General features: G+C 33.8%; 8 protein-coding genes, 6 long non-coding RNA genes, 3 other non-coding genes and 3 pseudogenes across 25 annotated transcripts; 9 read left to right on the plus strand and 11 right to left on the minus strand.

Annotated features, from left to right (window-relative positions):
- Positions 1-6110: 6110 nt before the first annotated feature.
- Positions 6111-7442, minus strand: LOC110668828 (F-box/kelch-repeat protein At3g23880-like). The gene has a single exon (XM_021830209.2). The coding sequence runs from the start codon at positions 7440-7442 to the stop codon at positions 6111-6113; it is 1332 nt and encodes a 443-aa protein (XP_021685901.2).
- A 1633-nt stretch (positions 7443-9075) lies between these two features.
- Positions 9076-11909, plus strand: LOC131182208 (uncharacterized). Its single transcript, XR_009150464.1, has 3 exons — positions 9076-9397; positions 10951-11532; positions 11798-11909. It is a non-coding gene; the product is annotated as an uncharacterized LOC131182208 (long non-coding RNA).
- Positions 11910-13299: 1390 nt separating this feature from the next.
- Positions 13300-20865, plus strand: LOC110668585 (notchless protein homolog). Of its 2 annotated transcripts, XM_058150945.1 has the most exons (13): positions 13303-13973; positions 14240-14321; positions 14450-14539; positions 15372-15497; positions 15935-16062; positions 17003-17202; positions 17658-17721; positions 18286-18396; positions 18880-19017; positions 19718-19860; positions 19942-19996; positions 20262-20318; positions 20413-20865. In XM_058150945.1, the coding sequence occupies exons 1-13, from the start codon at positions 13713-13715 to the stop codon at positions 20494-20496; spliced, it is 1539 nt and encodes a 512-aa protein (XP_058006928.1). In that variant the 5' UTR covers positions 13303-13712; the 3' UTR covers positions 20497-20865. The 2 variants fall into 2 exon arrangements, with proteins under 2 accessions (XP_058006929.1, XP_058006928.1); XM_058150946.1 differs by lacking the exon at positions 18880-19017 and having other exon boundaries at positions 13300-13973.
- A 3577-nt stretch (positions 20866-24442) lies between these two features.
- LOC110640561 (phenylacetaldehyde reductase-like) lies at positions 24443-27438 on the minus strand (annotated as a pseudogene).
- A 7823-nt stretch (positions 27439-35261) lies between these two features.
- LOC131182426 (putative disease resistance protein RGA3) lies at positions 35262-36991 on the plus strand (annotated as a pseudogene).
- A 2696-nt stretch (positions 36992-39687) lies between these two features.
- On the plus strand, positions 39688-40279 carry LOC131182427 (putative disease resistance protein RGA3; annotated as a pseudogene).
- A 1737-nt stretch (positions 40280-42016) lies between these two features.
- LOC131182210 (uncharacterized) lies at positions 42017-43367 on the plus strand. The gene is made up of 3 exons (XR_009150467.1): positions 42017-42608; positions 42679-42752; positions 42835-43367. It is a non-coding gene; the product is annotated as an uncharacterized LOC131182210 (long non-coding RNA).
- Positions 43368-43452: 85 nt separating this feature from the next.
- LOC131182209 (uncharacterized) lies at positions 43453-44586 on the minus strand. Its single transcript, XR_009150466.1, has 2 exons — positions 44273-44586; positions 43453-44060 (listed from the first exon to the last, which is right to left on the minus strand). It is a non-coding gene; the product is annotated as an uncharacterized LOC131182209 (long non-coding RNA).
- A 2859-nt stretch (positions 44587-47445) lies between these two features.
- On the minus strand, positions 47446-49403 carry LOC110668630 (phenylacetaldehyde reductase-like). Its single transcript, XM_021829960.2, has 6 exons — positions 49180-49403; positions 48625-48791; positions 48346-48537; positions 48040-48202; positions 47770-47953; positions 47446-47695 (listed from the first exon to the last, which is right to left on the minus strand). Exons 1-6 carry the CDS (start codon positions 49295-49297, stop codon positions 47551-47553), a joined length of 969 nt encoding a protein of 322 aa, XP_021685652.2. The 5' UTR covers positions 49298-49403; the 3' UTR covers positions 47446-47550.
- A 1127-nt stretch (positions 49404-50530) lies between these two features.
- LOC110668855 (phenylacetaldehyde reductase-like) lies at positions 50531-58212 on the minus strand. Its single transcript, XM_058151977.1, has 6 exons — positions 58164-58212; positions 57761-57930; positions 57416-57607; positions 51417-51579; positions 51118-51304; positions 50531-50978 (listed from the first exon to the last, which is right to left on the minus strand). Exons 1-6 carry the CDS (start codon positions 58210-58212, stop codon positions 50834-50836), a joined length of 906 nt encoding a protein of 301 aa, XP_058007960.1. The 3' UTR covers positions 50531-50833.
- A 4206-nt stretch (positions 58213-62418) lies between these two features.
- LOC110668613 (notchless protein homolog) lies at positions 62419-69651 on the plus strand. Its single transcript, XM_021829942.2, has 13 exons — positions 62419-62797; positions 63095-63176; positions 63274-63363; positions 64199-64324; positions 64736-64863; positions 65762-65961; positions 66417-66480; positions 67034-67144; positions 67607-67744; positions 68488-68630; positions 68713-68767; positions 69069-69125; positions 69204-69651. The coding sequence occupies exons 1-13, from the start codon at positions 62660-62662 to the stop codon at positions 69285-69287; spliced, it is 1416 nt and encodes a 471-aa protein (XP_021685634.2). The 5' UTR covers positions 62419-62659; the 3' UTR covers positions 69288-69651.
- Positions 69652-70745: 1094 nt separating this feature from the next.
- LOC110668863 (phenylacetaldehyde reductase-like) lies at positions 70746-71747 on the minus strand. The gene is made up of 3 exons (XM_058151978.1): positions 71736-71747; positions 71359-71550; positions 70746-71097 (listed from the first exon to the last, which is right to left on the minus strand). The coding sequence occupies exons 1-3, from the start codon at positions 71745-71747 to the stop codon at positions 70912-70914; spliced, it is 390 nt and encodes a 129-aa protein (XP_058007961.1). The 3' UTR covers positions 70746-70911.
- A 2762-nt stretch (positions 71748-74509) lies between these two features.
- LOC110668843 (uncharacterized) lies at positions 74510-77390 on the plus strand. 7 transcript variants are annotated; one of them, XR_009150469.1, is made up of 8 exons: positions 74510-74753; positions 74859-74948; positions 75039-75669; positions 75782-75839; positions 76100-76493; positions 76589-76748; positions 76819-76892; positions 76975-77390. It is a non-coding gene; the product is annotated as an uncharacterized LOC110668843 (long non-coding RNA). The 7 variants fall into 7 exon arrangements; XR_009150470.1 differs by having other exon boundaries at positions 74511-74753; positions 76215-76493; positions 76975-77389; XR_009150471.1 differs by having other exon boundaries at positions 74512-74757; positions 76406-76493; positions 76975-77387.
- An 11778-nt stretch (positions 77391-89168) lies between these two features.
- Positions 89169-96979, minus strand: LOC110668662 (phenylacetaldehyde reductase). 2 transcript variants are annotated; one of them, XM_021829982.2, is made up of 13 exons: positions 96825-96965; positions 96294-96514; positions 95732-95898; positions 95458-95649; positions 95153-95315; positions 94883-95066; positions 94721-94808; positions 91726-91846; positions 90987-91159; positions 90550-90741; positions 90158-90320; positions 89770-89956; positions 89169-89557 (listed from the first exon to the last, which is right to left on the minus strand). In XM_021829982.2, the coding sequence occupies exons 2-13, from the start codon at positions 96409-96411 to the stop codon at positions 89413-89415; spliced, it is 1893 nt and encodes a 630-aa protein (XP_021685674.2). In that variant the 5' UTR covers positions 96412-96514; positions 96825-96965; the 3' UTR covers positions 89169-89412. The 2 variants fall into 2 exon arrangements, with proteins under 2 accessions (XP_021685674.2, XP_021685683.2); XM_021829991.2 differs by lacking the exons at positions 89169-89557; positions 89770-89956; positions 90158-90320; ... (2 more) ...; positions 91726-91846; positions 96294-96514 and having other exon boundaries at positions 94440-94808; positions 96825-96979.
- Positions 96980-98267: 1288 nt separating this feature from the next.
- Positions 98268-99925, plus strand: LOC131182212 (uncharacterized). Its single transcript, XR_009150476.1, has 2 exons — positions 98268-98938; positions 99756-99925. It is a non-coding gene; the product is annotated as an uncharacterized LOC131182212 (long non-coding RNA).
- Positions 99926-112973: 13048 nt separating this feature from the next.
- Positions 112974-113080, plus strand: LOC131182704 (small nucleolar RNA R71). The gene has a single exon (XR_009150965.1). It is a non-coding gene; the product is annotated as a small nucleolar RNA R71 (small nucleolar RNA).
- A 4909-nt stretch (positions 113081-117989) lies between these two features.
- On the minus strand, positions 117990-119461 carry LOC110634271 (uncharacterized). The gene is made up of 4 exons (XR_009150475.1): positions 119102-119461; positions 118666-118836; positions 118249-118440; positions 117990-118169 (listed from the first exon to the last, which is right to left on the minus strand). It is a non-coding gene; the product is annotated as an uncharacterized LOC110634271 (long non-coding RNA).
- A 646-nt stretch (positions 119462-120107) lies between these two features.
- LOC131182211 (phenylacetaldehyde reductase-like) lies at positions 120108-121447 on the minus strand. The gene is made up of 4 exons (XM_058150958.1): positions 121150-121447; positions 120906-121068; positions 120487-120673; positions 120108-120343 (listed from the first exon to the last, which is right to left on the minus strand). Exons 1-4 carry the CDS (start codon positions 121243-121245, stop codon positions 120199-120201), a joined length of 591 nt encoding a protein of 196 aa, XP_058006941.1. The 5' UTR covers positions 121246-121447; the 3' UTR covers positions 120108-120198.
- Positions 121448-125752: 4305 nt separating this feature from the next.
- On the minus strand, positions 125753-125860 carry LOC131182693 (small nucleolar RNA R71). Its single transcript, XR_009150954.1, has one exon. It is a non-coding gene; the product is annotated as a small nucleolar RNA R71 (small nucleolar RNA).
- Positions 125861-143782: 17922 nt separating this feature from the next.
- On the minus strand, positions 143783-143890 carry LOC131182694 (small nucleolar RNA R71). Its single transcript, XR_009150955.1, has one exon. It is a non-coding gene; the product is annotated as a small nucleolar RNA R71 (small nucleolar RNA).
- Positions 143891-144179: the final 289 nt, after the last annotated feature.

The raw sequence follows: 144179 nt of genomic DNA on the forward strand, positions 1-144179 counted from the left end.
ACATGAAATGGTGAATTAAATGAACCAAATTTGTGTATATGCTTACCATGAATTTCGGCAGCCCTAAGGAAGGAACAATAATGGAGTGTTTTGATGGACTTAAAGTTGATTAGAGATCATGTTTAAAGCATGTATGCATGTGGTTAGTGAATGAGTTAGTAATTAAGGTATATTGTGAAAACTTATAATGGAAACTAGGGTTTGGAGAAGTGAAAATTTGACTTGGCTTAGGAAATTGTTAGAGAATATTTTAATGGTCAATTAATGACCATTTTAGGTAAGTTGACCATAATTTGGACTGAAATGTAGCATGGCAAAGTGAATGAGTATGCTGCCTTGTGAGTGCAGCAGGGTGACTGAAATTTTAGTCCACTTGGACTGCCATACCTTTGGCTGTGTTGGTCCAATTGGTGTTTGGCCAATTGGACATGAAACTAGGCTTATAATGACACATTTTTGCTGAAGAAACCATGCCCAAAAGACCAAAGCAAGAGGACCAAAAGTTGGCTCCAATCCGAATACCCTGCAACAGCACCTACAGAAATGACCAAATGAACAGTAAACCATAACTCACTGTAGATATGGTCAATTGACCTGAAATTTTTACAGCAACAAGTTAAGACATAGAAAAACAACTTTCATGAAGAAACCTACCCCAAATTATGGCCAGAACCTATTCAAAAATGCAATCACAGTCACTGTTCATGGTACTGTAGATTTGGTAATTCTGCAGTTTTGGCAATCCGGCCAGCTGTGGTTTTTAGACCATATCTGGAGCTACAAAACTCCAAATAGAGTGATTCAAAAACGAAAATTCAACTAGACAAAATAAGGAACAACTTTCATGTTTACCATTTCCTCAAATTCCCACTGCAACAGAGCTTAATGGAACAGTAAAATTAGGCTTCAAAAACTGAAAATTCTGCCCTCTTGGTTTTAAGCTTAGAAATGGTAATGGCAATCAATTCCAACAAGTTTTAAATACAAAATGTGGTATGTTTGGGGTGTTAAAACCAATACACCTATTTTCTATTCAAAAGTCAACATTTTTGTTGACCAATGAGGTGAATAGTGACACCAAAACTTGAAATTCAAAAATTGAAGAATTTAAAAGTATCAAATGCCCTAGTATACCTAACAAGATTGGTTTGGATAGTTTGGCATGCCAATAGGGTTCAGTTAGCAGTAATGCACATGGCATTATGCCATTCTGTGATTTCATAGCTTTCAGCCATTCTGACCTTGTATTGAGTTTTGGCCTTGTGCCTGATGTTATCACAGCTTGTTAGTACACTGCCGGGAGATGCATATGTGACCGATGGTGTGACGGCCCGAGGTACTTGATGCCCAGTGCCAGTTTACCCGTTTATCCAGTCCAGTCGTCTAGTGCAGGTTACTTAGGCAACCAAATGAATGAAAGTGGACAAAGTTAATGTATACAAATTCAAAACAAATGAAATATATACATTCACTACATATTTATTTTCTTGCTATTTCTTTTATTTTATTATTGCACCACTAAGCATTATTGCTTAGCGCGTTGCTTTTGCCACGCGTAGGTTCTGGAGATACAGATCGTGAGCCCAGTAGACCGCAGACTGGGTGAGTCCATCCTGCAGTTCTGCACAGTGTCCGTGTCACCTCACCACCTGCAGTGCATTGGTAGGACACTAGGTGTCATTTTGGTATTTTGTAACTAAATTTTCATTTTCTCATTTGTAGTTGAACTTATGAAATGTATTTTGATGATCATGTAAATAATGAGAACTGTGTTTGTGAATGGAAAAGAGAATGTTTATTTGTGATTTATACTTGATTATCACATGTGATGGATGATTGAGAACTGAAATTGAAAATTGTTGAGATTTCGATATTGGAGTTTGAGAATGAGTGAATATGAATATTGGAAGTGTTTTTCACAGATTCCGAAAAACTGTTTTCTCCATTTTTAGCTGGTATTCCGCCGGATTTTCTTTAAAATTTTCGGAACCTCAAATAAATTATAATTTCAATAAATGACTTAAATAAATAATATTTCACAAGTTATATTCAAAACCATGATAAAAATTAATTAAGGTAAAATAGAGTGTGCCGGTACACCGTGTGACATTGCTTACTCGGATATACTGTACACGGGTAAGGGGTGTCACATGCTGGATGGCAAGAAGTTAGCTTCTGGCGGTAAGGATAGGGTATTGAAGTTACGGATGGGCTAGACCTAGTAGAGGAGTATATGGTAGAAATGTCAAACCACATAAGAGTTGGCATCTTCAATGGACAGCAAATGATGGGATGATATCTTGACACTAAGCAGTGGGCAAAACAACATGTTAAAAGAAAACTGAAAGAAATGTCTATAGAATGGTCAGTGGAAGAAGCAAGCAAGCCTATTTTCACTGTAATTTTGCGATCGTTGTTTTGCGGTGTTTGCAGATTGCAAATTAGGAATCTAGGGCCATAAACAATGTCAGTGATTTAACAAATAACAAGCATAAGTTAAAACAAACATCTTTTATTTCTAGCAAATATTGGAAAATCAGTCTTTCTGCTATCGTAAATGGAAAAATTTATTATTTATTTTTCAATTTCCCCACTTGTTTTTGCATTATTTAAGTAGCAGATACAATCCAAGTCAGATGCTGAGGAAGCCCTTCTCCTTGAAGCTTTCTAGAGTGTCTCTAAGAGTCACTAGCTGATTCCCAGAGTTTTTGCCTTATCCTGTGATATCATGTACTTTGGCAAGGCCATGTCGTTATTGTAGTCACATTTGCAACAATTGAACAGCACATGGACTGTTAGTTATTTGATCCTCAGAGAAGTTACCCTTGGAAAAAGCCATCTGAAAGGAATAATCCAATGATTATTATAGCTGCAAATATTATTGTTGTTAATCTTTTACTAGTCCATTCAAAGACAGATTATCCACATTTTTGGGACTACACCTGGCCGAAGGCTGGTTAGGCCTGTGTACTGGATTGGACCAGTTTAGGTATATTGTTTAGACCTTGAACCGGTTCTGAACTTGGGTTAGGAGCCTGTTACGGGCCTTCTCCTTGAATCAAACTGATCAAATTCAAAAGTATATTTTTTTCCCCTAAAATTTATATAGTGCATATTTGAGCATTTTTAATTTTTTTTTACATTAAAAATTAAATAAATTATATCTAAAAGTTTATTATAGTTTGATAATATTTAGGGCGGAATCGAAATTGTCTTGAAACCATTTCGAACGAAAATTGGGTTGAACTATGAGATTGGCAGATCCAACAGTTCCAGCCCGAAATTAGATCAGAACCAGTCTGTGGCTGAATCTAATTGGGATTATGATTTTGCAGGAGCTTTTCTTTGATATTTGACTGTTGCTCAGTATAATTCTTGTAATAACCCGAATTTTAAAATATAAATTTTATATTTTTATATGATATTTAAATATTATTTTAATAGTATCTAACTAATTTATAATCTTTGTAAAACCCCCATTTATAGACTTAATATTTTTCTAAACATATTTTATATATTATTTAGTCTAATTTAATTGAAATGATTAGTTTTAAATATTAATATTTAATTAATTAACAAGATATAGTATTACATTATTTCTAACCTTGACTCTAAAATTAATTTAATTGTTATTAATTTTATTATTATTATTATTATTATTATTATTATTATTATTATTATTATTATTATTATTATTATTATTATTATTATTACATTTTCTTTATGGTTTAATTTTTCATAAATAATATTTTGGGACTTACTTGAAAAATATATAAAAGATTAAGGATTTATTTGAAATTTTTCTAAGAATGAATCTAGACAACATATGTCTAGATTCATTTCCAGAATTAAAAAAAAAAAAAATTTCAGCAGCCCCCATCTTCTTTGTCTCTCGCATTTCTCTCTTTCTCCCTACCCCTTTCCTCTATTTTTTTCTAGCAACCACCCACCACCATCGCCGGAAAAAGTTCCCCCCACCACCCAACGACGCTGTCGCACCACCAGCTAGCCGGAGAAACACCAAAAGCGGCGGCAAACATGGGAAGAGAGAGAAAAACGCATGCGCATGGCAGCTAACTTTCAGGCGCGATTGTGGTTTCATTCGACGTCTGATGAAGGCAATTCAAGTGGGGTTGGAAAGCTTATTCCGAGAGCTTTTCATTGATATCAATTTTGCGGCATTTGGTAGTTGGATGAGTGAGATATGGAGGAGAGAAGTTTCAAGTTTTTCATTTAGATTTAGAACGATCCGATTATTCGATCGGTGATCTGAGACCACCAACGCACTCCATTCGATGAGAGCTTTGCGGCAATATAAATTTCAAAATTTTTCGACACCGTTTTTTTCACGGAACTTCATAATATTTTTTTCAAGCTTTAAAAGAATTTAATAAATTCGGTAAAAATTATGTACTAACCCCGTGTTATGGGCTTCACGCAAATTGAGTAGGTCATAGGTGCAGGAAAAATTTTGCCAGATTTTTGACATAAATTCTGTTGTCTTTGCCTCTTTAAGTTTATTTTTATTTGAGTTAGCACTAATAAATTCACAATAAAATTATGTAAATGATCAAAGTCAATCATTTTCCTTCATCTAGCCACTACAATATTCTCCAATGTAATGTGAGTAGATATTAATTTTATTTATAATTTCAATATTATTATATATTCAAGCATTTCCATGCATCACTTATAAATAAATAAATAAATAAATAAATATATATATATATATATATATACACACCAAACAATGGAAGATGTTGGAATAGCGGGCAGTTACACTTTCTTTGTAAATGAAAAAACTTATTTTACGTACATTTTATTATAATATTAAAAAATTATTATTTTGTAATTGCATTTTAATAAAATTAATTATTTATTTTTTATATTAAAAATTTACATTATTTAAATTCTTTTATTTTTTAATTTATAAAATTATTTAATCAATTCATAATTTTTCAGTAGTCAATAAATTTTAATTTTAATTAAATTATTATTTAATCTTTCTATTTTAATAAAAATAATTAATAGATCCTACATTTTAAAATATAAATTAATTAATTATATAATTTGGTTTCATTAAAAATTTTGCCTTTTTTATTTTTTTAATATGTAAACTGTCCTGACTTTTATTTTCTTTTATTCTACTTTATTTTTCTCCTTCCATATTTTATTTTTCCCTATAACCACACCTTTTTGTTTCTCTCATTCTATCTCTGTTTTTCATGTTTTGATAAATCTATGCAAAAAGATTAATAGGTCATCTTAGAGCTCTAACGAATAAAGGCTACAATGTAGGAAAATTATTTTTCAATAAAGAAAGCAAAATTATGTCTAGAAAATGGAATAAAAAATACTTAAATAATAAAAAAAATGCATATTTAAATTTAGTCTTTATACATTAAAAATTTTATTTTTCACAATGGAATGTGTTTTTCATAATATTATGTTTTTTAAAAGACAGAAACCAACAAATGGTGGTTTGATTAGTATTAAAATGGTAAACCAATTATACAATAACAAATTAACAATGGTGGGTTCCATAAAAAAAGTTATTTTTTGATGTCTTAAAAACAGTTTTTTTTTTTAAATATATATATATATATATAACTATCTTTTCATCTGGTTATCAGGTTTTGATTAGTTTGTTATTTCATGTGTTAATCTTACATGGAATAACACAGTTAAAATATAATTTCTGCTCTCTATCTCCTATATACATATTCATGCGCAGACAGCTACGAATTTTCTAAAAGCTCAGGTGTGCATCCTGAGAGGAAAATAACATTAAAAAATTATCAAATATGAAGGTCTAATCATGTGAAAATATGCAAATGATATGTTTTATTAGGGACTAGCTCATGAAGATTCAAGACACACTGCTATGTTTAAAAGTTGATATTAAAATGTAATGCTAGAACTAAATTTGCAATGACAAAGACTCGATAAATGCTCCACTAAGCGTAGGTACGGTATTGCTACTTCTGGTCCAAACTAGCATAAGAAGACCATTTACCAGAACATTCAGTTGCTGGAATTTGTTAAATGTGCGCAGCAGAATCATCCTCCCCAAGACATCATTTGCTTCATTCTGTAGAAATGGACTCTCCCTATGCTTCTTCATTTGCTTTATCAATTGCCACCTGTGAATTACAAGTAGATGCAACCTCCTCCAATATTTCATTTGCTTCGTTCAGTATAATAGGACTGTTGGCATTCTGGTTCCCTTCATTGTTCTTCTGCAAGTCCATGTCTACGCCATCAGGAGAAGAAGAATTCTCATTTGAAACTCCACTTGAGCCATCATCCTCAGAAGGTTCCTCCTCTGCAAATTCATTTGGTTCATCGAGTAAAACAAGACTCTCCACTAAAGTGTCCAAATAAAAGGAGCTTGGAGTGGCCCAAATTTCTGTATACGAGAATTCTTCTGTCTTTGGATCATAGAAAAATAGCTCTTCACCTCCGTTTACCAATAGAACCTCACCACTTTGCCTAAATGCAATGAACCTTCGTATATCTGCCAAATGTGAAATATTGAAAAGTTTGGTCCAAGATCCTGGAACACCATATTCTTTCATCATCCAGACTGAAAAGCAGCGTTCCTCAGTCGTTTCCGTAAAAGCAACCAGCAAAAGTGATCCATCAGAACCTGCAACATTAATATAGTGATATTTCTTAGCCAAACAATCTGGTACCTCCATTTCCCCAAACACCTCTTCTCCCAAAGAAAACGACAAAATCGCATCGCATACATCAGGCCCATTAGGCGGCTTAGTGGCAACCCAATGACAAGTTCCATTCAGAAAAGCGGACGTTGAGAAATCAGGGATGACACATTTCAGATCATTATCAACCTTTCTCCAACCCCTACTTCTCAAACTGTAAATCTCAACCAAAGGCGGAATCTTATCAAAGTTTAAATTACTATCTGGCAAATACACTATTCTCACAAGCTTATAATCACCAGTAGAGGAATCAAAGCCAAACCCATGTGAGTGTTTATGGAATCCATGTGAGGTAAACGTAACATTAGGACGAGGAATGTTAACAATCTTTCTAACGCTAGGGTTCCATAAAGCTGGTGCATAATAACCATAAGATAGACAAAAGACCCCATTACAAGAACCCACTATATCAAACAAACCCTTGAAGCCTTTACATGGGCAATCAAGTTCTTCAACAGGGTTTGCAAATAACTCATCTGGGTATAGCAAATAACTCTCATTTTTTCTAAATGGCGGACAAGGTTCTCTGTTGCAGTAACTAAAGAAAAGAAGGCCACTGTTTCTTGCAGCAGTTTTCTTGAGATGGTGGGTTATGAAAGAAGGGTTGGTGATTAAAGAGTACCAAGTCTTGGAAACGCATCTGCATATGAGGATTGATTTCACTGGCAATCTTGACAAAATTTCGGCGAGCAATTCTTGAGGAAGATGATCAGACATTTTTCTTTTTGTTCTTCTTGCTGCGTCTGCTCTGTTTTATTGAGCGATGGATCTACTGGCTCTGAAAAAATACTAGACTTGCTGAGAGGTGGCTTGCCCCATTCAATTTATGGAATTGGCGGGAACGGTTATTGAGCTAGAGTGTTGAGCTGGCAATGTAGTTAGGCAGCAGCTGCATGTTTCTTCGTACATAAAACAATGGAAGATTCTGGAATGGAGGCAGTTACTCTTTCTTTCCGCACATAATTTTTCTTCTTCTAATCTCATATTCCTTGGTTAGTAATTTCAAAAAAAATTCTTTCACAATTTTTCTACAAAAATATTGAATTGAATATTAATTCCAAAATAAAAATTCAAACAAAACTTAGAGGAATTCTAGAATCTGATCTGAGTCTCCAATTTCTAATCTAATTTTATTCCAGAAAGTTCCAGAATTTTTCAGAAGATTCTAAGTTACTGCACATGATCCAAGTTATTAAACAAATTTTAAAGGCTTATTTAAATAAAACCCTCATTTTATTATTTTATATATTTGTTTTTTAATTTAACATTTCAAGAAATTTTTAAATGAATGATGAGTTTTTTTTTTTTTTTTTTAAGATAGAATAAATTTATAAGTAAATTATTACTTAGTATGGTATTTTAATTAAACTAATTATTTTATTTCTATATTTTGAAAAATATAGTATTTAGTTCATATATTTTCCTTTCGTAGGACTATTTAATTTCTTTGTCAATTTTTTTATTTGTCAATATTGATTAAAATATTATTTAATCTATTTATTTTAATAAATTAATTAGTTAAACCTTATATTTTAAAAAAATACATTAATTAGTTAGCCTTACATTTATTTTTTATATTTAAATTATCCTAATCTTTTTTCCCCTTATATCTCTCTTGTCTTCTCTTATTCTCTCTCCCTGTTTCTTTTCCTTTATATCTACGCTCTTCTTCTCTTCATTCTCACTTGGTAAAAATGGTATAAATTATTTACACATAAAAAATTAATCAAGGAAACAGATAATTGCAGTGCATTTAACGCTGCACATTCTAGCGCTGTATATCAACATTGTATTGCTAAGAAAAATTTTTCTTTTTCTTTGTCTTTGTCCCTTGGGTTGCAGCGGAAAGATATTTCCGAGTGGGGTGGCGGCGGATTCCTACAAGAAGGCGGTGGATTCAGCTATTATGAAGCTGAGCAGCCTAGAGGCAAACCATGTTGATGTTGGTGAAGTTATTGAACCGGCCTGGCAATTGTTATTCTAATTCCCCCATAAAATGTCATTTTTGGCTTTTGTTATTAGAAAGTGGAGTAGAAATACACGAGTAATGAATGTACATAATTACTTAGTGGTCTTTAATTACTTAATGGTCTTTCTTGAATCTTTACTTAATTTCTTTAATCTTTTGTTTTTGTGTAGCTCTCCCAAGACGCCAATAGATCTCGCCATTGACTTCATTCTCCATGACTTTGAGATGGCAGGTCTGTTTCACAACCCAATTTACAGCTTATTTCCCAGAAAAAGAGAATTTCTAGTAGCAGATGAAAGAGGGTACGAGCATTTGCTATATAAAATGGCAGAGGATTTTCACCTCAAATCTTATTTTAACTTGATCTGCTGCAAATAAAATACAAGTGGCATAATCCTTGTTAATCAACTTAACATATTTTATTCAATCTGGCTAATGATCTCTTGCTGTGTCATCAGCACATGGAGAATGCATACCCTGGTTCAAATGTTCTGATTGTAACGTTGACCAATGGGGAATCGAAACGAATCGAGTCTCAATCGAAAATGGCCCAGGCATGCAATGGAGGCAATGGATATGTCCTCACGGCGATGCTGCTAAGCCCTAAAGATCTGTCGTGCCAGTTCTGAATTTTGGAGGGAATTGATATAGGGATATGTAATGATGGTTCATTGGAGGAAGAAATGAGAGAGAAAGTGCAGAGGTATACTTCGCATTCTAATTGTCATGTTTACTTTTTTTATAATAACAATAAAAAAAAAACTTTCATCCAATCTTATCTTGTTTATCCAATTAGTCCTATTGATTGTTTTACCCTAATTGACAATGATTTGGTCAATTTGAGTTTGAGCTATTTTAGTTTTCAGTTGTACTGGTTCAATTCCGGTTCCTCCTTTGACATCTGTAATGAACAGCCACTAAATCATGCTTTTAGATAAATGAACCCATCATATGGTTAACCAAAATATTTATTATTCAATGCATTAGAAATAGCAAGAGCATCTGCGTTGGCCTTCAATGGATAAAAGTCTGTGCTTGCTTTCCATATGTTTGAGAATGGGACTTACATTTGGACCTAAATATGATAAGGGTGGATATAATGTGATTGTAGCAAAGCATCTCAAGAATCAAGATGTTTGAAAATTCAACATCAAAGCAAAATCTATGGATGAGATTTATAACCACAACTAACAAGAGACCTTATCAGTACATATTTAATCTGCAGGAAAGGGCAAATATCTAAGAAAAGAAATCTACATATTAAAATTGACTTGCGGGAGTTAACAAGCATTACATAGACTTTGTATTCATGTCCAACAAGTATTTCAACAAAATCAAAAGTGTGGAGAGCAATGCACCTCTATTTGTCAGTAAAAATCAAACCTTCATACATTATCTCAAGCCCATTCTGGCTTAATTTGTTGTAATTGTTTATCGAAAAGCAAGCAATTGTGACCACTACAAACATCCTGATAGTTGAAAGTGAAATGAATTAGCAATACCTTGGAGAAAATCTTGAATTCAAAGCTATGTATGTGAGAAGGAAGCAATCTTTACAAAACACCTTCAGTTATTGATTCTTGAACCGAAAGGGTGGACCTTTTAGAATCCAAATAATTGAGCAAATCCGTTGTAGCTTTGTTTCTTGAACTTGAGGTAATAGTAGTAATATTAGTGTTATGGTGAATGTATAACTGAAAAGAGGCAGAGAAATGAGATTAGGCATGATGGCTCTATGCGGAGGAAAGTGGTTGATAGAGTGATCAAAGGCTCAATTTCAAAGTGACTTCCATTTCAAGAAAGGATTTTTCTTATTTGGATTCGGTCCACCATAAACCAAGACGCATATATGAGACTCACTTATTAAATATATCACTCTTTCATATTTGTATCTTAGATTTATGATGTATGAGTCTATGCAAGAATTTCCCTTTAAGAAAAACATTGAAAATGATGAAATGTTTCGGATGAACCTAAGATTACACGAGTCATTATTGATGATTTATGTTCTAGAGAGGGAGCAAACCGGAATCAAACTACATAATTTTAGTTCTAGTCTGTTTTAGTTCCTAGTAGAGCGTAGTGCAGTTTCATTTTGATTTAAAGGTAGTTTAGATTCCTGTTTTTAACAGTTTCGGTTCAATTTCAAAAATGATTTAGCTCATGTGATGCCTTCGAAAATTATAATTTTTTTTTTATTTTAGAAAAATATGTTTGAATCAAATCAAAACCAACTATTCGCATTGTCAATTTCAGTTTGATTCTCAATCAAAACCTCAGGAGATGGGTCCTTTACTGACTCCAATAATTCGATTTAGAGCCGGTCCAATTCACTGAACTGTTGATTTGGGCCAAGAAGATATGAAGTCAAACATTGAAAGGCAGGCACAGACATGGTATTTATGCAGATGAATATGTAGTTTAGCATCACTGCAGGGAAAGACAAAGAGCAGACAAAGAAATCTTTAAGCCACGATTGTAGCAATCCAATGACACAGAGAATGCCACGTAAGCACTAAGCACAGTCCCTTAAAATCCCAAACTTTTTAAACCTTGAAAAATCCTAATACCTTATTCAATCATCTGCAAATATCACAAAGCCAAAAACCCAAAACCTCCCCCAATTCCATTATTGAAACTTTCCCAACAATACATATAAATATACACTTATAGGTCCTTAATTCAAAGCAATTAGAAAAATGGATATGGAAACGGTGAATATGGTGATGTGCTAATTCACTGACCGGGAAGGGGCGGTTTTTGGAAGCTCCCTTGTATCTTCCACAGGATGCCGGTCCTCAACAGCTTCAACAAATCGTCAATTAGCTTCTCCACAATGTAAGTTTCTAAATTCCTGTTGTTTTATGTATCAGTGTGATATTGGGTCCTTTTGGTTGCTTAGAAATTGATGGGAAAAGGAATATAATAATTGGTTGTTGAACATCTGTAATTATGGAATGAATAATTAATAGGGTTTATTATTGGAAAAGTAAAGTTAAATTCTTGATGGGCATTTTAAATACTTAAAAGAGAGCTGCTAAAAAGGAAGAGAATAGGAAAACCTGAGACACTGCTATTAACTTCTGCATTTTTGTTGGTTCAGGAAGAGAAGTTGCCGTATTTTTTCTACATATCAGACTAGGAGCTTCTTGTTCCACTTGAAACTTACTTATAGAAAAATAAAGGTCAACGAGGTTACAAAGAAGGGAAAAAAAAAGTAACATTTCAATATGCAAAAATATATATATTTCCCAAGCATCAACTAATATCAGTTAAAAATAGTGTCCAAGACTAATTGCAAGCCTAAAAACTTATTGAAAAAAGAAAAGCACGAAAAATTGGAGAAAAGAATCCAACAACCAAAAGCGAGCAACCCACAATCAAAAGGCCAAAGCTTGCAAATTTACATAATGAAAATAAGTATAAAATTTAGTTAAAAACATGCAATTTTAAAAAGAAAGAAGAAGAGAAATAGAAAATACCTATTTCGCGAGAAAATTCAAATGTAAAACCTTAAAAGATTGTAAAGGCTTCAAAATCCAACGTGAATGTGAGATTTGGTATGTAATATGAGATTTGGTATATAAAAAGAAGGATTTTGTAGGAAATTTGGCGTGAAGAGTAATTCAGGAGACAGAGAGATGAAAGACGAAAGACAAAAAGACTGTTGAAAAAGAAAAAAATGAATTCGAGTTTTTAAAAACTCAATATTTGGCAGTCGGGTTTAAGTTTTTCGATTGCCGCTCTTGGTTCTGCCAAATTTGAAAACTGAAATTTAGGAGTTTCGACTGCTGAATCATGAAGTTTCGGCTGTCGATTTGCTTACCGTCTAATTTTTAAAAAAGGGTTTTGAATGTTCGGCAGCCGAATTATAATTTAAAAATTTAAAGAAATAATTTTATTTAAATTAAAATGTAATATTTAATTTAAAATAATTATAAATAAAATATAATTATTGATGTTATAACTATAGAAAAACATAATAAAGATTTGAGCTTTATGATATAATTATATATTTTTATCACTAATAAATTTCATAAATTTTTCAATAAAATTATATCTTTTTTTTTTTAATTTACTTGATTTGCTGTATAATTTATCAGATTTAATCAAATTTTAAAGTTTTTAACATCTCTATATAATATTTACCAATAAGTTAAATAATTAAATTAATTTTTAACCTCATAAAAGTTAATTAATAAAACATAAAGTGAATATAGATCACCTATAATAAAATAAAATATATTAATTATTTATATTTAAAAAATATTTATAATTATTATTTAATTTATTAACCAACTTTTAAATAACAAAAAATGTATTATATTGAAATATATAATTATTTTTAATTTTTGTCAAGTGTACTATGTTTATTTTATTAAAATAATATATTAAAAATGAAAATATTTACTAATAATAGAAAAATTTTTTAGAAAAAATATTATGAAATTTAAAATAATTGTGTTAAAAAATTAACATAAAATTTATATTTAGTATTATAAAAAAATATTGTATCAGTTCATAATAAATCTTATTTAATCTGCTTTCTATATAAATAAAATTATAAATAAATATAATGCCAATGTCATTCTGCCCTGTCCTGCCGCCCCATCCTCCCCACCCTTTTAATGCAATGCAAAAAGTCCATATACTTTACGTCTCACGTCTATAAGAAACTGAAAAATCACAGTTTGCCCTATTTTTAAGAATTGGGAGTCTCTTCTCTCTTCGGCCTCTCCGCTCCGCCCTCATACCACTGCCTTCTCCAGCTCGCTCCTCTATCTCACCAGTCACCTCCTCTCGCTCTCAGACCACCGCCGTCTCCAGCTCTCTCCTCTCTCTCGCCCTCAGAAGCCACCACCGCCGTCTTCGGCTCGCTCCTCCATCTCACCCTCAGTCGCCTCCTCTCGCTCTCAGACCACCACCGTCTCCAGCTCTCTCCCCTCTCTCGCCCTCAGTCGCCATTGAAGTCTTTCTCTGCCCTCTTCCAGGTAATTCTGTTGCTGTTATATGTATAGATGTGGGGTTCCACTTCTCTGAGACAAGTAAAAAACAAAGGAATCTTTAAGCCACGATTCGTAGCAATCCAACGGCACAGAGAACGCCTTGTAAGCACTAAGCACAGTCCCTCAATTAGAAAAATGGATATGGAAACGGTGAATAACGTGATGTGCCAACTTACCGACCGGGAAGGGACGGCTTTGGAAGCTCCCTTGTATCTTCCACAGGATGCCGGTCCTCAACAGCTTCAACAAATCGTCAATGAGCTTCTCCGCAATGTCAGTTTCTGAATTCCTGTTGTTTTTTTGTATCAGTGTGATACTGGGTCCTTCTGGTTGCTTAGAAATTGATGGTAAAAGGAATATAATAATTGGTTGTTGAACATCTGTAATTATGGAATGAATAATTAATAGGGTTTATTATTGGAAAAGTAAAGTTAAATTCTTGATGGGAGTTTTAAATACTCAAAAGAGAGGTGCTAAAAAGGAAGAGAATAGGAAAACCTGAGACACTGCTGCTGACTTTTGCATTTTTGTTGGTTCAGGAAGAGAAGTTGCCTTACTCTTTCTACATATCAGACGAGGAGCTTCTTGTTCCACTTGAAACTTACTTACAGAAAAATAAAGGTCAGTGAGGTTACAAAGAAGGGAAAAGAGTAACATTTCAATATGCAAAATGTAATCTTTCTTTTTTGAGGCTTCAGTCGATTTTTTTTTTTTTTTTGCCTGATTTATGGGCTCAAAAATTTTTTCAGTTTCTGTGGAGAAGGTACTTTCCATTGTTTATCAACCACAAGCTGTTTTCCGGATCCGTCCAGTTAATCGTTGTTCAGCAACCATTGCTGGTATGACATTGGTTTTCTTCTTGGACTGATATTGTACTTGCATTTATATTAGAACTGTTGTACAACAGCCTCTGAATTTATGACATCATAACTGTTTGCGGAATATACAAGTTTGATGATAGTTCAGTACTTAAAACTAACTGATGATACCTTGTCAGCCAGGATTACTGAACTGTTCATTGCCTTTTGGTATTTGAACATGCTGTAATTGCATGGTTGAATAAAATGTTGGCAAGTTGGCTTTTTTTTTTCTTTGGTTGGCATTAAGGGTTTGTGACTAGGGTTTAAGGATGCTAGTGCTGGCTGTTTACTATAAGGGATGCTCCAGAATTGATATACTAATACAATTGAAGCTAAGAAGTCAAAGAATAAGGGTTTCTCTTAATTTATTTTTGAATTTTGAAGTTTTTTAATCAAATACATGTTAATATGAGACCTTAGGTTTGTCTTTCATCTTCTGTCTATCGAAAAGAAATTGGGTATCTTTATAATGTAAAAAATATATGCTGGGGGAAATATTTGACAAGTTTGATCAGAACTTCTCTTGATTGATGGTAAGCTCCTAATATGTGAATTTCATTCAAAGTTGGAGGATGAAAAGATACTTTCCAAGCAAATGGATTAGTTGTGCAGCAGATGATTCTCTGTTCAAGTAATGGTACCTTTCTGCACATGGTTGCTTGTGGCTTTGGTGTTAAGAGGAATACTTTTGTCCTATCTGTAAATGAGTAGCATGGGCCAAGTTTTTTAGTTTATTCAGGTTGATTAAGCAGCATGCATTTTAGTATTATTCACTTGTTTTCTTAGATGTGGTGTTGTTTTGTGACTGCAGGTCACAAAGAACCTGTACTTTCGGTTGCTTTTAGTCCTGATGGGCGGCATTTGGCAAGTGGCTCTGGAGATATAAGTGTTCGTCTGTGGGATCTTAATACTCAAACACCACTGTTTACATGTAGAGGCAAGAATTCTTGAACACCTTACTTTTTTTTTTTGAACACCTTGCTTTCCTTGCCTAGTTAAGGCTGCTGCCTAAAAACATCCACACACACACAGAAAGACACAGTTCAAGAAAAGCATTTGGATATTTGAAACATTTTTTTTGAGCTGTTATAGCAGCCAGAGTAAGTTTTCCAATTGTTATGCTTGGATCTCTGATTGATCATCTTAGCAAATGAAGATGATCTCCTGTTCTTAATGTTTTGACTGGATATTGCTGATTTTTGTGCTCCCTCTGCATACCTGGCAAAGGGAATCTGCTTTGATCTGTGTATGTGCCCTCATGTAGTGATAATTGTTGTCTCCTGTCAGGGTTAGCATCTAAATTGAGTTTAGATGGTCACCCCTTTTCATTGATCATCATATTTTTTGTATTAACCCGATTATTCCTTAATTCAGGACACAAGAATTGGGTTCTTTGTATTGCATGGTCACCGGATGGTAAACATCTCGTGAGTGGGAGCAAGGCTGGAGAGCTCCAATGTTGGGATCCTCAGACAGGAAAGCCATCAGGCAGTCCACTTGTGGTAAATTCTCTATACTTAAATGACTGATAACTAATATTTAACTTTATAGTTAATTGCTGTTTTTCTTGCTGTTGATGTATACGTAAATTGAGTTTTCCCACCTTGGGCTACATATGCTCCTTTGGATTGTACCTTTTTCTCATGGGTTTTGCTGGGTGCTAAAACTCTTCCTGACAAGACCGTGTTCCCTTACATATGAGCATATCTTCTTATCTTTATATAATGTGAGGGGTGAAAAGGTGAGTCTTGGTGCAATTGAGGTTGCTTTCCTGTAACCTAGAGATCACTGGTTCATGATATAGAGAAGTAAACTCCTTTCAGTGCAAGAGGAAAGTTGCATGTATGGGCGGGGGCAGGGGGGAGGGAGGGAGGGAGAGGAAGTTGTCTGCATTGAGACTCTGTTTATTCTTCATTGTTGTACATTTTATTGTAATTATTCATGGCTGAACTGAATTTTTGAACCTTTATTATTGTGGAGAATCTTTAATATTTATATTCTATTCTTGACTAATTACAATACAAGGGCATTCTGTTTTGAAAAATAAATTAATATTCCCTATAGTCTCGTTGTTATTAGTTGTAAGTCTCCCTTTTAAAGTTGATCAAAAGATAAGTTCAGTCTATATAGCTCTCTTTATCTTGTGAAAGTCTGTTGTATTAGAAATTTGCTTCTTCCATTGTTTGTGAAATGTAATGATTGATTAAGTGCTTTTTTTTTTTTTGGGTGTAACTATAAATAGTAATTCCTTTAATTTGACTAAATTTCTTAGCAAAAACTAATTCTGATTCTACAACATTGCATCAAACTCTTGTTCCTCTCAAAGATTTTTGAAATTATCACTGTTCAAATTGTCATAACATATTTTATTCGATCTTTTAATTGATGTGCTGCCTAAAATAAAATCTAGATACTAATAGTATTTGGATTTCCTTGTCTTAGGGCCACAAACAATGGATTACTGCTATCTCTTGGGAACCAGTCCACTTGAATGCCCCATGTCGTCGGTTTGTTAGTGCTAGCGAAGATCAGGATGCACGCATATGGGATGTTTCATTAAGGAAATGTGTTATCTGTCTCACTGGTCATAAAGATGGAATAACTTGTGTGAAATGGGGTGGAGATGGAGTAATTTATACTGGGTAAGTATTTTTCTTCATTCTCCGTATTATAATGAAATATAATAGATGATCACCATTACTTTTTTCTCCCCCCTCTTTAAGTGAAGCACCATTTCTTATTCCTTCATAAGAAATTTAAGAATTGTGAACAACCTTTTTAGGCTAATCCTTACCAAATAACTCCTGGTTTAATGTAACACATGATTATACTTAATTTAGGAATTTTTAGTTTTAATTTCATGGTCTCTTGATGTTGCATTTGTTTTTCATTTGATCTTTTGAGTGAAATACTTTCAAACTTGGGCTGGAGAAAGCCTCAATACCTACACAAATTTCTCTATGGGTTTAAATTCTTTTCAAACTTCAATTATCTCTTCCGGACATCTTAAATTTGTACTCTGACAGTCAAGTATTGCTATGGCTCAAACATACCTTAGCCATATTTGTTACTCATATCTTTTTCTCTACTTTGGCAGCTCCAAAGATCGTACCATCAAAGTCTGGGAGACTTCACAGGGGAAGTTAATTCGGGAATTGAAGGTAATTTTAGGTGCCAACTGGTATCAGTCTTTCTCATGTTTGTTTCTTGCTTTGCCTGACTGTACAAAATTGCTACTAAATATGTGTTGATATCATTGTCACATTACCTACACTTCATCCACATCTAAGTGTTGGTCTTATAATTTAATTTCATCAGAAAACGTTCAAGGTTTAGTCTTGTTATTTCTTGGTCTTTCCATCTTCCTCCTGTGGCTTCTTTAGGGTGTATATTTGGTTATTCTGCGTCTTCTCGATTGTCAACCCTGTATGAAGTTTGATTGTAATGATCGTACAATAGTGGACATGTTTCTTTCCGCTGTTCTGCTGCCTGTTCAATTTTTGTTTTTTTCCAGAAGAAACTTGTTCTGTTGTTCCAGTAGTAATTATAATGACCTTTTTGCCTATCACTCCCTCTATGGTTGGTGTCTGGTAATGTTATAGTATTTTATGATAGTTTCAGGTTACAAAGTTGTTGATTTGTATTGTGATATAGCCTTTTCCCTCTAGTTTTGGCTTTCTTTATGACCTTCTTCTTGTATATTTAATGCTTAATGCTTGTTCTAGGGTCATGGGAATCGGGTAAACTCCATGACTTTGAGCACTGATTATGTTCTTCGTACTGGAGCTTTTGACCATACTGGCAAAATATATTCTTCGCCAGAGGAAATGAAAAAGGTAATTGATGTTATTTGCTTCAGAGTATCATTATTAGTCCTTAAAGCTGTTCTTTTCTATTTTTTCTGCTTGGTAGTTGGTACCACATGCATTCTTCAATTTTATGACTGATAATGTGAAGCATAGAAGAAACTTTCTCCAAATCAATGTTGTTGATTTGTCCAAGCAATTGAAGCAAATTGTAAAACTATCTAGTTATGAGCATTTTCATTAGAATTTCAAGGGGTCAGAATTCCCCTTGTTTTTCTTGGTAAATTTATCTGGCATTAATCTTCTAGCTTAATTTATCTTCCTCTACTTTTGATATGAAGTTTTATTTAGGTTTCAGATGAGTGGTTGAGATTCGTAGCGGGATTTTAGCATTTAAGAAATACTTTATTGCGGTGTACTTCCTACCGGACTAAACAAATTTTCTTTGTTTCCATTCCGTCTATGGGGAATTAGTTATATTCTGTTGTACAACAAAATAAAAAATATTTGCAGGTTGCTCTGGAAAGATACAACAAAATGAAGGGCAATGGCCCTGAGAGATTAGTTTCAGGTTCTGATGATTTTACTTTGTTTCTCTGGGAACCTGCCGTTAGCGAACACCACAAAACTCACATGACAGGTCATCAAAAGGTATATGAAGTATATGATTGCATTCTGTTCTGGTTGCAATTGCAGTTTGTTGATGGTTTTTTATTGGGAGTGCAATGTAAAGAATCTAAAACTTTATCCAGTCATGCAGAGGTCCCCCATTCCATTACTTGTACCTTAGTCCTCTTTTTAGCATTTTAACCCATTAATGCAGCCATCTCTCTTCCGCCTCCCGTCTTTCTTCTCTGTGTGAGTGTGTGTATCTTGTGGTCTGTCTGTCTGTCTGTCTCTCTCTCTCTCTCTCTGAAAGGCCTAAATAATTATTGAGCATTTCCCATGTGTTTTTTGGTTGATACCTGCTCCCACTGCACTGAACGATTGTGTGAAGGGCTTGAAGGTGCTGATCCCCTATTCCTATCCTGCAGATTTTAAATTAGTCTCAGCTTTTCTATCCACATGACCTTGATATTCCTAGTTGACCTTGATATTTCTTCATGTTGGAGAAGCATGTTGTCTCTCTCTCTCTTGCCACTGTGTTACGACTTGCTTGCTTATTGAATCTCGGTGAAAATGCAGATCATGAACTTAGTTGCATACCTTAACTGACAAGGGCCTTAACATAGATATTCTTTAGAATTTATTGTCTTTATATATGATAAGTACAACTTTCATTGTTAGCACATATCATCGTTTTAGTACCTGGAGTTAAAAATGTTGAATGGCTTCTTGTTGGTTGCTACAGCTTGTAAATCATGTTTACTTCTCACCTGATGGGCAATGGGTGGCTAGTGCTTCATTTGATGGGTCAGTCAAGTTATGGAATGGTGTTACTGGAAAATTCGTTGCTGCTTTTCGAGGACATGTTGATTATGTTTATCAAATCAGGTTTGAGTTGTTCTGATGGTTTTTGATTTTCTGTACCTATACTTTGTAGCGTAAATCTTAATGTCGCTTGATGTTCCACAGCTGGTCAGCTGACAGTAGGCTTCTTTTAAGTGGAAGCAAAGACTCCACGCTGAAGGTATACTATAATTACCATTCGCCCTTTATTGAGTTCAGTGTTCCGACCGGATCATTGGGTAATAAAAGGGATTCTGTTTCAAAGTTTTCTCTCTTCTGTTTCCTATTCAAGTTTAGTGAATTACGTGATCATGTTTTCCTGAAGTTGTAAGAATGTCATTGAATTTAATTAAAAAATCTTATAATCAGGCTATCATGTATGCACCTTTAGTTCCAAGTGTGATGATCTATCTGTTTCTAATGTTAAAATTTCTTTATCTTTCTAGGTTTGGGATATAAGGACACGGAAGTTAAAACAAGACCTTCCTGGCCATGCTGATGAGGTACGTTTCCTGCCAAGTCTGATTGGCTATTTGACCTGCGTGCTGTTAGACTTGATTGCAACTGATCTTTGAGTTCTGATATTGGTGTGGAAAGGTATATGCCATTGATTGGAGTCCGGATGGCGAGAAGGTAGCTTCTGGAGGTAAGGATGGGGTATTGAAGTTATGGATGGGCTAGACCTAGCAGATGAGTATATGGTGGAAATGTCAAACCACACAATATTTGGCAACTTCAATGGACAGCAAATGATGTGATGATATCTTGACGCTAAGCAGTGGGCAGAACAGCATGATAAAAGAAAACTGAAAAAAATGTCTATAGAATCGTTCAGTGGAGAAGCAAGCAAGCCTATTTTCACTGTAATTTTGGAATCGTTGTTCGTGGTGTTTGCAGATTACAAATTAGGAATCTAGGGCCATAAACCATGTCAGTAATTTTAAAAAATAACAAACAGAAGTTAAAACAGGCATCTTTTATTTTTAGCAAATATTGGAAAATCAGTCTTTCTGCTGTCATAAATGGAAAAGTCCATTATTTAATTTTCAATTTCCCCACTTGTTTTTGCATTACTTAAGCAGCAGATACAATCTAATCAGATCCTAAGGAAGCCCTGCTCTGGGCTTTCAAAAGTGTCTCTAAGAGTTGCTTCCAGAGGAATGAAGCTGATTCAGAGAGTTTTTGCCTTATCATGTGATATGATGTACTCTGGCGAGGGCATGTCGTTATTTTAGTCACATCTGCAACAGTTGAACAACACATGGATTGTTAGTTATCGATCCTCAGAGAAGTTACTACTTGGAAAAAGCCATCTAAAAGGAATAATCCATTGATTATTATAGGCGCAAATATTATTGCTGTTTGTCTTTCGCTAGTCCATTCAAAGACAGATTATCCGCATTTTTGGAATTAGGGCTGGTTTGGCCCGTGTACTGGATCAGATCAGTTTAGCTCTATGGTTTTAAGCCTTGAACCAGCTCTGAACTTGGGTTAGGGCCTCGTTATGGGCCTTCCTCTTGAATCAAACTTATCAAATTAAAAAGCTTATTTTTTTTTTCCTAAAATTTAGAGAGTTTATATTTGAGCCTTTCTAATTTTTTTTTTTACATTAAAAATTAAATAAATTATATTTAAAAATTTTTTATGGTTTGATAATATTTAGGGTGGAATTAAAGTGATCTTGAAACCATTTCAAACTGAAATTGGGCTGAACTATGGGATTGGCATATCCAACGATTCCGGCCTAAAATTAGATCAAAATCAGTCTGCGGCTGGGTCTAATTGGGACCGCGATTCGAAGGAGCTTTTCTTTGATATTTGATTGTTTGCTCAGTATGATTCTTAAGAACAATTGTTATTAGCTGGTTGTTAGGGAAGGGCCACATAGATGGCGTAATATATTAATCTACAAATTGCAAAATTTTAAAAAAATTTAACTACAGTTACAATACTATAGTGAAAATTAATTAATGAAAATAATATCACATTTAAAATTAATTTTAGTTATTTTATTCTTTCAAACTTTATATATAGGAAAACAATAATACATATATATATAATTTTATATTTTGTTCACCTTAGAAAAGTTCAAAATTTGTATCTTTTAGACAGAATTTTAAGAAAAAGAAAGGGGTTTCCAAGGTTTTTTTTTTTAAATCTTAATTATTTAAAATAAGTTTGCTCGTTATGAGAGACTGTTAGTCAAATTATATCTTTATTCAATTTAATTTGAATTTATTCGAATAATTATGTTATTTTACACATTAAAATAACTAATCAAGTCTATATTACAATCTAGCTACTTATATTAACCTCTTCGTTTTTATACTTTCTCCATGTGAGATTTATAACACAACGCAGGTCCAATTATATAGTATTATAGATGGCTGAAACCCGCAATCCAATCTAAATTATGATATATGTATGTTAAATTTAGAGAGAATGTCGATCAAATTAAATATTTATATTTTATTTAGACTTATATAAGTGATTAGATTACTTTACACATCAAAATTATTAGTCAAGTCAATATTATAATTCAACCACTCTACTCTTTCATTTTTATACTTTCTCAATATGGGATTTATAATCCCAACAATAAGTTTTGTTATGGATTTACCTACAATATCTCAAAATTAGAGATACTCTATTCTTAGTTGTTTTTGTTAATTGACTTTAATTGGAATTCGAATTTAAAACTTCACAATTTTAAGGATGACTTTAATATTATTGTGTTAAAATCCATTAGGGCTCCTATAAACAAAAAGTTTTTAATATTTCCCAAACATTTTAATGTTAGTTAATTTACCCAAAATCAGTGTTAGGAATAGTGGTGAACACCTAGCAAAGTTCTTATAATATAACTAGGGTTGGTTATCCAGATGTAGGAACGTGTCATGCAAAAGATTTTTTTCAAAGCCCTCTTTTAAAAAAAAGAAGGGAAAATTTCATTGGAATTCTTTTTTCGGAAAATCTCCGTGGAATCTTGCTTTGGCAATCCATCAAGTTACCAATTTCTTCAACTCTATATAAAGGGCGCATTGCCAAGAAGTGAGAACCACACAAGCACTTGAAATCTTAATACCATCAGAATGGCTATGGCTACTAAGCACTCTCCCCAGCCGTTAGGGATGCTTGTCTTCCTCATAAGCTTGTTGGCTCTTACTAAGCCAGCCTTAATGGAAGATTGTGATGATTACATCCCAAATGATTTTAACAGTAATTATTTTCCAGATGACTTCATTTATTCATTATTAATTGGTAATAGCAGTTGGCGTACCTAAAGATAAGTAGGCCAATGTTTCTTGCAGGGATTTTCTCGAGATGGTGGGCTGTGAAAGAAGGGTCGGTGATTAAAGAGTACCAAGTCTTGGAAACGCACCTGCATTTGAGGAGTGATTTCACTGGCAATCTTAACAAAATTTCAGTAAGCAACTCTTGAGGAAGGCGATCATACATTTTCCCTCGTTTCTCAAGATCTGACATTTTGCCTTATTGTTCTTCATTAGTTAATAAATTTTAATTCTAATTAAATTACTATTTAGTTCCCCCATTTTAGCTAAAATAATTGATAGTTTCTACATTTTAAAAAACAAATTATTTAATTATATAATTTGGTTTCATTAAATTTTTATCTTTCTTATTTTTTTTTTAATACCTAAACTGTCCTGACTTTTATTTTTCTTTTATTCTACTTTATTTTTCTCTATAACCACACCTTTTTGTTCCCATCATTCTATCTCAGTTTTTCATATTTTGATAAATCTACGCAAAAAGATTAATAAGTCATCTTAGATCTCTAACAAATAAAGGCTACAATGTAGGAAAATTATTTCTCAAAAAAAAAAAAACATATAAATTATGTCTACAAAATTGAATGAAAAATACTTGAATAATAACAATAATAAAGCATATTTAAATTTAGTTTTTATACATTAAAAATTTTATTTTTCACAATGGAATGTGTTTTTCATAATATTATATTTTTTAAAAGACAGAAACCAATAAATGGTGATTTAATTAATATTAAAATCGTAAACCAATGATATGATAACAAATTAACAATAGTGGGTTCTATAAAAAGGTTGTTTTTTGATGTATTAAAAACAGTTCTTTTAAAAAATATATATATAACTATTTTTTCATCTAGTTATCACGTTTTGATTAGTTTGTTATTTCGTGTGTTAATCTTACATAGAATAACAGAGTTATTTCATGGATCAGAACAGTTTAGGTCTATGGTTTTAGGATGTGAACCGATTCTGAACTTGGGTTAGGAGCTGGTTACGGGCCTTTCCCTTGAATCAAACTGATCAAATTTAAGTACATATTTTTTTTCCTAAAATCTATAGAGTTTATATTTGAGCCTTTTTAATTTTTTTACATTAAAAAATAAATAAATTATATCTAAAAATTTATTATAATTTGATAATATTTAGTGTGGAATCAAAATCATCTTGAAACCAATTTGAACCGAAATTGGGCCGAACTGAGAGATTGGCAGATCCAACGGTTCCAGTTTGAAATCAGACCAGAACCAGTCTGCAATCAGGTCTAACTGGGACTATGATTTTGCGGGAGCTTTTCTTTGATATTTGATTGTTTGCTCAGTATGGTTCTTAAGAAGTATCTCACAATTGTTGTAAGTCGGTTATTAGGAAAAACCACATGGATGGTGTAACATATAAATCTTCGAATTACAAAATTAGTCACTCTTCAGGGAGCTGCAATGCTCATGAATAATCTTTAAAAGCTCAGAGAAGTGGAGATCGTCTGCAGCTAAACAATATCTGCCACTAGCTGAAGGAATCTCAAGGGCTTGAACATGTGCAACAGCAACATCTCGAACATCAATTGACCTATAATATGCATTAGGGTATGTTTTTGCTCCTGCACTCAAAAGATTAATAGATTGTATCAAAAGAAATCAAGCAAAACGGAGGAAAATAAGTCATATAGCCAATCCAAGATTGATTGTGATTGAAAATGAGTTGAGTTGGCAAGTGTTTTTACTTTGTTTACTAACACCTTCTATCAGATCATTTCCTAGAGAAAAATGCTTATAATCCAAAATGGTTGTGGAAAAATACCATTTACAAGGTTGAGAATCATTCCACAGTTTCATTAAGAGTTGGTTGTAAGAGAGGACCAATCACATATCCTGGATTTAATGTAACCAAGTCAATTGAATTCTCTTTTGCAAATCTCCAAGCTGCCTCCTCTGCTAAGGTTTTCGCAAGCATATACCAGAACTGGAAAGAAATGAAATAATGTTGCGTTGGAATGCAAGAAGTGAAGAACAATGGAGAAAACAACTGATAAGCATAAAGATGGTTATTTCCTCTATTTTTTCTTTTTTGGTTCATTTGGGTTTGACTGAGACTTGGAGTCGAAACCTTACAGCTCTGAAGACAACCACTAAGCTAAAGCTCGTTGTTTATTTTCCTCTCTCTTTTACATCACTGCATCTGATAGTGAAATTGCTGAAGTAAAAAAGCAAATTGGCACATAAACACACCTTCAATTTCATGCAAAATTCTGGATTTGAATACCAAGTCTCATCAACCACCACATTAGGAGTCACAGGCTTTCCACTAAATGCCATTGTTGCTAGAGAAGATGTTATAATCACTCTCTTGACAGACTGAACTTTTGTGCATGATTTAAGAACATTAAGTGTTCCTTTCACGGCTGGATCAATTAGTTCTGCCTGAAATGCAGAAAGAAATGTAAATATTTATTGAATGAATAGTTTAAAAGGAAGTGAATGAAATGCATTAGTCTTAAAACCTGATCAGCTAATTACCTAGCATAACCCAGTAAAGTTTGATGAATGCTTTAACATATCAAGAAGATTTAAGGAGATAAAAGGGATGAGAGAGGAACCTGTGGATCAGTAACTGAAAATATTACAGGTGATGCTGTATGGAAAACCCCTTCACACCCATCAACCACAGCATCAAAAGACCCTTCTTCCAGTAGATTTGCTTTGAACAAATGAAGCCTTTCCTTTGCTCCATCAAGTGCAAGCAAGTGATCTGTTTTCTTTGAATCACCTATGTCACATTTAAATAGAATCGGCAAAATGAGTGAGATTTTAGTGAGAAAAGTTCAGCATTAGTTACATTTTTGAAGTCTTTTGATCAAATTATCAGTTTTTGTTTTATATGCACTAAATTTTTAAACTATCTTTGATTAAAAAAAAAAAAGTAATTTGATCTCTCATATTTCACATTTTCTTGGTTAGAAAAATTTATAAATTCAACTCATATTTCACATTGTCATGGTTAATCAAGTTCCTCTGATACCTCAATTCAATTCACAAGTAACACTTTGAATTTCTTGAGGCCTTGTGAAATCATCTTCGTGTGCTAGACGAAAAATTATTTCTTGGACAAGATCCATCATGTACATAAAATATATAGTAAAACTTACTTATTTTACATATAGATTTCACACGTTTATATTTTAAGTTCATAATAAATTAGGTATAAATAAAAAAAAATGCGAACTTAACACCACATGCAACAAAAACCAATGGAACTAGAGAAGAAAAAATTCAAAAATTGTTGAAAATATTCTTACTAAAACTTCCAAGAAGGGTGAAAATATCTTTTGACTCCTAATTTTTACATGAAAAGTCATGTAATACTCCCATTTTTTAGAAATATCCAGGGTATCCCCCACCCCCTGTTTTACGGTTAGATAGAAGACTCATCCTTTTAGATGTTAAAGCCCTCCTCATGGGGTACAAGTGTGTATTACCACTTAGCCAAACCTTCACAGATATCTTTAGTTGCATCCTATTAGATACATGAATTTTATAAAAGGGTAACTATTTAGCTCTTGCCAGTTGGTAAATGTGTAGATGTGATTTGCACACTTTTTGTTATAATTTTATAAAGTTTAGGTGTTTAACAATTACGTTCCACTTTTATAAAAGGTTTAGATATTAAATAGAATGCAACTAAAGTTTGCTAAATGATTTTTCGTGCAAAATTAAGAACTAAAAATGCTTTTTGCCGCTTGGAATATAGCTGGAATTCACACTTCACAATATATCATGTAAAAAAGAAAGTGAAAAAAAAAAAAAAAAAAACAAGGGAAAGACTAACTACAGTTAGTTAAGCTGATAAATGTATAGGTAACCGTGGCTTTAATTTCCAGACCAAAGATGATTATGCAAAACCACTAACTAATATATGACCGAATTGGCTCAAAAAAGACTAGAGAAAGGAAGAAGACTTGGAAAGAGAGATACTGACCTGGGTCACGAACAGCAGCTTTGACAATATAACCTCTTTGGAGAAAAAGCTTAACCAGCCATGAAGCTATGTAGCCTGACCCTCCTGTTACACACGCCACCTTCCTTTCTCCATTCGTCCTCTCTCTGCTTCTCTCTGTGTGTTGCTTTTCCATGTGTAAGTAGTGACTCGTAAGAAAATCAAGAAAATGAGCATATGCAGTTGACATTTTCACCATATATGTTTGTTTATATAGAGAATGGAGTGTATCTGTAGATCCAGGAAATATCATAACGTGTTCATGTTCTCGTGTCGAAAAACATTGAACATTGTAACGATGAACAAACTAAATAAATTAGAAAAATAGTTGGCAGCCAAGAAGCTGTCCTTTTTTTTTTAAATTTAATTAGAAAAATATCTTTTCCATCGTGACACTGTAAATTTTATATTTGTGACTGAAACTAATGAAAATCATGGAGTGAAGATTTGTTGGGCATTTGTAATTTTTTTTTTTTTTTTAAATGTTAGATCTCTAATTGTCAACATGACATTAAAGTCTTGTTTTTCATGCTGTCCTTCTTTTCTTTTAATTTTTTTTTACTCATTATCCCTAGAATTTGTCATTCCTTTATCCTCTTATTTGACTCTTATGTTTTTCGGTTTATCTGGTTATTTTCTGTTGTGCACTTGTGGTTTGTTTAGATCATGATGATCTCATCGTTGGGCGTGCAAGAGTCCCTCCACATGGGGGGCGCCTCCATGCAAATAGCTTAAGGCAGCCACAAATGGTGGCCACCGTTTTGTTGACCAATTAAAAATAGAAAAAAGTCAAGAGTTTACTATTAAATTGAAGTTCGGTAGCACACAATTCAATAATACGTAATCCAAAGTTGAATTTGTAGACCATTCTCAATTGCTAAAAATTATTAATTGTAATTCAAGTTTGTAGCTTTGAGAAAATTAAGAGAGTGTTTGGTAAGCTTTAGAAAACAAAGCTGATAGCTGATGAGTAACTGATATAAGGGGTGTAACCCCCTTGCTCCAACCACTAGAGGAATTATTCACTTTGGTCATAAGTCTTACGGTTTTGTTCCGTAGGTGGAATGGAGAACTTCACAGGAGGTCACCCATCCTAGCATTTCTCTCAAACGAGCACGCTTAACCCCGGAGTTCTTCCAACTTTTCAAGCCAATTCACCAAAAGGCATCTCTAGTTATTAGTTTTCCTCATTTCAATGTATGATTTGATTTATTCCTGTGCCCTGCATTCCACTAGCCTAGGTAGCCTTGCCATCCTAGAAGCCTGGTAGGAGTTTACTCCCTTACGCCACTCCCGCTCTCATGGGACCGTTTTCCCTTGTCGGGCTGTCACAGACCCACCAGCTTCCGCCTGGTTCATCCTCAAACCACACATCCACTAGAGGGGGTCGGGCTCTAATACCATCTGTAATGCCCCTGCTCCAACCACTAGAGGAATTGTCCGCTTTGGCCATAAGCCTCACAGTTTTGTCCCATAGGTGGAATGAAGAACTTCTCAGGAGGTCATCCATCTTAGCATTTCTCTCAAGCGAGCACGCTTAACCTCGGAGTTCTTCCAACTCTCTAGGTCATTCCACCAAAAGGCATATTTAGTGATTAATTTCCCCGATTTCAATGTATGATTTGATTTATTCCTGTGCCCCGTATTCCACTACCCTAGGTAGCCTCACTATCCTAGGAGCTTGCCAGGAGTTTACTCTCTTACGTCACTCCCCGCCCTCATCGGACCATTTTCTCGAGTCGGGTTGTCACAAGGGATGTTTGGTTCACCTATTGGGTGCAGCCGATAGCTGATAGATACCCAAACAGGTAAATCAGAGTGTTTGGTAACTTTAAAAAAATAAAACTGATAGCTAATTTGATTTTATTTTGACCATATTATCCTTTTTCATTTAATTCAAAAATTAATATTATAAATACTTATTTTTTTTATTTATAATTTTAACATCTTAATTAACGTATTTTAATTTATTAAAATATTTTTTATTAATAAAATAAAATATAAAATATTTATTTACATCTAAAAATTTAAAATTAATTATAAGTTTTTCCTTTATCAATAATAATAATTACTTTATTATTTTATCTATATTTTTAAAGTTATTTGATTATTTTCTAATTTTAATAATAAAATAAATGATATAATATAATAGATTAATAATTATATATTTATTTTAATAATATAATAAATGATATAATATATTAATTTAATAATTATATAATTAATTTAATAATAAAATAATTAATACATTATAATAACTTTATAATTTTATATTTATTTCAATAATAAAATAAATTATATAATATATATCCGTATTAGTCATTTCACATATCAACAACAACAATTAACATAGTTTTACCAAACACTTAACATAAATCAGCTATCATCAGCTACCAGCGACCAACTATCAGCTAACAGTTATTAACTATATTCAACAGTTAAACCAAATAGGCTCATAGTACATATCAGCTGTAGTTTATATCAGTTCTACTTTTAAAGCTGTTTCTGATCAGCTGATAGCTGATTTTATTTTATTTTTTATTTTGACCATATTATCCCTTTTCATTTAACTCAAAAATTAATATTATTAATATTTTTATTTTTTTAATTTATAATTTTAACATCTTAATTAACATATTTCAACTTTATTAAAATATTTTTTATTAATAATATAAAATATGAAATATTTCTTTACATCTAAAACTTAAAATTAATTACAAGTTTTTGGTTTATCCGCAATAATAATTACTTTATTATTTTATCTATGTTTTTAAAGTTATTTAATTGTTTTTTTAAAGAATTTAATTATTTTCTTATTTCAATAATAAAATAAATAATATAATATAATAGATTAATAATTATATATTTATTTTAATAATATAATAAATGATATAATATATTAATTTAATAATTATATATTTAATTTAATAATAAAATAAATAATATAATAAATTTAAAATTTTATATTTATTTTAATAATAAATAAATTATATGATATATACTCTTATTAGTTATTTTACATATCAATAGTAATAGCTAAAATAGTTTTACCAAACACTTAACATGAATCAACTATCAACTATCATCAACTATCAGCTAACAATAATAGCTATCAGCTAAAAGTTATCAGCTCTATTCAACAGTTAAACCAAACAGACCCTAAAATTTTTAAAATAGTTAAGTGATAAAAATAGAGAAAAAATTATTAGGGTGTTTTGGGAATCAGTGCTATTATTTTTGGATTAATCTCATTCGTAAAATTTATAATAGTGTGAAATATTTATTTGGAATTTATCCATGAACTTAGTTCAAAATTCGAACCATGTTAAAATTTTTATATATTATTTTATTAATTATTACTGCAATATTTAATTTTTATTATAAAAAATATCAAATCACTAACCTAATAAGTGGTATTAGATCTTTGATCCAACTCTCATTATAAATTCTACTCTTTTCTCAATGGTTTTTTATTTTTTTTTTATTTTTTTATCTCTGGATTCTATGTGGGTTGAACTGAGTTGTAACGCCCTCACCGTAGATAGTCCGTACATTCTACTGTTCCAACGACTAATGTCTGTTCAGACAATCAGAATGTCTGGAACTACACCTAGACTATAATGAGGAGGCATAAATTGAAGAAATAAATGTTAAGAAAATATAGTAAAAATTTAGAGAAAAATAAATTAAAATTTATAGAATTTATAAATTGGTACAAAAAAATAATAAAAATAACCCGATATGCATTATGAAGGGCATTTTGGTCATTTCACTCCCATAGGTGAATTTTGACCTAAATGTCAAAATAAAATTTAGAGAATAAAAATAATTAACACAAATTATTTTTATGAAATAAATTAGGAAAATGAGAAGAGAAAAGAAAAGAAAAGAAAAGAAAGGAAAAGAAAAGAAAAGAAAAGAAAAGCTTATGGAAATTTAAAAAAAAATAAAGCACAAAAATAAAAATATATAACCCACAAGAAGACAAACTCCCACCCACTTTCATCTTCTCCAATCAACTCCCTCTTCTCTCTCTCTTTGGTCGGCACACCCCTCCCTCTTTCCTCCATTGTTATCAAGCTTTAAAGCTTGATTTTCCAAGCTTCTACCCATCAAAAACCATAGTCCACTTCACAAAAAATACTCCCCCCACCCTAAGGAAGCTATAGATACCCATAAAGAGGAGAAAAGTTGAAGTTGGGTCACCATAAAGGTTAGTGCTTTAAACTTTTGACCTCTTCTTTAAGCATGAATATCGTGCTAAATCAAGTGAAAATGTGCATGAAAATAAAACGAAAATCTTGAGGAAAGAACTCTTGAATTTTCGATAGCCATGAAACTTGAGGTTTGTTGCATTTATGTAATGAAAAATGGATCCATGAGAATGTGTGATGAGTTGAAATGTTTGGGAGTTTGATTGCATAGGGTTTGTGTAAATTTGAAACTTTGAAAACTAGAGTTTGTGTAAATGATTGAGAACCTTATGTAAATGCTTGAAATTGACCTATTGACTTGAGATTGTTGCTTATAGAAGTGCATTACATGCAAATTGAAGTAAGGGAGTTGGAGAAATTGAGATATTGTGAGTGTTTGATTTTCTGCAGGTTGGGACTTAATGAGTCCAGTCCCTTCATTGAATCATAACTGAAAATGTGTGACTCCAATTGATATGAGGCTAAGTAGAAGTGAAATTAAACTCAAAATAGCCCATTTTTTATGTAGACACCATGCCCAAATTTTGTCAAAATCATGATCAATTCTCTACCCAAACTCGGATGACCAAATACTAAAACCCAGAAAATGACCAAATGAACAATACGTGTTCATTTGGTCATAACTCTCTCTATACTAGTCCAAATGACCTAAAATTTACATCAATGGAAAGCTTAGACATAGGGCTACACTTTTCATGAAGACCACTTGACCCAGTTTTGCCTTAAACTAAGTCAATTTGTTAGCACAAGTTGGGTCACTAAAACTGCCAACCCAGAAATTGACCAAAACACTGTTCCTTTGGTATATTTGGCCAGTTTTGGCAAAAGTACCATAACTTGGTCTTTAAAGTTGCAAATTGAGTGAAACTAGTGCCAAAAGTTTTATAAGACATAGCTCAACAATTTTTATGTTTGACCAAGCTCCAAAACACATTGCATCCTTGGAAAAATATTAGCCAAAGTTAGAAATTGAAATCTGGAAAATGTTAAGTTGAACCAAGAATGCCATTTGATACCCGTGTGTTCATTTGGCCATAACTCTCACTAGGAAATTCCATTTAAGATGTGCCAATATGATATGGAAACATGATATTTAGGGCTACAACATTGATTCAGACACTTTTGCCAAATTCTAAGTGTAAAGACCCTAAAAAGAGAGTCAAACATACTGCCCTAAAGCTTAGAGCTAGGCAAATGGACCAGTTATGGTATTTTGACCATAACTTGAGTTCTATAACCCCAAATTGAGTGATTCAAAAGCTGAAATTCAAGTTTAAACATAGATGAGCAATTGTTATGAAGGAAGTGTGATCATACAGACATCCTAACCTAGGCCAATTCCTAGATAAAGTTAATACATCAAAATGAACCTAAAGAAAGGTTCATGGAAAAATGCTAGACATGATAATTAAAATACTCATAAGGCTGATTAAATATTAAAAATGATATGAATATGTAAATTAGGACTAATGTCCTATTAATATGACATTAATGGTACCACTGAATAGTACTAGAAAATAGTGATACTAAATAGTGCTAAAATAATTAAAAAAATTTAATTGCCCATAGTATACCTAGACTTATTTATTTAGTTTGGAAAAATTGGTATACCAATTAGTGGCTACAGATAGCAGTACTACCTACCGAGAAAATCATGAATTGACAACATATGTCTGGTATGATTATTTTACAGACTATATGCCTACTTATTGGCCATTGTGCCTACTTTATTTCTGGCTTTACAAGCCTGACAGCGGGTTTCATGCCCTACAGCTGGCCTCGTGCCTGACAAATGCATACAGAGTAAACATATGGCTGTCTAACTCGTATACTCCTATGTATCCAGCTCTTATAATCTGTTATAGAGTTCTTGGGCATTGATAATGATTAATTAATACTGAATACACAATATGTAAACAGAAAAGATCTCAATAATTTTTATTAGTTCCAAAGTGCAATACAAATATAAAAGACCCAGAAATTATGAATTGCAATTATTATTTCAATTATTAAATTATTGTTATTTTAAATTATGCACCACTAAGCGTTATGCTTAACACGTTGGTTTTCCATCGCATAGGTATTGGAGATTAGTCCCAGCAGCAACAATAGCAGTAGTAGTAGTGCTCACACAGAGACCGATCAGATCTGCCAGTGTTTACTAGTGACCTCTATAGTTGTATTTCTTTTTGGTAGGGCCCATGTATATTTAGATTTTGTACTTTTTGTTCATTGTACATAAATACATGATGTATTCCATTTTGAGATTGTAATGTAAACTTGTAATTTATTATCAATGAATTTTCATATGAATGCAATAGATGATACTTCATTTTGAGATCTCATCAATAATTGTGCATGAAATGATAAAAGAGAAGACTATATGGAAATAAGTGAAATGACTATGAATATGTTAATAGGTGATTAGTGGAACCCGCCATATGCTAATAAAATAGGGGAGGCTCTGTCCGGGTCTCCACAGAAATAAGTTATAAAAAAAAAAAATTTCTACACATAGATTACTACTTTTAAATGATATTAAAAGTTCACAATAGATATGATAAAACAAGATAGGGTGCTCCGGCATCGAATGTGACACTTCTTGCTCAGCTATACAGTAGACGGGTAAGGGGCGTCACAGAGCTGCGAGGAATAGTAGTCTCAGACTGATGATCTTATGTCTCAATCATGATAGGAAGTTTGCAAATCCGAATTCCATAGTGCCAATTCATTACTTGAAGCAAGAACTTTGGTTGCCGCAAGGAACAATAAAAAATCTGTCATTAAAAGTCTAAAAAATAAAAATATTGACATTAATTTCAAAAATAATTTTTCTTAATTTTCTCATACATAAACATATTTTTAATGAATTTTACATGGAAAAAAAATGAAATACATAAAAAAAAAAAATTTGTGTGAAGAATCTTACACAAGCTACATATCTCTCACTCATTGTTCGTCAGTCATATATAGTAGCGAATAAAGGATTGAAAACAGTGATTTGTAAATTAAGTTTCTTTTCACCATGATTTTTTAAAATATTCTTCCTAATCTCTTGATTTGAAAATTTTCTCAAACTTTAGTGTGGTTAGCACACCCATTTCATATACATATTTTGCATTTTGTATTTGCAATTTGAGTGGAAAATAGTGCAATTCCCTCTGTAATTCCTTTTTATGTTGTTTGTTGCTGTGTTTAGAGGTTAGATTGTGTGAAGAACTTAATTTTTTGCATGATGGTACCCATTTTATGGAATCCTTCCTAGAGTTTCTATAGCATAATCGATCATTGCTGTTTTAAACTTTAAAAAAGTCGATGTTTCAAGAAAGAGCAAATTAATTATATTCTTTTCTTGATTCCATTTTAATGGATTTATATAAATATTTATTTATATGTAATTGAGTTCCTATGTGTTAAAGCTAATCAATCAGTATAACTTTAGCATATTGTTGCTATTTTGACTTTTGATCAAACAGAAGGGACATGGTTGTCCCACCGACTGCTTCTTTATCCGTGTGATGCATGAACTTCACCTCAAAGGCAATTACAGTTTGTTGGGGTTTTATAAATATTGATCATTGCTTACCACCATATTCAGTATTCACAACAACATTTCATCCTTTTACAAGCTCAAGAACACCAAACCAAAATACCCAAAATGGCCGAAGTAGTTCTCTTTGATATAGCTAGGGAGATCATTATGAAGCTGGGTTCTCAAGCCCTTGAAGAGATTGGATGGTGGTGGGGTGTTACAGATGAGCTTCAGAAACTCAAAGGCACAGTCTCCAGAATTTGGGCTGTACTTCTTGATGCTGAGAAGAAGCAGGCGGTAGATGAGCAAGTCAAAGATTGGGTTGGAAAGCTTCAAGAAGTTGTTTATGATGCTGATGACTTGATAGATGACTTTGCTAGTGAAGCTCTGCGATGGCAAGTAATGTCTGGAAATTGAATGGCAGAGGAGGTAAGCCTTTTCTTTTCGTCTTCGAATCAGCTTGTTTATGGTTTTAAGATGGGTCATAAAATTAAGGCGATTAGGGACAGATTAGCTGATATTGAAGCTGATAGAAAATTTACATTAGAGGTCCGCACCGAGGAGAGAGGTTATGCAACTATAGTGGGGGATCAAACTGAGTCCTCCGTACATGAAGTTGTTATTGGGAGAGAGGGTGACAAAGAGGCCATTACAGAACTTCTATTGTCTTCCAACAGTGAAGAGGATGTTTCAGTTCTTTCAATTGTTGGAATTGGGGGATTAGGTAAGACCACACTTGCTCAACTCATATTCAATGATGAGCACATTAAGAATTCATTTGATTTAAAAATATGGGTGTGCGTTTCAGATCCTTTTGATGTGAAACTGATTGTTAGAAAAATTTTGGAGTCCGCAACGAGTGCAAAATCATAAGATCTTGAGCTAGAGCCATTGAAATCTAAACTTGGAAAAATTATTTATGGGAAGAAATATCTACTAGTGCTTGATGATGTGTGGAATGAGAATCAAGAAAAATGGGATAAATTAAAGAAATTATTAATGGGTGTCTCTAGTGGTAGTAAGGTATTAATAACCACTTGCTTTAAAAGAGTGGTAGGTATAGCTAGCACCTTGGCACCACATGTTTTGGAAGGCTTATCTCCAATTGAGTCTTGGTCCTTGTTCATGCGTAAAGCGTTTAAGGACCCAGAACCAAAAAATTCAAATATAGGAAAGATTAGAGAGGATATTTTGAAGAAATGTGTTGGAGTTCTCTTGCAATAAAAACTATTGCAAGTCTTTTGTACTCTAAAAATCTAGAAACTGAGTGGTTTCCCTTCTTAGAAAATGAACTCTCAAAAATAACTCAAGATGAGGATGATATTATACCAAACCTTAAGCTAAGTTATGATCATCTCTCGTCACATTTAAAGCACTGTTTTGCATATTGTGCGTTATTTCCAAAAGATTACGAGATTAATGTGAAAACATTAATCCATTTTTGGATTGTACAAGGTTTTATTGAGTCATCAAGTATGAGTGCTCCTCTTGAAGATATTGGGCTTGCATATTTTATGAAATTGTGGTGGAGGTCATTTTTTCATGAGATGAAAAGGGATAAATTAGGGAATATTAAAAGCTGCAAAATGCATGATTTAATGCATGACCTTGCAACTTTAGTGGGTGGGATAGGGATCAAGCTGATAAATTCTAATGCAAAGCAGATTGATGATAAAAACCTATCACCTAGCACATGGTAATGAAGTATAATTTATCAAGCGTTGGATGCCGAACAAATTATCTACTATGTTCCTTTGGAAATGAGTAATGTATTTGAGTATGTAGGTATCTTTTTGTCATTATGTGTTTTCAATCAATGAATCAACGATCCATAGTAGCCATTTTCCTTTTATTTCCAATAATTTAGAATTTATTTGCTTTATGGTAAAATTTTGAGGAATTTTTGTGCACCTTGTGTTCTTGACAAGTGACATGATAATGGATATGAGTTCTGAATAATTTTGAATTGGACTTTCACTTTCCACATACATTAGCTCATCCAAGTGAGAGGAATCACAGGCTTATAGTTGGTTACATCCCTGAAATTATAATAAATTGGAAGCTGGAGAACAAATGCTAAGAGGGTAAGTCATTCTTTTGTCCATGTAATTGTTTTTGTTATGTAACTCTGCCTTCAATTTCTTTACATGGATTAAGTTTGACTACATGTGCAGAAGTTATTAGAGCACATGTTATGAAACAAAAAGAAGATGTCATATTAGCAATTACTTTGATTGGCTTGACATAATTGGCTTTCTGATACATGCATTTTGCATAGTCATTTAGGTTTAATTTCATGGCCATTTTATTTATTTGTTAGTCACTTTTAGCTAATTTTATTAGTTATTTAGATAATTTTCAATAATTATCAATTTTTGGGTTAATTTGTAATTTGTTTTGTTTTGTAGGTGAAAATGGTATTTTTGAGGGACTAAAAAGTAATTATGCCAGTGAGCAGTGATTCTCAAAGCCAAAATTATCAAAATAAAGCTTGAAAGTTGAAGAATGCAAAGTGGCCAAAATGTGCATAACCTACTACGCAAGTTGTGCAATTCTACACAAGGAGAAGAAATAATTTTTCAAACCTACCGAAACTTGCATAAGCTATTACTTGACTTATGCAGATTCACTCATTGCTTATGCAGCTTCACGGAAAACAGCATAACTTGCCGTATAACTTATGCAATCTCTTGCTCTGCTTATACAGCTTCACAGAGGGAACAATTTCTTTGGCCGAAACTTCCATGACTTCTTGCATAACTTATGCAGTTCTACTCCTCACTTATGCAGCTTCATGGAAACTGCATAACTTGCCACATAACTTATGCAGTCTCACCTCTCACTTATGCAACATCACGGGAAACACCTGGAACCACCAAATTTGCTCAGAATCTGCATAGGAAGCTTGCACAACTTGTGCAAGTCTTCATAATGAGCTGGCAAAAGAATTTTTACATGTGAATCCCTTTCTCAAACACACCATTTTTAGGATTATTTGTCAGAAAGTATAAATAGTGCCCTTACCTCATTTTTGTCAAGAAGAAGAAAGAGAGGAAGACAGAGAGAGGGGTAGAAAAACATAGCAGCAGCCGACTTCCATTTTTGAGAGCAGAATCCAGCTTCTTTTTATCTTCTTCACCATTTTCTACATTTCTCCTACCGGGTTTCTTTAGTTTTAGTTTATTTTCATGATTTATTTCGTCTTTTACTTAGAATTTCTTGTGTTAAACATGGATTGTGAGTAGTTTTCTTTGATTCTGGAGTTGGGGATGTAATATTTGAGCTATTTTTGTGGATTTGAACTGGGTTAGTCCCAATTTAATGAAATTTATGAGGTTTAATCCATTTCTTATGTGCTTATTCACATGCTTAATGAATGGCCCTATTAAGTTATGTTCTTAATCCTTGGTTGAGGCATCGAAAGGAGAAAATCAAGTGATAGTTAATCAAGAAATTGAACTTAATTAACTTAGATCTAAAAATAGACTAAGGGTTAAAAGGGTTTTAATAGATTGATTAAAGAACCTAATGGGTCTTAGTTAATTTTAACTCCATAAAAGTATGATTAAGTTAATTAAGGCACTCTTTATCTCACTCGAAAGAGTTTTCAAAGGATTTTAAAATTAATCTCCTTTAAACCCATAAATTTCATGGATTGGGCTAGCTAGGAAAATCCCAAAATGACTTAAATATGAACTCTTAACTCCAGAATCGTCTTTTATTAATTATTGTTTAGAATTTTACTTTTGAGTGTTTAGTTTAATCTCATTTTATTAATTTTCATTATTAATACTCTCAATTTCTTTATTTTGCGAATTATTAAATTAGTCACTGTTCGAATTTAGTTTTGCATTTTTATACCTTATGCTTCAAATTCCTAAATTTCTTTTATTTGTTTGATTAAAATACAATTTTAACATAGTTTGTTTTACATGAAAAATTCAATTGAAAACACAACTCTCCGTGGAAACGATATCTTTTTCTATACTACTTGAACGACCCGTATACCTGCAGGTGGGCTACATCACTTTCCAAGGAAGAATTTCCATAAGTTGGATTACAACTTCAGAGTATGCTGCCAGAAGATTCAAGCAAAGGCACTTCTCCTCAAAACACTTTTATCAAGTTCTAGAAAGAAACTTCTAACCTGTTGATTCTGTGTGCAGTGGTCGAGCAATGCAGTAAGTTATACGTACTGATTTTGCTTTTAACTTTTCTCAATCAAGGTTTTGGTATTTATTTGTAGAAAGAGGGAAAGATAAAGGTTGCTTTACCTTAGCTTTCTCTGTCCAACGCCAAATCTTTTCACATACGATGTGAACGAAGAACACCTATTTGGATTTTGGTGTCTTTTTCTACATCTCATACCGATATCCTAGGATTTCAAATTTTGTATCCAAGAGGAACCTTATTTATCTTTCTCATTTCTGAAATATATTCAAATTGGCATCCCTCCAGAGGGACTTCAACATGTTCCCACTCTGCACAAACGCCTAAGCGAAAGTTGTCCTAATTTGATATCTTACAGGAGTGGATGGGCAACCTCATCGCACTGGAATATTTAGAGATAGAAAAGTGTCCTCAACTGTCAGAAAGATGCAGCAGCAAAATGGGTACTGATTGGCCCCAGATTGCTCACATTCCATATATCTTTATTGATGCAATATTGATTCAGTTGAATTGCTATTACAAACACTGACTTGAAGAATCCAACAGACTTTTCTTCAAGTATTTCCTTCAATCTCATCTTTTTCTGTATTTGAGAAGCCCATGCTAGTTTTTCAAGTTAAAATTCTTTGATTTCAGTATGTGTTTCTTATTTTATGTTCATGTTGCACGTTGACACACCCTTGAAAAGAGTTGTACTGCTCATGAGCTACTCCAATTTCCTTGTCTTTCAGAGTTCCGTTGTTCTGAACGCCCTAATTGGACCTGGATCCCTTGGTTTTTTAATCTCTCCATGAATCTCTATATTTGAAAATAGCAAGCCCACAACTTGTGCAGCAAATATTCACAGCATCACTCTCTTCTTCCTCAATCGGTTTCTGCTCTCTCTAAATTGAAGGTCCTCTCGATTAGGGAAATAGAGGAACTTGAATATCTACCACCAGATAGACTGCAGAATCTCACTTCTCTTCAACGATTTAACATTGATAATTGCGGAAGATTAATGACTCTACCTCAAGAGATGCATTCCCTCACCTCTTATGAGAATTGAATATTAACTCATGTCCCCAATTGGTGCAAAGATGTAGAAATAAAAGGGTGCAGATTGGATTTTTCATTTCTCACATCCCAGATTTTCAAGTTGATGGCAAATTAAAAGAATTCAATGGGAGGGCCGCTATCTACTGAATGATGAAAAAATCTTTGACTGTTTCTATAAGTGGGTGCTTCTTGTCTTCAATTCTCAAATTCAATCTTTTTTTTTTTAATCTGTAATTATATGAGAAAGTTTTCACTCTCTGATTCTATTTGCACAAGGTAATGAAGGATAAGTACTGGTTGCCCAAAAACTTTAGCCACACTGCTACTTGGGAAATGAGCACGAAATTACATCGTCTGTCTATGCAAGGTTACCCTGTTCTTTTTTTTTTTCCTTTTTTTTTTAATTTTAATCCTTCATAATTTATTCGCATTATGATAAAATTTTCAGGAGATTTCTTGTGGCCCTTGTGTTCTTGGCAAATGATAATGGATATGACTCCTGAATAAATCTGACTGGACTTTCACTTAGGGGTGTGCAAAGGTTGGTTCAGTTCTGAATCGAACCGAACCGATAAAACCGATAACTGAAAATCAAGAATTTTAAAAATTGAATCAAACTGATCACTAAGGGACAACCAAACCAAATCTAAAAGATCTTTTAAAGTTTCTACCTTTTGTGATAGAGTTATGAGACATTCGGAAAACACACTGAGTTAGGGTTTGAGAGTTCTAATTGATTGTATCTTGCTTTTTTTATCATAGTGAAACTTTTTCTCTTGTCTTGCTCGTGGACGTAGATCTTACGGTTGAACCATGTTAAATCCTTCTTTTTTTCTCAATATTGTGTGATTGTGCGATTTGTGTGTATGCCTTAGATTTGCGTACTTATTATAACAAATCAAAATCATTAAAATTCATAAACTGAACCAAACCGATTAAATTTCAAAACCAAACGGATTGAACATAATTAATTTGGTTCGGTTCGATTTTTCGGTTCAGACTGAAAACTGCTCACCACTGTTTTCACTTTCCACTTATCCTGGCTCATCAAGTAAGAGGGATCTCAGGGTTACAGTTGTTTATGTCCCTAATAAATTGGGAACCCTACATCCTAGGATTTCAAATTTTCTATCTAAGAGGAACATCATTTGTCTTCCTCATTTCTGAAATGTGTTCAAATTGGTGCCCCTCCCAAAGGGACTTCATTATGTTCCCACTCTGCTCCAACTCCTAATCGAAAGTTTCCTAATTGATATCTTTACAGGAGTGGATGGGCAACCTCATCGCATTGGAATATTTAGAGATAGTTACCTGTCCTCAACTGTCAGAAAGATGCAGCAGCAACATGGACGTGGATTGGCCCAAGATTGCTGACATTCCAAATATCTTAATTGATGGAAGATGGATTCAGGCATTCAGTCGAATGGCAATTACGAAAACCAATTAGAAGAATCCATCAGACCTATCTTCAAGTATTTCCTTTCCTCCAATCTTATCTTATCTGTATTTGAGAACCCAAGCTAGTTTTTCAATTTAAAATTCTTGGACTTAGTTTCTTATTTTGTATTCATGTTTCAGGTTGACATCTTGCCATACTATTATATCACTTAAAAAGAGTTGTGAATTGATGTTTAAGGTGCGAATTAGTTTATTCTCTTTCATGACTGGGGCAAGAGTTAAAATTTGTTCTTATTGTTACCAATTTTTTTACCCTTTCTCATTGTCCTAGAATGTTTTGCTTTAAGCTTCTAAACTCTAGGATGGGAATTCATTGTGATGAAGGCCGTTGTCATCTACTCAATTTCTCTTTCACATTCATCATTCCTTTGCAGGTTAAATCAACAGCATTTCTTAATTATTTGGTATTTATTCAGATTTTTGTACTGCTAAATGCAGAGGTTGAAAGACTACTTGTTCTGAAAAAAAAGTGAGATTCAACAGCATATTTCTTCCAGACAAGAAACATAAAAAACCCATAGTTTTACTTTCATTTAATTTGGATTTTCAGGAAAAATGGAGCATCCGGAAGTTCCTCCAAAATATGTAAAGCATTTGTCCCAAATTGAAGCCTTATTTATCTTAAACCTTATTTTCTATCCAAGAGTAAATTTCTGCATGCATATGTTCTTGATCAGTGGGATATGAATTCTGAATCATTTTGACTGGACTTCACTTTATCCGAACACTGGTTCATCAAGTATGAGGAATCATAGGGATGCTGTTGAAATTCTAAAATATGAAAGTGCAGAGCAAATGCAAAGGGTTGCTTAATTAATGCATTGGCGGGTCATGCTACTATCCCATCTTATTCTTTTTGTTATGTAATTCTGCCTTCATTTTCTTTTCGTGGATATAAAGGATTAATTTTGATTCAATGTGCAGAAGTTATTAGAACAAACATTAAAAACCAAAACAATGTCATGGCAGCAATTACTTGATTGGCTTGACAGAATTCGCATTCGCAGAACCACAATTAATGGGTTGGGCCTTCCACACAAGAATTTCCTCACATTGGATTACAACTTTGGAGTCTGCTGCCAGAAGATTCATAAAAATGTATGTCTCCTTCTCGAAAAAACATTTAAAAGATCTAGAGTGAAACTTCTAACTCAGATTATGTGTGCAGTGGTGGGACAGTAAAAACATAGTGCAAGCACTCTACTTCAATTCTGTGTTCAAAAACAAGCAATGCAATGAATAGTAAGCACTCGTATATGAAATTCTCCTAATTATTGCTTGCAATGTAAATTTGTCATTTAATAATAGTTCTGGCTTGAAACAGATGCCAAAATATCATCAATGTCAAAACCCTCCATGCAGCAGTCATCTTCACAACTTCACTGGCGGCAAAGACGACAGAGATGCTCTAGCCTGTGCAGGTTGTGTCCTCAGCATCCCAGAGAAAAGCTCACAGGTATAAGATTCCGGCTTGATGACGATTCAGAGAAAATCTCTGAAAAGCTGGCAGTTATAAAATAAATCTTGTTGAGCTGGAAGCAGAAATGAAACATGTTGTATTAGAGTGGTTCTCTGCTGCCATAATTTCCCAAGTTGTGTGTACCATTTTTGGTGGTTTTGGACTTCACAAATGCAACATGTTGGTCTTGTAACTGTCCCATATTTTTTCACTTAACACATAAGCCATAGGTTGGGTGTTCCATGGGGTTGATCTGTTGATCAAGGTCTTAGTTTGGCTTACTTTGTTAAGTTTTTCCTGAATTTCTCTAATAAAATCTGACTTATCCAAAAAAGAAATGAAGCTGGACGATGAGAGTTTTGCTCACTTCTTTGAAAACATGTTTCAGGGTTTAGTTTCTCAGTCAAGACCTCTGTTTTGATCATCCAACATGCAATACACAGAGCTGTGAATACCGCATTTTTGTTTATAATTTCTCTGATATTAAATAGTTTGCTTAATATGGTATTCAATTGTTCATTCAGTGCAAATAACAGAAAATTTTCCCCTTTTCCAGGGAAATCAGTTTTTGTATAAATTACAGGAACTAGCAGTACTTGAAACATCCAAAATCTGAATGGCTGGCCTTCGTAAAATCAGAACAAGCAATTGTAATTCTGTCAAATCTTTCTGCTGTGCACATAGGGATGAATTTGACCAAACTTGATAGAAAATCACCGACTTAAAATGAACTTCATCTACCAGTCAAACAAGTGACGCATGAAATATTATTTATTTTGCACAATATATATAAACATTACTATTTATTTATAAATGTGTTCGTCCACTTATTTCAGATGAAGACAATCTTGAAGAGCAACAATTTCTTGCTGCAGTAGGGAGCTAAAGACAATGAAGCCGAAAGGTCAATGTAATATTTGCCTTGCTTTCCATCCAACAGCCAAAATCAAATGCTAAGGAAGCCCTTCTACTTCAAGCTTTCAATAGTGTCCTTCAAACTCACCTCCAAAGGAATGAAGTCAATACCCAAAGTTTTCGCTTTTTCCTTTGATATCCCATACTTTGTTAAGTAATTCAATCCAGGGCCACTCCTGCCATGGACAAACAAAATAAGACCCTTAACTGTCGGAATCGGCAGACTTTTATGATAAGTCATTAAGGGTTCATATCCATTTTATAATGAACTTCAGATCATATTCCATGATCCTTACTGAAGTCTCATAATTATAAAACTTGTTCATCAATATAGCTAGTCCAACATTAGCATTATTCAATAGATTGCAAAAAAATAAAAAAACTATACTTTTCTGGAAGTTGCAATGCTGGATAATGTTGATGCACGATCTTCCAGAACCTCAGAGAAGTGAAGATCTCTCTCAATTAAACAAAATCTGCCACTAAGCTGAAGGAATCTCCAAAGCTTGAATATGTGCATATGCAACATCTCTTACATCAACATATCTATAATATGCATCAGGATACTCTTGAGCTCCTGCAATTAAAAAAAAAAAAAAAATCGATCGATTGCTCCCCAAGAAATCATGTAAAATTGGGTGGTTAAATTAAGGCAAAACTTTCAAGCTATTTGGTAATCATATGGACTTGTCATCATATGAGAGTCCAGAAATTTGTCAAGGTGAAGCAAACATTAAATACTTGAAATTTACATGGAAGATAGCTTATATGTATCATAAATAGTTGCTGGAGCATACCATTTCAAAAGCATCTCCACAGAATGATTAATAGTTGGCTGCAAAAGAGGACCGACGACAAACACGGGATTATTGTAACCAAGTCCATCCTGTTGTCTTTTGCAAATTCCCAAGCAGCCTGCTCGGCTAATGTTTTTCCAAGTTGATGCCAAAGCTGGAGAAACAAAAGGCTAAATTATCTCATAAACAAAATACTTATGGAGTTATTATACAGTGGGATCATGATTCCGTGCAAATATATGACATGAGAAATCAATCATGAAAAGGACAATTAAATATAAATTATTTTAAAAAAATTATTTTTAATATAAATAAAATTGAATTTTATGAAATTTATTATAATTTAATTATTATTTATTTGAATTAATATAATAAAATATGTTTATTTTTGTTTTAATTAAAATTATTATTTATAGAATATCAACATATAAATAATATTGATATTTAGAAATCAAATAATAATTTATCTTTTAATATATCAGAATTAAAATTTCATTTTCTACTTGACATTTTTCAGGTATTATATATTATAATATTTATATGTATTTATATATGCATGTATAAGTTATTTTTTATATTTTAATAAAATTATTAATATTTAAAAAATAACTTTATTGTTTGAAAGAAAGAAGTTTTTTTTTCAAATAACTTAATTTTTTTTAATTAAGAAAGTATTTTTCATTGATTCATTTCTTAAGTATCTCAAATGAAAAAACTTTTTCTAATAAAAAATTTTCAAATAATAAAAAATTTAAATTTTATCTCATGTAAAATTATATAGTTAAAAAAAAGTGATTTGCATGTTATTTTTATAAAAAGATAGATCAAGGTGGATTTATTTTTTATTTTATTTTATTTTTTTGAATAAAGAGAGTAGAAAAATGAGAATTCAAACTTGCGCCTATCAAATGAGTGATATGTTTTTAACTATTAATCAATGCTAAGCTTTATATTTTATTCATTAATTATATGTTGAGATAATAAAAAAATTATTTTTATATATTTTTTTTAAATTTAATTTGAATAATTTACTTTTAATTAAATTAAACATGTAAATTTAATATGATGACAAATGATGATGTTTGATGCCATTTAAAAGAATGAAAAAATATTATAATATAGATATATTTAAATATTAAAGACCATAGAATTAAAGATATAAACCATTAATCAAATGTGTATTTTTTTAAAAAAAAACATGGGAAGCTTTTTTATTTTCATAAAAAATAATAATGCAAAATCCTTATTTGACAAATAATTTTAGTTTGGTAAAATTTTCAATTTAGTCCCTATATTTATTGGGGAAGTTTAATTTAGCCAATTTTCAACTTTTTGTCCAAATTAGTACAAAAGTTTCAATTTAAGCTTAATTTAGCCCAAAAATTAAAATTTATGGATTAAATTTCTTGATTTTTTTATTTAAATAAAAAATTAAGTTCAATATTTTAATTTTGGGATTAAATTTTTTGGTTTCTTGATTTAAGTCTAAAAATTAGACGCTCAATTTTTTTATTTTTTATTTTTAGGTTAAATTGAGTTTAAATTGAAATTTTTAAGTTAAATTAGATAAAAAAATTAAAATGAGCTAAATTAAACTTTTTTGCGGTGAAATTAAATTTTAAGCCATTTTAGTTATTAGATTTTTTGTGTTTGCTAACTAAATTATGAAATTGTTAAAATATACTAATTCTTTATTTTATTTAGCTATATCAAACACGAAATTGCATTCCAAATAAAATTGGATATATCCTTGAAATGGATTTCTCAGTTTATCAAATATCTGCATGATAAGAATCACTTATTAAATACTTGAATCTCACATATTTATATCTGTAATAAATTAGGTTTGTTAGGGTTGTGCACAGTTCTCGGTCTCGAACAAAACCGATGAACCGTACCAAACCGAAGGTATTTAAATACTTTGGTTCGATTTTAGTTTTTCACTGAGAATTGAATAGGAATCATAACGAAACTAAATTGAAACCATACTGAATCGGAATTAAATTGAGAATCGAATTTCTACATATATATTTTTTTTATTTTTCTTCGATGTATTATATATTTTTAATACATATATATATAATTACAAACTAAATATAACCTATTATTATATTTTATTTCTCTACATTTTTTTAATAATTTTAATAACAAATACATTAAATTACCTAATTCTTAATTATAAATATACTTTTATACTATATATATGTTAATTCATATTTATATTTATATTTTATAATGAAATATTACATAATTAATAAATAATTAAAATGTATATTATCTGATATACTATTATATTAGATAATATATTTAATTCTAAATTATATATGCACTTTATAGTTAAAAATTATATAATTTAGAAATAGTTAAAAGACATGTTATATGATATATTATGCATTAATAATCCAATTCAAAATTTAGATATTAATTTAAATATGACATTTTTTAAGAAAATAATTATATAAAATTGTTTCAAGAACCGATAACTAAACTGGAATTGAAGAACCGAGAATCGTACAAAAACTAAAACTGAAACAATGAAGAACCGACCCAGAGCTATACCAAAATTTTAGTTTGATCCCGATTTCCAAGCAAACTCCGAATCGAAATGGAACCGCACACCATAGGGTCTACATATATTTCCAAATTCATAATTCAAGCCATAAATGGTGGTATAAATCGTATTTCATCACAAAGTACAAATCTTTCCAATGCAAAATCTATATCAAATTCACCACAATCAATGCACATCTCAACAAATTGGACTTCTTGAACATCATAATCCTTGTGGCAATGAAAAAGAACATAACAGAAATGCAGACAGAATTCCTTCGCATTTATCTGCATCACTTCTCCTTCAATATAGCATGAATCAGACACCAAGAAAGCCCTTCTCTTTCAGGCATTCAATGGTGTCCACAACACTCACCTCCAAGGGAATGAAGTTGATGCTTAAACTCTTAGCTTTCTCCTTTGAAACTTCATATTTCAATGCGAAAGGCTTGCCATCTTCACATCTATTAAGCAAGAAAATCATGAACAGCAATTTCTAGAATTTTGAAATCCTGTATCACTCAGCAGAGAAACTTACTTCTCAGGAAGATGCAGAGTAGGGTATTGCTCATGGACGATCTTCAACAACTCTGAGAAATGTACAACTCTTTCGACTAAGCAATATCTGCCATTAGCAGAAGGTTGTTCAAAAGCTTGAATATGTGCAGATGCAACATCTCTAACATCAACAAATCTGTAAATTTCATTAGGAAATGTTTCTCCTGCATGCAGGAAACCCACAATTCATATAGAACGGACTTGTTAGAGATTATTATATTTAATGATAAAAGATTGAGGAAGAGTCTACCATTTATGTAGTTCAGAATAACCTCCACAGTGACATTTAGAGTTGGCTGTAAGAAAGGACCTATCACAAACCCTGGATGTATTGTGACCATGTCAATTCCAATTTCTTTTGCAAATTTCCAAGCAGCCTTTTCGGCTACGGTTTTTGCATACAAATACCAGTGCTGGAAAACCAAGTAATAGATTAAAACCCATAAAAAGTTATTATACTAACGGTTTAAATGAAGTTCTGATAATGACCAATGTGAATATATAGCTTGCAGAAGCAGTGATAAGAACATTGAAAAACCAGGCAATATATGCTTACCTTTATTGACTCACAATAGGCAGGATCTGAAAACCAAGTCTCATCAATTACCACATCAGGAGTCAGAGGCTTTCCATTGAACATAACTGATGCCATTGAAGATGTTATGATCACTCTCTTGAGAGAAGGGACTTTTGCACATGACCTGAGAACGTTTAGTGTTCCCTTCACTGCAGGATCAATCAGTTCTGCCTGAAAATATACACCAAATCAGGAATAGCTCCTTATTTTTTTTTTTTTTAGAATTACAAGTTTAGTTTCAATTATCTCTGAGATTACCTTGGGATCAGTTGTATAAAATAGGGGGCAAGCTGTATGAAATACACCTTCACATCCATCAATAGCAGAATCAAAAGACCCTTCTTCCAGTAAATTTGCTTTGAACAAGCAAAGTCTCTCTTTAGCTCCATCGAGTGCTCGCAGGTGTTCGGTTTGCTTTGGATCGCCTATATCATATGTATAATCAGAATTAAAAGGACGCTATGGAAAAGAAAATAGATTTAGTTTAGGAATAAAATTGTGAAAAATTTGAAGTGGTAGCTTAGCATAAGTTCATAATGAAACCGAGAAACTCCCAATAGCTAGCTATTAATGGGCAACTTGGCAATCAAACTTTGTATTCAACTGTGTCAAGAAAAGTACAGTCAGTACCTGAGAGCACAGGTGAAAACTTTATTTTAACTCACTGAGAAGGGGTGAGAAGAATAAAGTAATCAAACCCAGAACCTGAACTTCGAAGAATTTAAGCAGAAACCAGAAAATATCATTCCTACTTGATCACACTGAGATCATAAGAAATAAAACAGCATAAACAGGAATGAAATAGATACTAACTTAGGTCAAGAACAGTGGCTTTCACTGTATATCCATGTTGGAGTAAGAACTTGACCAGCCATGATGCTATGTAACCTGAACCTCCTGTTACACATACTACTTTTCCCTCTCTACTCATTCTCTTCTTCTGTCTCCTAAAGTAACGCACAACACCATTTTCTTATAGGCAGGAACATGAACAGCTAGAAGAGCTGCCATTGACCCAATGATCGAGTGTCTGTCTAATAATAAAGGAAATTAATAAAAAAAATTCAAACTCTGACATATAAATCCCTTCAGAAATTTCTGAAGTAATAAAAAAAATCATATAAGAGCTAAGGACACTAATAATTTGGCTTTCATGCAAGCAATGAGGTAATTGTAGTCATTTTCATTATTACAGAATTATAATGAAGTTGCTTAGTTGGTCCCCCAATCAAACACGTCAGATGATGGTGATTCTGTTTGTCATATAGTCATATAGATTATATAATATGTAATAGATTTTCTTTAATTATTCATTTCCTGTTTCATTTCCTGTTTGGTACCATGGAAATATAGACAAAAGTACGGATGAACAAATGTTCACTTTCAAGAATTTGATCTAAGAGAAGATGCTCTAAGCTCTTGGACTGAATCATCCCAAAAAGCTTGAATATGTCCAAATACAGCATCTTTAACTTCAACAAATCGGAAAACTCTCATTTGGGATTATTTTCCTCCATAGCATATACCTACAATTTCTCATAGAACGGACTAGTTAGAAGCTAGAAATGGTAGAATAGAGATCATTATTTTTAATGACAAATGATTGCGAAGGGTTACCATTTATGCAGTACAGAATCACCTTCACAGTAATATTACCAGGTCAAGAAGTCATCAAAAGTAATTTTTGTAATTTTAGTAATTTTCAAGGTAAGAAAAAAAAAAAAAAAAGAATCCGACTAATTAAAGTTAACTGGTTAGATCTAATTTCTAGTTTAACTAATTAATTTGTCTAGTTCAATTTTTTTTTTTTTTCGTTTTTGTTAAGCTTCGATTGAGATTCAAACTCAACCAGTTCCTTTTATTCATTTGACTTAGCCGGGATTTAAACTCAAAATCTCATAATTCTCAGAAATAACTTTATTACACCAGAAAAATGGGATTGACCCATAAAATGTAGCATACTAACTTTTAATTAATTAGTCAATTTAATGGAAAGGAAAATTTCATGGTGTGCACTTCTTTCCATGAAACCAAAGGATGTACTTGATCCACTTTCTTGTCCAAGATATCATTACAGGTCTGTTAACCGTGAAATTTGATTCAAAAGCAGAGGCTTTAGCTTTGCCTCGATTCTTTTTTTGACCTATTATTGCTAAAACGTGAGCTCATTGAAAGTGAGTCCTAACCATAAGACTCCTTAGAGGAGAGAGAGTCCAGAACTGAATGTAAATAAAAATAGTTTTGCTTAATTTTATTAATTCAAGTGACCACTTTTATAAAAAAAGATTTAACACAAAATTTATTGGAATCTTACTAATAATAAAAATCCCAAATCAGCATAAGTTATACTAGAAAGGAAATATTAATTAACACATAACTAAGGAAGGAAAAATAATAATTAAAATATATTTATTGAGGTCTACTTCCTAATTCCTTATTTATTTGTCTCCTTTAGTTCTCTAAGTATTCAGACATTAAGAAAGCCTTTCTCCTTCAAGCTTTCAATGGTGTCTACAACCCTCACATCCAAAGGAATGAAGTCAATACCCAAAGCTTTTGCTTTCTCCTTTGATACCTCATATTTTGGTACAAAAGGCTTGTCATCTTGACATCTGCAAAAAAGGAAGAGTAACCCACAAATGTTTCTCAGAATTCTTGAGATCAATCAGATAAACTGCAATTACAGAACAACAAAACTTGGAAACAATGCTAAACACTTCATCGTTTTTTAGAGAAACAACATTAACTTACTTTTCAGGAATGTGCAGAGTTGGGTAATGTTTGTGAATAATCTTCAAAAACTCAGAGTAGTGTACAACTATTCCAACTAAACAGAGTCTGCCACTAGCTGAAGCCAATTCAAAAGCTCCAATATTTGCATTGGCAACATCTCTAGCATCAACAAATTTGCAATTATCATTTGGAAATATTTGAGCTCCTGCACATTGAAATTCCCAGCTACCCAATCAGAAGAAATCATATGCAGAACCTAGTTATAAGGCTAGAAAACAAACATTGTATGCTTGAATTTTACAGGGAATAATAAATACCATTGATGTAGTGTGCAAACACCTCCACACTAGGAGAAAGAGTGGGCTGCAAGAGAGGACCAATCACAAACCCTGGATGTATGGTAACCAAGTCAATCCCATTCTTCTTTGCAAATCTCCAACCAGCCTCCTCAGCAAAGATTTTTGAAATAACATACCAAAGCTGCAAAGAACCAATACAAAAATAGATTAACCAGTAAATAAAAATTGCAACAGAAATGTGAAGTACCATATATTCATACCTTCTTTGACTCACAGAATGCAAGATCCGAAAACCAAGTCTCATCAACAAGTTGTCGATTCCACCAGAAATTAAATTAACTGAAATTACTAATTATAAAATATTTTCTGCAGTAAGTGGTAAATCCAGGTCGAACCCTAGAGACTGAATTACTAAAATTTCGTGCACTTGTGTAATGGAAAAAGAAACAAAGGTTCGGGGGTAATTCGCAATTCAAAGAAGAAATCAAAAATCAAAAATTAAGATCTAAAACTAAATAAGAAAGTCTCAAATTAAATAAACTTCAGTCCAAGATAATTCGCATTCCAATGCATTGATTCGATGATAGACAAAAAAAATATAATCATCTCTTATTGAATACTTAACGTAGATTTACCAAACAGCGAGGTAAACCCTTAACTTCCCTATACTCATCAATTCGAGCACAGCACTCTTATTGACTCTAATTATTAACTGAATTGGTATTAAGCAATCCTCATTAAATTAATAACTGCTTTAAGAATAGGAAGTAGTTAAGCTGAACAACAATTTATAAAGTATAAATCATTTAATTCACTCTATTGTTTCTTTAGGTTATTATCGAAAACTGGAATCATAATCAATAAAACTTAATTGCTACTCATGTTCAATCTTACACAATAATTACGAATTATGAAGATGAACTAACAATTAATCGAATTAAACAAATAACTAATAGGCTTTTTTAGCAAATCATTCAATAGATCAAAAACAATTAAATCAGAAAAGAATAGATATTCAAAAAGATATAAATTAAATTAAGAACCTGGTCTTACAAATCACATAAGAACTTGAATCCCTTGAACTGAATTAAAAACTTAGCCACTCATGTAACTTGAATCCCTTGAACTGAATTAAAAACTTAGCCACTCATGTTCATGGCTTACAGAAAATTGAAGAAAAATAAAGAAGAAATCTAAAAAGAGAATGGAGAACGAAGGTCTTCTATAGAGAACGAAGGTCTAAATTGGATGTGTTTTAGCTACTGCCCAAAGACATATTTATAATTAAAAACCTAATCCCAAAGACATATTTATAATTAAAAATTTCTCTATTTAACACAATTATTTTAATAACTATCTAAAAATATGTCAAAATGATAAATATATTTTAATCAATTGAATTATACATAAAAATACACTAAAAATATTAAATATAATAATAATAAAATTAATAAATTATGCACTTATCAACCAGAGTAAACGCTTCTTCAATTTTTTTTTAAACAATGTTGCAGCTATTGTCATTGCTTACGTCCACCAGAAAAGATTTGGACTTCTGGAACGACCACAGGGGCGGACTTCTGTCATTGTCTTTTTTTTTTTGTCGTTTTTTTCTTTTTTCTTTTTTTAATATTAGATATAAAATTTTAGTAATTTTTATACATATTTAATTATTAAAAATTTTAATTTTAATGAATAATTTTACTAATTTATCTCTAAAAATTTTCTTTCAAATTTAAAAATAATAACTTATCAAATTTAATACTTACAATTATATAAAAATAAATTAAATTTATAAGTAAAAAAAAAATCTTATTTTTATAGCAAAAAAATTTATCTCTATTTATTTTATCTTTATAGAATCAAAATCTTTATTACTTATTATTTATTATAATAATTATAAAATATTATTTTAAACATTAATTAGTTTAAAAATATTTCCACATATAAGCTCCCAATATTCAATTTAATTTTTATGAATACTTTAATTTTTCAAATTTTCACTCCAAACTCTAAATATAAGCCTTTAAAAAATTAATATACTAATTAATGGGTAAAAAATTTATTACAATAAATGTTGACATGATTTATAAATTTTTTTAATTAAATTTTTCTTAATTATTTAAATTTAATAAAATATATAATTTATAAAAAATAATAAAGATTGATTATTAATTGATGAAAATGTAATTTACAAATTTTTATTAATTATAATAATTAAATAACTATTTATATTTTAGGCCCTCCAATATTTAATTCTTCATGGGCCCTGAACGACCATACCCAATCCAAGAGGAGTTCTGTTAAAGGTGACCTCTTAAGTTTCAATTCAATCTGCTACAGATAGTGATGATTTTGTTTGTCATGTCTGCCTTGACATACCTTCGCATCAAAGGCAGCAGTGGGTGTACAAGTGCAGGTGCATGGCCACCCATCTTCGAAAAATTATGTTTGTTATAGAAAGTTCTCAACTGCGTAGACAGCAATATATCCTTGATTTATTTACTAAATCAATTAAAAAATTAGTGAAGCATCTTGATTTTAGATAGGATTTATTATAATTTTAATTAATATGTTATTTATACAAGTAATAACTCTTTAATTTCTTAGTGTTTTATGGATTTTTTTTGAAAAATATTTTTCATATTTTTGAGCATTTGAAATATTTATAAAAAAAGATTACCAAAAAAATTTTTTCAATTAAAAGAAAAATTAAATTATTTTTAAGCAAAATGATTTCTTTTTTCAAAAAAAAAAATCATTTTCTATTCCTTAAATTTTAATATTTTAGTAAGATGTGGAAACACTTATAAATAAATGATACAAACACATATTATTAATTTAATATTACAAATAAATAATAAAAAATATTTTTATAGAAAATAATTTTTAAAAAAAACTATTTTTTATATACAAATTATTTTCTGTGAAACAAACAGAGTATATAAAAATTAGTTAACGAAAAATACTTTTTAATCAAAGAGAAAATTAAATTATTTCTAAGAAAAATAACTTTCTTTTTAAAAAAAGGAAAATCATTTTTCATTCTTTAAATCTTGATAATCTTATTAAAATGTAAAAATATTTATACATATATGACATAAATACACATCATTAGTTTTATATTATAAACAAATAATAAAAAATACTTTCATAAAAAATATTTTTTTTAAAAAATATTTTTTATATACAAATTATTTTCAAATGGTACAAAACATTTATTTTGAATCAAATAAGCCATCTAATCAAATATAAAACTACATGATTTATTAATAGATATTACTTATGCTAATAGAAATGTTACATCAAATTATTCTTAAATTAGATTTTTAATGGGAAAAATTAGAATATTTATTCATATATGATATATAAATTGTAGATTCTAATACAAAATATACTTTATATATTTATGTCTAAATATATATCCAAATAATAAAATAAATATAATATTCATGGGATAGGGAAGAGATAAATTCATCTTAACCAAAAAAAAAATGAAAAAATGGAAAAAAAAAAAAATCTTAAGCAAATAGATAAATATGTTTTTACTATAAAATAAAATCCTCGAAGTACAAAAGAATAATGGAATTTTCATAACTGCAAGAGCATTTATGACCAAAAAGAACATCCCATAGCCAAAACAGAACAAGCTAACTAAACCTAATAGAATTGCTTTCACCGTATGAGCTTCTCATCATATGATAATTCACCCTAAAATTAATTTTAGCGATAAATTAATCTATAAATTTTATTTTTGAGAGCAATTAAATCTTGATTGTGATTGAATTGAGTGCGCTTATTTAAGTTTTTATTCGAATTTAGCTTTGTAAGTAAGTAATATGTCTTCAACCGCTGCCTTTAAAAATTAATTGCTCTAAAAATTAATTTTGAAGTGATTTGCCATTTGATGACAATTTCAAAGGGAAATTTCTACTTTATCCATTTATCATCTTTCATTTGTCCAGTTAATTTCTATCTTTGAAAAAAATTTTGCTAAGTTAAATAAAGCACATTATTCAAAAGTTAATAAAGCTTCTCTCCTTCAAGCTTTTGATGGTGTCCTTCAAGTAGACTCTGAAGGAGTGAAGTCCATGCCCAAAGCTTTAGCTGTCTGGCACAAGAGGGTTGCCATCTTCACACACACTATGGAAGTAATAACACAAGGAAACCTTGTCAAAATTCTGCAATCTAATCAGAAAAATTGCAATCAACATTATCATCATCTGCAACAACTTACCTTTCGAAAGGGGCAATGTATAGTATTTCTATACATTGCTATCCAAATGACCTTAAAAATCATGCACCTGGGTAACTAATTTCACTTTCTTATTTGAATTAGGATTATTGCTCTAATCATATTTTTAGATAGAAAAAGCTTAGCTGGTTAATACTGCTTTCAGGAAAATTATTTAATACAACAGTTGTACATACAACGATATTCTTATTATTGATTATAATGAATTCCACCGTGATTAATAGTGTTAGTGTATTCGTTTTTCATACATTGGTTTGTATTGACATGCATTCTGAACAAGCTCGCTAAAACAAATGAAATAAAATAGAACACGGTAGTTTGAATTTATTACTCAGCTTAGCCAGTGATAAGCACGTTATAAGACTTGTCTTTTTGTAGAAAATAAAGACAAAATGAATCCAAGATACAGAAAACTATGCAAGAGTACAACTTGTTTACTCTTTGACAATCACAACTCATCTAAACCTCAAAAGAAGCACCATTTAAGAGGAACAAGCAACTAAATTTACTGGCTGCATCCCACATACATCTCCAAGAAGTATAAGCTTAACATGTATAACCGAGGGATTTGGGAAGCTCACATCATTCAGATACTAAGATCACCTCTCTCTTCAAGCTTTCAATGGTGTCCTTAGCAGTAACCGCCAATGGAGTGAAGTTAAGACCCAAAGCTTTTGCTTTCTCATTGGATACTTCATATTTTGGCACAAAAGGCTTGTCATCTGCACATCTGGTTATGAAAGGAAATGTACAGAGTTTTTGTCAAATTTGAGTGATTTCATAAGAGATCTTGCTTGTCATTGTATAGCTTGTATTCATACGTGAATTTATTGGCCTAAATTATGATAATTTTTTTTTAGCACTATTTTAGTTAAGCAATCTTATATTATGACTAAAAGATTCAGATCAATTCAACTGTAATCTGCATAAGCTTGAAATCGAATAACTTACTTTTGAGGAAGCTGTAATGTAGGACATTGTTCGTGCAAAATCTTCAAGAACTCGGAGATGTGTGCAACTCGTCCAACTACACAGTATCTGCCACTTTGAAGTTCTTTCAAAAGCTAGAATATGTGCATATGCTACTTCTCTAACATCAACATATCTATAATTTTCATTTGGAAACGTTTGACTTGCGTGCAAAAAGACTCTAATCTTTCCATTACATGAATTCACATAGGATTGCAGTGTTTAGAAGGGAAACAGGTTTCAGTTTCAGCCAGCCAATAAAGCTATAATCTACTGTTTAGCCCACAACCATATATAGTTGAATATGAGTACCTTTGACATGGTTCCAAAAAACCTCCAGAGTGAGATTAAGAGTTGGCTGTAAAGGAGGACCAATCACAAACCCTAGATTTATCGTAACCAAATCGACTCCATTTTCATTTGCAAATTTCCAAGCAACATCCTCAGCTAAGGTTTTTGAAACCATATACCACAACTGGAAAATAGTGAAAGAATGTTAGCATTTAGTTTCAACATGAGCAACTAATTACATATAGCTTGAAGTCAATAAGTACTAAAAAGGAATGACAAGCCTCATAGTAGAATCTATTATAACAGGCACATAAATTTAAGACTCACACAATTACAATATAGGGAAAGAAGCGAAACAAGATTTATGTAATTTGACTATAAAGTTCACCTCCACATTATAACATAACCATTGCCATGCATGAAATTTCCAGATTTTCTGCAGTTGAGAATTTCTTGTGATGAGGGAAGAAAACATAGAAGTTGTAAACTAGGCATAATGTACCTTATTTTCCTCACAAAAAGCTAGATTAGAAAACCAAGTCTCATCAGCTACTACATCAGGGGTCAGAGGCTTCCCGTTGAATATTGCTGTAGCCATAGAAGATGTTGCTACCACTCTCTTGATAGAAGAGACTTTGGCACATGACTTAAGAACATTTACTGTTCCCTTTACTGCAGGTTCAATCAATGCATTCTGCAATGCAGATAACATAAAAACATGGAGCTATAAAATAAATTTATGAATTTTGCCATCAAAATCCAAAGTAAACTTAATGTTGCAATGCAGAGACTGGTTTAAGATAAATAATTACAGTTGCAATTCACAAAAGTTTGGTTTACAGTTTACCTGTGGATCATCTGTTGACATAATTACAGGTGAAGCTGGATGAAATACACGTTCACATCCATCAACTACTGGATCAAAAGCTCCTTCTTCTACTAAATTTGCTTTGAATAAGTGAAGTCTTTCTTTTGCTCCATTGAGTGTACGCAGGTGTTCTGTTTTCTTAGGATCATCTATGACATGAATGAACAAAATTAGTAAATGTGAGTTCCATAATATATGTTGATATATGTTATATCTTAAATTCATAATGTACCAAGTCTAGGCAACTAGATTTTTTATAAACTATGAAGACAGATCCAGCCAGTTCAGGCTTGAATCAGGATAGTTCGAGCTTAGAACTAGATCATTCTAACTCGGATTTGAAATCAGAATAGAGATTCATGGGCTCAAATCAGACTAAAACCATTTCCCTCTGCTCTTGAATCACACTGGGCGATTTCAATTCGGTCCATTTTGAACTAGCATTTTTTCTCCTTAAAAAAAAGATTTTAAAAAAAATTTTCAAAATTAAATTGAATTGAAACTAATAATAATAATAATAATAATAATAATAATAATAATAATAATAATAATAATTTTTCCAACATTGATTGTTTAAATTACATAAAATTATTTTCTATAAAGTTAGCCCAAAATATAGATGGGTATTTCTTGTTAAACTATATAGATAATCTAACTTAAACTTTTAAAAAATATTTTATAGATTTTATATCATAAAACATTGCAAAGACAGCGTTTACCATTTTTAATTAAATGATTTACTTATAGCATATAATATTATTAATTATGAATTTTTTTTTTATCTAAACTCGATCTATCATACATCAAAGTCAAATAATGGATCCAACTTCTTGTTTAAAGTCGGTTTGTAAACCAAGACGCAAGATATATGATGAGACTCTCCTGAACCCGGTTTAAATAGATATTACTTTAAAAACCCACACTTCACCTTAACGGACAAAAACTTAATTCTCAGGCCAAAACAAAAAAACCTAAATAATAATTCAGATTTGGATTATATTGGGATGAAAAATCAGAATCAGACCAGAATATTAAAAGCTCAAAATTAAGCCACAATAACTTATTGTTACACACGTCACTTTTCCTTCTCCACTACTCATGATCTTGCTCTCCCTCTCTCTCTCTCTCTCTCTCTCTCTGTGTGAGAACTCGGAAGATATATTCTCTCTCAGGAACTCAGAAGATATACACATAAATAGGCATGGAAAATTATTACCAGCAGGATGGGTGGGGGGTTGAACGCTTGGAGTTTTACGTAAGCAATGATCTAAAAGCAGATAAAATTTAACAAATTACCTTTTGCTCCTCGTACTTTAGATTAAACAACATTTTAGTTGATTACTTTTATTTATTGTTTTTTGACAATTAATTGGAATTTAAACTCTCAAAATTTCACAATTTCAAAAAGATAATTCTAATACCACTAAACTAAAACTCATTAATTCATCAATTTTAAAAGTTAATTAACTTTGAAATTCAAGTGTTTGCCATGTAATATGTAAAATTAAAATTTTAATATATTTTTTTTCAAATTTTCTTTTGTATTAAAAGGGGATGAGATTATTTAAAACAAAATCTCAAAACTAAAGTATATGATATTTTAGCAGAAATCGTAATAAATAAAAAATCTTTTGACTCTCTTTTAAAAAGGCAAGGATGTAATTGTAAAAGAAAAAGGAAATGATATAATTATTAAGTGTATATTTTGCCAAATCTCAACATGTTTTTTAAGTATACAATTTTTCATGTTTGGGTCAGAAGTAGTATTCAAGTAAAATCCTTTCAACAACCACGACTCTAAAATTTAAACCTCTAACTTTCAGGTAAAATTTATCGAATAAATATCATGCCACTGATTCAACTACTCAATGAGTTTATTTTTTTTATGTATGATTATAATGCTAAAAAAAGGAAATTAATTTTTAGCGTTTGGGGTATGGTAGAAAAATACTAATTTTCTTTTAGTTTATAATATTTATTGTTTTATTAATATGAGAAAAAAATATAAAAATGATAAAATTTGACAGCGATTACAGATTGTCTTTAATATTTAATCTGTAGAAAATGGCATATATCAAAGAAAAAAAATCAACATATTAATATTGACTTATGGGAATTAACAAGCATTACATAGAGACTTAGTATTCATGTCAAACAAGTATTGCAACAAAATCAAAAGTGTGGAAAGCAATGCACCTCTATTTGTTAGCAAAAATCAAACCTTGATACATTATCTCAGGCCCATTCTAGCTTGATTTGTTGTAATTGTTTATAAAAAAAGCAAGCAACTGTAGCCATCACAAAGATCATGATAGTTGAAAGTGAAATGAATTAGCAATAGCTTGGAGAGAAATCTTGAATTCAAAGCTGTGTATCCACAGTTGCTGATTCTCGAACTGATAGGGAGGACCTTTTAGAATCCAAATGAATGAGCAAATCCTCTATAGCTTCATTTCTTGAACTTGAGGTAATAGTAGTAGGATTAGTATTGTGGTGAAAGTGGAAGTGAAAAGAGGTAGAGAAATGAGATTAGACATAGTGGCTCTTTGCAGAGAAAAGTAAATGATAGAGTGATCAAAGGCTCAGTTTTGAAGTGACTTCAATTTCAAGAAATGATTTTTCTTGCCTGGATTTTGTCTATTATGGATTAAGATATATATATATATATATATATATATGAGACTTATTTATTAAATATATAGTCTTACATATTTATATTTTGAATTTATGAACGAGTCTATATAGGGATTTCCTTTTAAGAAAAACATTGAAAATTGTTGGACTTAGGTGTCTTAACCCATGTTTTAATGATAATAAACAACTAGTGTGCTACCAATATACTTTGAAAGTGTTTGTGTTGAAAAGTTATTTTGTCCAAAGAGCACTCCGGCAGCCGAAAATAGGAATTTTGGCAGCCGAAAATGACTTTTCAAGAGCTATTTTTTGGCATTCCAACTTTCGGAAGCTGAAGTAAATAACTTCGGCAGCTGAACCTAGGTTTTTGTAACTCGATAAAACAGAGTTTTAGGTGGTTGAATGGCTAGTTTTGCATTTAATACAACCCCAACGACTATTTTCTTACAAAAACTATAAATATGCACTATTTATGACTAGAAATAAGTTTTTTAACAACAACAATCTTTTTGAAAATTTATTGTGTTCTAAAGATTTTCTTCATTCTCTCTCTAGAACTTGAGCTACCATAATTAATGTTGAAAACTTGATATTTGAGTTGTAAATTCTTTGTTCTGAGAGTTCATTCAAGGTTGTTGTAAGTACTTATTATAATTTTGAGTGTGATAGAGCTTTAAATAGCTCTTGAGTGTAAAGGGATTTGTAAAAGAGTAAGGGTTTACTCTTGTGGTGATTGTAAGGGGTTTATTTTTCACCCAAAGAAGAATTTTAGTGAAGTTAACTCTCAAGGAAGGTATTGAGGAGAGGACGTAGGCTTGAGATAACTAAATCTCTATAAATCTCTTGTGTCATCATTCTTCCTTTACTTTTTTTTGTGTTTAAATTTCTTTTAATATTTAATTTTGCAATTAGAACCCAATTCACCCCCCCCTCTTGGGTTGTATAAGGGGCAACAAAAATGATAAAATGTTTCCGACAAACTTAAAATTATGCTTGGATTCTGAGTTATTATTGATTTATTGAAGTTCTAGAGAGGGAGTAAACCGGAATCAGACTAGGTAATTTTAGTTCTAGCTTGTTCTAGTTCCTAGTAGAGTGTGGTGTAGTTTAAGTTTGATTTAAAAGTAGTTTAGATCCTATTTTTGACAGTTTCAGTTCAAATAAAAAATGATTTAGTCCATGATCAGCCTTCAAAAGCTATAATTTTTTTTTTTAAAAAAAATTTGGTTTGAATAAAATCAAACTAGCCATTCGAATTGTCAATTTCGGTTTGATTCTCAATCAAAGCCTCAAGAGAGATAATCCGGTATAAGGCTGGTCCAGTTCATTGAACTGTTGACCTGGGCCAAGAAGACATGAAGTCAAACTTTCAAAGGCAGGACATTGTAGTACGGACATGGGATTTGTACATATGAACGAGGTCGTTTAGCATCACAGTTGGGAAAGACAAGTGAAAAACAATGGAATCTTTAAGCCACGATTCGTAGCAATCCAATGGCACAAAGAACACCATGGAAGAACTAAGCACAGTTAGGGATGACAACGGGTTAGGTATCCACGAAAATCACCATATCCAAACCTGAATCCGATTAATATTCTCAAAACTCGAATCAATTCCAAACTCGATTAAAATTTATTGTCAACAACCCGAACTCATCTTAAACCCAATTGTTATTACCAGAAAAATGTCCCAAACCCATTTAATTTTATATATTTAATTAATAATTCATATAAAAAATTATTTTTATTAATAATTTATATTTTAAAATTTTAATAATTTCATAAAATATTTTAATTTTATTTTATATAAAATAAAATATATAATAATTTTATAATATTATTATAAAAAATATATATTTTATATTTAATTAAAAATTTATATAAACAAATTCGAATAATAAATTTCCAACCTATAAAATTTAAATTCGATCCAAACTCGTCATAAGTATTAAATATTAAATTCAAATCTATCTTAAATCCTATCATATATTAGCCAAATCTAAATCTACGGATACGATCCGAATCCCCCTAGAAACTCGACCCTACCCGTTGTTGTCCCTAATCACAGTCCCTCGCAAACACAAACTTTTTAAACCCTCGAAAAATCCCAAGTCCTTATTCAATCATCTGCAAATATCACAGAGCCAAAAACCCAAAACATCCCCCAATTCCATTATTGAAACTTTCCGTACAATACATATAAATATACACTTATAGGTCCTCAATTTCAGAGCAATTAAAAAAATGCATATGGAAACAATGAATATCGTGATGTGCGAATTCACCGACCGGGAAGGGACGGCATTGGAAGCTCCCTTGTATCTTCCACAGGATGCCGGTCCTCAACAGCTTCAACAAATCGTCAATGAGCTTCTCCACAATGTAAGTTTCTGAATTCCTGTTGTTTTATGTATCAGTGTGATACTGGGTCCTTTTGGTTGCTTAGAAATTGATGGGAAAAGGATTATAATAATTGTTTGTTGAACATCTGTAATTATGGAATGAATAATTAATAGGGTTTGTTATTGGAAAAGTAAAGTTAAATTCTTGATGGGTGTTTTAAATACTTAAAAGAGAGTTTTTTAGGCTAACATAAATAACAATGCATTGCTGCTAAGAAGGAAGAGAATAAGAAAACTCGAGACACTGCTGCTGAATTCTGCATTTTTGTTGGTTTAGAAGGAGAAGTTGCCATATTCTTTCTACATATCAGACCAGGAGCTTCTTGTTCCACTTGAAAATTACTTACAGAAAAATAAAGGTCAGTTGGCTACAAAGAAGGGAAAAGAGTAACATTTCAATATGCAAAATATATATATATTTTTTTGTTGATCTATGAGCTCAAAAATTTTTTTCAGTTTCCGTGGAGAAGGTACTTTCCATTGTTTGTCAACCACAAGCTGTTTTCCGAATCCGTCCAGTTAATCGTTGTTCAGCAACTATTGCTGGTATGACATTGTTTTTCTTCTTGGATTGACATTGAACTTGCATTTACGTTAGAACAGTTGAACAACAGCCTCTGCATTAATGACATCATAACTGTTTGCGGTATATACAAGTTTGATGATAGTTCAGTACTTAAAATTAACCGATGATACCTTGTCAGCCAGGCTTACTGAACTGTTCATTGCCTTTTGGTATTTGAACATGCTGTAATTGCGCGGTTGAATAAAATGTTAGAAAGTTGGCTTTATTTTTGTTATTATTTTTTTTGGCATTAAGGGTTCGTGATTAGGGTTTAAGGATGCTAGTGCTGGCTGTTCGCTATAAGGGATGGTCCATAATTTATAAACTAGTAAAATTAAAGCTAAGAAGTCATTAGAATAAGGATTTCTTTTAATTTATTTTTGAATTCTGAAGTTTTTCAATCATATACATGTTAATATGAGACCTTCAGTTTGCCTTTCATTTCCTGTCTATAGAAAAGTAAGTATCCTTATGACGTAAAAAATATATGCTGGGGGAAATATTTGACAAGTTTGATCAGAACTTTTCTTGATTGATGTTAAGCTCCTAATATGTCAATTTCATTCAAAGTTGGAAGATGAAAAAGATACTTTCTAAGCAAATGGATTAGTTGTGCAGCAGATGATTCACTGTTCAATTCATGGTACCTTTCTGCACATGGTTGCTTGTGGCTTTGGTGTTAAAGGAATGCTTTTGTCCTATTTGTAAATGAGTAGCATGGGCCAAGTTTGTTAGTTTCTTTAGGTTGATTCAGCAGCATGTATTCTAATATTATTCACTTGTTTTGTAAGATGTCGTGTTGTTTTGTGGCTGTAGGTCACGCAGAACCTGTACTTTCGGTTGCTTTTAGTCCTGATGGGCGGCATTTGGCAAGTGGCTCTGGAGATACCTATGTTCGTCTGTGGGATCTTAATACCCAAACGCCAATGTTTAAATGTACAGGTAAGAATTATTGAATACCTTACTTTCCTTGCTTAGTTAAAGTTGCTGCCTGAAAACATCCACACACACACACAGAGAAAGACACAGTTAGAAAAAAGCATTTGGATATTTGAAACATGTTTTTTGAGCTGTTATAGCAGCCAGAGTAAGTTTTTCCAATTGTTACACTTGGATTTCTGATTGGTCATCTTAACAAATGAAGATGATCTCCTGCTCTTAATGTTTTGACTGGATATGTTTGCTGATTGTTGCGCTCTGCATCCTGGCAAAGCGAATCTGCTTTGATCTGTGCATGCGTGCACACGTAGTGATAATTGATGTGGCTTCTGTCAGGGTTGGCATCTAAACTGAGTTCCCTTTTCATTATTCATCATATTTTTTGTAGTAACCCTAGATTATTCCTCAATTCAGGACACAAGAATTGGGTTCTTTGTATTGCATGGTCACCAGATGGTAAACATCTTGTGAGTGGGAGCAAGGCTGGAGAGCTTCAATGTTGGGATCCTCAGACAGGAAAGCCATCAGGCAATCCACTTGTGGTAAAGTCTCTATGCTTAAATGACTGATCACTAATATCTAACTTTATAGTTAATTGCTGTTTTTCTTTCTGTTGATGTATTCATAAATTGAGTTATCCCACCTCGGGTTGCATATGCTCCATTGAATTGTTCCTTGTTCTCATGGGTTCTGCTGGGTCCTGACAAGGCCATGTTCCCTTATATATGAGCATATCTTATTATATTTATATGATAGTGAGGGGTGAAAGGGTGAGTCTTGGTGCAATTAAGGTTGCTCGCCTGTAACCTAGAGATCACTGGTTCATAATATAGAAGTAACCTCCTTTCAGTGCAAGAGGAAAGTTGCATATATCTGAGCCTCCTCAAAATCCATAGTGGGGGAAGTTGTCTGCGTTGAGACTCCATTTATTCTTCATTGTTGTACATTTTATTGTAATTATTCATGGCTGAACTGAAGTTTTGAAGGTTATTATTGTGGAGAATCTTTAATAGTTATCTTCTATTCTTGACTAATTACAATACAAGGGCATTCTGTTTTGGAAAAAAAAAAAAAAAATTCCCTATAGTCTTGTTGTTATTAGTTGTAAGTTTCCCTTTTAAAGTTGAAGATAAGTTCAGTGTATATGGCTCTCTTTATCTTGTGAAGGTCTGTCGTATTAGAATTTTGCTTCTTCCATAGTTTGTGAAATGTAATGATTAATTAAGTGCCAATTTTTTTTTTCTGGGCAACTATAAATAGTAATTCCTTTACTTTGACTAAATTTCTTAGCAAAAACTAATTCTGATTCTACAAAATTGCATCAATCTCTTGTTCCTCTCAAAGATTTTTGAAATTAACATTTTTTATTCGATCTTTTAATTGATGTGCTGCCTAAAATAAAATCTAGATACTAATAGTATTTGGATTTCCTTGTCTTAGGGCCACAAACAATGGATTACTGCTATCTCTTGGGAACCAGTCCACTTGAATGCCCCATGTCGTCGGTTTGTCAGTGCTAGCGGAGATCATGATGCACGCATATGGGATGTTTCATTAAGGAAATGTGTTATCTGTCTCACTGGTCATACAGATGTAATAACTTGTGTGAAATGGGGTGGAGATGGAGTAATTTATACTGGGTACACATTTTTCTTCATTCTCCGTAATATAATGAAATATAATAGATAACCACCATTACTTTTTTTTTTCCCCTTCTTTAAGTGAAGCATCATTTCTTATTCCTTCATAAGAAATTTAAAAATTGTGAACAAACTTTTTAGGCTAATCCTTGCCAAATAACTCCTGGTTTACTGTAACACATGATTATACTTAATTAGGAATTTTTAGTGTTGATTTCATGGTCTCTTGATGTTGCATTTGTTTTTCATTTGATCTTTTGAGCGAAATACTTTAAAACTTGGGCTGGACAAAGCTTCAACACCTACACATATTCATCTATGGGTTTAAATTCTTTTCGAACTTTAATTATCTCTCCTGGACATCTTAAATTTGTACTCATATGGTCAAGTATTACTATGGCTCAACCATACTTTAGCCATATTTGTTTCTCATATCCTTTTCTCTACTTTGGCAGCTCCAAAGATTGTACCATCAAAGTCTGGGAGACTTCACAGGGGAAGTTAATTCGGGAATTGAAGGTAATTGTAGATACCAACCAGTATCAGTCTTTCTCATGTTTGTTTCTCTCTTTACCTGACTGTACAAAATTGCTACTAAATATGTGTTGATATCATTGTCACATTACCTACATTTCACCTATGTCTAAGTGCTGGTCTTATAATTTAAGTTCATCAGAAAACATTCAAGGTTTAATCTTGTTATTTCTTGGTCTTCCCATCTTCCTGCTGTGGCTTCTTTAAGGTGTATATTTGGTTCTTCTACGCCTTCGTGATCGTCATCCATGTGTGAAGTTTGATTGTAATGATAGTATGATAGTGGGCATGTTTCTTTGAGCTGTTCTGCTGCCTTATCAATTTTTGTTTCTTTCTCGAAGAAACTTGTTTTGCTTTTCCGATAGTAATTATAATGACCTTTTTGCTTATCACTCCCTATGTAGTTGGTGTCTAGTGATGTTATAGTATTTTATGATACTTTCAGGTTACAAAGTTGTTGATTTGTATTGTGATATAGCTTTTCCCTCTAGTTTTGGCTTTCTTTATGACCTCCTTGTGTATTTCGTGCTTGTTCTAGGGTCATGGGAATAGGGTAAACTCCCTGGCTTTGAGCACTGAATATGTTCTTCGTACTGGAGCTTTTGACCATACTGGCAAAACATATTCTTCGCCAGATGAAGTGAAAAAGGTAGTTGATGTTATTTGCTTCATAGCATCATTATTAGTCCTTAAACTGTTCTTTTCTATTTTTTCTGCTTGGTAGTTGGCACCACATGAATTCATCAATTTTAAGACTGATAATGTGAAGCATAGAAGAAACTTTCTCCAAATTAATGTTGTTGATTTGTCCAAGCAATTGAAGCAAATTGTAAATCTATCTAGTTATGAGTATTTTCATTAGACTTCTTGTTCTTCTTGGTTAATTTATCTGCCATTAGTCTTCTAGCTTAATTATCTTTCTATATCTGTGATATGAGGTTTTATTTTGGTTTCAGCAGAGTGGCTAAGATTTATAGTGGGATTTTAGCATTTAAGAAACACTTTATTGCAGTGTACTTCCTACCGGACTAAACTAATTTTCTTTGTTTCCATTCCATCTATATGGAATTAATTATATTCCATTGTACAACGAAATATAAAATATTTGCAGGTTGCTCTGGAAAGATACAACAAAATGAAAGGCAATGGCCCTGAGAGATTAGTTTCAGGTTCTGATGAATTTACTATGTTTCTCTGGGAACCTGCTGTTAGCGAAGAGTACAGAACTCGCATGACAGGTCATCAACAGGTATATGAAGCATATGATTGCATTCTATTCTGGTTGCAATTGTAGTTTGTTGATGGTGCTTTATTGGGAGTGCAATGTAAAGAATCTGAAACTTTATCCAGTCATGCAGAGATCCCATTCCATTACTTGTACCTTGGTCCTCTTTTTAGCATTTTAACCCATTATATGCTGCCATCTCTCTTCCACCCCCAGTCTTTTATATGCTGCCATCTCTCTTCCACCCCCAGTCTTTCTTCTCTCTCTCTCTCTCTCTCTCTCTCTCTCTCTGCATGTGTGCGCGGTGTATCTTGTGTGTCTGTTTCTCTCTCTCTCTCTCTCTGGGAGGCCTACATTATTATCGAACATTTCCCATGTGTTTTTTGGTTCACACCTGCTCCCACTACACTGAACGATTGTGTGAAGGGCTTGAAGGTGCTGATCTCCTATTCCAATTCTGCAGATTTTAATTTATTGTTTCAACTCTCAGCTTTTCTGTCCACATGACCTTGATATTTCTTCATGTTGGAGAAGCATGTTGTCTCTCTCTGTTGCCACTGTGTTACGACTTGCTTGCTTATTGAATATCGGTGAAAATGCAGATCATAACATAGTTGCATACCATAATTGACAAGGGCCTTAACATAGATACTCTTTAGAATTTATTATCTTTATATATGATAAGTAAAACTTTCGTAGTTAACACATATCATCGTTTTAATACCTTGAGTTAAAAGTGTTGAACGGCTTCTTCTTGGTTGCTACAGCCTGTAAATCATGTTCACTTCTCACCTGATGGGCAATGGGTGGCTAGTGCCTCATTTGATAGGTCAGTCAGGTTATGGAATGGTGTTACTGGAAAATTCATTGCTGCTTTTCGAGGACATATTGGGCGTGTTTATCAAATCAGGTTTGAGTTGTTCTGATGGTTTTTGTTTTTCTGTACCTATACTTTATAGAGTAAATCTTTAATGTTGCTTGATGTTCCACAGCTGGTCAGCTGACAGTAGGCTTCTTTTAAGTGGAAGCGAAGACTCCATGCTGAAGGTATACTGTAATTACCGTTAGCCCTTTATTGAGTTGTTCAGTGATCTGACACGATCATTGGGTAATAAATGGCATTCTCTTTCAAAGTTGTCTCTCTTCAGTTTCCTTTTTTTTTTTTTTCCTCCAAGCTTCGGTTTTCTATTTAATTTTAGTGAATTACGTGATCATGTTTTTCTAAAGTTGTAAGAATGTCATTGGATGTAGTTGAAAATCCTTCTCACTAGGATATCATGTATGCACCTTTAGTTCCAAGTGATATGATCTCTCTTTTTCTAATGTTAAAATTTCTTTAATTTTCCAGGTCTGGGATATAAGGACACAGAAGTTAAAACAAGACCTTCCAGGCCATGAGGATGAGGTGCGCTTCCTGCTAACTCCTGTGTGCTGTTAGACTTGATTGTAACTGATCTTTGAATTCTGACTTTATTGTGGAAAGGTATATGCTGTTGATTGGAGTCCGGATGGCGAGAAGGTAGCTTCTGGAGGTAAGGATAGGGTATTGAAGTTATGGATGGGCTAGACCTAGCAGAGGAGCATATGGTAGAAATGTCAAACCACATAGTAGTTGGCAGCTTCCACGGACAGCTAATGATGTGGTGATATCTTGACACTAAGCAGTGGGCAGAACAGCATGATAAAAGAAAACTGAAAGAAATGTCTATAAAATGGTCAGTGGAAGAAGCAAGCCTATTTTTTCTGTAATTTTGCGATCCTTGTTTGCGGTGTTTGCAGATTGCAAATTAGGAATCTAGGGCCATAAGCCATGTCAGTGATTTAACAAATAACAAACGGAAGTTAAAACAGGCTTCTTTTATTTCTAGCAAATATTGGAAAATCAGTCTTTCTGCTGTCATAAATGGAAAAGTGCATTATTTATTTTTCAATTTCCCCACTTGTTTTTGCATTACCCAGTGGTAGATACAATCTAAATCAGATGCTGATGAAGCCATTCTATTTCAAGCTTTCAAAAGTCTCTTAGAGTCGCTTCCAGAGGAATGAAGCTGGTACCCAGAGTTTTGCCTTATCTTGTGATATATGTACTTTGGCAAGGCCATGTCGTTATTGTAGTCACATCTGCAACAACTGAACAACACATGCACTCTTAGTTATCTGATCCTCAGAGAAGTTACCACTTGGAAAAAGCCATCTGAAAGGAATAATCCAATGATTATTATAGCTGCAAATATTATTGCTGTTAGTCTTTTACTAATCCATTCAAAGGCGGATTATCCTCAGGACTAGACCTGGCCTAGGGCTGGTTAGGCCCGTGAACTGGGCTGGACTAGTTCAGGTCAATGGCTTTAGGCCTTGAGCTGGTTCTGAATAGGGGTTATGGGCCATTACGGGCCTTTCCCCTTGAATTGGAACCGGTCTGATTTAAAAGCATATTTTCTTATTTTTTTTCTCTAAAAATTACATAGAGTTTATATTTATTTTAATTTTTTTTACATTAGCAATTAAATAAATTATATTAAAAAATTTATTAGGTTTGATAATACCTAGGGCTGAATCGAAATTGTCTTGAAACTATTTCGAACTGAAATTGGGCCTAACTGTGAGATTGGCAGATAAAATGGTTCCAGCCCGAAATCAGACTAGAACCAGTCTCTGGCCGGGTCTATTTGGGACTATGATTTTGTAGGAGCTTTTCTTTGATATTTGATTGTTTGCTCGGTACGGTTCTTAAGAAAAATATCACAATTGACATAAGCTGGCATCAGGAAAGATCACATGGATAGTGTAACATATAAATCTCTGAATTACAAAAACGAAAATTACTCTCTTCAGGAAGCTACAATGTGGGGTAATGCTCATGAATGATCTTTAAAAGCTCAGAGAAGTGGAGATCATCTGCAGCTAAACAATATCTGCCACTAGCTGAAGAAATCTCAAGGGCTTGAACATGTGTAACAGCAACATCTTGAACATCAATTGGCCTAAAATATGCATTAGGGTATGTTTTTGCTCCTGCACTCAAAAGATCAACTAATTGTATCAGAAGAAATCAAGCAAAATGACGAAAAATAAGTCGTATAGCCAATCCAAGATTGATTGGGATTGAAAATGAGTTGAGTTGGTAAGTGTTTTTACTTTGTTTACTACATCTTCTATCAGATCATTTCCCAGAGAAACATGCTTATAATCTAAAATGGTTGTGGAAAAATATCGTTTACAAGGTTGAGAATCATCTCCATAGTTTCATTAAGAGTTGGTTGTAAGAGAAGACCAATTACATATCCTGGATTTAATGTAACCAAGTTAATTGAATTCTCTTTTGCAAATCTCCAAGCTGCCTCCTCTGCTAAGGTTTTTGCAAGCATATACCAGAACTGGAAAGAAATGAAATAATGTTGTGTTGGCATACTAGAAGTGAAGGACAATGGAGAAAACAACTGAGAAGCATAAAGATGGTTATTTCCTCTATGTTTTCCTTTTCGGTTCATTTAGCTTTGACTGAGACTCAGAGTTGAAATCTTACAGCTCTGAAGACAACCACTAAGCTAAAGCTCATTGTTTATTTTCCTCTCTCTTTTACATCAGTGCATCTAATAGTGAAATTGTAGAAAAAGCAAACTAGCACATAAACACACCTTCAATTTCTTGCAAACTTTTGGATTTGAATACCAAGTCTCATCAAACACCCCATCAGGAGTCACAGGCTTTCCACTAAATGCCATTGTTGCCAGAGAAGATGTTATAGTCACTCTCTTGACAAACTGAACTTTTGTGCATGATTTAAGAACATTAAGTGTTCCTTTCACGGCTGGATCAATTTGTTCTGCCTGAAATGCAGAAAGTAACGGAAATATTTATTGAATGAATAGTTTACAAGGAAATGAATGAAATGCATTAGCCTTCAAGCCTGATCAGCTAATTACCTAGCATAAATGCTTTAACATATCAAGAAGATTTAAGGAGATAAAAGGCATGAGAGAGGAACCTATGGATTAGTAACTGAAAATATTACGGTTGATGCCATATGAAAACCTCCTTCCAATAAATTTGCTTTGAACAAATGAAGCCTTTCCTTTTCTCCATCAAGTGCAAGCAAGTGATTTGTTTTCTTTGGATCACCTTTGTCGCATTTAAATAGGGTTTACTAAATGAGTGAGATTTTAGTGAGAAAAGTTCAGCATTAGTTACATTTTTGAATTCTTTTGATCAAATTATCAGTTTTTGTTTTATATGAACTAAATTTTTTAAAGTCATCTTTGATTAGGAAAAAAAAAGTAATTTGATCTCTCATATTTCACATTGTCTTGGTTAGAAAAATTAATAAATTCAACTCATATTTCACTTTTTCATGGTTAATCAAGTTTCTCTGATACTTCAGTTTCTTTTTTGCCATACCTCAATTCAATTCACAAGAAACATTTTAATTTTTTTTTTTTTTTTGAGGCCTTGTGAAATCATCTTTGTGTGCTGGACGAAAAATTATTTCTTAGACCAGATTCATCATGTACATAAAATATATAGTAAGATTTACTTATTTTACATATGGATTTCACACGTTTATATTTTAAGTTCATAAAAAATCAGGTATAAATAAAAAAATTTGGACTTAACACTACATGCAACAAATACCAATGGAACTGGAAAAGAGAAAATTCATAAATTGTTGAAAATATTCTTACTAAAACTTCCAAAAAGGGTGAAAAAATCTTTTGACCCTTAATTTTTACATGAAAAGTCATTTAATACTCCCATTTTTTAGAAATATCCAGGGTATCCCCCACCCCCTTTTTTATAGTTAGATAGAAGACTAATCCCATTGGATGTTAAAGCCTTCTCCATAGGATACAAGTGTGGGGTACAAGTGCATATGACCACTTGGCCAACTTTTCACAGGTAACTTTAGTTGCATCCTATTTGATACATGAACTTTATAAAAGTGTAATTATTTAACTCTTGCCGGTTGGTAAATGTATGGATATGATTTGTGTCACACCCATCCAACCTAATTAGGATAACTGTAATTTGGAACTAAATTGACAGAGTTTCCTCCAAACAATGGACTAATTAAATATAGGCAACATATTATGCACAAGAATTTCTCAATCAATCATTGACAAAAATAGACTAACAGCCGTTAAATGACATAAAATATAGAAGGTACCTAGTTAATGATTAGAATTGTGCTAGTGATACACAACGTTTCTAAAGTGCCTTCATTCATAATAATAATATGACAAGATCTAGGAACTGAAAAGGGAACATTAAAATCAAAGAAAACAAAATTTTACTTACTTTGGACCACACCCGAAGACTGCTTACGTACCTCCTATGGAGGATCAGGTTCACGTAGCTCTTGAAATTCTAGCGAAATCTTGACAGAATTTCTCTTAAAATTTTGACATTTCTCCCTGTTAAAAGACCGAACAAAATCAAACAATAATATCACGGCCCAAAATGGGTTCACACCACACCAATTTCGCTAATTAATATGCCTCATTGTGATCACAAGTGAACATTGCCATGTTGATATTTCTTTATCACCTTAGTGCCACACGTTCGGTAAATAAATATTTTATAACTTTTAATCCAATTACAATATATTTTTCTCAAACATCACCACTAAGAAAATTCAACAATAAATTTTAAATAAAATAACATTTGTTCTATCATCATCATAGAAATTATTTTAATTATACATGATTTCCTAATGGTCCCAACGTTATCATCTAGTAGTTCATGAGTTGCACTAACCAAAGTCAAGCCTTATCAATAATACAGGAGTATTGATTATGCATTTCAATGATATCAAATTGCTTCTAGCTAGACTGAATTTGCCTTTTATTGAATTTTACGAATGTACATTTATATGTGAATGCATGTGTACAAAAATTTACTAATAATCATTTTTCTCTAAAAAAGCATGACTGCACACACAAAAGAAAAAAAAAATGATTTATGCTTGTAACAACTATTACGTTCAACGCTTAGTGATCCCATATTGTACCAAGAAAACTTCTTGAAACTTTTAAAGGAAAGAAACATGTCACATGAAGTCATTCTTTTTTTTTCTTTGACATGAGAGTAGCAAGGAATCATACATTAATCATTTACTTGCACAACAATTATTTTTACAATATACATATATCCCATAAATAACATTATTGTAAAAAAAAAAAAAAAAAAAACAACCATATCTTATTACCAAGATGTTATCCTATTATGCTCTCATTTAACATTATCCTAATGAATTATTGTTTTATTCCATACTTTAGCTACAAATTCTCGAATGGGTAATATCACACATTTTCAATGTTCATAATATGCTCCAGACAAAGATAATATTTAAATTAATTAGAGCTACAAATTACAAATAAATAAGTTAAAATATTCCCAAGTTACCTGTATTGAATATCAAACATACTTATTAATATACAAAAGCGCCTCTAGTATCTTTAGACATCTATAAGTATGATTTAGCCTAAAATATTTATAACATATCATCAATAATACAAAGATTCATTTCTAAAATCCTAATCCACAAGCCAATAATCACATCAATTTTTAATTGTCCAACTTATGGCTCCATAAAAATATAATATAAAAAATAATACTCAATTCCATAATTTTTTTCAACATCTAGCATATTCTTGCTTCAACCCAATTCAACCCTTCACAACTTAATTCTTCGTTATCAAGCTTTAACCAATTATATAAAATTTAAATATTATGAACTCACATAATCACATATACTCATATATCAAAAATCCAACTAAAATCCATACATGTATTTCTCAAAAATATTCTACGATCACATCAAAATTCAATAAACACTACCTCAAGAGATGCATTCCCTCGCCTCTTATGAGAATTGACTATTCATTCATGTCCCCAGTTGGAGGAAAGATCTAGAAATAAAAGGTGCAAATTGGACTTTTCATTTCTCACATCCCAGATTTTCAAGTTGATGGCAAAAGAATTCAATGGGAGGGCCGCTATCTAATGAATGATGAAAAAATCTTTGACTGTTTCTGTAAGTGGGTGCTTCTTGTCTTCAATTCTCAAATTCAATCTTTTTTTTTTTTTTTAATCTGAAATGATATGAGAAAGTTTTCACTTTCTGATTCTATTTGCACAGGTAATGAAGGATAAGTATTGGTTGCCCAAAAATTTAGCCACTCTGCTACTTGGGAAATGAGCATGAAATTACATCGTCTGTCTATGCAAGGTACCCCGTTTCTTTCTTTTTTTTTTTTTTTTCCTTTTTTTTTCTATTTTAATCCTTCACAATTTATTCGCATTATGATAAAATTTTCAGGAGATTTCTTGTGGCCCTTGTGTTCTTGGCAAATGATAATGGATATGAATTCTTTATAAATTTGATTGGACTTTCACTTTCCACGTACCCTGGCTCATCAAGTAAAAGGAATCTCAGGGTTACAGATGTTTACATCCCTGATTCAAATTTTCTATCTAAGAGGAACATTATTTATCTTCCTCATTTCTGAGATATGTTCAAATTGGTGTCCCTCCCAAAGGGACTTCAATATGTTCCCACTCTGCTCGATAAATTGGGAACCCTAAATCCTAGGATTTCAAATTTTCTATCTAAGAGGAATGTTATTTATCTTCCTTATTTCCGAAATATGTTCAAATTGGTGTCCCTCCCAAAGGGGCTTCAATATGTTCCCACTCTGCTCTAACTCCTAATCGAAAGTTTTCCTAATTGATATCTTTACAGGAGTGGATGGGCAACCTCATCGCATTGGAATATTTAGAGATAGTTAACTGTCCTCAACTATCAGAAAGATGCAGCAGCAACATGGATGTGGATTGGCCCAAGATTGCTGACATTCCAAATATCTTAATTGATGGAAGATGGATTCAGACATTCAGTCGAATGGTAATTACGAAAACCAATTAGAAGAATCCATCAGACCTATCTTCAAGTATTTCCTTTCCTCCATTCTTATCTTATCTGTATTTGAGAACCCAAGCTAGTTTTTCAGTTTAAAATTCTTGGACTTAGTATGTGTTTCTTATTTTGTATTCATGTTTCAGGTTGACATCTTGCAATGCTATTATATCCCTTAAAAAGAGTTGTGAATTGATGTTCAAGGTGAGAATTAGTTTATTTTCTTTCATGACTGGGGCAAGAGTTAAATTTTGTTCTTATTGTTACCAATTTTTTGTCCCTTTCTCATTCTCCTAGAATGTTTTGCTTTAAGTTTCCAAACTCTAGGATGGGAATTCATTGTGATGAAGGCCATTGTCATCTACTCAACTTCTCTTTCACATTCATCATTCCTTTGCAGCTTAAATCAACAGAATTTCTTAATTATTTGGTATTTATTCAAATTTTTGTACTGCTAAATGCAGAGGTTGAAAGACCACTTGTTTAGAAAACAAAGTGAGATTCATCAGCATATTGCTTCCAGACAAGTTAAACATCAAAAACCCATAGTTTTTACCTTCATTTAATTTGGATTTTCAGGAAAAAATGAAGTATCCAGAAGTTCTTCCAAAATATGTAAAGCATTTGTCCCAAATTGAAGCCTTACTTATCTTAAACCTCATTTTCTATCCAAGAGTAAATTTCTGCATGCATATGTTCTTGATGAGTGGGATATGAATTCTGAATCATTTTTACTGGACTTCACTTTCTCCGAACGCTGGTTCATCAAGTATGAGGAATCACAGGGATGCTGTTGAAATTCTAAAATAGGAAAGTGGAGAGCAAATGCAAAGGGTTGCTGAATTAATGCATTGGCAGGTCATGCTACTATCCATCTTATTCTTTTTGTTATGTAATTCTGCCTTCATTTTCTTTTCGTGGATATAAAGGATTAATTTTGATTCAATGCGCAGAAGTTATTAGAACAAACATTAAAAACCAAAACAATGTCATGGCAGCAATTACTTGATTGGCTTGACAGAATTCGCATTCACAGAACCACAATTAATGGGTTTGGCCTTCCACACATTGGATTACAACTTTGGAGTCTGCTGCCAGAAGATTCATAAAAAGGTATGTCTCCTTCTCGAAAAAACATTTAAAAGATCTAGAGTGAAACTTCTAACTCAGATTATGTGTGCAGTGGTTGGGCAGTAAAAACATAATGTAAGCACTGTACTTCAATTCTGTGTTCAAAAACAAGCAATGCAATGAGTAGTAAGCACTCGTATATGAAATTCTCCTAATTATTGCTTGCAATGTAAATTTGTCACTTAATAATAGTTCTGGCTTGAAACAGATGCCAAAATATCAACAATGTCAAAACCCTCCATGCAGCAGTCATCTTCATAACTTCACTGGCGGCAAAGATGACACAGATGCACTAGCCTATGCAGGTTGTGTCCTCAGCATCCTCGAGTAAAGCTCACAGGGATAAGATTCCTGCTTGATGATAATTCAGAAAACATCTCTGAAAAGCTGACAGTTATAGAATAAATCTTGTTGAGCTGGAAGCAGAAATGAAACATGTTGTATTAGAGTGGTTCTCTGCTGCTATATTTTCCCAAGTTGTGTGTTCCATTTTTGGTGGTTTCGGACTTCACAAATGTAACATGTTGGTCTTGTAACTGTCCCAGGTTTTTTACACTTAACATATAAGCCATATATAGGTTGGGTTCCATGGGGTTGATCTGTTGATCAAGGTCTTAGTTTGGCTTACTTTGTTAAGTTTTTCCTGGATTTCTCTAATAAAATCTGACTTAATGCAAAAAAGAAATGAAGCTGGACGATTAGAGTTTTGCTCACTTCTTTGAAAAACATGTTTCAGGGTTTAGTTTCTGACTCAAGACCTCTGTTTTGACCATCCAACATGCAATACAAAGAGTTGTGAACACCGCATTTTTGTTTATAATTTCTCTGATATTAAACAGTTTGCTTAATATGAGGATAAATTTTGACAATTGTCCCTAAACTTATCTAGTTGCAATATTACAGTCGCTCAACTTAAAAATGTAACATAAAACCCCATTAATTTTTATATTTTGCACAATAGAATCGCTCTAATATCCAATTATCAGTTTTTCAATTAGACGCTGATCTGGATAATTTCAGCATGGAACTTAGTTAATATTTCTCTTTTCTCTCTCAAGTCATGTATAAATGGAATCATTCTTATCTCTATAAATAGAATAATTTTTCATGTGTAAATAGAATAATTTTACACTTTGCATAAGAGAGGAGAGAGAAATGTTGACTAAGTGTCATGCGGGAGCTTTGATCAAGGTCTTAGTTTGGCTTACTTTGTTAAGTTTTCCTGGATTTCTCTAATAAAATTTGACTTATGCAAAAAAGAAATGAAGCTGGACGATTAGAGTTTTGCTCACTTCTTTAAAAAACATGTTTCAGGGTTTAGTTTCTCACTCAAGACCTCTGTTTTGACCATCCAACATGCAATACAAAGAGTTGTGAACACCGTATTTTTGTTTATTATTTCTCTGATATTAAATAGTTTGCTTAATATGAGGATAAATTTTGATAATTGTCCCTAAACTTATATCACGACCCAACCTATGGGCCGGACCGGCACTAGGACCTGGGCCAGCCTAAAGCCCCCGAGGCCCGTAGTAAGCCTAACTGTTCATTAACCCAACTCTAAGGCCCATTTGGGCCCAAATTCAAGAAAACAAACGGACAGAGTCCGGCCATAAAATGGACTTTCCAACGGGGAGTTTCGACTCACCCGACCTGTAAACACAATAAATACTCAATTGGGGAGCTCAGCTCACCCTCCACATACTCATCAGCATAAAAATAAATGGGAGCTCAGCTCCCTCATCCAATCCATCAAACATGCATAGAATATTAAGTTTACAGGTCCAAAATAATAATTTAGGTTACAGACCCAAATCAAATAAACATTACTAACACATGCGGAAATTCTAAGATTTAACAAGTTTATACAAACATTAGTAATCGACCTGCGAGGGAGAAAGCAGGTTAACCTCAAAAATATCCTCCTGTGGCCTGTAAAAATTTTTGAACAGGAGTGAGCGTTCGACTCAGAGAGTAAAATATCAATTTTAACCATAATCTCTATAACTATCTAGTACTAATGCAACCTGTTGAGTGAAATGCAACAGCAACAACGTTTTCACATCATAACATCAAAAGGTAATTTGGAACACTCACGCACCCTGTAGCATCAATCATAATATATGGGAGCTGATCCCCTATACAGCTCTCTTAAATCCAACCTGGTGCCAGCGAAGAACTCAAGCCGGACTTTCGCTTAATAAACCAAATCGAGGGTCCCAGCGAAGAACTCAAGCCGTGACTACCCCTCGAAGGATCGGGTCCCAGCGAAGAACTCAAGCCGTGACTACCCGTCCTGTCCATAGTCCACACCACATCACACGCACACCAACGCACGCACACTGCTCCAAATTACCACAACAACATTCATGGCACGTTAACAGTTATGAATGCAACATAAATCGTGCCTAGAGTTTAACTATATAATATATGCATATAAGTGATGCATGGGCATGCTGAACATATAATAATATCGAAATTACAATTAAAATTAATATTTTACTCACAGACTTGACGACAATCACTGTGGCGGCTGGGCGGAGGAAGAAGGCTGTCCCGGCTCACCTGACAATTATATTACAATTATTTAATACAAATGACTCAATACAATTCAAGAAAAGACCAATTACGTCCTAAGTCGTGCCGAAAATCCGGCAGAGTCTCCCCTATACCTAGGACCTACCCAACCTGCAAAAGGGCTCAAAACACACTTCTATACTCACAATCCATATATCCACAACTCAATCACAACACACAGCCCCTCCTGGGCCCATCAAATCAATCATCCATCACAATATGTAAAATTTCAATTTAGTCCTTATAATTGATCATTTTTGCAAAAACTGTCCAAATAAGCTCTAAAAATTATAAAACTTTGCCCCGCGGTCCTTAGCAACATTACTAAGCTATTGCAAAAAGAATCGTAATTTTCTAAGCTACCACGAATATTTTATGGATTTTTAATCCTATTTAAGCACTAGAAAATTACGAAAAAGCAAGGTTCGGGTTTACCTTTGTCGATTCCGACTTCGGGGACGCGCTCGGGATGTCTGACAATGGGGGGCTAGCCAAAACCTCGGCCCAATTCGGAGACTTTTCCGGTAATGGGTCTGTCTGGCCGGAATTTCACAGACCCGGTCAACTGTCGAATTTCCGCGAATTGAGGATACCTACACGAAGCCCATAACACGGGGGTTAGTACATAAATTTTTCAGAATTTTCTAAGCTCATTAAATGCTCGGAAAAACACTGCAAAGTTCCGTGAGACCCACCGAAAAACGGTGTCGGAAAAATTTGAAATTTATGTCGCCGCGAAGCTCTCGACGAGTGGAGCATGCTGGTACCCTCGATTTTCTCGTGGGATTCACGGTTTTCGAGAAATCTTGCCCAAAAGTCGAAATGGGCTAAAATCTTCCCGAGCAAAAATCGGACAAACCGCTCGATGGATTTCGGCGTTCTTAGTGTCTATGGAAAGCTCTCGCCGAGTAGATGATTTTTGACACAAGATCCGGTCCAATTGGTGGACGGATCGACCGGATTTTGGCCGGAGAAGCCGAAACGCCGCGCGCGCGAGGGAGGGGATTCGCGCGCGGTTTCCGGCCATTTGGGGCGGCGGCTACCGGCCGGGAGGCCGGGTGGCGCGTCGGTCTACTGGGTGGCGGGGAGGTGTGGGCCACGGCGTGGGGAGGGAGGAGAGAGAAAAGAGAGAGAAAAGGAAGAGGGAATGACGCGCGCGGGGAAGGGAAGAAGAAAAAGGAAAAGGCCGGTCCGATTCGACCGGTCCGATCCGGTCCGGTTCGATTCGGCCGGTCCGATTCAAGATACAAAATTTTGAATTTTTACTCTGCCTCGGGATCGAAAACGAGGTCCAAAAATTTCGAAAAAAATTCCAGAAAACTCAGAAAAATACGTAGACTCCAAATATATTTTTAGTTTTGTCACGTGGTCTTTAAATTAATTTTTAAAAATCATCAAAGTTTATATTTTCGGAAAATCGAACCCGATTTTTAAAATCCGAAAAATCTCAAAAAAATTCCAAAAAATTAAAATACCAAAAATGCTCATAAAATTTAAAATTTTGGGGTGTTACATTCTTCCCCCCTTACAGAAAATTCGTCCTCGAATTTTTACACAAGGCAGAATAAAGCACATTACTATACATTGAACAGATAAGGGTACTTGCTACGCATGTCCCGTTCTGACTCCCAGGTGCACTCTTCCACTGACCGACTCCTCCACAAAACCTTAACCATAGGGATCTGTTTTGATCTCAGCTGTCTCACTTGGTAATCCACTATGGCTACAGGTTGCTCCTCAAACGTTAAGTTCTCCTTTAGCTCTATTACATCCGGCTGCAGTACATGAGAAGGATCGAGAATGTATTTCCTGAGCATGGAGATGTGAAACACGGGATGAACGTGAGAAAGGTTGGGTGGTAGCTCCAACCGGTAGGCAACTGCTCCAACTCTATCAGTAACCTCAAAAGGTCCGATATACCGAGGTGCCAACTTGCCCTTCTTTCCAAATCTCATGACTCCCTTCATTGGAGAAACCTTCAGGAATACATAGTCGCCCACTGCAAACTCCACATCCCTCCGTCTGGGGTCTGCATAACTCTTCTGTCTACTGAAAGCTGTCTTCAGTCGTTCCCTGATTAAAGGAACTACCTCTGAAGTGTACTGCACTAGGTCTACATCATGCACCTTCGCTTCCCCCATTTCTGTCCAACACAGAGGAGACCTACACTTTCTTCCATATAATGCCTCATAGGGTGCCAACCCTATGCTGGAGTGATAACTGTTGTTGTAGGCAAACTCCACCAGAGCTAGCTGCTCATCCCACTGACCTCCAAAATCCAAGACACTCATGCGAAGCATGTCTTCCAGTGTTTGGATTGTCCTTTCGGACTGTCCGTCTGTCTGAGGGTGGAAAGCCGTACTGAAGTTCAATTGTGTGCCAAGTGCCTCCTGTAACTTTCTCCAAAACCGTGAAGTGAACTGGGGCCCTCTGTCAGATATTATGGAAGCCGGAACTCCATGCAATCTGACTATTTCTCGAATGTAGAGCCGGGCATACTGTGCCACAGAATATGTAGTCTTCATAGGTAAGAAGTGAGCTGATTTGGTTAAGCGGTCCACAATTACCCATATCGAATCATATCCTCGCGTGGTACGAGGCAACCCAGTCACAAAATCCATAGTGATCATTTCCCACTTCCATTCTGGGATAGGGAGCTCTTGCAGCTTCCCTGATGGTCTCTGGTGTTCAAACTTCACCTTCTGACAAGTCAAGCACTTGGACACAAAGTCTGCAATGTCTCTCTTCATGCCATTCCACCAATAGCTATCTTTCACATCATGGTACATCTTGGTGGAGCCTGGGTGGACACTGTACAGTGTATAGTGTGCCTCTCGCATGATTTCATTCCTGAGGTTGTCCACGTCGGGCACACATATCCTAGAACCTTGCACTAGGGCGCCATCATTGGCAAATCCAAACTCACCACCTTCACCTTGCTGTACTCTTTCTATGATCTTCATCAATTGTTGGTCTCTGTGCTGGGAAACTCTAACTCTGTCCCTCAAGTCTGGCCTCACTGAAAAGTGAGCCAACAATACCCCCTCATCTGAAAGATCTAGGATTAAACCTTGATCCATCAACTCATGTACCTCCTAAATCAATGGTCTCTTCTCTGCTGAAATGTGCGCCAAACTGCCAGAAGATTTTCTGCTCAAAGCATCTGCTACAACATTGGCCTTCCCAGGGTGGTACTGGATGGTGCAATCATAGTCTTTCAGAAGTTCCATCCATCTCCTCTGTCTCAAGTTTAAATCCCTCCGTTGGAAGATGTACTTTAAACTCTTGTGGTCGGTGTATATCTCGCACACTTCACCATACAGGTAGTGTCTCCATATTTTAAGTGCAAAGACTACAGCCGCCATTTCCAAATCATGGGTGGGGTAGTTCTGCTCATGCCTCTTCAGCTGCCTTGAAGCATAAGCCACTACCTTTCCATTCTGCATCAAAACACACCCTAGGCCAACTCTGGAGGTGTCACAATACACGGTGTATCCTTCACCACTCACAGGTAGTGTCAACACAGGGGCAGTGGTTAGACACTCCTTAAACTTCTGGAAACTCACCTCACAGTCATCTGTCCAAATGAATGGAACATTCTTCCTGGTCAACTTAGTTAGGGGAGCCGCTATCCTGGAGAAATCTTGTACGAAACGCCTATAGTGGCCAGCTAAACCCAGAAAGCTTCGCACCTCAGTGACTGTTGTAGGCCTAAGCCAATCGATTCTGACTTCAATTTTCTTGGGATCCACTTGAATGCCGCTCACTAGAAACCACGTTTCCCAAGCATGAGATGCTATCTACACCAAAATCACATTTTGAAAATTTGGCATATAGCTGGTGCTCCCTCAAGGTCTGCAACACCATCCTCAAGTGCCACACGTGTTCTTCCTCGGTCTGAGAGTATACCAAAATGTCATCTATGAATACGATGACAAAACGGTCCAAAAATGGCTTGAACACCCGGTTCATCAAGTCCATGAAGGCTGCTGGTGCATTAGTGAGTCCAAAAGACATCACCAAGAACTCATAATGACCATATCTTGTCCTGAATGCCGTTTTGGACACGTCCTTATTCCTGATTCTCAATTGATGGTAGCCTGATCGCAGGTCTATTTTGGAAAAGAATCTAGCCCCTTGGAGCTGATCAAACAGATCATCGATCCGAGGAAGTGGATACTTGTTCTTCACAGTCACCTTGTTCAGCTGTCTATAGTCAATGCACAACCTCAATGACCCATCCTTCTTTCTAACAAATAGAACAGGAGCACCCCAGGGTGAAGTGCTCAGACGTATGAAACCCTTGTCCAAAAGCTCCTGTAGTTGCTCCTTCAGCTCTTTCAATTCTGCTGGTGCCATCCTGTAAGGTGGCATGGATATGGGGTTTGTACCCGGCACAACATCAATGTAAAACTCTATTTCCCTTCCTAGTGGCAACCCTGGAAGCTCCTCTGGGAGGACATCCATAAATTCTCTGACAACAGGAACATTTTTCATGCTGACACCTTCTACAGATGTATCTCTCACCAATGCCAAATACCCTTGACATCCACGCCTCAACATTTTTCTAGCACTAATTGCTGACACCAAATTATATGGAGCCACGCTCCTGTCACCATCAAAGCTAAACTCTTCCACACCAGGTATGTGGAAATACACCTTTTTGTTCCTGCAGTCTAAGGTGGCATAATGAGTTGCCAACCAATCCATCCCCAAAATTACATCAAAATCCATTACTGGTAGAGGAACCAAGTCTGCTGGGAGGATCTTTCCATCCACTACCACTGGGCTACCCGGAAAAACCATATCTACATCTATGTTGTCACTAAGTGGGGTAGCTACCGACAAAGGACATTCTAAGGTTTTAGGGTTTCTACCCAACCTCATGGCAAACACAGGGGAGACAAATGAGTGCGTAGCACCCGGATCTATCAAAACACGAGCCTCATAAGAATGTACAGGAAGAATACCGCCACAATTGCATTTGAAGCTTGAGCATGCTGGTGGGTCAGGGTGAAAACCCGAGCTTGACCCTACCCGAGTGGCGTAACCCGACATCGACTTCTACCTCCTGATCTGCCTCCAAATCCACGTTCCCCTTGTCCTCGGCCCTGTTGGCCACTGAACTGACTGCCTGCCATGCTGGAAGCACTAGGATACAACTGTCGAGGAACATTTGCAACAGAACCTTGTGACCCCATCTGTAGCTCGCTGAACACGGGGCATTCCCTAGCAAAGTGACCTGGTTGGCCACACCTGAAGCATACTCCTGCACCCATCAGACAAGGTCCTGAATGTCCTCTTCCACACTGTGCACAAGGTGCTAAGGAGGATCTGAACTGCACCAGAATCTGCATTCTAATCGTGACCACTGCTGGATCCGTACCCTAGTCTGAATCCTCGAGGTTTGTGTCTAAAACCACTTTTCTTGTTCCTACTCTTTTCTCTGTAATTACTCTGGCCACCACTATCCGGAGTACCCATTTGGGGAGCACCTGAAGAACCCTCTGCTCTGTTTTTCTTTGCTCTTCCGCTGTCATCCACATCATAGCTAATCTCTATCTGTCTGGCCCGATCAACTATCACATCAAAAGACTGATCAGACATCATGGCCAGGTTTGCATACCTCCTGTTAAGCCCCTTTAGGAATCTCTTCACCTTCATAGTTTCTGTAGCTACTGCTGTAGGGGCATATCTGCTCAATTCCAGAAACTCTGTAGCATATTCATCTACAGACCTGCCATTCTGTCTTAAGGCCTCAAAGGCCCACTGCTTTTGATCCCTGAAGCTTTCTGGCACAAACCGATTGATGAACAGTTCCACAAACTGAGCCCATGACAAACCCTCCATCCGAGGTAACACGTAGTCATTCATCCATTGTCTAGGCATAGGCCCCATGACATGCTGCACACACTCAACAAGTCTTCTATCAGTCAACTGCAACTCTGTTCCTGCCTGTCTGCAGGAATCCAAAAACCGATATGCATCGTCTGACACATCATAAGTACCAGGCACCAATTTCTTAAAATTGATGATCTGCTTGTAAGGTTCCCCTCTTGGTGCGGTGGACTGCTGCTGCTGTGGAGGGTGGACCATATGCTGCGCCATCATATCGATGGTTCTCTGCAACCCAGCTAGAGTAGCTGCCATGGGGTCCATGGGACCCTGTGCCATAAAGGACTGATCCTGTACTGGTGGCAACTGCTCTTCTGCTTGAGCAGCTCTAGGCCTCCTACCCCGCCTCCTCGGGCGGCGCCTCATCTGTCTTGACACCTCGTCGGGCACATCCAGTTACAGTGCAGTGGCAGCTCTCCTGCTTCTACGCATTTTCCTGAAATTCAGCAGCATTAGCCCACAAAATTCAAAACTGTACATTACACAGCTCTATCGACTCATATTTACACATAATATATGAAGCAGAGACTAGAAGCAAAGACGACAATGCAAGACGAATGTGAACCCTATATTTCCGCATGTGACTCCTAGTAGACTCTTCTCAATACTTTAGACAAACATTCCCTAAGAATCTGGAGCCTAAGCTCTGATACCACATTTGTCACGACCCAACCTATGGGCCACTCCAAGACTAGGACTCAGGCGACCTAAAGCCACCGAGGCCCGTAGTAAGCCTAACTGTTCATTAACCCAACTCTAAGGCCCATTTGGGCCCAAATTCAAGAAAACAAACGGACAGAGTCCGGCCATAAAATAGACTTTCCAACGGGGAGTTTCGACTCACCCGACCTGTAAACACAATAAATACTCAATTGGGGAGCTCAGCTCACCCTCCACATACTCATCAGCATAAAAATAAATGGGAGCTCAGCTCCCTCATCCAATCCATCAAACATGCATAGAATATTAAGTTTACAGGTCCAAAATAATAATTTAGGTTACAGACCCAAATCAAATAAACATTTCTAACACATGCGGAAATTCTAAGATTTAACAAGTTTATACAAACATTAGTAATCGACCTGCGAGGGAGAAAGCAGGTTAACCTCAAAAATATCCTCCTGTGGCATGTAAAAATTTTTGAACAGGAGTGAGCGTTCGACTCAGAGAGTAAAATATCAATTTTAACCATAATCTCTATAACTATCTAGTACTAATGCAACCTGTTGAGTGAAACGCAACAGCAACAACGTTTTCACATCATAACATCAAAAGGTAATTTGGAGCACTCACGCACCCTGTAGCATCAATCATAATATATGGGAGCTGATCCCCTATACAGCTCTCTTAAATCCAACCTGGTGCCAGCGAAGAACTCAAGCCGGACTTTCGCTTAATAAACCAAATCGAGGGTCCCAGCGAAGAACTCAAGCCGTGACTACCCCTCGAAGGATCGGGTCCCAGCGAAGAACTCAAGTCGTGACTACCCGTCCTGTCCATAGTCCACACCACATCACACGCACACCAACGCACGCACACTGCTCCAAATTACCACAACAACATTCATGGCACGTTAACAGTTATGAATGCAACATAAATCGTGCCTAGAGTTTAACTATATAATATATGCATATAAGTGATGCATGGGCATGCTGAACATATAATAATATTGAAATTACAATTAAAATTAATATTTTACTCACAGACTTGACGACAATCACTGTGGCGGCTGGGCGGAGGAAGAAGGTCATTCCACCACCGACAATTATATTACAATTATTTAATACAAATGACTCAATACAATTCAAGAAAAGACCAATTACGTCCTAAGTCGTGCCAAAAATCCGGCAGAGTCTCCCCTATACCTAGGACCTACCCAACCTGCAAAAGGGCTCAAAACACACTTCTATACTCACAATCCATATATCCACAACTCAATCACAACACATAGCCCCTCCTGGGCCCATCAAATCAATCATCCATCACAATATGTAAAATTTCAATTTAATCCTTATAATTGATCATTTTTGCAAAAACTGTCCAAATAAGCTCTAAAAATTATAAAACTTTGCCCCGCGGTCCTTAGCAACATTACTAAGCTATTGCAAAAAGAATCGTAATTTTCTAAGCTACCACGAATATTTTATGGATTTTTAATCCTATTTAAGCACTAGAAAATTACGAAAAAGCAAGGTTCGGGTTTACCTTTGCCGATTCCGACTTCGGGGACGCGCTCGGGACGTCTGACAATGGGGGGCTATCCAAAACCTCGGCCCAATTCGGAGACATTTCCAGAATCAGTCCGTTCGCCGAATTTCACGCATCGGCCAATCGCCGAATTTTCGCGAATTGAGGATACCTACACGAAGCCCATAACACGGGGGTTAGTACATAAATTTTTCAGAATTTTCTAAACTCATTAAATGCTCGGAAAAACACTACAAAGTTCCGTGGGACCCACCGAAAAATAGTGTCGAAAAAATTTGAAATTTATGTCGCCGCGAAGCTCTCGACGAGTGGAGCGTGCTGGTACCCTCGGTTTTCTCGTGGGATTCACGATTTTTGAGAAATCTAGCCCAAAAGTCGAAATGGGCTAAAATCTTCCCGAGCAAAAATCGGACAAACCGCTCGATGGATTTCGGCGTTCTTGGTGTCTATGGAAAGCTCTCGCCGAGTAGATAATTTTTGACACAAGACCTGGTCCAATTGGTGGCCGGATCGGCCGGATTTTGGCCGAAGAAGCCGAAACGCCGCGAGGGAGGATTCGCGTTTCCGCCGTTTGAGGCGCGCGGCCGGGAGGGAGGCTGGGTGGCGCGCCTACGGCCGGGTGGGTGGGGAGGTGGGCCTGGCCAGGGGAGGGAGGAGAGAGAAAAGAGAGAGAAAAGGAAGAGGGAACGACGCGCGCGGGGAAGGGAAGAAGAAAAAGGAAAAGGCCGGTCCGATTCGACCGGTCCGATCCGGTCCGGTTCGATTCGGCCGGTCCGATTCAAGATACAAAATTTTGAATTTTTACTCTGCCTCGGGATCGAAAACGAGGTCCAAAAATTCCGGAAAAAATTCCAGAAAACTCAGAAAAATACGTAGACTCCAAATATATTTTTAGTTTTGCCACGTGGTCTTTAAATTAATTTTTAAAAATCATCAAAGTTTATATTTTCGGAAAATCGAACCCGATTTTTAAAATCCGAAAAATCTCAAAAAAATTCCAAAAAATTAAAATACCAAAAATGCTCATAAAATTTAAAATTTTGAGGTGTTACAACTTATCTAGTTGCAATATTATAGTCGCTCAACTTAAAAATGTAACATAAAACCCCATTAACTTTTATATTTTGCACAATAAAATCGCTCTAATATCCAATTATCAGTTTTTCAATTAGACGCTGATCTGGACAATTTTAGCATGGAGCTTAGTCAATATTTCTCTTTTCTCTCTCAAGTCATGTACAAATAGAATCATTCTTCTCTCTATAAATAGAATAATTTTTCATGCGTAAATAGAATAATTTTACACTTTGCATAAGAGAGGAGAGAGAAATGTTGACTAAGTGTCATGCGGGAGCTATTCATATCAGTTTCTAACTGAAAAATCAGTAATTGAAAGGAAGAGGGATTTTACTGTGCAAAATTTAAAAGTTTAGAAGATTTTATGTTACATTTTAAAGTTAAAGAACTATAATGTTACAACTATATAAGTTTAAGGACAGTTGTTGAAATTTATCTCTTAATATAGTATTCATTTGTTCATTCAGCGCAAATAACACAAAATTTTCCCCTTTTCCAGGGAAATCAGTTTTTGTATAAATTACAGGAACTAACAGTACTTGAAACATCCAAAATCAGAATGGCTCGCCTTCGTAAAATCAGAACAGACAATTGTAATTCTGTCAAATCTTTCTGCTGTGCAGATAGGGATGAATTTGACCAAACTTGATAGAAAATCACTAACTTAAAATGAACTTCAGCTACCAGTCAAACAAGTGACACATGAAATATTATTTAATTTACACAACATAAACAAACATTACTATTTATTTATAAATGTGTTGGTCCACTTATTTCAAATGAAGACAATCTTGAAGAGCAACAATTTCTTGCTGCAGTAGGGAGCTAAAGACAATGAAGCTGAAAGGCCTATGTAATATTTGCCTTGCTTTCCATCCAACAGCCAAAATCAAATGCTAAGGAAGCCGTTCTCCTTCAAGCTTTCAATAGTGTCCTTCAAACTCACCTCCAAAGGAATGAAGTCAATACCCAAAGTTTTCGCTTTTTCCTTTGATATCCCATACTTTGTCAAGTAATTCAATCCAGGGCCACTCCTGCAATGGACGAACAACATAAGACCCTTAACTGTCGGAATCGGCAGACGTTTATGGTAAGTCATTAAGCGTTCATATCCATTTTAGAATGAACTTGAGATCATATTCCATGATCCTTACTGAAGTCTCATAATTATAAAACTTGATCATCAATATAACTAGTCCAACATGATCATTATTCAATAGATTGCAAAAAAATAAAAAATCAATACTTTTCTGGAAGTTGCAATGTAGGATAATGTTGATGCACAATCTTCAGAACCTCAGAGAAGTGAAGATCTCTCTCAATTAAACAATATCGGCCACTAGCTGAAGGAATCTCCAAAGCCTGAATATGTGCATGTGCAACATCTCTTACATCAACAGATCTGTAATATGCATCTGGATACTCTGGAGCTCCTGCAATAAAAAAAAAAAAATCAGTCAATTGGTCCCCAAGAAATCATGTAAAATTGTGTGGTTAAATTAAGGCAAAACTTTCAAGCTATCATGTCATCATATGAGAGTCCAGAAATTTGTCAAGGTGAAGCCAACATTAAATACTTGAAATTTACATGGAAGACAGCTTATGTGTATCATAAAATACTTGCTGGAGCATACCATTTATGAGGTTCAAAAGCATCTCCACAGAATGATTAATAGTTGGCTGCAAAAGAGGACCGACAACAAACACGGGATTTATTGTAACCAAATCCATCCTGTTGTCTTTTGCAAATTCCCAAGCAGCCTGCTCGGCTAATGTTTTTCCAAGTTGATACCAAAGCTGGAGAAACAAAAGGCCAAATTATCTCATAACCAAAATACTAATTATGATATCAAATTCAAGTTGATTTCATTGTACAACTAACAAGATTCCAATTGGGATGGATAAATTGAAAAGTAATCAAGATTGATGTGCTCAAGGGTAGACCGTGATGGCCATATCCCTTTTTCATCTTCTTTTAAGTTACTAATTTCAGGGATAATGAGGACTGTTATAATAGTAGACAAACCTTGCGTTCCACGCAAACAGCTGGGTTAGAAAACCAAGTCTCATCAACAATTACATCAGGGGCCAGATTATTGCCACTGTAAGGAACAGCAGCAAATGAAGATGTTACAATCACTCTCTTGATAGAAGGCCCTTTTGCACAAGATCTAAGAACATTAAGTGTTCCCTTCACTGCAGGATCAACTAGTTCAACCTGATACATAGAAATAGTCTACCATGAACAGTTATATCTTATATGACACTAAGCCTATCAAGCAGTAATTATGTCAACATAATCAAATGAGGAAGACAATTAAAATTTAAGGAACAAATAGTGCACGAGTTACAAGAGAGAATCGGAGAATGAGGCAGTGAAAATTGGAATGAGGCAGTTATATCTATTGACATATCAAGATTAATTGGAATGAGGCAGTGAAAAGGTTGTCGAAGGTGATGGACCTGAGGATCGGCATTGGCTTGAAGGGATACAGGGGAGGCTGTGTGGAAAACAGCTTCACACCCATAAACTGCAGCATCAAAAGATCCTTCTTCCAATAAATCAGCTTTGAGCAAGCGAAGTCTTTCCTTGGCTCCCTCAAGTGCAAGCAAGTGTGCAGTTTTCTTCGGATCATCTGAGGTACAGAATACAGATTCAAAGAGCTGAAGCATGAGTCCAATGACAACACTGAATGTTCTGTTGAAAGTAAACACTAAAACAAGCAAACTAATTTAAGATTTCACATCAGTTTAGTAAAATTTTACTCATATGCTAGCATATTATCTCTCCCTCCTTCTTGATTGGTACTAATTTCATCCGTTTGTTTATAATAAAGATACATGATAAATTAAGTCATGCGGCTACTTGATCAAACTGAGGGCTGACTCAATTCATTCTTTAACAAGCAAATCGCAGGATATAAAATTGTCAATAATCAACAATACCACAACAAAAAATGCTAGGAGCAATTAAATTCCCTTGAAATTTTATTAAATGGAAAAACAAATTAAGTCAAACCCAGAACTAAAACATAAAAATTACATCCACAGCCGCACAGGCACAACCAGAGTCAGTATAAAATAAAACCCAGAAACCAGAATTTGAAAAGCTGAACCTCATTCAAAGAAACTAAGGTTCATAAATGACCCAACTGAGCTTGTAATTGGCAAAAAAAAAACAGAAAGGTTGGGAGAGATTTACTTGGGTCACGGACAGTGGCTTTGACAGTGTAGCCTCTTTGAAGCAAGAATTTGATTAGCCAGGATGCTATGTAACCAGACCCTCCTGTCACACAGACCACCTTTCCTTCTCCACTCATTTTCTCTCGGTGAATTAGCTCTAAAAGGTGGAGTCCCTGCAAGGAGAAAAAAAATTGGAGAAGGGAAGGAAGTAAGATTATGCTTTTTCTCTCTGACAAGAAGTAAAGCGTTGGATCTTAGAAGCTCTGACTTATGGAGTTACTATACGGTGGGATCGTGATTCCGTGCAAATATATAACATAAGAAATCAATCATGAAAAGGACAATTAAATATAAATTATTTTAAAAAAATTATTTTTAATATATAAATAAAATTGAATTTTACAAAATTTATTATAATTTAATTATTATTTATTTGAATTAATTTAATAAAATATGTTTATTTTTGTTTTGATTAAAATTATTATTTAGAGAATATCAACTTATAAATAATATTAATATTTAGAAATCAAATAATAACTTATCTTTTAATATATCATAATTAAAATTTCATCTTCTACTTGACATTTTTCAGGTACTATATATTATAATATTTATATGTGTTTATATATGCATGTATAAGTTTTTTTTTGATATTTTAATAAAATTATTAATATTTAAAAAATAATTTTATTTTTTGAAAGAAAGAAGTTTTTTTTAAATAACTTATTTTTTTAATTCGAAAAGTATTTTTAATTTATTCATTTCTTAAGTATCTCAAATTTAAAAAAAAATTTCTAATAAAAAAATTTTCAAAAAATTAAAAAAAAAAATAAATTTTATCTCATATAAAATTATATAGTTAAAAAAAAGAGATTTGCATGTTATTTTTATAAAAAGATAGATCCAAGTGAATTTATTTTTTATTTTATTTTATTTTTTTAGTGAAGGGAGTAGAAAAATGAAAATTCAAATCTAAACCTATCAAGTGAGTGATATGTTTTCAACTATTAATCAAGGCTAAATTTTATATTTTATTCAATAATTAAATGTTGAGATAATAAGAAAATTATTTATATATATATTTTTAAAATTTAATTTGAATAATTTACTTTTAATTAAATTAAACATGTAAATTTAATAAGATGACAAATGATGATGTTTGATGCCATTTAAAAGAATTAAAAAAAGATTATAATATAAATATGTTTAAATATTAAAGACCATAGAATTAAAGATATAAACCATTAATCAAATGTGTATTTTTTTTTAAAAATGGGAAGCTTTTTTATTTTGATAAAAAATAATAATGCAAAATCCTTATTTGACAAATAATTTTAGTTTGGTAAAATGTTCAATTTAGTCTCTATATTTATTGGAGAAGTTCAATTTAGCTCATTTTCAACTTTTTATCCAAATTAGTATAAAAGTTTTAATTTAAACTTAATTTAGTCTAAAAATTAAAATTTATGGATTAAATTTTTCGATTTCTTGATTTAAATAAAAAATTAAGAATCTAAATATTTTAATTTTGGGATTAAATTTTTTGGTTTCTTGATTTAAACCTAAAAATTAGAAGCTCAATTTTTTTATTTTTTATTTTTTATTTCTAGACTAAATTAAACTTTTTTGGGGTGTAATTAAATTTTAAACCATTTTAGTTATTAGGATTTTTGCGTTTGCTAACTAAATTATGAAATTGTTAAAATGTACTAATTCTTTATTTTATTTAGCTATATCAAACACTAATTGCATTCCAAATAAAATTGGATATATTATTGGAAAGGATTTCTTTGAATGCATTTCTTAGTTTATCTAATATCTGGATGATGAGACCCACCTATTAAATACTTGAATCTAATATATTTATATCTGTAGTAAATTAGGTTTATTAGGACTGTGCATAGTTCTCGAGATCCCGAACTGAACCGATAAACCGTAGCAAATAGAAGATATTTAAATACTTTAGTTTGATTTTGATTCTTCACTAAGAATTGAATCGGAACCATAACGAAACTGAAGTGAAACTATACCGAACCAGAATCGAATCGAGAATCAAATTTCTACGTATTTTTTTATTTTTCTTAGATATATTATATATTTTTAATATAATTATATATATATATATATATATATATATATATATATATATATATATATATATATTTTTTTTAATTATGAACTAAATATCACCTATAATTATATTTTATTTCTCTATATTTTTTAATAATTTTAGTTATAAATACATTAAATTACCTAATTCTTAATTTTAAATGTACTTTTATACTATACATATGTTAATTCATAATTATAGTTATATTTTATAATGAAATATTACATAATTAATAAATAGTTAAAATATATATTATATAATATACTTTTATATTATATAATATACTTAATTCTAAATTATATATGCATTTTATAATTAAAAATTATATAATTTAGAAATAGTTAAAAGACATATTATAAGATATATTATGTATTAATAATGCAATTCAAAACTTAGATGTTAATTTAAATATGACATTTTTTAAAGAAATAATTATATAAAATTGTTTCAAGAACTGATAACTAAACTGGAATTGAAGAACTGAGAATCGTATAAAAATTGAAACTGAAACAATAAAGAACTGACCTAGAACCGTACCGAAATTTTAGTTCGATTCCGATTTCCAGGCAAACTTCAAACTGAATTGAAACCGCACACGCTAGGGTCTACACATATTTCCAAATTCATAATTCGAGCCATAAAAGATGGTATAAATCGTATTTCATCACAAAGTACAAATCTTTCCAATGCAAAACCTATATCAAATTCACCAGAATCAACACACATTTCAACAAATTGGACTTCTTGAACATCATAATCCTTGTGGCAATGAAAAGGAACATAACAGAAATGCAGACAGAATTCCTTCGCATTTATCTGCATCACTTCTCCTTCAATATAGCATGAATCAGACACCAAGAAAGCCCTTCTCTTTCAGGCATTCAATGGTGTCCAAAACACTCACCTCCAAGGGAATGAAGTTGATGCCTAAACTCTTAGCTTTCTCCTTTGAAATCTCATATTTCAATGCGAAAGGCTTGCCATCTTCACATCTATTAAGCAAAAAAATCATGAACAGCAGTTTCTAGAATTGTGAAATCCTGTATCACTCAGCAGAGAAACTTACTTCTCAGGAAGATGCAGAGTAGGGTATTGCTCATGGACGATCTTCAACAACTCTGAGAAATGTACAACTCTTTCGACTAAGCAATATCTGCCATTAGCAGAAGGTTGTTCAAAAGCTTGAATATGTGCAGATGCAACATCTCTAACATCAACAAATCTGTAAATTTCATTAGGAAATGTTTCTCCTGCATGCAGGAAACCCACAATTCATATAGAACGGACTTGTTAGAGATTATTATATTTAATGATAAAAGATTGAGGAAGAGTCTACCATTTATGTAGTTCAGAATAACCTCCACAGTGACATTTAGAGTTGGCTGTAAGAAAGGACCTATCACAAACCCTGGATGTATTGTGACCATGTCAATTCCAATTTCTTTTGCAAATTTCCAAGCAGCCTTTTCGGCTATGGTTTTTGCATGCAGATACCAATGCTGGAAAACCAAATAATGGATTAAAACCCATAAAAAGTATTATAGTAACGGTTTAAATGAAGTTCTGATAATGACCAATGTGAATATATAGTTTGCAGAAGCAGTGATAAGAGCATTGAAAAACCAGGCAATATATGCTTACCTTTATTGACTCACAATGGGCAGGATCTGAAAACCAAGTCTCATCAATTACCACATTAGGAGTCAGAGGCTTTCCATTGAACATAACTGATGCCATTGAAGATGTTATGATCACTCTCTTGAGAGAAGGGACTTTTGCACATGACCTGAGAACGTTTAGTGTTCCCTTCACTGCAGGATCAATCAGTTCTGCCTGAAAATATACACCAAATCAGGAATAGCTCCTTATTTTTTTGTAGAATTACAAGTTTAGTTTCAATTATCCTTGAGATTACCTTGGGATCAGTTGTATAAAATAGGGGGCAAGCTGGATGAAATACACCTTCACATTTATCAATAGCAGAATCAAACGACCCTTCTTCCAGTAAATTTGCTTTGAACAAGCAAAGTCTCTCTTTAGCTCCATCGAGTGCTCGCAGGTGTTCGGTTTTCTTTGGATCGCCTGTGTCATATGTATAATCAGAATTAAAAGGACGCTATGGAAAAGAAAATGGATTTAGTTTAGGAATAAAATTGTGAAAATTTTGAAGTGGTAGCTTAGCATAAGTTCATAATGAAACCGAGAATCTCCCAATAGCTAGCTATTAATGGGCAACTTGGCAATCAAACTTTGTATTCAACTGTGTCAAGAAAAGTACAGTCAGTACCTGAGAGCACAAACCAGTGGTGAAAACTTTATTTTAACTCACTGAGAAGGGATGAGAAGAATAAAGCAATCAAACCCAGAACCTAAACTTTGAAGAATTTAAGCAGAAACTAGAAAATATCGTTCTTACTTGATCACACTGAGATCAAAAGAAATAAAACAGCATAAACAGGAATGAAATAGCTACTAACTTAGGTCAAGAACAGTGGCTTTCACTGTATATCCATGTTGGAGTAAGAACTTGACCGGCCATGATGCTATGTAACCTGAACCTTCTGTTACACATACTACTTTTCCCTCTCTACTCATTCTCTTCTTCTGTCTCCTAAAGTAACGCACAACACCATTTTCTTATAGGCAGGAACATGAACAGCTAGAAGAGCTGCCATTGACCCAATGATCGAGTGTCTGCCTAATAATACAGGAAATTAATAAAAAAAATTCAACTCTGACATATAAATCCCTTAAGAAATTTCTGAAGTAATAAAAAAAAATCATAGAAGAGCTAAGGACAGTAATAATTTGGCTTTCAGGCAAGCAATGAGGTAATTGTAGTCATTTTCATTATTACAGAATTATAATGAAGTTGCTAATAAAGCAATCAAACCCAGAACCTAAACTTTGAAGAATTTACGCAGAAACCAGAAAATATCATTCTTACTTGATCACACTGAGATCAAAAGAAATAAAACAGCATAAACAAGAATGAAATAGATACTAACTTAGGTCAAGAACAGTGGCTTTCACTGTATATCCATGTTGGAGTAAGAACTTGACCAGCCATGATGCTATGTAACCTGAACCTCCTGTTACACATACTACTTTTCCCTCTCCACTCATTCTCTTCTTCTGTCTCCTAAAGTAACGTACAACACCATTTTCTTATAGGCAGGAACATGAACAGCTGGAAGAGCTGCCATTGACCCAATGATCAAGTATCTGCCTAATAATACAGGAAATTAGTAAAAAAAAATTCAAACTCTGACATATAAATATAGTCATATAGATGATGGTGATTCTGTTTGTCATATAGTCATATAGATTATATAATATGTAATAGATTTTCTTTAATTATTCATTTCCTGTTTGGTAACATGGAAATATAGACAAAAGTACAGATTAACAAATGTACACTCTTCAAGAATTTGATATAATTAAAGATGCTCTAAGCTCTTGGACTGAATCATCCCAAAAAGCTTTAATATGTCCAAATACAGCATCTTTAACATCAACAAATCGGAAAACTCTCATTTGGGATAATTTTTCTCCATAGCATAAACCTACAATTTCTCATAGAATGGACTAGTTAAAAAGCTAGAAATGGTAGAATAGAGATCATTTGTAACGCCCCATTTTTTGAAGAAATATTACATATGGTTATTATTTGAATAGAAATAAAAAATTATAAAGTTTTGAGAAGAAAAAAATTTAATTTAAACTTGGACTTGAAAGAAAAGTTATAGAAGTTTTGGGATGAAAAATAGGATTTTTGGAAAGTTGGGGGACCAAAATGAAATTTGAATAAAAAAAGTGGACAGCAGCTGCACATCCACGTGAGCTGGTTTCTCCAGCAGTTTCTATAAATAAATAAATATATAAAAGAAAAGAAGAGGACAGTAGAATCGGGAAAGAGGAGAGGAGGAAAAAGAAAGAAAAAGAAAGAAAGAAAGGAAGAAGGAGAAGAAGAGAAGGGAAGAGAGAGTTGGTACTGGATTTTTTTCTGAGTTTCTCTAGCAAGAAAGAACACTAACAAGGGGAAAAGAAGGATTTTGATCTGAGGTACAAGGAATTTGAGAGAGAGAAATGGAGAAGAAGTTGAACAGTAGCAAAAACAGGGGTTCAGCAGGGGTAGCATGTTTCTCTTCCATCTAGGTGAGTTTGGCTTTTCTTTCACTGTTATTTTTGGATATGTTTGAGGTTTGTATGTGCAGAAATTATGGTTAGAATTTGGTGATTTTTCAACGGTTGGATTTGGAGAAATATATTGTTGAACACAGGCTGTCTGCAATTAGAATTGTAAATTTTGGCTATTGAAATTTGAGGAAAATAAATAGTTAGGAAACTTAAAAAATTATGTAATTTGGTACAAATGATATTTGGGAAGTTGAGGCTATTGTGTTAAAATTTGGTGAATTTTAGACTTGTGGTTTATGAGATATAAATTATTTTGTATAAGTTATCTGATTAAGAATTATTTATGAAAAAATCAGAATTTGAAGGGTTGGATAAATATATTGATATCTCATGATATAGGCACAATTTTAGGCTTAAATTTTTAATGATGCTGTATAGGGATGTCTTGAATATATAGTTAAAATTTGATATTATCTGACGGTTGGATCATTATATATAAATTTGAATGCACAAGCTGCCAGATTGGGTATTGATGGTTAAGTTAAGTTGAATAAGTGATTTTGATGAAACTAAGATTATTTTGAGATAGGATATGAAGTTGTTGAATTATTATATGATTGTGGAATATTTTTTTGAGAAATATATATGTGGATTTTAGTTGGATTTTTGGTGTAAGTATATTTTAATGATTAAGGAAATTATGGAATTGAGTATTATTTTTGATATTATAATTTTTATAGAGCTATAAGTTGGTTAATTGAAAATATTGATATGATTAATGGCTTGTGGATTTGAGATTTATGACGGAGAGTTTAGTCCAATTTAAATGGAAATGCTGTTAAATTTTATCAGATTTTTAATTAGAAAAGTAGAAGTTTATGGTTGATTTTGATTGATTATTGTTATGGTTTTAGGAGGAGCTTTTGATTATGGTTTTAAGTGGATGGAAAGTGATATTTGCTAGTTAGTATCATGAGGTCAGGTGAGTGGTATTTACGATATTTTTGTTGATTATTTGATTCATTTTTATTGTTCAATCTAATTTCATTCTATTGTTGCTCATTCCCATTCCAATATTTCATGCATACTAGCAAGTCTAGAAAGAGAGTTGGAGATTGTGAAATTGAGATAAATAGTAAATGATGATGAGACTAATAGCTTGTACAGAGAAATAGATGATAGTAGCAAAGTTCAGCAGATGTGATTTAATATTTTAGAATTATGAGAAGAATTATAAGATTGTGAGCATTTATGGTGGAATTGCTTGGCTACTTTGGGTAGCAATGATTTGTTTGGCAGAAGTTGGTTATTGGAGTTTATGAATTTGATGGTTTGTGATATTGACAATCATGATATGCGCTTGTATCACTATGAGATATAAAATTATATTTAACATATTTGCTCCTGTTAGAGGGGTGCTAGCAGTTCAGTTTAGTGCAATAGGAAAGGGCTACCCATAGAGAGGGTGGAGCTGCCACTGCGAGATTTGACACAGCATTGCTATGATTTTTACATATATTTCTATACTCTGGCATATCTTTGGATGTCAAGTAACAATTATTGATAATTTTTATATCTGTGAGGAACACTTGGAGAATAGGAAGAATATAATTTGAGTTATTTGGAGATTCTAGAATTGCATAGCATGTTGATTTGATTATTCAATTTATTCAGCTTCTTTTAACTTTTTTTTATCTATCCATTTAGCTTATTTCTTCTATATTTCTTTTTGTTGCATGATGTATATTGTAAATGCCAACTCACTGGGTAGTTTATACTCACCCCACCCAACTCATCAGTTTTGCAGGAAATTTAGGGTGAATATTGGGTATCAGTTTTATGGATCTTAGAGCTTCGATTGGCTAGAATCCACAGTCTTAGAGAGCATCGGAAGAATGATTATTCAGTAGAGATAAAGGTGTGACATCATTATTTTTAATGACAAATGATTGCGAAGGGTTACCATTTATGCAGTATAGAATCACCTTCAAAGCAACATTATCAGGTCAAGAACTCATCAAATGTAATTTTGGTCATTTTAGTAATTTTCAAGGTAGGAAAAAAAAAAGAATCCGACTAATTAAAGTTGACTGGTTAGATCTAATTTCTAGTTTAACTAATTAATTTGTCTAGTTCTTTTTTTTTTTTTCCTTTTCGTTAAGCTTCGATTGAGATTCAAACTCAACCAGTTCCTTTTATTCATTTGACTTAGCTGGGATTTAAACTCCAAATCTCATAATTCTCGGACATAACTTTATTACCCCCAAAAAATGGGATTGACCCATAAAATGTAACATACTAACTTTTAATTAATTAGTCAATTTAATGGAAAGAAAAATTTCATGGTGTGTACTTCTTTCCATGAAACCAAAGGATGTACTTGATCCACTTTCTTGTCCAAGATATCATTACAGGTCTGTTAACCGTGAAATTTGATTCAAAAGCAGAGGCTTTTGCTTTGCCTCGATTCTTTTTTCGACCTATTATTGCTAAAACGTGAGCTCATTGAAAGTGAGTCCTAACCATAGACTCCTTAGAGGAGAGAGAGTCCAGAACTGAATGTAAATGAAAATAATTGTGCTTAATTTTATTAATTCAAGTTACCACTTTTATAAAAAAAGATTTACACAAAATTTATTGGAATCTTACTAATAATAAAAATCCCAAATCAGCATAAGTTATACTAGAAAGGAAATATTAATTAACACATAACTAAGGAGGGAAAAATAATAATTAAAATATATTTATTGAGGTTTACTTCCCAATTCCTTATTTATTTGTCTCCTTTAGTTCTCTAAGTATTCAGACATTAAGAAAGCCTTTCTCCTTCAAGCTTTCAATGGTGTCTACAACCCTCACATCCAAAGGAATGAAGTCAATACCCAAAGCTTTTGCTTTCTCCTTTGATACCTCATATTTTGGTACAAAAGGCTTGTCATCTTGACATCTGCAAAAAAGGAAGAGTAACCCACAAATGTTTCTCAGAATTCTTGAGATCAATCAGATAAACTGCAATTACAGAATAACAAAGCTTGGAAACAATGTGATGTGGCCCAACCGCAAGTGCACGGGTCGTACAAGTAATATAGAAAAGATATCGTTCCCACGAGGAGTTGTGTTAATGATTGAATTTTTGATATAAAAAGTTGACTAAATTGAACTATTTTTGAAATTAAAGCAATAAATTGATGGCTATTGGAGTATGAAATCTATATATGCAAAATTAATAATCTATTCAATTATGTAGAGATTTAACTAAAATTGCATCAAATTAAAATAAGCAAGTTGAAATATGGAAAAATTTAGAATGGCAAGTAATAAAATTCAATTGGAAATTAACAATGATAAAAAGGCAATTCCGGAGTTCCGGAGTTCATATTCAAGCTATTTTGGGATTTTAAATTGGTTATCCAATCTTGTGGAACTTACGGGTTTTAAGGAGATTAATTCTTAAATCCTTTGAATACCCTTTCGAATGAGACAAAGAGTGCCTTAATTAATCTAATCCTACTTTCGTGGAGTTAGAGTTAATTAAGACCCATTAGGTTCTTTAATTAATCTGTGAATCCTCTTAATCCTTAGTCTATTTCTAGATCTAAGTTAATTAAGTCCAATTTCTTGATTATCTATCACAAGGTTTTCTCCTTTCGGTGCCTCAACCATGGATTAAGAACATCACTTAATGGGATCCTACACTAAGCATGTCATTAAGCACACAAGAAATGAATAAAACTCATTAAGACCACAAAATATGGATTACCCAATCAAAATCCACAAAATATCTCAAATATTACATCCCTTACTCCAGAATCAAAGTAAACTACTCACTATCCATAATATTTACAAGATATTCTGAGTTTATATGGAAATAAAGCTTTAATCTAAACTAAGAAACAAAAAGCTCAACACTAGAAATGTAGGAAAAATGTAAGAAAAGAAAGAAATCTCCAAATCTGATTGGAAATGGTGTGGGAAGTGATTGTGACTCTTCAGCTGCTGCCTTCTCCTCTCTCCCTTCTTCCTTTTTTTTTTCCCTCTCCTAAAATGGGATAAGGGTCCTTTTTATAGCTTTTTCTGACATGGAGCCCTAAAATGGTGTGTTTGAGGTGAGATTTTATGAGGGAATCTTCTGCCAGCTCATTAATGAAGTCTTTGTGGGACTGCATAAGTCATGCAGTCCCTTATGCAAGTTTCGGCTGGTTTCTGGTTCACTTATGCGAAACTGCATGACCAGGCGCATAGGTTATGCACAATTCCGTGAGATTGCATAAGGGGGGGCATGAATCTGCATAAGCTATGCACTCTCCTTATGCACAATTCGGCAGGTATTGGAACAGTGTTTCTTCTCCTTATGCAGATCTGCATAAGTTATGCGGCAAGTTATACGTAATTTGGCTAATGCATATTTCAACTTTGAAACTTGTTTTTGACATCTTTGGCTGTAGAGATCACTCCTCAATGGCAAAATTTCTTTTTAGTCCTTCCAAAAACACCATTTTTCCTACAAAACAAAGTAAAAATTACATATTAATCCGAAATTGGCAATTATGAAAAACTAACTAATTAACTAATGAAATTAGCTAAAAATGACTAATAATCAAATAAAATGGCTATGAAATTAAACCTAAATGACTATGCAAATATATGCATCAAATACCCCCGAACTCAAGCTTTTGCTTGTCCTCAAGCAAACTTTAAAATGTGATGCAATTTTTAGGAGTGCCTTATCCAAAGAGCTATGAAAATCACCTGTTAAAGTGACTTAACACACCTTTAGCCATACCAACAATCCATATACCCATCCTTCAAAATGCAAAGAACCTAGTGCTTATCCAAGCTTTCACCGCTTAGCCATCAAGTCAATTATCATTCAAAATTCCCAAACCAACCAATCAAAAGAGAGAGTCAAGCTCAAAAGAAATTCTAGGACAATCAATAGTCAAAGTGTCTCTATATGGAATGATGGAATTGAATGAATGAATGAATAGTTTTCCAATCCCATAGGCAAATTCCCTACTCCCATCTCCACTAATGTAGCAAGTACTATCAAGAGATCAAAGGTCTTTTTAGGGATGTAATGGGGCCATGGGGTTCAAAATGAGGCTAAGAAGAAAGATGGATAAAAAGGATTCAAAGCATGAGAATATCTTCAATCTCGACAACATAAGGTACACTTCTTATTTTATTATATTTTTTCTTTTTTTTTTTTTATATTTATATGGGGGAGAGAAATACATAATGAGGATTGTCAAGTGCTAGCATATTTTACAAAACACATAAAAAAATTGGAGGGACACTTTGATACTTTAAACTTGTATCTTGCATTTTCTTTTGATAATTGTCCCTAAAATTGCCACCCCCAAACTCACTTCTTTTAATACTTTGGGTGGATTTCTTTCAATTTGAATGACAATAATGAAAAGTACATATACTAGCACTTTTACAAGATGACAAGCATTTCTTCTCCCTTTTATTGTATTTTTTTTCTTTTTCTTTTTTTTTATTTTATTTTTTATAAAGTGTACCTAATATTCAATTATCCTCATGAAAAGGGTTGGAGTGTTTGGTTCATTGGCTAGGTAGCAATAAGGATTTCAAGAAAAATTAGGGATAAAAAGGCTCAAAGGGGTTTGCAAGGGTTAATTTTAATTAGGAAAAGGGCCAAAGGTTTAAAAAGAGAAGGTTTAAATCAAAGAATGCCTAATCATCTCTCTCATCAAGTACAAGCTGGTATTTCGCCTTGAAAGGTTTAGAAAATTTGTTCTAGGATTGGTGAGACATCATTTGACTACCTTATATCCAATAACTCCCTCTAAACACTCCAATCTCTAAAGGACTAGTTGGGTGGCTTTTTGGCTAAGAAGATATAGGCAAGGGATAGACACTTCAAAACCTTGCACCTCTTAGGAAACTTTCAATCCACAAACCCAACTAAAGGTAAGTCAAATCACTCTCATAGGCAACTTTTCAATACTCAAGGGATTTGGCAAAAGATTTTAATGCATGATGCATGATTCCTAAAAATGAACAATGCATTAACTAAATGGAGGAAATCTATTTGTCTATTTGTGTGCAATGTGTACAATTTCTAAGTGATATATAATGTGTGTGTAAATGTGTTATGTATATGTATATATGGATGTATATGTAAAATATTTACAATATATGTAAATGGAATGGGATGAGATGTTCCTATACTCAAAATGTGAAAAATGTAGCAAAAATTAAAATGTGCACCCCCAAACTCAAAATTTGACATTGTCCTCAATGTCTCAAGCAGTTCATTATCAAAACTCAAAGTAAAGAGTAGTTACCAGGAATTGTGAAATTTAAGAGGAAAAAGAAAGAGTTACCTGGTATAGAGCAGATGAGAATTCAAGAGATAGTGGGGATGCATAAGAAGCTGCACAGGTTATGCAGAATAAAGTCTTTGTCGCCTGCAGTGCATAAGGAAGGTGCATAAGCTGTGCGGTTCTGCATGAGTGGCCATAAGGACTGCACAGGCTATGCAGAACATTTTCATAAGGGGATTACAGCCTATGCAGTTCTGCATGAGTGGCCATAAGGACTGCACAGGCTATGCAAAACATTTGCATAAGGGAATTCACAGCCTGTGCAGTATATTCAAAAGCTGTTACATGATGATGAGCAAGGAAAAATGTGCAAACACCAGTAGAAGCATGCAAATATATACAGTGTATGGACAAGTATGCACAAAAGGGCAGTAAAGGCAATGAAAATCAATGAAAAAAACTAATATAATAGCCATCCAATAGAACTTCAAGAAAAACAGAATTCAAAACAAACTAAAAATTGTTTCAACATATCTACAAAGAAAAACTCCTACAAGCTTGAACAAAAGTAAAACAGAAACTAATCCAATTCTATTGTTTTGCCCTTGTCCAAAGATGCTGCTAAAGGACTGGTTGGAGCTGTTTGCTGTCGAGGTGATGGAGGTGGAGGTGATGGAGGTGGAGGTGGCATTCCCAGAAAAATGACGAGCTGTTTCATCATCTCTTTTAATTCTTTCTGCTTATCTCTGGTTTCCATGACAAAGTCAAATAGTTGATCATGACGATCCTTGAGGGTATCAAGACCAGTGTCAAGCTTCCTATCCACAAAGTATATATCATCACTAAGCCTTTCAAGATAGGTGAATAAGGCTTTAGTGTTGAAGGCAGGAGGGGCTGTGGATGAAGAGGGTCCAGCTGCAGAAGGTGTGGGCTGTGCAGAATCTGTTGGGATGTCCTGTGCAGGCTGAGTGGGTGGTGTAGGTTCAGTAGAATGCTGTTGGACTGATGGGACAGGTTGTGCTTCTGGTTGTGCAAGGGTTCGATTACTGCTGGTTGTGCAAAGGTCGTAAGGTGGCAAACTGAATCCAGTTTTGGATAGGTGTGTGGCATCAAAATATAGAGTGTCTGAAAGTGCTGGTAGTGGATGCTCATCCGGATTAAAACAAAAATGCTTGGCTATAACAGTTATGAGCCCACCCATGACTATGTCACCTATGGATTTGGTGGCAATATGTAACACATGCTCACAAAAGAAGTAACCAGGAGAAACTTTAACTTTATGAAAAGCACACCATAGCATGAACAATTCAGATTTCCCAACAGCACCAGAACTAGTCCCTCTGCCCAAGATAGTGCTAGCAATAAGCCTATGGATAAATCTAAGTGCAGGATCTAGTATTTGAGAGGTTTTGGATCTGCCAGCAGAAAAAGTCTGAGGTTGGTTTGTGATAATCCTCCAAAACTGAGCAGCATTCCAAACACCTTTGTTTGCTACCTCTACCCCTGTATATGGTACCCTAAATAGTCCATCAATTGTAAATCCAAAAATGCTATGAAATTGGTCCAATGATAACTCTCTATTTTGCCCCAAACATCTAAATTTCATAGTTGGCTTGTAGTCTATCTCATGCAATTTCAGGGTAGCAGAAAATGAGGAAATAAATTCCAAAACTAGAGCTGGATAAACTATTTCTTGCTTATGCACAAATTCCATCCAACCCATACCATCAAGGTAGGCAACAACATTATCAAATAAACTAGCTGATTGGAGGGCCTCTGCAGAAATATACCTTGTGGGTTGCACCCTCCTTTCCTTAAGTCTCTTAAAGGCTGCCTTGTGAGTTGCATCAGGAAGGGGCCAAGGCAGTTTTGATACCTGTGATGCTGCTGACATTTGCTTTCTGCTGGAAGAGGGTGATTTGGCTTGTGTGGAGGCTGAAGTTTTGGGGTTTTTGGGAGGAGGCTCTGACAGTGGGGTGGTGGGAGGTTCTTTGCGTTTTGAGAGAGGAGGTGCAGAAGCCATGGGTCGTGTGGATTTCGACCTGATTTTTCTCTTGTAAGTTGCTGTGGGGGGTGGTGGAGGGGTTTCTTGTGGAGGGGAATCGGGGTTGGGAGGCCGCATTGCCAAGGGCGAGACTTGGAGAGGGGAGGTTGGAGGGGTTTGAGGAGGCGATTCCATTGGGTGTCGATGGTGAGAATGGAGGAGTTGAGGGAGAAAATAAAGGATGCAGAGGGAAGCTAGGGCAAAGGCGGCGGAAAGATGAGTGGAGAAGAAGGGGAGGGGTAATGCCGGAATAAATGGACGTGGAGGGACAGTCGTGAACAGAAAAGACGGGAAGTGGAGGTGGGAAAAATGGATGCCGAAGAAAATTTTTGATTTGAACAGGACTTGTGTAAAACTGCATAAGGGGAAAAATGGGTGTGCATAACTTATGCACTCTCTTATGCAGGTTTCGGTGGAAGAAAAGGGTGTGAAAAATTGATTATGCAAGAGTGCATAGCTTATGCGCTAACTTATGCAAGTTTCGGTTAAAAATGGAAGTGTAGGAATTGTGGTCATGCGGAAGTGCATAAGTTATGCACTCTCCTTATGCAGGTCTCGGCAGGTTTTGATTTTTGGAGAGTGTGGTCATGCGGAAGTGCATAAGCTATGCACTCTCCTTATGCAGATCTCGACAAGTTTTGGAATTCAGAGTTGGTGGTTATGCGGAAGTGCATAAGCCATGCACTCTCCTTATGCAGGTCTCGGCAAGTTTTGGTTTTTGGGGAGTGTGGTTATGCGGAAGTGCATAAGTTATGCACCCTGCTTATGCAAGTCTCGGCAGGTTTTGGGTTTCTAGAGAGTGTGGTCATGCGGAAGTGCATAAGCTATGCACTCTCCTTATGCAGGTTTCGGTGGAAAGAGAAAATGCAGGATTTGAAGTCATACAGAAGTGCATAAGTCATGCACACACTTATGCAAGTTTTGGCAGATATGAATTTTGTCAAAAATGTGGCTATGCAGAATTGCATAAGCTATACACATCCTTATGCAGTTTGCAACAGAGGTGAAAAATGGCAAGAATTGTGGTTATGCAGGATTGCATAAGCTATGCAGTTGCTTATGCACAATTCAACAAGATTGAGATTACAATTGAAAATGATTTGCAAGTGTGAAAAATACCCTAGAATGAAGAAATATAATTCTATGAAGCATAAACCATGAGAAATTGTCACAAAAAACACATCAATATATACGAAGTCCATTAAAATTGCATCACACAAGCTTGTAGAAGTGAATCCTACATAAAAGGCATTTGTGAATCATGCCATTTCAACTCAAATTCTGAAAATCAACATTTAGCACATTAAGACTCAATAAAATCTGCATAAAGTTGCATCTATCCACAAATGAGAATGGACTCCCCAAGTTATGCCAAGAAAATGCAATATATCCACCTTGAATGTCACAACCCAAATAAGCTCAAAACTACAAAAATGACCCACTTACCATCACATTAACATGATAAGCACAAATACTTAAAAGTTACACACCCAACCTCACAAAGAAACATAAGCCAAGTGCTGCAGACCCTTCTTTGCTGCAAATTTCATTTTTCTGCTCTGCATAAACCAGATAGCAAACCTGCACAGGTTATGCAGTAAAAATCAATCAATTTTGGGAGAGTTGAAGGACAAAATTTCAGATTAAGAGTTACTCCCCAGCAGTTCACCAACCTTCCTCCATTGAAATACATCTACAAGGGACAAGATTCAACAATGTCAAAAATTAAATTTGGGGTGATTTAAGATAAAAACAAAAGCAATGTAAATAAAAGTAAATCAGCAAAAGCAAAATAAAAGGACTTGGGATGCCTCCCAAAAGGGCTAATTTATAGTCCTTAGCTGGACTTTTCATGCATTTCACTGAAAAGAGGTGAGGGATTGGAGAGCTTGTAACAGCTTGCTCCCTTTATTGGGTCTCCAGTTATATAATGTTTCAATCTATGCCCATTGACCTTAAAATTTCCAGATTTTTCACTCCAAATTTCAATTGCTCCATAAGGGAAAACCTTAGAAACTCTATATGGACCAGTCCACCATGATTTAAGTTTTCCAGGGAACAATTTCAATCTTGAGTTGAACAACAAAACTGAATCACCTTCTTTAAATTCCTTTTTCCTAAGATGCTTATCATGCCAAACTTTGGTTCTTTCTTTGTAAATACGGGCACTTTCATAAGCATCCATCCTCAATTCTTCAAGCTCATTAAGTTGCAATAGCCTTTTCTCACCAGCTTGCTTGAGATCAAAATTCAAGGTCTGAATGGCCCAATATGCTCTATGTTCTAGCTCCACAGGTAAATGACAAGACTTACCATACACCAAACTAAAGGGAGTAGTTCCTATAGGGGTTTTGTAAGCAGTCCTATATACCCATAAAGCATCATCTAGTTTGACAGACCAATCTTTCCTAGAATTGCTCACTGTTTTCTCCAAGATATGTCTGAGTTCTCTGTTAGAAATTTCAACTTGTCCTGAAGTTTGAGGATGGTATGGGGTAGCTATCTTGTGCACTACACCATACTTTCTCATTAAGCTCTCAAATTGCTTATTACAAAAATGTGAACCACCATCACTAATTATAGCCCTAGGAGCTCCAAATCTACTCAAGACAAATTTCTTCAAGAATTTCACTACCACTCTAGCATCATTAGTTGGAGTTGCAATAGCTTCCACCCACTTTGACACATAGTCAACCCCAACTAAGATGTATCTATTACCATATGAAGGAGGAAATGGCCCCATAAAATCTATTCCCCAGACATCAAATAATTCTACTTCAAGAATATCATTTAGGGGCATTTGATCTCTTTTTGACAAACTTCCACTCCTTTGACATTTATCACATTCTAACACAAATTTCCTCACATCCTTAAAAAGATTTGGCCAGAAGAAACCAGCTTGCAAAATTTTACTAGCTGTTTTGGAGATTCCAAAATGTCCTCCATAATCAGAAGCATGGCAATGATGCATAACACTCTGTGTCTCCTCATCAGGAATACATCTTCTTATTAAACCATCACAGCATCTCCTAAAGAGTAAAGGGTCATCCCATCTATAAAATTTTACCTCATGCAAAAACTTTTTCTTTTGTTGCCATGTCATTCCTAGAGGTAAAACTCCACAAGATAGATAATTCACTAAGTTTGCATACTAAGGTAGTTTAGCAACAAGAGAGAAAAGTTGTTCATCCAAGAAAAACTCATCAATAGGGACTTCATCCATTTCTTCTTCATCTAATTTCAACCTACTAAGATTATCCGCAACTACATTTTCAGCTCCCTTCTTATCTCTAATCTCCAAATCAAACTCTTGTAGCATCAGAATCCACCTAATGAGCCTAGGTTTAGCCTCCTTTTTACGGAGTAAATACCTGATGGCTGCATGATCTGAAAATATAACCACCTTTGAGTCAATAATGTAAGGTCTGAACTTTTCCAATGCAAAGACAATTGCTAAAAATTCCTTTTCAGTTGTTGCATAATTTGTTTGAGCCTCATCCAGTGTTCTACTAGCATAATAAATAGCATAAGCCTTTTTGTCCTTTCTTTGACCAAGAACAGCTCCAATTGCATAGTTGCTAGCATCACACATAATTTCAAAAGGTAGGCTCCAATCGGGTGGTTGCATGATTGGTGCAGTGATAAGAGCTTGCTTCAACCTGCAAAAGGCATCCAAACACTCTTGGTCAAATACAAATGGTATGTCATGACTTAACAAATTAGACAAAGGTTTGGCTATTTTAGAAAAATCCTTGATAAAGCGTCTGTAGAACCCGGCATGTCCTAGAAAACTTCGAATTCCCTTGACATTGGTAGGAGGAGCCATCTTCTCTATCACTTCAACCTTGGCTTTATCAACCTCTATTCCTCTGTTAGACACCAAATGTCCAAGCACTATCCCTTCCTGAACCATGAAATGACACTTTTCCCAGTTTAACACAAGGTCAGTATCTGCACATCGCTGCAAAACTTTAGAAAGGTTAGCCAAGCATATGTCAAATGAAGATCCATAAACAGAAAAATCATCCATAAAAACCTCCATTATATCTTCAATGAAATCTGAGAAGATTGCCATCATGCACCTTTGAAAAGTGGCTGGTGCATTACACAACCCAAATGGCATCCTCCTATAAGCAAAGGTTCCATATGGACAAGTAAAAGTAGTTTTCTCTTGATCATTTGGATGGATAGGGATTTGAAAAAAACCTGAGTATCCATCTAAATAGCAAAAATAAGAATGCCTAGCCAGTCTTTCTAACATTTGATCAATGAAGGGAAGTGGAAAATGATCTTTTCTAGTGGCAATATTTAATTTTCTGTAATCTATGCACATTCGCCAACTAGTCACTGTTCTGGTGGGAATTAATTCATTATTTTCATTTTTGACCACTGTCATTCCACTCTTTTTTGGGACAACATGTACTGGACTCATCCAAGTACTGTCTGAGATAGGATATATGATCCCTGCATCAAGCAACTTCAAAATTTTCTTTTTAACAACTTCTTTCATATTTGGGTTCAACCTCCTCTGATGTTCAATAGATGGCTTACAATTTTCTTCCAAACTGATTCTGTGCATGCAAAAGTGTGGGCTTATTTCCTTAATGTCATCTATAGTATATCCTAAAACTTTCCTAAATTGCCTCAACACTCTTAACAACTTATCAGCCTCTAAGGTACTTAAATTTGCATTTACAATTACTGGATAAGTGTTATTGGTAACAAGAAATTCATACCTGAGCTGAGAAGGAAGTTGCTTAAGTTCTACCTTAGGTGCATCTTCTTCCTTGAATGATGGTTGCTTAGATTCGACTTTTTCCTTTTGTGTAAGTTGAAAAACTGGAGCAGAAATGAATGGTGGACTACCCTCTAAATGTTGAGCATATGCAGCCACATGAGGGTTGTCATAGTCTATGCCTCCTCCATGAACCAAACAATTTTCAAGTGGATCTTCTGGATATTTCTTTCTGAAGTATTCTTCAACCAGCTCATCAATAATATCAATTCTCAAACAAGTATCAGCTTCAGAATGATGCTTCTTCATAGTGTTATTAATATTGAAAACCAATTGATCTTCACCAACTCTAAGAGTCAATTTTTCTCCCTTAACATCAATCAATGCTCCTGCTGTAGCTAGAAAGGGTCTTCCCAAGATAATTGGAATATTAGAATCCTCTTCCATGTCCAAGATGACAAAGTCAACAGGTATATAGAACTTCCCAACCTTCAGAGGCACATTCTCCAAAATCCCTTCAGGATACTTAATTGATCTGTCAACTAACTGAAGAGAAATGTGGGTTGGCTTAAGATCTCACATATTGAGCTTCTCATAAATGGAGAGGGGCATAAGGCTAACACTAGCCCCTAAATCACATAAAGCTTTTGTAGAACATGATTCCCCAATGTGACATGGAATTGAAAAACTCCCTGGATCCTTGAGCTTTGGAGGAAGTTTCCTTTGGAGGATAGCACTACATTCTTCTGTCAAAGCTACAGTTTCATGGTCTTCAAGTTTCCTCTTGTTTGAGAGAATTTCTTTTAAGAATTTTGCATAAGAGGGCATTTGTGAAAGAGCATCAATAAAAGGCACATTTATGTATAGCTTCTTCAAAACCTCTAAGAACTTCCCAAATTGCCTTTCAAGCTTGGCTTTTTGAAATCTTTGTGGGAAGGGAAGTTGTGGCTTGTAGGGCTCTGGAGGTATATACTTCTCTTCCTTCTCTTCAATTTTCTCTTTACATTTTTCTACACTTTCTTGTTTTTCATCCTCATCAGTTTCTTTCTCATTTTCTCTCTTCTCACTATTTTCACTCTTCTCATTATTTACAACTTTCCCACTTCTTAAAGTAATAGCTTGACACTGCTCTCTTGGGTTTTCTGTTTGACTTGGAAGTTTTCCAAAAGACTTGGTACCTGAGGAAGATGCTTGTTGTGCAATCTGATTTTCCAGCATTCTGTTATGTGTTTGCATCTGTTCTAGCCTTACTTTCATCTCTCTCATCTCCTCATCATGCTTAGTTTGGTTAGCAAGAATCTGTTGCAATAAAGCTTCTGTGGTGGAACTTTGTTCTTGCTGTTTTGGTGGAGGATTCATATTTTTCTGTTGAAAATTAGGCAATGGTTGCCTATTTTGCTGATATGGAATTCCTTGTTGCTGTTGTGGTTGAAAATTCTGATTTGGAACTTGACTTTGCTGATTTCCCCATGAAAAATTGGGATGATTCCTCCACGTTGGATTATAAGTTTGAGAGTAAGGATTCCCCATTTGTTTGTTTCCATAATTACCAACATATGCAGCTTGCTCTCCATAGTCTACTCCACAGCTGGTAGTTCCCTCTGCATAAGCAACTTGTTGTGAACTTCCAGATGATGATGATGAACTAACCAACATACTTAAATCTTCCATCTTCTTAGCTAAGACATTTGTAAGTGCATCAAACTTTGCATTAATCATGTTGAATGGATCAAGGTCATACATTCCAGCAGCTTGCCTCTTTTGAGTTGGAGCTGGTCCTCTTGGACTACTCCAAAGATGAGTATTCTTTGCAATTTTCTCCAATAGCTCATAAGCTTCATCTTCATGCTTCATAATAAATTCTCCTCCTGTTTGAGCATCAATAATCCCTCTAATTGCAGGAGTGACATTGGTGTAAAAATTCTGGTTTATCATCCATTTCGGAATGGCATGATGTGAGCATTGTCTCTCTAATTCCTTCCATTTCATCCATGATTCATAGAGAGTTTCATCTTCTCTTGGTCTGAAAGCTGTCATTTGATTCCTCAATTCTTGAGTTTTTTCAGGTGGAAAATATTGTGCAAGAAATGCATCAGTGAGTTGCTCCCAATTTGTAGTGGAGTCGTGAGGTAAAGAATCAAGCCAATCCAATGCTCTATCTTTCAAAGAGAATGGGAATAGCTTCAATCTTGCTGCATCATCAGACACTCCAGGTTGTTTTTGCATATCACAAATCATAGCAAACTTCTTTAGATGTGTGTGTGGATTTTCAGAAGGATGTCCCCCGAATTGGGAATTTTGAATCATTTGAAGAACTCCAAAATCCATCTTGTAACTATTTGCATCAATTCTTGGTCTTGCTATGCTCTCTCTCAAGTCATCAAAACGAGGAAAAGCATGATCCATCATACTTCCCCTAGGCACATTAGCATTAACAACCTCTTCACCTTGGGCTACATTTTCATTGTTTTGATTATTTCCAGCATTACCACCACCAATTCTAATTCTTTCATCAGCCATGTCTGCTTCAATTTCAGTTTCTCTCAATGCTTCTTTTCTTCTTCTGGTTTCTTTCTTGTTGGCTTTACAAAATTTCTCAATTTCAGGATTAAACAATAAGGATGTGTAACTTGTGCTTCTAGCTCTTCTCATAAAAGATTAAAAGTACACTACAAGAAAAGTTAAAAATAACTACGAAAATTACCGACTACAAAATTTCGTGGGTAATTTACCGACGAATTACCGACGCTTTACCGATGAAAAGAGAAATAAAATTTAAATTAATTTTTACCGACGAAATTACCAACTAATTACCGACTAAAACTTTACCGACGATGTAATTGCGTAGGTAAAAGTGGTGCCTAACATTAGCGGCAAAAGTAGCGACCAAATAATAAAAATAACGACCAAATGTTTCGTCGGTAATTACTAACGAAATATTTTTCGTAGGTAATAGTAAGAAAAAAATAGAAAATAAAATTAAAAAAAAATACCTACGAAAAATTTGTCGTCGGTAATTACCAATGAAAAATTTTTCGTAGGTAATATTAAGACAAAATAGAGAAGAAAATTTCTTAAAAACTAAAAAAAATACCTACGAAAAATTTTTCGTCGGTAATTACCAACGAAAAGCTTTTCGTAGGTAATATTAAGGAGAAAATAGGAAAAAAAAATCTAAAAAACTAAAAAAAATTTACCTATGAAAAAATTTAGTCGGTAATTACCAACGAAAAGCTTTTCGTAGGTAATATTTAGGAGAAAATAGAGAAAAAAAATTCTAAAAAACTAAAAAAATTTTACCTACGAAAAGTATTTAGTCGGTAATTACCAACGAAATACTTTTCGTAGGTAATATTAAGGAGAAAATAGGGAAAAAAATTCTAAAAAACTAAAAAAATTTTACCTACGAAAAAATTTTAGTCAGTAATTACCAACGAAAAGCTTTTCGTAGGTAATATTTAGGAGAAAATAGAGAAAAAAAATTCTAAAAAACTAAAAAAATTTTACCTACGAAAAGTATTTCGTTAATTACCAACGAAATACTTTTCGTAGGTAATATTAAGGAGAAAATAGGGAAAAATTCTAAAACTAAAAAATTTTAACTAATAAAAAATTTTAGTCGGTAATTACCAACGAAAAGCTTTTCGTAGGTAATATTTAGGAGAAAATAGAGAAAAAAAATTCTAAAAAACTAAAAAAATTTTACCTACGAAAAGTATTTAGTCGGTAATTACCAACGAAATACTTTTCGTAGGTAATATTAAGGAGAAAATAGGGAAAAAATTCTAAAAAACTAAAAAAATTTTACCTACGAAAAAATTTTAGTCGGTAATTACCAACGAAAAGCTTTTCGTAGGTAATATTTACGAGAAAATAGAGAAAAAAATTCTAAAAAACTAAAAAAATTTTACCTACGAAAAGTATTTAGTCGGTAATTACCAACGAAATACTTTTCGTAGGTAATATTAAGGAGAAAATAGGGAAAAAATTCTAAAAAACTTAAAAAATTTTAGCTACGAATTGTTTTCGTCGGTAATTACCAACGAAACGATTTTCGTAGGTAATATTAAGGAGAAATTGAAAATAAAATTTTAAAAAAATACCTACGAAATATATTTAGTCGGTAATTCGTCGGTAAATCACAAAAAATGTGAAATTCCCACATCGTTTGAGAATAGATTTGAGGGTAGTGAGTTTGTCTATAAAAGGAGAACTACCCTCTAACATAGAGCAATTGTGGCATAGTCACATATATGGGGTCTATGTTGGGCTCCACTAGTAATTTTTTTTAAGTCAATTAAATCTTAAAAAATTATAAATTAAAATAATTAATAATTAATATTTAATTTAAAAATTAAAAAATTAAATTAAATTAAATTAAATTAAATTAAATTAAAATTTAAATTACATTTTAAATTAAATTAAATTAAAATTTAAATTACATTTTAAATTAAATTAAATTAAAATTAAAATTAAAATTACATTTTAAATTAAATTAAATTTAAAAGTTAATTTAAATTAAAAAAAATAAAAATTAAATTAAATTAAAAATTAATGATTAAATTAAAAAATATTAAATAAAAATTAGCTACGAAAATTTGTTTTCGTCGGTAATTACCAACGAAAAATTTTGTCGGTAAATTGTCGGTAATTTATAAGAGCAAAATCTCCTACGAAATTACCTACAAAAAAATTTAAATTTACCTACTAAATAATTTGTCGGTAAATTTAGCGACAATATTTTTTTCGTCGGTAAAAATTACCTACGCTAGTATTTGTGGACGAAAAAATTTCGTCGGTAATTCGTCTGTAATCACTGATTACCTACAAAATTTTAGTATATTTGGTCGGTAATTTTTGTAGCTATTTTTTTAATTTCTTGTAGTGGTACCTGAAAAAGAACAAACAAACACAAAATGAAAAGATAACAAAGATAAAACTAAAAACAACTAAAATAATCAAGAATTCAATCTTAAACAAACAACTCCCAGGCAACGGCGCCAAAAACTTGATGTGGCCCAACCGCAAGTACACGGGTCATACAAGTAATATAGAAAAGATATCGTTCCCACGAGGAGTTGTGTTAATGATTGAATTTTTAATATAAAAAGTTGACTAAATTGAACTATTTTTGAAATTAAAGCAATAAATTGATGGGTATTGGAGTATGAAATCTATATGTGCAAAATTAATAATCTATTCAACTATGTAGAGATTTAACTAAAATTGCATCAAATTAAAATAAGCAAGTTGAAATATGGCAAAATTTAGAATGGCAAGTAATAAAATTCAATTGGAAATTAACAATGATAAAAAGGCGATTCCGGAGTTCGGGAGTTCATATTCAAGCTATTTTGGGATTTTAAATTGGTTATCCAATCTTGTGAAACTTACGGGTTTTAAGGAGATTAATTCTTAAATCCTTTGAATGCCCTTTCGAATGAGACAAAGAGTGTCTTAATTAATCTAATCCTACTTTCGTGGAGTTAGAGTTAATTAAGACCCATTAGGTTCTTTAATTAATCTGTGAATCCTCTTAATCCTTAGTCTATTTCTAGATCTAAGTTAATTAAGTCCAATTTCTTTATTATCTATCACAAGGTTTTCTCCTTTCGGTGCCTCAACCATGGATGAAGAACATCACTTAATGGGATCCTACACTAAGCATGTCATTAAGCACACAAGAAATGAATAAAACTCATTAAGACCACAAAATATGGATTACCCAATCAAAATCCACAAAATATCTCAAATATTACATCCCTTACTCCAGAATCAAAGTAAATTACTCACTATCCATAATATTTACAAGATATTCTGAGTTTATATGGGAATAAAGCTTTAATCTAAACTAAGAAACAAAAAGCTCAACACTAGAAATGTAGAAAAAATGTAAGAAAAGAAAGAAATCTCCAAATCTGGTTGGAAATGGTGTGGGAAGTGATTGTGACTCTTCAGCTGCTGCCTTCTCCTCTCTCCCTTCTTCCTTTTTTTTTTTTCCCTCTCCTAAAATGGGATAAGGGTCCTTTTTATAGCTTTTTCGGACATGGAGCCCTAAAATGGTGTGTTTGAGGTGAGATTTTATGAGGGAATCTTCTGCCAGCTCATTAATGAAGTCTTTGTGGGACTGCATAAGTGGACTGCATAAGTCATGCAGTCCCTTATGCAAGTTTCGGCTGGTTTCTGGTTCACTTATGCGAAACTGCATGACCAGGCGCATAGGTTATGCACAATTCCGTGAGATTGCATAAGGGGGGCGTGAATCTGCATAAGCTATGTACTCTCCTTATGCACAATTCGGCAGGTATTGGAACAGTGTTTCTTCTCCTTATGCAAATCTGCATAAGTTATGCGGCAAATTATGCGCAATTTGGCTAATGCATATTTCAACTTTGAAACTTGTTTTTGACATCTTTGGCTGTAGAGATCACTCCTCAATGGCAAAATTTCTTTTTAGTCCTTCCAAAAACACCATTTTTCCTACAAAACAAAGTAAAAATTACATATTAATCTGAAATTGGCAATTATGAAAAACTAACTAATTAACTAATGAAATTAGCTAAAAATAACTAATAATCAAATAAAATGGCTATGAAATTAAACCTAAATGACTATGCAAAATGTATGCATCACAATGCTAAACACTTCATCATTTTTTAGAGAAACAACATTAACTTACTTTTCAGGAATGTGCCGAGTTGGGTAATGTATGTGAATAATCTTCAAAAACTCATAGTGGTGTACAACTGTTCCAACTAAACAGAGTCTGCCACTAGCTGAAGCAAATTCAAAAGCTCCAATATGTGCATTGGCAACATCTCTAGCATCAACAAATTTGTAATTATCATTTGGAAATATTTGAGCTCCTGCACATTGAAAATCCCAGCTACCCCATCAGAAGAAATTATATGCAGAATCTAGTTATAAGGCTAGAAAACAAACATTGTATGCTTGAATTTTACAGGGAATAATAAATACCATTGACTTAGTGTGCAAACACCTCCACACTAGGAGAAAGAGTGGGCTGCAAGAGAGGACCAATCACAAACCCTGGATGTATGGTAACCAAGTCAATCCCATTCTCCTTTGCAAATCTCCAAGCAGTCTCCTCAGCAAAGATTTTTGAAATAACATACCAAAGCTGAAAAGAACCAATACAAAAATAGATTAACCAGTAAATAAAAATTGCAACAGAAATGTGAAGTACCATATATTCATACCTTCTTTGACTCACAGAACGCAAGATCCGAAAACCAAGTCTCATCAACTACGACATCAGTGGTCAGAGCTTTTCCATTGTAAGAAACTGATGCCATGGAAGATGTTACAACCACTCTCTTGATAGAAGGAACTTTTGCACACGACTTGAGCACATTTAGTGTTCCCTTTACTGCAGGATCAATCAAATCTGCCTGAAATATGAAGAATTTAAAAAAGAAAAAAAAACTGTGAAGTTAGATTATAAGAAAGATATGCAGACCAAATATGTGGTGAAAGCACACATCCCTTGTTTGAACGCAAATTTGAACTTATATGGGGCTTTAGTCTTATAGCTCAAGCCATAGAGTTTACGCATATAAGAGATTTCCAAAAAACTATGGAGAGAAAAAATTGATTAGAATTAGCATCAACTTCACCTGAGGTTCATTTGTTGAAAGAATAACAGGAGAAGCTGTATGAAATACACCTTCTCATCCATCAACTACAGCATCAAAGGATCCTTCTTCCAGCAACTTTGCTTTGTATAATTGAAGTCTTTCTTTGGTTCCATCAAGTGAACGTGGAGTTTTCTGTTTTCTTAAGGTCATCTATGACATTTACAAACAGAATTCAGTACATTCAAAGAGAAAATCCAACAAAAGCAATATATGGACAAATGCAGGAGACTAATTATTCGGTAATGACGCTCCCCTTCCATTTGAAGAATTTTCATATCTTCATTTGTGCCTTGACATCAAAGCAATCAAAACCATGTCCTAAAATTTAAAGATTATACAGAAAACCATGCATAGAAATCACAATAAAACAGAAACCAGGGGGAGGAAAAAAAAAAAAGAAAAAAGAGATACTAACTAAGGTCACGAACGGTGGCTTTAACTGTATACCCTCGCTCAAGCAAGAACTTAACCAGCCAGGATGCTATGTAACCAGACCCTCCTGTTACGCACACAACTTTTCCTTCTCCACTCATTTGCTATTTTTTCGAAGTGAAAATTTATCAATCAGATTCTTCTCTTGGATGAATACATATAACTTGCAATTTTGGACTCAGAATTACTTATATTTTGGGGTTCCTGCATAAGCAGTTAGCTCAACATATTGTGGCTGTTGTCATTGCTTAAGTCAACATATCAAATCCAAAAGGAGTTCTGGCAAAGATGACCTCTAATTTTTAATTCATTCTATTTCAGACAGTGATGATTTTGTTTGTATTGTCTGCCTTAACTTGACCAAAAAAAAAAAAGTCTGCCTTGACATACCGTCAACTGGTCAGAACTAATTTCTAATTTAACTAATTAATTTGTTTAATTAGTTCATCTTTTTTATTTATTGAATTGAAATTCATTAATAAATCAACCAAAATTTTAAAATGCTAAAAAAAATTAACCCATAAAATAAAATAAATTCTATTTGTTTTGCGGGACATAGTATATTTTCTATAGGAATTATTTTTAAAAAAAATATTTTTCAATATTTTTTATTATTTTGCAATGATAAACTAATGGCATATATCTTCACAATATAATAAAATTGTTAAAATTTATAAAAATAATGTCTTTAAAAATATTTAATTTTCTCTTGAGAGAACATAAACCAATTTTAAAAATTCACCAGGCTTTGCATCAGTAATGGGTCTGTGCCCATTCATTTGAGGGGTTCATATGGCATCCATTCCAAATTGACATGTCGTTTTGTTACCGGTTATATTATTATCAAAAACAGGTTGATTGATCAGATTGTAGTAAATTTTCGGAACTATTAAGTCTTGAGTTCGAATTCTAATTAAAACTCTAGCGAAAAATGACATATCCTCCATGGACAAAAATTATATATATATATTTGTTTGGTTGCTCAGAAATTAAGACAAGGCGAAGCTTTGGATACAAGTTATTTAATTGAGGTCTGCCTTCCATTTCCATTTTTATTTGTCTCCGTAATTTCTCAATTATTCAGACATTAAGAAAGCCTTTCTCCTTCAAGCTTTCAATGGTGTCTACAACACTCAGTTCCAAAGGAATGAAGTCAATGCCCAAAGCTTTTGCTTTCTCCTTTGATACCTCATGTTTTGGAACAAAAGATTTGTCATCTTGACATCTGCAGAAAAAAAAAAATCTTAAATTTTTTCTTAGAATTCTCGATATCAGTAAGATAAACTGCCATTATAGAACAAAAAAGCTCAGAAACAATAATAAACATTTCATTTTTTTTCTTTTTTTTATAGAAACAGCAATACATACTTTTCAGGAATGTGCGGAGTTGGGTAATGTTTGTGAACAATCTTCAAAAACTCAGAGAAGTGCACAACTGTTTCAACTAAACAATATCTGCCACGGGCTGAAGCCAATTCAAAAGCTTCAATATGTGCATTGGCAACATCTCTAACATCAACAAGATACCAATTATCATATAAATATGTTTGAGCTCCTGCACATTGAAAATCCCAGCTACCCCATCAGAAGAAATCATATACAGAATATAGTTACAGGGAAATTCATGTCAAGATTTAATCTATCATGAATCCAAGACACACTATATGAGGTGAGACCAACATATAGAATAGATGGGATTCACATTTTTATGTTTTGGATTGGATCCACAATAAACCAAGTCTAGAAAACAAACATTAAGCTTGAATTTTACAAGGAATAGTGAATACCTTTGGCGTATTGTGCAAACACCTCCATACTAGTACTAAGAGTGGGCTGCAAGAGAGGGCCAATCACAACCCCTGGATGTATGGTAACCAAGTCAATTCCATTCTCTTTTGCAAATCTCCAAGCAGCCTCCTCTGCTAAGATTTTTGAAACAGGATACCAAAGCTGCGAAGAACCAAAAATGAAAACAGTTCAACCAATAAACAAAAAATTGCAACAGAAATGTGAATTAACATGTATTCTTACCTTCCTTGACTCACAAAATGCAGAATCTGAAAACCAAGTCTCGTCAACTACATCATCAGGATTCAAAGGTTTTTCTCTGTATAAAACTGATGCCATTGAAGATGTTACAACCACTCTCTTGAGAGAAGGAACCTTTGCACATGACTTTAGCACATTTAGTGTTCCCTTTACTGCAGGATCAATCAAATCTGACTGAAATATGAAGAATTAGGAAAAAAAAAAAAATAAAGACGACCCTGTGAAATTAGATCACAAGAAAGATTTGCAGACCAAATATGTTGTGAAAGCACACATCCCGTGTTTGAACAATAAATTATGCAAATCATGACAGCCGACAGGTTACAATCATGACATTAAGTAGACATTTTTGGAGTAGATACAAATCCAATTTATTATTTAAGAACTGATATAAATAGTAGTTATTTGAAAGTCAAAATGACCAGTAGAAGGTTGCTAGATTTCACATTCACATATCTAAACATGGGAAAGAGAAGTATATGTGTGATTTCTGATAAAGTTCTATGTATGAGTTTGTTTTTGTTGCTTCAGTTGAATTGATTAAGGACAGATGTCCCACTACTTTGATGTTCATGTTATTTATTTTTGTCAAGGTGAGTCAAAATTAGCCAAACATAAAGATTAGCCAGGTATAATGTCACTAAAATCTTGGCGGTATCCATCAAAAAGCATTTCACGTGAGAAGAAGAATATCTTGCTAACAGATGAAAAATTATCATTTACAAGGTTCAGAATGGACTCTGTACTAGTAATAAGTGTTGGCTGTAAGAGAGGACCAATCACCAATCCAGGATTTATTGCAACCATGTCTATTCCATTCTCTTTTGTAAACTTCCAAGCAGCTTCTTCTGCTAAGGTTTTTGAGAGCATGTACCATAACTGAGAGGAAACGAAACAATTTGATGAACATATAATGACAAAGAGTCCACATGCCACAAGCCAAGTGATTCATGTTCTGTTAATACATAAAACATGCAGTGAAACTGTAATGAATAATAGGAAGGAGAATAAGGTTTGTAATTATATGTGGAAGGAGTAAAATAGTGAGGGCGGTGTGTGATAGTTGAGTAGTTGTAAAGATGTTACAGCTTTTTAGGAGAAAGTCAAAGCAGTTATAGTAGTCAGGAGTGTATAAATAGAGTATATTTGTATTAGAATAGGCTATTCCAAGAATCAATAAATAAGAATAGTTTTCTCTCATCTTTGAATATTCTTTTCTCTTCTCATCCAATCTATTTCTTTTCTCATCCAATGTATCTATTTTCTTATCTATTTCTCTCTCTTTCCCTCCCTATTCCTCTGTTTCACTTAGTTGGCAGGCTGTTAAGCAACAATTTGGTATTAGAGCCTCCATCTGAGTTGGGTTTGCTTCCAATATTTTCTACTAGAGTCACAACTTTGGGCAGATTCATGGGAGTCTTCCAGAATTCCAGAATTCCAGGTTTTTCTCTGCTCTTCTCTCTTTCTCTCTTCTTTCCCTCTATTCCTTCTTTTCTTTGTCCTCTCTCCTTGAAATTTCTTCCCTTTCTCACCTCAATTTCTTCTTCTTTCTTTCTTTCTTGAAATTCTTGAATCAAATTCTTTCTTCTTCTGTCACTTTCTAGATCTTTCTTCTATTCCCTTCTTTAATTTCTTATTTCCAGCATTTCAAGAAACCTATTTCTTGAAATTCTTGTAAATTTTCTTCCTCTCTCTCATTCTTCTCTCTTGCGAGCTGCCTTATTCACTTTTTCCCTCCATCAAATTCTTCTCAATTTCCCTATTTTCAATTTTTGCCCTATTAGGATTTCAAAATCAATACTTGTTTTGTCAAATTCAAGAAACATCTGAAAATAATAATAAAAAAATCTTTCTTTCCTCTCAATCTTTCTTCCTTCTCTACAAAATATTTTCTATTTTTGTAATTTCTTCTTTATTCTTCTTTTCACAATTTTTCTTCTTCCTTTCTCTGTGATTTTCTTCCAATTCCAGTATCAATTCCTTATCCTTGCTCAAATCTGATTTTCTTTTACTATTTTCCTCCTCAAATTTTCTTTCTCAAATTTTGTTAGAAGTAAAATACAATCAAAGCATCAAACCATAGGAGTACAATCTTGGGAACAAAAGGATCCGAAGGGAAGTTTTGAAAGAAGAGTAACAAAACGCTTAGAGGAGTTGCTGTATCAAAAATGGAAAAAATTAGGTAAGTTGTTAGAAGAGCAAATAGAAAGGAGGGATAAATTGTTTCAAGAGGCACAATTGATGCATACATTTTGCATAATCATTTAGGTTTAATTTCATAGCCATTTTATTTGATTATTAGTCACTTTTAGCTAATTTCATTAGTTATTTAGTTAGTTTTTCATAATTGTCAATTTTGGATTAATTTGTAATTTTTACTTTGTTTTGTAGGAAAAATGGTGTTTTTGAAGGACTGAAGAGAAATTTTGCCATTGAGGAGTGACTTCTACAGCCAAAGATATCAAAAACAAGTTTTCAAGCTGAAATATGCATTGACCAAATTGTGCATAACTTGCCGCATAAGCTATGCAGATCTGCATAAGGAGAAAAATCACTGTTCCAATACCTGCCGAAATGTGCATAAGGAGACTGCATAGCTTATGCACATTCACGCCTCCCTTATGCACTCTCACAGAATTGTGCATAACCTATGCACCAAGTCATGCAGTTTCGCATAAGTGAACTGTAACCAGTTAAAATCAGATAAGGGACTGCATAACTTATGCAGTCCACTTATGCAGTCCCATAAAGGTTTCATTAATGAGCTGGCAGAAGATTCTCTCAGAAAATTCCTCCTAGAACATACCATTTTAGGGCTCCATGTCAGAAATTGCTATAAATAGTCCCATTTTCCCATTTTAGAGAGGGGACAAAGAGCAGAAAAAGGAAAGGAGAGGAGAGGCAGAATTTGAAGAGTCACTTTCACCTTCCACACCATTTTCAACCAAGATTTGCAGATTTCTTTCTTCCCTTACATTTTTCTATATTTCTAGTGTTCAATTTCTTATTCCTTAGCTTAGATTAAAGCTTTATTTCCATTTAAACTCAATATATCTTGTAAGCATTATGGATAGTGAGTAGTTTAACTTTGATTCTGGAGTAAGGGATGTAATATTTAGTTATTTTTGTGGATTTGAACTGGGTTAGTCCCAATTTAATGAATTTATGAGGTTTAATCCATTTCTTGTGTGCTTATTCACATGCTTAATGAAGGGCCCCATTAAGTTATGTTCTTAATCCTTGGTTGAAGCACCGAAAGGAGAAAACCAAGTGATAGTTAATCAAGAAATTGGACTCAATTAACTTAGATCTAGAAATAGACTAAGGGTTAAGAAGGTTTTAATAGATTGATTAAAGAACCTAATGGGTATTGGTTAATTTTAACTCCACGAAAGTAGGATTAAGTTAATTAAGGCACTCTTTGTCTCACTCGAAAGAGTTTTCAAAGGATTTTAGAATTAATCTCCTTTAAACCCATAAATTTCATGGATTGGGCTAGCTAGGGAAAATCCCAAAATGACTTAAATATGAACCCTTAACTCCAGAATCGTCTTTCATCAATTATTGCTTGGAATTTTTCTTTTGAGTGTTTAGTTTAATCTCATTTTATTAATTTTCATTATTATCAATTTCTTTATTTTGCGAATTATTAAATTAGTCATTATTTGAATTTAGTTTTGCATTTTCATACCTTATGCTTCAATTTCCTAAATTTCTTTTATTAATTTGATTAAAATACAATTTTAACATATTTTATTTTACATAAAAAATTCAATCATTAACACAACTCCTCGTGGGAACGATATCTTTTTCTATACTACTTGAACGACCCGTGCACTTGCGGTTGGGACACATCAAGTTTTTGGCGCCGTTGCCGGGGAGTTGTTTGTTTAAGATTGAATTCTTGATTATTTTAGTTGTTTATAGTTTTATCTTTGTTATCTTTTCATTTTGTGTTTGTTTGTTTTTTTTTTTAGGTACTCTTAATCTTTTATGAGAAGAGCTAGAAGCACAAGTGATACATTCATATTATTTAATACTGAAATTGAGAAGTTTTGTAGAGCCAACAAGAAAGAAACTAGAAGAAGAAAAGAAGCATTGAGAGCAAATGAAATCAACAAGAAATGGTCAAGAAAGAGTTGGAATTGGTGGTGGTAATGCTGAAATAATCAAACAATGAAAATGCAGCTCATGGTGAAGAAGTTGTAAATGCTAATGTTCCTAAGGGAAGTATGATGGATCATGCATTTCCTCATTTTGATGACTTAAGAGAGAGTATAGCAAGACCAAGAATTGATGCAAACAGTTATAAGATGGATTTTGGAGTACTACAAATGATTCAGAATTCTCAATTTGGAGGTCATCCTTCAGAAAATCCTCATACTCATCTTAAGAAGTTTGTTATGATCTGTGACATGCAAAAGCAACCAGGAGTGTCTGATGATGCAGCAAGGCTAAAATTGTTTCCATTCTCTTTGAAAGATAGAGCATTGGATTGGCTTGATTCTTTACCTCACAACTCAATTACAAATTGGGAGCAGCTCACTGATGCATTTCTTGCCAAATACTTTCCACTGAAAACTCAAGAGTTGAGGAATCAAATGATTGCTTTTAGACCAAGAGAAGATGAGACTCTTTATGAGTCATGGATGAGATGGAAGGAGTTGGAGAGACAATGTCCACATCATGCCATTCCTAAATGGATGATAAACCAGAATTTTTACACAAATGTCACTCCTGCTATCAGAGGAATCATTGATGCTCAAATTGGAGGGGAATTCATCATTAAGCATGAAGATGAAGCTTATGAGTTGTTAGAGAAAATAGCAAAGAATACTCATCTTTGGAGTAGTCCAAGAGGACCAGCTCCAACTCAAAAGAGGCAAGCTGCTGGAATGTATGAGCTTGATCCATTCAACATGATCAATGCCAAATTTGATGCACTCACTAATGTCCTTGCTAAGAAAATGGAGGATTTAAGTATGCTAGTCAGTTCATCATCATGCTCTGGGAATTCTCAACAAGTTACTTATGCAGAAGGAACAATGAGCTATGGAGTAGATTATCCTTCATATGCTTGGAGGAATCATCCAAATTTTTCATGGGGGAATCAGCAAACTCAAGCTTTAACTCAGAACTTTCCACCACAACAACAAAGGCATCAATACCAACAACCTTGGCAACCACCACCTAGTTTTCAGCAAAAGAATGCAAATTCTGCACCTCTACCAAAACAGCAAGAACAAAGTTCCACCACAGAGGCTTTATTACAACAAATTCTTGCTAATCAAACTAAGCGTGATGAAGAGATGAGAGAGATGAAAGCAAGGCTGGAACAGATGCAAACACACAATAGGATGCTGGAAAATCAGATTGCACAACAAGCATGCTCATCAAGTACCAAATCTATGGGGAAACTTCCTAGTCAAACAGAAAATCCAAGGGAGCAATGTCATGCCATCACACTAAGGAGTGGTAAAATAGTGCATACTGAGAAGAGTGAAAAAGTTGAGAAGAGAGAAAATGAGAAAGATGTTGAGAGAGATGAAAAACAAAAGAGTGAAAAAGGGAGTGCAAGAAAAGGTAAAGAGGAGGTTGGAGAGAAAGAAGAGAAATATATACCTCCAGAGCCTTACAAGCCACAGCTTCCCTTTCCACAGAGATTTCAAAAAGCCAAGATTGATAAGCAATTTGGGAAGTTCTTAGAGGTTTTAAAGAAGCTATATATATATATGTGCCTTTTATTGATGCTCTTTCCCAGATGCCTTCTTATGCTAAGTTTTTGAAAGAAATTCTCTCAAACAAAAGAAGACTTGAAGATTATGAGACTGTAGCCTTAACTGAGGAATGCAGTGCTATCCTCCAAAGGAAACTTCCTCCAAAGCTCAAGGATCCAGGGAGTTTTTCAATTCCATGCCACATTGGGGAATCATGTTCTATAAAAGCTTTATGTGATTTAGGGGCTAGTGTAAGCCTTATGCCCCTCTCCATCTATGAGAAGCTCAACATGGGAGATCTTAAGCCAACCCACATTTCTCTTCAGTTAGCTGATGGATCAATTAAGTATCCTAAAGGGATTTTAGAGAATGTGCCTCTGAAGGTTGGGAAATTCTATATACCTCTTGACTTTATCATCTTGGACATGGAAGAAGATTCTAATATCCCAATCATTTTGGGGAGGCCTTTCCTAGCTACAGCTGGTGCTTTGATTGACGTGAAAGGTGAGAAGCTTACTCTCAGAGTCGAAGAGGATCATTTAGTCTTCAATATTGGCAATGATAAGAAGAAGCAACATGAAGATGTAGACTCTTGTTTGAGAATTGATATAGTTGATGAGTTAGTAAAAGAGCACTTTAGAAAGAGCTATCTGAAGGCTTCTCTTGAAAGTTGTCTTATCCATGAAGGGAGTATCAATGATGAAAATCCAAAAGAGGCTGCATTTGCACAACATTTAATGGGTAATCCACCTTGTCATATGGCATCAATCTTTCAATTTGAGCAAGTGGAGAAAAGTGAGGTCAAGCAACCATCTCTCAAAGAAAAAGATACACCAAAGGTTGTCAAGAAAGAAATGGTCGGATTTTTAGACAAAGCAACAAGGATCTTCTCATGTGATGGAAAGAAAATGAAGTATAGATTCATTGAAGCACCTATTGGAAACAGAGGCAATAAATTCCAATTCCAGCCACCATGAAAAATGATAAAAGTCCAGCTAAGGACTATAAATTAGCCCTCTTGGGAGGCATCCCAAGTCCTTTTATTTTTATTTTGCTGATTTACTTTTACTTTCATTACTTTTGTTTTTATCTTGAATCTCCCCAAATTCAATTTTTGACATTTGTTGAATTTTGTCCCTTGTAGATGTATTTCAATGGAGGAAGGTTGGTGAACTGCTGGGGAGTGACCCTTAACCTGAAATTATGTTCTTTAAATCTCCTACAAATTGATTGATTTTTGCTGCATAACCAGTGTAGGGTCTGCTACCTGGTTTATGCAGAGAGGAAAAATGAAATCTGCAGCAAGGAAAGGTCTGCAGCAGATGAATTATGTCCTTGGGTTGCTACCTGGTTTATGCAGAGCAAAAATGACATTCAGAGCAAAGAGGGTGTCTGCAGAGATGGCTTACGTTCTTGGTGAGGTTGGGTGTGTAACTTTTAAGTAAATGTGCTTTTAATGTTAATATGGTGGTAAGTGAGCCATTTTGCGCTTATGAGCTTATTTGGGTTGTGGGATTTAAGGTGGAAATGCTGCATTTTTCTTGGCATGACTTGGGGAGTTCATCATTTGTGAATAGATACAACTTTATGCAGATTTTATTGAGTTTTAATGTGCTAAATGTTGATTTGCAGAATTTGAGTTAAAATGGCATGGGTCACAAATGCCTTTTATGCAGGATCCATCTTCTACAAGCTTGTGTGATGCATTTTTTATGAACTTTGTATATATTGATGTGTTTTTGGTGAAAATTTCTCATCGTTTATGCTTCATGGAATTATATTTCTTCATTCTAGGGTATTTTTCACACTTACAAATCATGTTCCATTGCAATCTTAATCTTGTTGAATTGTGCATAAGCAACTGCATAGCTTATGCAATCTTGCATAACCACAATTCTTGCCATTTTCATTCATATTGCAAAGTGCATGAGAAGAGTGCATAGCTTATGCAACTCTGCATAGCCTAATTTTGTCAAATTTCATATTTTTCGAAACCTGCATAAGCAGAGTGCATGACTTATGCACATTTGCATAACTTCAAATTCTTCATTTTCTCTCTCTGTCGAAGTCTGCATAAGGAGGGTGCATGACTTATGCACTTCTGCATAACCAGAAACTCCAAAAATCAAAACCTGCCGAGGGGTGCATAAGCAGAGTGCATAACTTATGCACTTCCGCATGACCACAAACTCTGATTTTCTCTCTCTGTCGAGACTTGCATAAGCAGAGTGCATGACTTATGCACTTCTGCATAACCACAAACCCAAAATTCCAAAACCCACCGAGGAGTGCATAAGCAGAGTGCATAGCTTATGCACAACTGCATGACCACCAACCCAAAATCTCAAAACTTGCCGAGAGGTGCATAAGCAGAGTGCATAGCTTATGCACAACTGCATGACCACATTTTCCAAACACCAAAACTTGCCGAGACCTGCATAAGGAGGGTGCATGATGAAGGAACGGAAGCGTGAAAAACACAAGATTATACCATTGAATTCAAAAATTTTTACCTAGGGTCACATGCACCATGCAAGATTTATTTTTATCTATTTGATTTCAATGATAAACAACATATTAAAACTCTTTTAATATGTTTTTGGATCTGTATTTGCCATTTAAGATTTTAAAATTAATCAGATTAATTTTAGAACCCTAGATTAAATCAAGAACGATTACACTAACCTCTTGATGTGTCAGTGTCTGCGCCTTTGAGATTCATCTTCGTGACACCAGATGTTGTCCTCTAGCTTGTCCACACCAAGAACACCTATGGCAGCCCTTGAACAGCTTCTAAAGCCTTTTCTATTAATTAGAAATTCAAGTTCTGCTTTTAAGAGATTAGAGATAAACAGGACACTAGAAACAATTTCTAGTGTTCTTAATTCAAGAGATTGATGGCTAATCTCTTTGAATTGATGAGAGATGAAGAGAAATAGCTGGAGAGGCTCAAAGTGGCGTGACAAATGAGAGGAGAGGCTGCTGGTTATGTTTTCTTTTCATAACCACACTTAAATAGCTAGGTTAACACATTAAACCCTAGCCACATGTCACCTTTTGATTAGCTCTAGGTTTAAGTGACCCAATCACATTGTGCCAAGTGTCAAACCTATATTTAATCTTGATTTTAATCATCTTACATGATTAAAAACATTTGGCAAGCTTATGTGTAATCCCATGTGTCACCATCTCATGGTGCCACGTGTCACACAATGAACTGACCAAAAGGCCCCGGTGGCTTAATTTTGAGTTCTTACCCCACAATAATTATTTTCTTCTTCTAATTAATTTATATCAAATATAAATTGATTAATTAATCTCTATTAATTAATTTTCATCAATTAAATTCATATTTAAACACTTTAAATATAAATTTAATTTATACTACACATCCAATAATCTAGATTTGGTTTCAAGTCATGCTAGGGACTTTGCAATCTAATTGCAAACCAAACCTATTTAATTAATCAATTAAACTCTTTAATTAATTAATTAAATCATATTTAAATAGGTGATAACTTGTGTATGTGTGTGACTTACTAGGCTCATCACTAATTGGCAATGAGACATGATATCAACTCTTAATATCATCAGAACTCTTTCTTACCATAAATGATTTCTCTAAATCATTTTATGAACCTCATAGACCATGGTTAACACTTAGCATAGCATGCCATGGCCACCCAATTAGTAATAAGATTTACCTTAAATGAACCTATAATCATATGTTACCATGCACTAGAATCTCTCTGCATAAAATCCCAACTCAAGCCGAGTCATGGTTTATGTCAAACTCCATTTGCTATGAATATTATGTTCTCTTTTAATTCCAGTTCTTGATTAAAAGATTTTTCTCATCGTAAACTCTTTTCTCAATAAATCTATCTGTCTGCCAGAACTTGAAACATCAAGAACAATTAAATGAACATAGGATTTTATCTCCATTTACTTAGAGGAACAGATTCCATCTTGATCAACACCTACCTCCATATATAACTAGCAGAGCCAACACATGCCCATATACCCATACATAGTACAAGTATGAAAGCGAGATCAAACTCAAACTACCTATATACAAGATAATCAGTGCTATCTCAGGTCTAAAGATTATATGCACTGATATGATTTATGACAAAACATTGACAAGAGTAAACTCCATGTGCTTGTCATAAGTGTCACTGGTTCGGCCTACTTATCATTTATAAGTGCCTATCATGTTTGTTATATGGCATGAGACTCACCATTCCATCTTATTTATATCTCATATAAATAACTTGGGAACAAACATGAATACAATCTTTCTGGATAAGTCATGTCCTTATTATGAAGTATCCTCGATTGTGAACCTATTTATGATACTTTGTGCTAGAAATATTGTCACTCATATTCTTAACAACTTAAGAATAATATTTCTAACAAAATATCAATGGACCTTTTCTATTACACATAAATATATTATGTAAACGGAAAAGTGGAAATGCCTTTTATTATTAAAATATATACAAGATACATACTAAATGATATGCTCTAGGGCATACTACTAACAATCTCCCACTAGCACTAGAGCCATTCATTACAATACCTTAGACCCATCTTCTCAAGATGTCAGTCTAACTGAGCTTGTGACAAAGGCTTAGTGAATGGATCAGCTGAATTTTTCAGCTGATGTTATTTTTCTGCATGGCTATATCGCCTTGCCCAACTATATCTCTGATAATGTGGTAGTGCCTTTCTATGTGTTTGGATTTTGGGTGAGACCTTGGTTCCTTAGCTCAGATGATCGCTCCATTGTTGTCACAAAGGTAATGAAATCACGACTCAATGGAAGGAACTACTGTAAGTTCTCACAAACTTCTTCATCCAAACGACTTCTTTTGCAAGATCTCGATGCAAAGAATATACTCAAATTTCGTGAGTGGAATCTGCAATGCGTGCTCGCTTGGAACTCTTCCAACCGATCGCACCTCCATTACAAATGAACACATATCCAGAGGTAGACTTTCTATCATCGATATCCGATTGGAAATCGAATCAGATAACCATCCAATTGCAAGTCTCCACTCCATAAATCAAGAATAAATCCTTAGTTCTTCTCAAGTACTTAAGGATATTCTTGACACTATCCAGATGTTCCAAACTGGATTGGATTGATACCGCTAGTCAAACTAATAAAGATATGCGATATTCGGCCTAGTACACAACATTGCATACTTTAAACTTCCAATAGCCGAAGCATATGGAATCCTGGCCATCTTATCTCTTTCTTCAGGTGTCTTTGGAGACATCTCTTTAGAAAGATGGATACCATGTCTCACTGGTAACAATCCTCTCTTGGAATCAAGCATGTTAAACCTCTTTAACACCTTTTCCAAGTATAGACTTTGGGATAAACCAATTATTCTTTTCGCTCTATCTCTATAGATGCGAATCCCAAGAATATAGGTTGCCTCCCCTAAGTCTTTCATGGAGAATGTATTTGACAACCATACCTTTATAGTCGTCAACATACCTGTATCATTACCTATCAATAGTATGTCATCCACATATAAGACAAGGAAAGTGATAGCACTGTCACTAACCTTCTTATATACACATGGCTCATCCTCATTTTTTATAAAACCAAAAGATTTAATGGCTTCATCAAAACGGATTTTCCAACTCCTCGAAGCTTGTTTCAACCCATAAATGGATCGCTTTAGCTTGCATACCTTGGAACCATCTTGGGATTCAAATCCCCTAGGTTGTTCCATGAAAATGTTTTCTTCAATGTATCCATTGAGAAAAGTCGCTTGACATCCATCCGCCAAATCTCATAATCATAGTATGCACTATTGCTAATAAAATCTTAATTGATTTAAGCATGGCAACAAAGTAGAAAGTCTCCTCATAGTCTATTCCTTGCCTTTGGCAAAACCCTTCGCTACTAGCCTTGCCTTATAGGTCTCTACCTTTCCATCGTAACCAATTTTCTTCTTGAAAACCCATTTGTTTCCTATAGGTACAATACCTTCGTGGGTCAACAAGATCCCAAACTCGATTCTTATACATGGAATCAATCTCGATTTCATAGCATCAATCCATTTTGAAGAGTCTATATCCGATATAGCTTCTTCATAGGTAAGTGGATCATCTCCATGATCTACTTCTTCATGAGTAGACAACTCTTGTTCTTCTTCATGAAGAAAACCATATCTCACCGGTGGGTGAGATACCCCAGTTGTTCTACGAGGAACAAAGTAGATGTTTCATCAATGGGTATTGGTTGACTAGATGGATCTATATCCATCCGACCGCTGGTTGGTCGTAATTCTCCAATTCTAACTCTATTTGCCTTCCTTTGCCTCCTTCTTGAACAAACTGTTGTTCAAGAAATGTGGCATCTCTACTTAACATAACCTGTTGTGAAGTAGGCAAATAAAAATAATATCCAAAACTATCTTTTGGATATCCAACAAATCGACCTCTTTCTGATCTGGTATCCAATTTATCAGTGTTCAGCTTTTTGATATAAGCTGGACAACCCCAAATCTTAACATGCTTAAGACTTAGTTTTCTTCCATGCCATATCTCATAAGGTGTGGAAGAAACTGATTTTGATGGAATCCTATTCAGAATATATAAAGCTGATTCTAATGCAAATCCCCAAAAGAAGATTGGCATATCAGTATAGCTCATCATACTACGTACCATATCCAATAGGGTACGATTTCTCCTTTCAGATACACCATTCACCGTATGCGTTCTGGAGGAGTCACCGAGAAACAATGCCATGCTCTCTCAAGTATTCATCAAATTCAAGACTCAAATATTCACCTCCACGATCCGATCAAGAGCTTTAATACTCTTTCCTGTTTGATTTTCTACTTCAGATTTAAATTCTTTGAACTTTTCAAAGGATTCATGTTTGTATTTCATCAAATACAAATACCCAAATCTTGATTTATCATCAGTAAAGGTAATAAAATAATGAAAGCCCCCTCTAGCCATTTCTTTAAATGGACCACATACATCACTATGTATTAGCTCCAAAATATTTTCAGCTCTTAGCCCTTGTCCAACAAAGGGTGATCTAGTCATTTTGCCTTGAAGGCAAGATTCACAAGTTGGAGTAGGCTCAGAGCCCAATGAGGATAGAATCCCCATTTTCTCCAATTTTGCAATCCTATCTTCTGCAACATGACATAACCTTAAGTGCCAAATATATTTTGAACTTGAGTTGGTTTTCACCATGGCATTGCATTCATTTAGATTGCTATACTCTGGCCAGTGGAAACACTTTCTTACTGGCAATGGAAACACTTTCCTGTTAGCAATGGAAACACTTTCCTGCTGGCAGTGGAAACACTTTCCTTTGCCTTTATCAGCTTTAGTCTTCCTTTTCTGCTTAGCTATTTTCTTGGAAAGACCAGGAATCTGAGGTTTCTTTTTCTTATTGCCCTTCTTCTTGTTGGACTTTCCAGCAGAAGAAGATGCAACCAAAGCTACCTCTTTTCCTTTATTGCCTGGCATATTCTTTTGGGCAATAACCAGCATGTTGAGTAATTCAGCTAAGGTGCATTCCTGTTTAGTCATATGGAAATTTGTCACAAAATTCCCAAAAGACTCAAGAAGGGACTGAAGGATCAAATCCGTTTGTAGTTGGAAATCCATGTTGAAGTCAAGATGTTCCAACTGCTCAATCAGCCGAATCATCTTGTGGACATGATCCCCAACATTCTGTCCCTCAGATATCCTCATACGGAATAGCTGTCTAGATATCTCATACCTAGCATTCCTGCTGTGCTCACCATACAACTCTTGTAGGTGAAGGAGGATCTCACTTGCACTCTGCAAGTTTTCATGTCGTCAGAAACTCATTACTCATGGAAGCAAACATGTAACACTTAGCTCTCATATCATGCTCCTTCCACTTGTCCAAAGTTTCATGGTCCTCTTAAGTGGCCTCTGGAGGTAAGGGACCAGGAACATTTGAATCTAGAACATATCCTATATGTTCAAGTTTCAAGACAAGTTTCAAATTTCTTAGCCAATCGCATGATTAGGTCCTGTCAACCTATTGCGATCAAGTATGCTTGCAAGGATATTGGATGGTGGTGGTTGTTCTGTGCTCATTATTATCAGAAAATTAATTGCAGAAATAACCAAATTAATTAGTAAATGTATCATGTAATTAACCAAATATGATTATGGTCTTTTAATCAAATTGGTCCTCCCACTAACTTAGCGAATCCTACACTTCCAAAGTAGAAAACGGAAATCCTAGTTGGATGGATTTCTAGTGGGTGATTGAATTCTTATAATTCTATTGATCATCCTCAGGTACATCAATTATTGGAATTACAATAAACTATAAGTGAGCAACTCCTTGCCCATCACATCTCATGTGAGGTTCAATCCTTTACCTAGCCCCTAATGCTCAAAATCTCAGGTACATCCATTATTGACTTATCTTGCATTAGTTAAGTTGATCCCATTGAGCCAGTAATTATGCAAATAATTTTAATGTCCTCAGGTACATCCAATATTGGCCACCAAACCATTTACATATTTACAACATCTCATGCTTAACAATTATTCTTAAGAAAATCTCTTAAATAAATTGCATCTTATGCAACTATTTAAAATTTCTTAAAATAATTGCCCCAATGGAGGGCTTAAGTTATAATTACTTTAATTATACCATTTCCAACTTAATCATTTGTTTGGAAGATTTTATAGCCATCCTAATTACTATTAAGGTCTCACTTTGCACATTATCCATTTAGCATGCATATATCATATAATTGCATACATTCCCATACATCTCATGCATTCATGGATAAGCGAGAAATATGGTATGATCATGGACTTTCTAAGGGATTCAATTCTGAGCCACCAAGAATTGAATCAGGGCATTCCTAGGTGCATTTCATTCATTCATTTTACAAGAGTTGCTGAAGGAGTACATAATCAACACTTGATCTTGAATTCCTCCCACTGGTCCCACCAATACTCTTGACCTCCTTGAACTTCTTGCAATCCAATATTACATAGTAATCCTTGGCATACCAAGGCGAATTTACAAGAACTTAAATAAATGAAATTACAACCCAAAAATATTACAAACTTAATAATACATGCCCAAAATAAATTAAAATAAATTAATTATTTTACAATCCCAAAGAAACATAAAAGAAATAAATCCAATCACATTGGTCTTTTATAGTCCATGATCATCCATCATGCATATCACTATTTAACAATTAAATAAAACATACATTCTTAAATTAAATTGAATATCTAATATTCAACTTAAAAATCCAGATTTGAATATGATTCAAATAAATTTAAAAATTCAGATTTGAATCTCATTCAAACAAATTTAAAAATTCAGATTTGAATCACATTCAAACAACTTCAAAAATTCAGATTTGAATCACATTCAAACATTTTTTAAAAATCAGATTTGAATCACATTCAAATATTTTTTAAAAAATCAGATCTGAATTTTATTGAATCAATTTTAAAAAATCAGATTTAAATATGATTCAAACAACTTTAAAAATTCAGATTTGAATCACATTCAAACAACTTTTAAAATTCAGATTTGAATCACATTCAAACATTTTTTTAAAATTCTGATTTGAATCATAATTTAATTGTGTGATTAAAACAACTAATTAAACACTTTAATTAGTCAAAGAATAGGCCTTAGATCATACAACAATTGCAGAATTAAAAGCCAAACCTTGAATCACCCATGGAACCATTGTTGCCGCCACCAATGGTGGCTTCACCATGTGTGACGCCACATCTCATGATCCAACCAGCAATGAATCTCTTGATCTCATGATCAAACACACAATTAAATTATATAATCAACAATCTAAATGGCAAATATAGTGGCTCTGATACCAATTGAAGGAACGGGCGTGAAAAACACAAGATTATACCATTGAATTCAAAAATTTTCACCTAGGGTCACATGCACCATGCAAGATTTATTTTTATCTATTTGATTTCAATGATAAACAACATATTAAAACTCTTTTAATATGTTTTTGGATCTGTATTTGCCATTTAAGATTTTAAAATTAATCAGATTAATTTTAGAACCCTAGATTAAATCAAGAACGATTACACTAACCTCTTGATGTGCTGCAGCAGTGTCTGCGCTTTGAGATTCATCTTCGTGACACCGGATGTTGTCCTCTAGCTTGTCCACACCAAGAACACCTATGGCAGCCCTTGAACAGCTTCTAAAGCCTTTTCTATTAATTAGAAATTCAAGTTCTGCCTTTTAAGAGATTAGAGATGTAAACAGGACACTAGAAACAATTTCTAGTGTTCTTAATTCAAGAGATTGATGGCTAATCTCTTTGAATTGATGAGAGATGAAGAGAAATAGCTGGAGAGGCTCAAAGTGGCGTGACAAATGAGAGGAGAGGCTGCTGGTTATGTTTTCTTTTCATAACCACACTTAAATAGCTAGGTTAACACATTAAACCCTAGCCACATGTCACCTTTTGATTAGCTCTAGGTTTAAGTGACCCAATCACATTGTGCCAAGTGTCAAACCTATATTTAATCTTGATTTTAATCATCTTACATGATTAAAAACATTTGGCAAGCTTATGTGTAATCCCATGTGTCACCATCTCATGGTGCCACGTGTCACAATCGTGAAATGACCAAAATGCCTCGTGTCTTAATTTTGAGTTCTTAACCCAAAATAATTATTTTCTTCTTCTAATTAATTTATATCAAATATAAATTGATTAATTAATCTCTATTAATTAATTTCTCATCAATTAAATTCATATTTAAACACTTTAAATATAAATTTAATTTATACTACACATCCAATAATCTAGATTTGGTTTCAAGTCATGCTAGGGACTTTGCAATCTAATTGCAAACCAAACCTATTTAATTAATCAATTAAACTCTTTAATTAATTAATTAAATCATATTTAAATAGGTGATAACTTGTGTATGTGTGTGACTTACTAGGCTCATCACTAATTGGCAATGAGACATGATATCAACTCTTAATATCATCAGAACTCTTTCTTACCATAAATGATTTCTCTAAATCATTTTATGAACCTCATAGACCATGGTTAACACTTAGCATAACATGCCATGGCCACCCAATTAGTAATAAGATTTACCTTAAATGAACCTATAATCATATGTTACCATGCACTAGAATCTCTCTGTTACAAAATCCCAACTCAAGCTGGAGTCATGGTTTATGTCAAACTCCATTTGCTATGAATATTATGTTCTCTTTTAATTCCAGTTCTTGATTAAAAGATTTTTCTCATCAGAAACTCTTTTCTGAATAAATCTATCTGTCCTGGCCAGGAACTTGAAACATCAAGAACAATTAAATGAACATAGGATTTTATCTCCATTTACTTAGAGGAACAGATTCCATCTTGATCAACACCTACCTCCATATATAACTAGCAGGAGCCAACACATGCCCATATACCCATACATAGTACAAGTATGAAAGCAGTATCAAACTCAAACTACCTATATACAAGATAACTGTGCTATCTCAGGTCTAAAGATTATATGCACTGATATGATTTATGACAAAACATTGACAAGAGTAAACTCCATGTGCTTGTCATAAGTGTCACTGGTTCGGCCTACTTATCATTTATAAGTGCCTATCATGTTTGTTATATGGCATGAGACTCACCATTCCATCTTATTTATATCTCATATAAATAACTTGGGAACAAACATGAATACAATCTTTCTGGATAAGTCATGTCCTTATTATGAAGTATCCTCGATTGTGAACCTATTTATGATACTTTGTGCTAGAAATATTGTCACTCATATTCTTAACAACTTAAGAATAATATTTCTAACAAAATATCAATGGACCTTTTCTATTACACATAAATATATTATGTAAACGGAAAAGTGAAAATGCCTTTTATTATTAAAATATATACAAGATACATACTAAATGATATGCTCTAGGGCATACTACTAACACATGACTTATGCACTTCTGCATAACCACAAACCCTGCAAATCAAAACCCACCGAAAAGTGCATAAGCAGGGTGCATAACTTATGCACTTCCGCATAACCATAAATTATGAATTCCAAAACCTGCCGAGAGGTGCATAAGCAGAGTGCATAACTTATGCACTTCCGCATAACCACACTCTCCAAAAGTTAAAACCTGCCGAGACTTGCATAAGGAGAGTGCATAACTTATGCACTTCCGCATAACCACAAATTCTGAAAACCAAAACTTACTGAGACTTGCATAAGGAGAGTGCATAACTTATGCACTTTCGCATGACCTCACTCTCAAAAAAAAAAAAAAAAAAAAAAAAAAACCAAAACATGCCGAGACTTGCATAAGGAGAGTGCACGGCTTATGCACTCTTGCATGACCACAATTCCTACACTTCCATTTTTAGCCGAAACTTGCATAAGTCAGCGCATAAGCTATGCACTCTTGCATAATTAGTTTTTCACACTCTTTATCTTCCACCAAAACCTGTATAAGAGAGTGCATAAGTTATGCACACTCATTCTCCCCTTCTGCAGTTTTACACATGTCCTATTCAAATCAAAATTTGTTTTCGGCACCCATTTTCCTTTTGAATATACTGCACAGGCTGTGAATCCTCTTATGCAAATATTTTGCATAGCCTGTGCAGTCCTTATTGCCACTTATGCAGAACCACACAGCTTATGCACCCTACTTATGCACCTGTTCTGGACAGCACTTTATTCTGCATAACCTGTGCAGCTTCTTATGCATCCCCATTATATCTTGAATTCTCATATGCTCTATACCAGGTAACTCTTTCTTTTTACTCTTAAATTTCATTAATCCTGGTTATTCCCTTTGCTTTGATTTTTTATAATACACTACTTGAGACATTGAGGACAATGTCTAATTTTGAGTTTGGGGGTGCACATTTTGATTTTTGCTTCATTTTTCACATTTTGAGTATAGGAACATCTCATCCCATTTCATTTACATATATTGTAAATATTTTACATATACATCCACACATACATATACATAACACATTTACACACACATTATACATCACTTAGAAATTGTATACATTGCATACAAATAGACTTCCTCCATTTAGTTAATGCATTACTCATTTTTAGGAATCATACATCATGCATTAAATTCTTTTGCCAAATCCCTTGAGTTTTGAAAAGTTGCCTATGAGAGTGATTTGACTCACCCTTTAGTTGGGTTTGTGGATTGAAAGTTTCCTAAGAGGTGCAAGGTTTTGAAGTGTCTATCTCTTGCCTATATCTTCTTAGCCAAAAAGCCACCCAACTAGTCATTTGGAGATGGAAGTGTTTAGAGGGAGTTATTGGATATAAGGCAGTCAAATGATGTCTCACCAATCCTAGAACAAATTTTCTAAACATTTCAAGGCGAAATACCAGCTTATACTTGAAAAGAGAGATGATTAGGCATTCTTTGATTTAAACCTTCTCATTTTAAACCTTTGGCCTTTTTCCTAATTAAAATTAACCCTTGCAAACCCCTTTGAACCTTTTTATTCCTAATTTTTCTTGAAACCCTTATTGCTACCTAGCCAATGAACCAAACACTCCAACCCTTTTCATGAGGATAATTGAATATTAGGTACACTTTATACTCTGATATTAAAATATATATATATATATATATATATATATATATATATATATATATATATATATACATACACAATAAAAGGGAGAAGAAATGCTTGTCATCTTGTAAAAGTGCTAGTATATGTGCTTTTCACTATTGTCATTCAAATTGAAAGAAATCCACCCAAAGTATTAAAAGGAATGAGTTTGGGGGTGGCAATTTTAGGGACAATCATAAAAAAGAAAATGCAAGATACAAGTTTAAAGTATCAAAATGTCCCTCCATTTTTATGTGTTTTGTAAACTATGCTAGCACTTGACAATTCTCATTATGTATTTCTCTCCTCCATATATATATATATATAAAAAAAAGAGAGAAAAAGAAAAAAAAAGTATAATAAAATAAGAAATGTACCTTATGTTGTCAAGATTGAAAATATTCTCATGCTTTGAATCCTTTTTACCCATTTTTCTTCTTAGCCTCATTTTTGAACCCCATGGCCCCATTACATCCCTAAAAAGACCTTTGATCTCTTGATAGTATTTGCTACATTAGTGGAGATAGGAGTAGGGAATTTGCCTATGGGATTGGAAAATTATCCATTCGTTCATTTAATTCCATCATTCTATATAGAGACACTTTGACTATTGATTGTTCTAGAATTCCTTTTGAGCATGACTCTCTCTCTTTTGATTGGTTGGTTTGGGGATTTTGAATGATAATTGACTTGATGGCTAAGCGGTGAAAGCTTGGATAAGCATTAGATTCTTTGCATTTTGAAGGATGGGTATATGGATTGTTGGTATGGCTAAAGGTGTGTTTAGTTACTTTGATAAGTAATTTTCATAGCTCTTTGGATAAGGCACCCCTAAAAATTTTGCATTACATTTTAAAGTTTGCTTGAGGACAAGCAAAAGCTTGAGTTTAGGGGTATTTGATGCATACATTTTGCATAATCATTTAGGTTTAATTTCATAGCCATTTTATTTGATTATTAGTCACTTTTAGCTAATTTCATTAGTTATTTAGTTAGTTTTTCATAATTGTCAATTTTGGATTAATTTGTAATTTTTACTTTGTTTTGTAGGAAAAATGGTGTTTTTGAAGGACTGAAGAGAAATTTTGCCATTGAGGAGTGACTTCTACAGCCAAAGATATCAAAAACAAGTTTTCAAGCTGAAATATGCATTGACCAAATTGTGCATAACTTGCCGCATAAGCTATGCAGATCTGCATAAGGAGAAAAATCATCGTTTCCAATACTGCCGAAATGTGCATAAGGAGACTGCATAGCTTATGCACATTCACGCCTCCCTTATGCACTCACGAATTGTGCATAACCTATGCACCAAGTCATGCGATTCGCATAAGTGAACTGTAAGCTGAAATCAGATAAGGGATCGCATAACTTATGCACCCACTTATGCATCCCATAAAGGTTTCATTAATGAGTCGCAGAAGATTCTCTCGTAAAATTCCTCCTAGAACATACCATTTTAGGGCTCCATGTCGAAATTGCTATAAATAGTCCCATTTTCCCATTTTAGAGGGGACAAGGAGCGAGAAAAGGAAAGGAGAGGAGAGGCAATTTAAAGAGTCACTTTCACCTTCCACACCATTTTCAACCAAGATTTGCATTTCTTTCTTCCCTTACATTTTTCTATATTTCTAGTGTTCAATTTCTTATTCCTTAGCTTAGATTAAAGCTTTATTTCCATTTAAACTCAATATATCTTGTAAGCATTATGGATAGTGAGTAGTTTAACTTTGATTCTGGAGTAAGGGATGTAATATTTAGTTATTTTTGTGGATTTGAACTGGGTTAGTCCCAATTTAATGAATTTATGAGGTTTAATCCATTTCTTGTGTGCTTATTCACATGCTTAATGAAGGGCCCCATTAAGTTATGTTCTTAATCCTTGGTTGAAGCACCGAAAGGAGAAAACCAAGTGATAGTTAATCAAGAAATTGGACTCAATTAACTTAGATCTAGAAATAGACTAAGGGTTAAGAGGGTTTTAATAGATTGATTAAAGAACCTAATGGGTATTGGTTAATTTTAACTCCACGAAAGTAGGATTAAGTTAATTAAGGCACTCTTTGTCTCACTCGAAAGAGTTTTCAAAGGATTTTAGAATAATCTCCTTTAAACCCATAAATTTCATGGATTGGGCTAGCTAGGGAAAATCCCAAAATGACTTAAATATGAACCCTTAACTCCAGAATCGTCTTTCATCAATTATTGCTTGGAATTTTTCTTTTGAGTGTTTAGTTTAATCTTATTTTATTAATTTTCATTATTATCAATTTCTTTATTTTGCGAATTATTAAATTAGTCATTATTTGAATTTAGTTTTGCATTTTCATACCTTATGCTTCAATTTCCTAAATTTCTTTTATTAATTTGATTAAAATACAATTTTAACATATTTTATTTTACATAAAAAATTCAATCATTAACACAACTCCTCGTGGGAACGATATCTTTTTCTATACTACTTGAACGACCCGTGCACTTGCGGTTGGGACACATCAAGTTTTTGGCGCCGTTGCCGGGGAGTTGTTTGTTTAAGATTGAATTCTTGATTATTTTAGTTGTTTATAGTTTTATCTTTGTTATCTTTTCATTTTGTGTTTGTTTTTTTTTTTTAGGTACTCTTAATCTTTTATGAGAAGAGCTAGAAGCACAAGTGATACATTCATATTATTTAATACTGAAATTGAGAAGTTTTGTAGAGCCAACAAGAAAGAAACTAGAAGAAGAAAAGAAGCATTGAGAGCAATTAAATCAACAAGAAATGGCTGAAGAAAGAGTTGGAATTGGTGGTGGTAATGCTGGAAATAATCGAAACAATGAAAATGCAGCTCATGGTGAAGAAGTTGTAAATGCTAATGTTCCTAAGGGAAGTATGATGGATCATGCATTTCCTCATTTTGATGACTTAAGAGAGAGTATAGCAAGACCAAGAATTGATGCAAACAGTTATAAGATGGATTTTGGAGTACTACAAATGATTCAGAATTCTCAATTTGGAGGTCATCCTTCGTAAAATCCTCATACTCATCTTAAGAAGTTTGTTATGATCTGTGACATGCAAAAGCAACTAAGAGTGTCTGATGATGCAGCAAGGCTAAAATTGTTTCCATTCTCTTTGAAAGATAGAGCATTGGATTGGCTTGATTCTTTACCTCACAACTCAATTACAAATTGGGAGCAGCTCACTGATGCATTTCTTGCCCAATACTTTCCACCTGGAAAAACTCAAGAGTTGAGGAATCAAATGATTGCTTTTAGACCAAGAGAAGATGAGACTCTTTATGAGTCATGGATGAGATGGAAGGAGTTGGAGAGACAATGTCCACATCATGCCATTCCTAAATGGATGATAAACCAGAATTTTTACACAAATGTCACTCCTGCTATCAGAGGAATCATTGATGCTCAAATTGGAGGGGAATTCATCATTAAGCATGAAGATGAAGCTTATGAGTTGTTAGAGAAAATAGCAAAGAATACTCATCTTTGGAGTAGTCCAAGAGGACCAGCTCCAACTCAAAAGAGGCAAGCTGCTGGAATGTATGAGCTTGATCCATTCAACATGATCAATGCCAAATTTGATGCACTCACTAATGTCCTTGCTAAGAAAATGGAGGATTTAAGT

This window comes from Hevea brasiliensis, chromosome 8 (genome assembly GCF_030052815.1).
Source record: "Hevea brasiliensis isolate MT/VB/25A 57/8 chromosome 8, ASM3005281v1, whole genome shotgun sequence".
Classification (NCBI taxonomy): Eukaryota; Viridiplantae; Streptophyta; class Magnoliopsida; order Malpighiales; family Euphorbiaceae; genus Hevea; species Hevea brasiliensis.

Excerpts from the sequence above, each read along its gene's own strand:
- LOC110668662 (XM_021829982.2), bottom strand. The coding sequence starts at position 96,411 with ATGAGTAGAGAGGGAAAAGTAGTATGTGTAACAGAAGGTTCAGGTTAC. Across the intron at positions 91,847-94,720 it reads TCAACTTCATTCCCTTGGAG|AAAATGAGTGGAGAAGGAAA; the intron begins GTGAGTGTTTTG and ends ATTCACCGAGAG. Across the intron at positions 90,321-90,549 it reads CTGTTTGCGTGGAACGCAAG|CTTTGGTATCAACTTGGAAA; the intron begins GTTTGTCTACTA and ends TTGTTTCTCCAG.
- LOC131182211 (XM_058150958.1), bottom strand. The coding sequence starts at position 121,245 with ATGGCATCAGTTTTATACAGAGAAAAACCTTTGAATCCTGATGATGTA. Across the intron at positions 121,069-121,149 it reads CATTTTGTGAGTCAAGGAAG|CTTTGGTATCCTGTTTCAAA; the intron begins GTAAGAATACAT and ends GGTTCTTCGCAG. Across the intron at positions 120,674-120,905 it reads GTTTGCACAATACGCCAAAG|GAGCTCAAACATATTTATAT; the intron begins GTATTCACTATT and ends TTCAATGTGCAG.
- LOC110668855 (XM_058151977.1), bottom strand. The coding sequence starts at position 58,212 with ATGGACCGAATTGAAATCGCCCAGTGTGATTCAAGAGCAGAGGGAAAT. Across the intron at positions 57,931-58,163 it reads TTCAAGAGCAGAGGGAAATG|ATGATCCTAAGAAAACAGAA; the intron begins GTTTTAGTCTGA and ends TTCATGTCATAG. Across the intron at positions 57,608-57,760 it reads TGTCAACAGATGATCCACAG|AATGCATTGATTGAACCTGC; the intron begins GTAAACTGTAAA and ends TCTGCATTGCAG.
- LOC110668585 (XM_058150945.1), top strand. The coding sequence starts at position 13,713 with ATGTGGGGTTCCACTTCTCTGAGACAAGTAAAAAACAAAGGAATCTTT. Across the intron at positions 17,722-18,285 it reads AGTTAATTCGGGAATTGAAG|GGTCATGGGAATCGGGTAAA; the intron begins GTAATTTTAGGT and ends TGCTTGTTCTAG. Across the intron at positions 19,861-19,941 it reads GATTATGTTTATCAAATCAG|CTGGTCAGCTGACAGTAGGC; the intron begins GTTTGAGTTGTT and ends GATGTTCCACAG.
- LOC110668630 (XM_021829960.2), bottom strand. The coding sequence starts at position 49,297 with ATGAGTAGAGAGGGAAAAGTAGTATGTGTAACAGGAGGTTCAGGTTAC. Across the intron at positions 48,538-48,624 it reads TTTATACAACTGATCCCAAG|GCAGAACTGATTGATCCTGC; the intron begins GTAATCTCAGAG and ends GTATATTTTCAG. Across the intron at positions 48,203-48,345 it reads CCTATTGTGAGTCAATAAAG|CACTGGTATTTGTATGCAAA; the intron begins GTAAGCATATAT and ends TTGGTTTTCCAG.
- LOC110668613 (XM_021829942.2), top strand. The coding sequence starts at position 62,660 with ATGCATATGGAAACAATGAATATCGTGATGTGCGAATTCACCGACCGG. Across the intron at positions 67,145-67,606 it reads CGCCAGATGAAGTGAAAAAG|GTTGCTCTGGAAAGATACAA; the intron begins GTAGTTGATGTT and ends AAATATTTGCAG. Across the intron at positions 68,768-69,068 it reads GCGAAGACTCCATGCTGAAG|GTCTGGGATATAAGGACACA; the intron begins GTATACTGTAAT and ends TTAATTTTCCAG.
- LOC110668863 (XM_058151978.1), bottom strand. Across the intron at positions 71,098-71,358 it reads AAGTTTGCAAGAAATTGAAG|TTCTGGTATATGCTTGCAAA; the intron begins GTGTGTTTATGT and ends ATTTCTTTCCAG.
- LOC110668828 (XM_021830209.2), bottom strand. The coding sequence starts at position 7,442 with ATGTCTGATCATCTTCCTCAAGAATTGCTCGCCGAAATTTTGTCAAGA.